We start from the raw sequence: 112,142 nt of genomic DNA, 5'->3' as shown, positions 1-112,142 counted from the left end.
TGAAAATTCAGGTCACGAATAAGATCAAGTACTTGGGGATACATTTGACAGCAAGATGTAGTACACTAAAAGAGAATAATTATATCAAACTTAAGCAGCAGATAACGCTAGATTAGGCGAAATGGGAAAATTTACAACTGTCATTAATCGGGAGAATATCAACAATCAAGATGAATATACTACCCAGAATTTTATATTTGTTCCAAACAATTCCAGTTAGGCTTGGAAAAGATTATTTTGAAGATTTAAATAAAATTGTGTTGAAATATATATGACAAGGTAAGAAAGAGAGAATAAAGTTAAAACTTTTGCAACATGCCAGAATAAGAGGAGGATTTGGTTTGCCTAATTGGGAGCTGTATTACCAAGCTGAAAATTTGATGTGGGTTAAGGAATGGATAACATTAAGAAAGACCAGATTGTTGAATTAGAAGGACATGATCTGTTGTTGGGGTGGCATGCTTTTCTATGGTATAAAGGAACTAAAACACAGGGGTATTTTAGAAGACATTACATACGGGAGTCTCTGTTGTTGAACTGGGAGAAGACTAAAAAGCAATGTTATTTGAAAATTCCAGTCTGGTTATCGACTATTGAAGCATTTTCTTATCCTATAATATATAAAAAGGAACAAACAGTTAGATATGGTGAAATATTGTGTTATGTCTTGGGAACCGGTTGGGGTTCCAACCGGGTCCGCTCTTAAAGCAGGATCACCAACCGTTCCTATTGGCTGGCGCCGTTTGACAGCCGGCTATATAAAGCCGGCTGTCAAGCCAAGCCAGCCGTTGTTCGCACGCTAGTCTGCCCGTTGGCTGGCAGACGCGACAACCACCGTTCCTTTAATAAACATTGTTAACCGCATGCCCTGGTCTAGCCTCTCCTTTCCTTCAAACTACAACACTGGCAACGAAGGTGGGATCGGAAGGCTAGTCAGGAGCATTTTCTCAAGGAACGGAAGCCGCAGCCGTTTTGCTTACCGAGCATCGGACTCAGAAGCCTGTCATCGGGAAAGTGAAAGTGATAGAGCCGCTCAGGTTAGATCTGCCGCGGGTAGTGAAGGCCGGGTGCTGTCAGTAAGAATCGCGAAGGTTAGAGCACCACAGATAGTGAAAGTCGGGCGCTGAAGCCGCAGCCGCCAGCGTGCGCAGAAAAGGGCGCGAAAATTCTAACGGCTGTCACTGAGCTGCAGCCACTAGAGCAAGCTACGGGCGCTGAGAGCCTCAGCCGCCTCGATTACAAAAAGGGCGCGAATTACTATAGAGGTCACTAACAGAAGCAACTAAGCAAAATTGCGAGCGCCTCAGCCGCCACACACACACACACAAAAAATAATAAAAAGGGCTCGAATTTTAAAGCGCTGTCAGTACAGCACCGCAGCCACAGCCGCCTAATGCTCGCAAAAGAGCGTGAAAATTCAAGCGCCTCAGGAAAGACGAAGTCACAGAGTGAGACTAGGCACTGTAGCCACAGCCGCCAACGCTCTCAGGCAGCATCAATCCAAGACCACGAGCACCCAGTGAGGCAGACCAGTCTACCAAGAGACTGAGGGGTCCAAAATGAATGTCAATTCAGTATTCCCCCTTTCAAACCTGATGAGGAAAAGTGGGATTCGTATAAGAATCGCTCAACCACTTTATAGATGCCATTGGACTGGCTGAAGCTTGGAGCAGAGGAAGAAATCCTACTTCCTCAGCTACTGTGGGGCTGTAGTCTACGACACCGCCACAGCACTCCTGGCACCACGAGAAATCGGGAATGTCCCATGGGCAGAGTTGGTGGAAACGCTATCCAACCACTACTCACCAAAACCGTCTCAGATTGCTAGGGCGCTTCGCCTTTAGGATGAGGAAGCAAGCCGAGGGGAATCCATAAATCAATATATGGCAGCCCTGAGGACAGCAGCTCTACAATGTGAGTACAAGAACTATTTGGACGACATGCTGCTCGACCAACTCGTCTGTGGGGTGAGGGATCTAAAACTCAGAGGTGATTGCTGGCTAGAAGAGACCTAAACCTCCCCCAGGCAGTTGAAGAAGCCTTAGCTGCCGAACTTGCAGCACAGTCCGCAGCTGAGATCCAGGGCACCGCTCCCAGGCCCAGCACGTCCTCCGTTCACTCTGAAGCGGTAAGTGAGGATGACCCTGCAGAATACTCCGATGTGCATCGCCTCAAACCCGATGAGACAGCCGCAGGTAGGAGCGAGGCCAAGAAACAACAGTGGCCCAAAACAAACTCTTTTATGCCTGACCTGTGGAGGTTCCCATTCCCGGGCATCATGCAGGTTCAGAAACGCCACCTGCCACAACTGCCACAAGAAAGGTCACCTCGCAAGAGTCTGCCAGGCAGCGCGCACCTCTCCACAAAGATCTCCTTCCTCTCCTGTTCCCCGAAGGCAAGTAGAAAACTGCCATACTTGCTACCAAGCCAACCACACACTTTACACCCCAATAAAATTACACTTTCTGTCTTACTAGAAGGTAATCCCTGCCGCATGGAGGTAGACACGGGTCAGCGCTCTCAATCATATCTTGGGACACGCTTAAGAAGATCCAGCCCAGACTGACAAAGAACCAGCTTCAAAGTGCCATCTCACCTTGAAAGACTACCAAGGAAAGAACATCCCGTCCTCGGAAAGGCAAGTTTCTCGTGAAATTCCAAACCTTTAAAGGCCATTTGCCTTTAGTGGTTGTTAATGGTGTGCCCTCCCTAGTCTTTTGGGGTTGGATTGGTTCCCCTCTCTCGGCCTTAGTATAAAAGGAGTCCATGCTGTCTCAACTTCTGATGTTGACTCCTTATTTACAGACTACTCTGACGTTTTTAGTAGTGAGTTAGGCTGCTATAAGGGCACTCCCATCTCCTTCTCAGTAGACCCACAGGCAGTCCCCGTTCGCTTAAAACCACGTAGAGTACCTTTAGCCATCCGCCCCAAATTGGACGCGGAACTAGACAAACTACTAAAACAAGGGGTGATAGAACCCACAGATTTCGCTAAGTGGGAGACCCCCATAGTCACCCCGCTAAAAAAGACAGTAATCTAAGAATTTGTGCTGACTACAAGACGTCAATCAACCGTTATCTACAGGTTAGCGCATATCCAGTCCCAGTCATTCAGCACCTGTTACACACATTCGAACCTGGCACCATTTTCGCCAAACTGGACATGTCACAGGCATACCAACAGTTCCCGTGGATAACCAAACAGCTGACTTACAGACCATAGTTACACACAGAGGGGCATTCAGATGTAGCGTCTCCAGTTTGGCGTAAGTGTAGCCCCAGGTATTTTCAATCACTGATGGAGCGAATCCTCCAAGGTCTCCCAGCGAGTGCCATATTTGATGACATCTTAGTCTCAGCCAGGGACAGACCCCAACTCATCCAGAGAGTCAGGGCAGTATTAGAGAAGTTCAGGCAGCATGGCCTCAAACTAAACGGAGAAGTGTACCATCGCCACTAAACAGGTGGACTTTCTAGGATACAGGCTGACACCTCAGGCATCCACCGGTGGAATCGAAAGTCAAGGCCATCCACAGGCACCCACGCCTACCAACAAAACCGAGTTACAAGCCTTCCTGGGGTTATTGAACTTCTACGCTTCATTTCTCCCACACAAGGCGTCAGTTGCTGAGCCATTGCACAGACTCTTAGACAAAAACACACCATGGCACTGGGGACCCAAAGAAAACCAAGCATTTGTGGCAGTCAAATCTCTACTCACCTCTGAGGCTGTCTTAATACAATTTGACCAACGCCTTCCATTGGTCCTAGCCAGCTGCAGACGCATCCCTTTTGGGATAGGAGCTGTCTTAAGTCACAGGCTCCCAATGGCTCTGAGGCACCAATTGCCTTCTTTTCAAGAACCCTCTCAGCGACTGAGCGTAATTACAGCCAGGTTGATAAGGAGGCCTTGGCTGCAGTAGCAGCAGTCAAAAAATTCCACCAATTTCTATTCGGGCACCAATTCGAACTTATTACTGATCACAAGCCGCTTTTAGGATTATTATCAGGGAAAAAGCAAACCCCACAGATATTGTAGCCCAGAATGACCAGATGGACCTTATTCCTGGCGGCTTACTCATACAAACTGGTATATCGTCCCGGAAAAATCTAAACCACGCTGATGCCCTCAGCCGCTGCCCTTGCCAGCCCAAGTCGAGGACCCAGCTCCTGTGCATGCCATTTTGATGTAAACGAACTCAAGCTGCCGGTGACTGCAGGCGACATCGCGTCACATTCCAAGAAGGACAGAACAATTGCCCAGGTTCTGGACTGGGTAGGGAGGGTGACCAGAAACTAACTATTCCAGTTGATTTGCCCCATTTAAAACTCGCCAGCTACAGCTCTCTAAGTTGCAGGGATGCCTATTGTGGGGGTACCAGAGTGGTCATACCAACCACCCCTTCGCATACCCGTCCTGAAGATGCTGCCACGAGGCCATCCAGGAATCGTGCGGATGAAGGCGTTGGCTCGAAGTTACGTCTGGTGGCCGGGATGGACGATCAGATCGCCAAGTGGGTAAGCTCGTGTCGACCCTGTCAGGAATCTAGGGCAGCCCGTAACCGCCACACCCACAAAGTGGGAAAGTGCCAATGCCCTGTGGTCACGGCTTCACATCGACCTGGCCGGGCCAATGCACCGGCAAGACCTTCTTGGTGGTCGTGGATGCATATTCAAAATGGATAGATGTGGCCTTACTTCCCACCACCCACCCAGGCAGTTGTTAAAGCCCTGACTCGCCTTTTGTAACTCACGGACTCCTGACACACTGGTCTCCGATAATGGCCCCCAGTTCACCTCGAACGAGTTTAGCAGGTATGTCACCAATCTGGGCATCAGACACGTCTTCACGGCCCCTTTCCACCCCGCCAGCAACGGGTTGGCTGAGCGGGCAGTCAGATCAGCCAAGGAGGCGTTAGCCAGGTTCGGCCAAGTGGATTGGCATTCTAAACTGTCTCATTTCCTCCTAAGCCAGCATACCACACCGTGCACAGTTACGAACAAATCCCGGCTGAGCTGCTGATGGGAGACGCCTGAGGACTACCTTAGATAGGCTGCACCCTCACTACTGTCCAGACACCCCTTTGGGGTCTGACAGTCTGGCCAGGAATTTCGCAGTTCAGGACCTAGTGTTTGCTAGGAACTACGCGGGGACCCACTGTGGGTGGCCGGGAAGGTCGTGGCTGTCACGGGTCCGAGATCTTATCGGGTCCAACTTGAAGACGGTCGTGTGTGGCGAAGGCACCTGGACCAGCTGCGGAGACGACGGAGCAGCCTGACCGGCCCAGACCCGTCCCCACCAGATGAGCCGCGGGCTCCACACCAAGGTCCAGCTGAGGATCCCCAGAGTGACCAACCTTCTCCAACGGAGCAGAGGAGCAGGCAGTAGACCGGGACTGCCAGCCGGGAGTGCCACCGTTTATCCCCAGCGAAGGCAGAGACTTTTCCCTGGCTCCAGTTCCTGCACTGAGCCCTGTTCGCCCCCCTACGTACCCTGACCAGGGGTCCGCGAACTTGTCTTCGCCAATGACTCTCCTGAGTTACGTCGCTCTGGTCGCCAACACAGACCACCGGCGTATCTCAAAGACTATATGTGTTCCCATCTAGGGGAAGGGTGTTATGTCTTGGGAACCGGTTGGGGTTCCAACCGGGTCCGCTCTTTAAGCAGGATCACCAACCGTTCCTATTGGCTGGCGCCGTTTGACAGCCAGCTATATAAAGCCGGCTGTCAAGCCAAGCCAGCCGTTGTTCGCACGCTAGTCTGCCCGTTGGCTGGCAGACGCGACAACCACCGTTCCTTTAATAAACATTGTTAACCGCATGCCCTGGTCTAGCCTCTCCTTTCCTTCAAACTACAACAATTGAATGAAAAGGGTGAACTTAAATCTATGCAAAAGTTAGAGGAACAAGGTATAAAGATGAATTGGTTTTCATAAGTGCAAATACATTCAAGGTATGACAAAGACTCTAAAACAGAAGGTTTTTATGATAAACTGACTGACTTAGATAAGATTTTGGCAGGTACTGATGAAAAGGTGATTAAAAAATTATATGGTTATTTACTGGAAATTAAATTAGAGGAAGAACAAGTCAAAGAAACTATGATTGCTTGGGGGTAGAATTTTGGATTTAGAGAAATGGCAAAAACTGTGGTCTCAAAATTATAAAATGACAATGTCAACAGCATATAAAGAAAATTTGTATAAGATGTTTTACAGGTGGCATTTTCCCCCTGACAAGAATAGCAAGAATGTTCAAGAACAAATCTGAAAAATATTGGAAATGTCATCAGATACCTGGCTCATATTACCATATGTGGTGGACTTATGCGGATGCCAAAAAATATTGGACTAAAATCTACACGTGGTTGGAAAAAATGACAAAAAAGCATATAGACTTGAAACCAGAGATATTTTTATTGGGAATTTTACCTGAAATATATAGTAAAGAACTGAAATACCTGATGTATTAACAGCGGCTAGGATTGTATTTGCCAAAAACTGGAAAAATGAGAAATGAGAAAATACCATTACAAGAGGAAATCATTAAGAAAATATTGGAATGTGCTGAAATGAGTAGATTGACATTTGAAATCAGAGAACGAGATGATAAACAATTTTATAAAATTTGGGATCTGTTCTATCAGTGGTTAGACAATAAAACATGGTAATGAAATATGTAGATTCTTAGAAAATAATAAATATATAAAAATGTACTCTTTTCTTATTATATCTACAAAATGATTGTAGGATAGATTTGAGATGATAATATGAACTTCATAAAACAAATTAAGTAAAATATGGATTATTTCGTAAAACATGAATGAATAAAAGTATAGTCAAATGATTGATTAACAATGATATTAATGCATTTAATATTTGACTGAAAATATGAGAATATATACAATGTAATTGTAATTGAAGACTACGAAATGGAAGCACAAAACAATTAGTAAACCAACCGACACACTGTATGTATATATATGGAAGATGGCTTGATGTTTTTATGTTTTGTTTGTCTATGTTTACCTTAAAAACCAATAAAAATTTTAAAAAAATCATATGCAATTGCTCTCTAGGTGGTAGATCTGTCTTGCACAGTACACCAATGGTTGTAACTTTTCTGATCCTTACTCTGCAAAATGCTGGTCCTATGGGACAAATATGACCTCCCTTTAACCTCATCTCTTGCTTTTTCCCCATCTGTGTTGTTTTACAGGTAATCCTCGACTTAACGGCCATAATGGAGCCTGTCCATTATGGTTGTTAGTCATTGTAGTTATAAAGCAGGTCTCCACATGACCAGACCCACTTTTACAACCTTTTTTTGCAGTGGTTGTCAAATGATTGTGGTGGTTGTTAAGTGAACACTGCAACTGTTCTTGCTGCTTGAGGAAGTTGCACAACATTCTCAGAGATTCTTCCCATCCTGCTTATAATCTTTATGAACTGTTGCCTTCTGGCAGAAGAAACAGAACAATTAAAACTCAGACCACACATTTTCTGAATAGTTTTTATCCCAGAGCTTTAATTGCACTTAACAATAAACTTAAGGATCACCATCAGTGAGCTGTTGGGCAGTATTACTTGGCCTGTTGTGTGGGTGCTTGTGTGTTTTTAGGAGGTGAGGAATTTTGGAGGGTGGGGAGGTGTTTGGGGATTGTCATATGTGTGTGTACATGTTGAGTCTGGTCTCTGGGTGTTACGTGAATTTCATTGTATGTATACTGTGTATATACATACAATGACAATAAAGAATTCAATTCAATTCAACTGTTAAACAAACCAACTGAAGTGAATGCTATTTTTTGGTCAAAAGCATAAAATGCAGTCACACAGTTGCAGGATGCTACAAATGCCCATAATGAGGGCTGATTGCTAAGCACCCAAAATATAGTCATGTGACCATGGGCAGGTCACCTGTTAGAACCCGGTTGTAAGTAGCTTTGGGAAAGGGGGGAATCTGTCATAAGTCAAGGACTTACCTATATTCTCCCTTCAATCATTATTTTCTTGCTCTGTGCTATCCGCTGCTGTTCCACATTCCACCCAATTCTCTGCCCTATTCTAACTCAGACAGGTAGTCCTTAATTTACAACCACAACTGAGCCCAAAATTTCTGTTGCTCAGTGAGGCAGTCGTTAACTGAGTTTTGCCCCATTTTTTTGACATTTTTGTCACAGTTATTAAGGAAGTCACTATAGTTGTTAAGTGAATCAGACATTAAGTGAATCCACCTCCTCTCATTGACTTTGCTTGTTGGAAGCCAACTGGGGAGGTTTCAGATAGTGATCACATGAACCTAGGAAGCTGCAACTGCCATAGATACATGCCAGTTGCCTTAAATTTGATCATGTGACCAAGGGGACGCTACAATGGTCTTAAGTGTGAAAATTGGTCATAAGTCACTTTTTTCCGGGCAGTTGTAACTTTGAATAATCACTAAATAAACGGTTGAAGTCATGGGCTACCAGTATACAGGCCCTTTTCCATGTAAAGTTTGATGTTATGATGGACCCTGAAAAAGCTACTTACAACCCCGATTCAAAGCTCCAGGTTCAGCAGGAAGAGAGTAATGAAAAAGAAAGCATGAAGGGTTCTTGGCCATAAAACGAAATTTTAAAAAAACCAATGAGTGAGAGATGACATCACACACTAAGAAGTGTTGAGCTTTAAACGAGAAGAGCTGCAAAAGGTTGAAAGAAGAGCTAAACACATCAACATCTAATGAAAACAATACTGTGAAAAGACAGACTGAGGTAATTGAAAGGTTCTTCCCTGAACTCTCTGCATCTCTTAGAAAGAGGTCGACCTCCATGTTTAGAAAACCCTGTTCTAAATGTTCCAATATCAAATTTCAATGCAAGGTCCTCAACTTACAATCACAACTGAGATCAGAAAGTCATGCCCAGTTTTATAATATTTTTCGCCATGGTTGTTAAACGAATCGCTGCAGTTATTAAGTGAATCGTACAATCATTAAGTGAATGCAGCTTCCCCCTTGATTTCACTTGTCAGAAGCAGGCTGGGGAAGGTTACATATGGCGATCACATGACTCCCCCCTCCCTCCCCCAGGATGCTGCAACCATCATAAATACATGCGGGTTGCTTAGCGCCCAAATTTTGATCGTGGGGCAGTGGGAAAGCTGCAACGGTTGTAAGTGCGAGGAGCAATTTTCAGTCACTTTTTTCAGTGCTGTTTTAACTTCGAACGATTGCTAAATGGATGGTTGTAGGTCAAGGACTATCTATCTATCCTGTAGTTCCCAAGTACGTGGGATGACGTAACTTTAACTTAGGATAGACATGAAGCGCTCTGTCTAACCCTCCGCTCGCTCCCTTCTAGATAAAATCCTGCAGATACGATTATTCCCAGAATCCCCCTCCATTGGTCATGCTGATGGAGCTGCTAGGTCCTGTAGCTTTGGAACAACTTCAACTTCCCATGCAATCCAATCAACCTTATGAATCCAAGCAATAGCAACAGCACTTAGACTTAGACTTATATACCGCTTCATGGTGCTTTATAGCCCTCTCTAAGCAGTTTACATATTGTCAAGTATATTGCCCCTGTGAAAAGGGAACTTCACGAGGACAGTGGTGTCACCCAAGCAGGAAAAGCCCAAAGGGAACATCAGGGCAGCCATAAAACAAACTTGCATAGGAAAAGGAATCAAATAAAAGGTATTAAAGAAGCCCCTTAGACAAAAGCCCAAATAATTAACAAAACTAGGGAAACAAGAAAAGAAAACCCTTACAAACACAAGACATGCCAAATCAGCAAAACAAACAGACAAAGACAAAAGGAGACAGACAGGAGATTGCCACTGTTCCGGACTAGCAGGCTCGAAAGCCTGCAACTATGATTGGCCCACGAATAGCGGATCCTGATTGGTCACCGCAGACTGATCCGATTGGCTAGAAAATGGGCTGCCGCGATTGGCCCAATCAAGAGCATCCTTTCCCCCAGAATGATGCGATGGTTGGAATTCCTAGCTGCCTACGACTATCAACTAAGATATCGCCCGGGGAAATCTATTCCTCACGCTGATGCCTTGAGCCGCTCGCCACTACCCGAGCCGCAAGAAGACCCAGCTCCCACGCTCCCAATACTACAAATCGAGACAATTCCCTCACCTCCACTAATGGCCTAGGACATCGCTTTTGAAACCAAAAGAGACTCATGTTTGGCACGAGTTCTTGGCTGGGTGGAGAGGGGATGGCCAGAATACGAGCCCAAGGAAACCTTTAAACCATTCAAAAACAGACAGACAGAACTTTTCTCACAAAGAAGGTGCATTTTATGGGGAGACTGAGTCGTCATACCAACTAAACTACAAAAAAAAGTCCTGCAAATGCTACACAATGGACACCCCGGCATCGTGCGTATGAAAGCACTGTCAAGAAGCTACGCCTGGTGGCCAGGTATGGACAAACAAATTGAAACCTGGGTCGCCTCCTGTAAGATGCCAGGAAAACCACTCAGCCCCACCAAAAGCTCCACCAGCAGAATGGGAAACACCCAGGGGTCCCTGGTCACGCATTCATATTGACTTTGCGGGACCCACTAGAGGCCACACTTTCTTAATAACTGTAGATGCGTATTCTAACTGGCTCGAGGTCAATAAAATGAAAACAACAACTACAGAGGCAGTCATCAAGAAATTGAACAGACTCTTTGCCACACACGGCCTACCCGATGTCTTGGTTTCTGACAATTTACTGCCTTAGCCTTTGAACAATACCTAGCTGAACGGGGCATCCGACACACACTCACATCGCCGGCTCATCCAGCGGTGAATGGTAGGGCTGAACGAATGGTTCAGTTCACAAAGAAAACCCTACAGAAAATGGAACAAGGTAACATCCACGATAAAGACACTAGAATGCTGCTTCTCCAACACATCACACCTAACAGCACGACTAACAAGAGCCCAGCTGAACTCCTGATGGCCAGGAAACTCAGATTGCCTCTAGACCACTTGCGCCCTAACTACACCCCGGAAAAGCCCCTGGGTTCCAGCAGCAAGCATTGCACCTTTAAGGTAGGAGACCTTGTATTTGCAAAAAAATTTTCTGGGGATTCCCTCTGGATTCCTGCTCAAATAACTCAAGTCACGGGTCCCCGCTCCTACCGTCTACTGACCACTGATGGCAGAACGTGGAAATGCCATATTGACCAGCTCCGCTCCAGACTGACCACAACTTCCATCCCTGACCCCAGCCTCAACACCAGGGGGGGGAGGGGAAGCCGTGAGCTCGGAAATAGAACCAACACCTGCTCATTCAGAACTAACCCTGAGATCACCACACCATAGCTTGCAATACTCACCAGCTGTAGTTGAACCTGGGCAGACGAACACTTCACCAAGAAGCAGCAGCCAAGCAGGTTCAGCAAGCCCGGGGAGCCATAGCAGTAGCAACGAAGCTGAGGACTCAATCACCCCGGGAGCATCAGAGGAGAGTCCCAACCATGGCACCGGTTCACTGTTCCAGCTAGATCCAGCAAACAGTCCATCTGAATCCGAATTTGAACATGGACAACTGGAATTGCATAAGTCGGGTAGACAGGTACGAAGACCTGCCTACCTGCGAGACTATATAACTCCACCCCTTAAACGGAACCGAGAGGGGAGGGGTGTTCCGGACTAGCAGGCTCGAAAGCCTGCAACTATGATTGGCCTGCGAATAGCGGTTCCTGATTGGTCACCACAGACTGATCCGATTGGCTAGTAAATGGGCTGCCGCAATTGGCCCAGCCAAAAGCGGCAAACTCAAATCGCCTTCATTGGCTGCCTAGCCGCAGCCAGCCCTATATAAGGGGCTGCTGCGGCTGGGATTCTTCGCTCAGATCCAAAGTCACTAATAAAGAGCTGTTGTTGTTATCTGAGTCTTGCCTCCGTTCTTGAACCATCCTCCCAGATCTAACAGCCACAAAACAAAAAAGAAACCATTAAGCTTAAAAGAGATTAGGACGAAACCAATAATACAATCAAACCACCCCGCAAAGTTTGCCTTCCGCACCCCGCGGAGTTTACCCTCCGGCTGGAATAAAGACAACCCCTGACAGGATTTAAAACATTAAGAAATACAAGCAAACACCCCCAACAATCTGAGTCAGCATTTTACTGAACTTGGAAGGATGAAAGGCTGAGTCAAGCCTGAGACTCAAACTGCCTTTCAGAATAAATTATTTTTATTTATTAAATTTGTTTGCTGTCCATCTCTCTGCGATTCTTTCCACCTTTTCTAAAAGTTTCACTTTAGCATATTGTGTGAATGCAGTATGTATTATCTCCCGGGGTTCGGGACCGTTCTCAACCTAAATGCCGATTAGTCCAGATGTTTCAGGGACAGCCAGATTTGGCTTTTGGGTCAGATCAAGATAAACCTGAACACTCGTTATTTTATTCTGTATGGGTGGTGTTTTCCCAGCAGGAAAGTCTCCTCCTAAATAGGATCGCACTTTGGGGCTTGCAATGCTTTAATGCCTTGAGTAAAGAAGCTCAAGCAGAATTTTGCACTTTCCCCCTTCAAATACAATGAAGACTTCACCCCCCATGACGTTAGAGCTCTTGGCGTCTATTGGCCGCCTCGTTCTTCTTTCGGGTTCTATTCTCCTCCACCCGCAGAATCACTTTCGGTTTCCATTTCTCTGGCAGGGAAGGTTGAAGTTATAAAATTGCGTGCAGACGTCTCATTGAGCTGATTGGGCGGAGAAGCGTCAGGGAGCCGCTTGGATCTTTTCGTGTTGAGAAGCGACGGAGCATCGCTGAATTAATAGCCTGAAAGTCGGGAGCTGCGTGCAGGTAATGACGGGGAGCAGCGTGCCAGGTTTTGGGTGGAGAGGTAAAGAGAAAAGGGGCTAGAACGGTTCAAGAAAGCAGGGCAGGATTTGAACCAGCTGATCTAATCCCATTTGCCCTGAACATTATTAGTTCCATCTCTGGATCGCGCGACCGAAATAGTTTGGAGCATCGCTTCGGGTAGAAACTTGGCACAGGTCTTTATAGGTTCTTTTCATTTCTAGAAGGTAATCACTTAAAAAAAGCAAATTAGAAAAAAAAACCTACAATAAATAGCTTTGCTATAGCGAGGCGAAGAGGATCTGCATATAAGTAATTTTTGTGCCTCCGTTTGAAATTTTGGCAGCGTAGGGATCCAAATTTGCTGGATTTGAAAAATGTAGTTTGAGAGAGAAGGGGATTGTTATGGATTGGATCTATTGCGATGGATCATACTCTGGCCTGCTGAATCACGCGTCTAATCGCGAATGAGTTGATTCAGGGCGGAGTATCTGTTTAGTTTTTAATCGATAAATGTCAGAGGGTTAATGGCTTTAAAAGTGCTTTGAAACACCAGCTTTGATTTGAGAAAGAAACGCGAGACAAGTTCAATGTGGAAATAGATTCCTCCTCTCAGATCGTTTCCAACTTTCCTAAAAATTGACTTGTTCCAGATTAGTTGGATGGTAAAGGATCAGACCTGGTGGGTGGGGTCTACAATTAATTTGCCCTCAGTTCAAATTAATCGGTGGGATTAAGTTATGCCAGTATTTCGTTTTGTATATTTTCCTCTTTTGTTGTTGCAGGTTGAAGATGTCTCAAAAGGAGAAAAAAAGGTAAGGAAGTATATGTATGGTGTGTGTGTGTGTGTGTGTGTGTGTGTAAGAAATAGAGTGTGAGAAGGCAGAAGGATAATGGCTGGGAATTGTGAAAATGGACTCACCTACATAAGAGCAGGTACAATGTAATGGTTGAAACATTGAACTACAGTAGATGTTTCAGTAAATGTTTACATGAATGCACCGGTTGTGTGCATGTGTATGCATAGAGAGTTGCATATCATTTTCCAAGGAAAACATGAATGTGACATTATATTCCCATATAGAAGATTGTGTGTGATGTACATGCACTCTCGCCTTGTTAGGAAGGCTAGGAGGAGGGCCACTGGAGGTCATTCCCAAGGCTTGCGGGGGATCAGACTGAGTTGTCCCACTGATCATAGCTCTATTTTATCAATTTATCAACCGTAGAGGTGGCCCATCTCGCTCTCAGACCTTTTGTTCTAACCTTAGAATCACTTTCTGAGGATAGCCTGAGAGAACTGGTGCTGGGCTAAATGTAGCCAGAATATGATTTGTTAATGTGTTGCATGAATGCAACCATACGAACAAGAGCTGACTATTAAATACACGCGGTAAACCCTGCCTGCCATGCAATGAAGCAAACTGTTTATTGGTGGATCCAATAATTCAAAATTTCAATCTATGGTTATTCCTTGTCTGGTTTTAATCACAAATTACTATATCTTCACTTGCTCGTATAATTTTATGGGGCATTGTTATTTGTACAGGTAGTTTTGAACTTAACAACTACAGTTGGGACCAGAATTTTTATTATTGTGCAAGGCAGTTATTAAATGAGTCATACCCAATTTTACGACATTTTTTTGGCACAGTTTTTAAGTGATCATAAGCAAATACAGCTTCTCTCCATTGACTTTGCTGGTTGGAAGCTGGCTGGGAATCCCATAACACTTGTACGCTGCAACCTTTGTAAAAATATGTTTGTTGCAAGCACCTGAATTTTTATCATAACATTAGGGATCCTGCAACGTTCGTGAGTGCAAGGATGGATCGTAAGTCACTTTTTGCAGGGCCATTGTAACTTTGAATAATTTCTAAATGAACGGCTGTAAGTGAAGAAATAGTTGTGTTACTTCCTTTTTTTAAAAAAGTTATTTTTATAACAAACAAAACAACAAATAAAACCTTTCAATTATACAGTGTGTCGGTTTGGTACATACATCATGTGCACAGTATAATCTTTTTTAAAAAAACAATTTTATTAATTTTTAAAGACAAACAAAACATAAAAACATCCAGCTTTCTTTCATAGATATACAGTGTGTCGGTTGGTTTACCAGTTTTTGTGCTTTCATTTCGTAGTCTCAATTACAGTTACATTACATAATAATTCATATTATCAATCAGAAATTATATAGTGTCACTGTTAAACAATCATTTGACTATAATTTTATTCATTCATACTTTGCGAGATAACTATAATTTACTTAATTTATTTTATAACAAATCATATAATCATACCAAATCTATCCTGAAAACTTTTTATAGATGTAATATCAAATAAAAAAATCTCTTTATATATTCATTATTATCTAAAATTCTAAATATTCTATTATTGTATTTTATCATCCAACCATTGATAGAAAAGGTCCCAAATTTTATAGAATTGTTTATCCTCTTGTTCTCTAATTTCAAATGTCAATCTACTCATTTCAGCACATTCCCATATTTTCTTAATAATTTCTTCCTGCAATGGTAGTTTCTCATTTTTCCAGTTTTTAGCAAATACAATCCTAGCCACTGTCAATACATTTACAATCAGGTATTTCAAATCTTTATTATATCTATCAGGTAAAATTCCCAATAAAAAGATCTCTGGTTTCAAACCTATGTGTTTCTTTGTCATTTTTTCCAACCACATGCGAATTTTAGTCCAATATTTTCTAGCGTCCTTGCAAGTCCACCACATATGGTAACATGAGCCAGGTATCTGATGACATTTCCAGCATTTTTCAGATTTATTCCTGAACATTCTTGCTATTCTTGGCGGGGAAAGTGCCACCTGTAAAACATCTTATACAAATTTTCTTTATAAGCTGTTGACACAGTCATTTTATAATTTTGAGAGCACAATTTTTGCCATTTCTCTAAATCAATCCCATATCCAAAATTCTTCCCCCAAGCAATCATAGTTTCTTTGACTTGTTCTTCCTCCAATTTAATTTCCAGTAAATAACCATATAATTTTTTAATCACCTTTTCATCAGTACCTGTCAAGATCTTATCTAAATCAGTCAATTTATCATAAAAGCCCTCTGTTTTAAAATCATCTTTATACCTTGAATGTATTTGCACGTGTGAAAACCAATTCATCTTTATACCTTGTTCCTCTAAGTTTTGCATCGATTTAAGTTCACCCATTTCATCCAGTATTTCCCCATATCTATACTGTTTGCACAGTATAATCTTTTTAACTTTACATTTACATTATATTCTAATCAACATTCCATATCATATTATGTCATTAAAGTTTTAATCTCAATTCCAGGCTATTTTTTAAAACAAATCTGAACTCTTAATAAATTATATTCATATTGTAATTTATATGCTGTCGACATTGTAAATTTATAGTTTCTAGTCCATAATTTCTGCCTTTTATCCAAATCTACCCCATATCCAAAAATTTTACCCCAAGCAATCATCATTTCTTTAACTTCTTCTAAATTCACTCCTAATAAATAACCATAAAGTTTTTTAATCATCTTCTCCTCAGTACCTGTTAAAATTTTATCTAATTCAGTAAGTTCTTTGTAAAACCCTTCTGTCTTACTATCTATCATATCTAGAATGTATTTACCCATATGAGTACCAATTCATCTTTATCTCTTCTCCGTCTAATTCTTGCTTTGTTTTGAGTTCACCCCTTTCATTTAATATTTCACTATATCTAACTATGTGTTCCATTTTAAAAACAACTGGATACGCAAATGCCTCTATAGCTGATAACCAGACTGGTATTTTCATATAATGTTGTTTTCTTATTTTCTCCCATGTTGACAATAAAACATCTTGAATGTAATGCCTCCTTAAATACCCGTGTGCTTTACTTTCCTTATACCATAAAAATTCATGCCACCCCAATTGCAAATCATGACTTTCCAGCATTAACAATCTAGTATTTCTCAGAATAATCCATTCTTTCACCCACATCAATGTTACTGCCTGGTAATATGATTCCTAATTGGGTGATCCAAAACCTCCTCTCATTCTAGCATCCCGTAACAGTTTTAATTTAATTCTTGCCTTCTTTCCCTGCCATGTATATTTAAATATTATTTTATTTAAGTTCTCAAAGTATTCTTTCCTTAATTTAATTGGAATTGTCTGAAACAAATATAATAACCTTGGTAGTATGTTCATTTGGATTGTAGATATTCTCCCTATTACAGATAATTGTAAAATTTCCCACTTTTTCAAATCTGTCGCAATCTGTTTTAATTTATAATAATTATCTTCCATTAATGTCCCACATCTTGCTGTTAATTGTATTCCTAAATATTTTGCTTTGTTTGTGATCTGGATATTCCGCCTGTCTGTCAATTCTTTCCTTTGCGTTTTGATCATACTTAACTAAAATCTTAATTTTACCTTTATTTATTTTTAATCCTGCCGCCTGTCCATCTTTTTCAATCTTTTCTACCGATTTGGGCGCTGTTTCCAAGGTTCCTCCAATATGAAGACCAGATCATCTGCAAATGCTTGTAATTTATATTCCTCCTTTTTTATTTTCATTCCCTTTATTACTCTATTATCCCTGACATTTCTATTTAATACCTCAAAGTCAGTACAAGCAGTAGTGGTGACAGAGGGCATCCCTGTCTAGTTTCTTTTTTAATGTTAATATTATCTGTCAAATCTCCATTTATCATTACTTTTGCAGATTGTTTATAATACTGTATATTGCCTCAATTGCCTTAATGAATCTTTCTCCAAAGCCCATCACTTCCATTTGCAATAACATAAATTGCCAATTTACATTGTTGAAGACTTCAAATGCCTCAATGCCTCATTTTCAAACAATGTTGTTCCCTTATTTTGTCCCATGCTGATAATAAAGCAACTCGAATATAATGTCTCTGAAAATATCCATGCGCTTTACTTTCCTTATACCATAAAAATGCATGCTACTCCAATTGCAGACCATGACCTTCCAATACAGTCTAGTATTTCTCAAAACTATCCATTCTTTCATCCACATCAGTATTACTGCCTGATAATATAATTCCCAATTGGGTAGTCCAAAACTACCTCTCATTCTAGTATCCTGTAACAGTTTTAGTTTAATTCTTGTCTTCTTTTCCTGCCATACATATTTCAACATCATTTTATTAAAGTCCTCAAAGTATTCTTTCTCTAATTTTATTGGAATCCTCTGAAACAAGTATAATATCCTTGGCAGTATATTCATTTTAATTGTGGATATTCTCCCTGTTAAGGATAGTTGTACGTTTTTCCATTTTTCCAAGTCTCACAATCTTATTTTAGTCTATAATAATTATCTTCCTTAAGTGTTCCACATCTTGCTGTCAATTGTATTCCCAGGTATTTCACTTTTTTCGTGATCTGGATATTTAGTCTGTCCATCAATACTTTCTGGCATCCTCAATGTTACTAAACTGCAGGTCCCAGCATTTCCAGACAGAATCGACAGCAATAAAAGATGTTTAGAGGAGAGGGGAGGAGCTGGCGCCGTGACGATACGGCTTGCAATCGAGCTCTTCGATTGCAGCTGATATCTTCGTTTCCGGCCGGTCCAAATGGACCTAAACCGTCCCGTAGGGACGGCTATTGTGAAGGGCATACCCTGTGGACTCGAGGGACACCGCAAAGTCCCTGGATGACCTGGGAGAAGCTCTTTTTGCTGGCAGTGGAGAGGCAGCCCCCATGCTGCTGAAGTCGGGGCAGCTCCAGAAAGGAAGAGGCTGAAAGAGAAAGTCTGTCGGTTGGGTGAGAAACTTTTTTTTTTCTAATTTTTTGAGGTTTGAAAGGACACTTTGTTAGAAGAAACCTGTGTGATTTTTGACAAAACTGATCAAGCGGCGTTTTTTTAAGGGAGACGTCAAAGCGAGGCTTTATTTTTTTTCTTTCTTTTTCGCTATCGGACTTCATTGTTATTTACTGGATAACCGGACTGTTCCTTTTTATATATATATTTTCTATTCTCCCTTTGGATTTTTTATTTTATTTTTTTAAGACTAGAGGCTCCCTTTGGTTATTTTTTTTCCTTCTTTTTTGTTTTGTATATATATGTATATATTTCTTGCGTTTTTTTTTTTTTTAATTATGCTGTCCTGAGAGGAGGGGGGAAAGTGAGAACTAAGAAACTTTGTAACACTGCCAACTAGAGGCTTGGAAATATTCTACTTGAACTGGAGAGAGATGTGAAAGACTCCTTCTCAAGGACATTTCTTGATAAGATAGAGGTAAGAGTGCAGTAGAATATTATTACAGGTGCTTTTCTGGATTTCTGTCAACAATTAAATATTTATGGCTTGGCTTTGAAGCTTGTGGGAAAGGGAAGGGAGTCATAATTAGAGCCTTGGACAACTAAGCAGAGTGCAGTGTATTGTTTCTACTTTCTTTTTCTAATCTTTTTTTTTTAGTTCAGCTACCCCCTCTATCAGCATTATTGTATATTTTTATTCTAGTAAGGTTTTTATTTTTAATTTTTATTTATTTTCAAGGGGAAGCCTTTGAATTTTTCATTTTTATTTTATTTTGATTTTTTTTTTCCATTGGGACTTTTGCTTTTCTTTTTAATGTATACTTTTGGACTATCTCTTTTTTCTTTTCTCAACTGAGATTTTTTTGGCTGGATTAAGGTGTGGAATTTGAAGAAATTTATTTTATTATTTTTTCTTTTCCCTCTTTTTGGCTTTAGTCTTGCTTATTATTATTATCATTGGTTTTTTTTATTATTATTATTCTTATTTTTTCTTGTGGATTACTCTATAATTTGATTAAGGTCAGGAAGAATCTGAAGAATTTCTTTTTTCTCTCTCTCTTTTCTCTTCTTTTTCCTTTATTATTGGGTTTTTTCATTATTGGATTTTTTCACTTTGGATTATAATTGGCCACTTTTTTAATTGGATTAAAACTTGAAAGAACTTAAAGATCTGGAACCATCTAAAATGAGTAGGAAACTTATACCTTCGGGTGCCTCTGTGTCCACCTCTGTCTCCCCACCATCTGGACAACGTTCAATTCAGGTAATGTTAAAGCAAGACAAAGAAAAAGAACAAGAAAAAGTAACCTTACAGATGATTATGCAAGGAATTCAAGACCTTAAGATAAAAACAGATACCATTGAACAAAGAACAGGGAGGATGGAGGAAAAAGTGGGAAATATTCAACAGATGATGGCAAAGTACGAGGAGAGACTTCAAAAAGTTGAAGAAGAGGGTAAACGAAGAGAGGAGAAGATTGGAAATATTGATAACAGATTAACAGTGGTTGAACAAGAAAAAAGTGGGATGCTGAAGTGGGAGATGGAGAGGTCAGAATTTTATCTTAGATTTCAAAATATAGAAGAAGAAAAAGGGCAAGATTTGGCTGCGATAATGATAGGAATCTTGGCGGACGCTTTGGAAATAACAGAGGAAAAGATGATGGATGGAATAGATGAGATATATCGTGTCTTTACAAGATACGCGATGAGAAATAATCTGCCCAGAGAAGTCCATATTAGATTTACTAAAAAATCCATGAAGACACAAATTTTACAAGCGGCAAGAGAGAAGACGTTGAAATATAAAGGCAAAGAAATTTTGGTCTTAAAACAAATACCTAGAAGAGTGAGAGAGATGAGAAGAGAATATGGATTTCCGACCAAAATGTTATTGAAAAAGGAGGTGAGTTACAGATGGTTGATCCCAGAAGGATTGATGTTTACATGGCAAGAACAGAGACATAGAATTGATTCAATTGAGAAAGCAGAACTTTTCTATGCAGAATTTTTTGGAGGGAGAGAAGAAGAGGCAGAAAAAGAGATTTCATTAATTGAATTTCAAGAGGAACAAATGGAGATTGGAAAAGAAGAAGGCGCAGTAGGTGGACAGGTGGATATTAAAGATCAGCGTGAATTAAGATCCACGAGAGCGGCTAAATCTAAATATAAAATATAACCATGGAAGAGAAAAAACTGATTACAATGAATATAAATGGACTGAATTCAGCTGCTAAGAGAAGGAAGATTTTTCATAAATTAGGGAAATTAAAGTTTGATATAATTTGTTTACAAAAAGTACACATTAAAAAGCAGCATGAACAACTGTTAGTACAATCAAAATTAGGGAAATTGTTTACTTCTTTGACCCAATGTAAGAAAAGAGGTTTTATATATCAAAGAGGCTACCCCAGCAAAACTGATTTATGCTGATGAAGATGGGAGAATATTAATGGTGGAAATAATGGACAACAATAGAAAGATACTTTTGACTGCAATTTATGCTCCGAATGATAAACAGGAAGAATTTTATAAAAATTACATATCAAAATGGCTGGACTGGACTATGTTAATATAATTATGATGGGAGATCTTAATAGAATTGTGGACAATAAACTGGATTATATTGCAACAACAGCAAAGTATAATAGAAAAATTCTTCCTAAATCTTTTTTTAAAATGATAGATGAACTAACTTTAAAAGACATATGGAGAGAAAGAAATGCTAAACTTAAGCAATATACTTTCTATTCAAATAGACATTTATCATGGTCCAGATTAGATATGATTTGGATTTCAACAGATTTAATATCTAGCGTTCAAGAAGTAAACATTGAAACAAGTACTTGGGCTGATCATAACCCATTGACAATTAAATGGAAGGGACAATAAAAAGATCGAGATGGACGTTAAATAATACTATTCTAAAGGAGAAAGAATTTATACAATAGATGGAGAAAGAACTGGCCTTTTTTTTTAAAGAAAATAGAAAAGAAGACACTTCAATACAGAATGTTTGGGATACAATGAAGGCATATGCCAGAGGCTTGATAATAGACTATACAAGAAAAAAGAATATTAGGAAAAGGCAAGCTATTAAAGCCTTGGAGGATGAGTATAAAAGACATGAAAAAGAACTACAGAAAATGCCACAGAAAAAAGACAAACTGAAACTGGATATAATTAAACATAAAATGGACTTAATAGAGAAAGAAGAACTGGCACAGAAAATTAGGAATGCTAAACAGAATTATTTTGAAGATGCAAATAAGCCAGGTAGATGGCTAGCATATAAGTTGAGAAAGGAGAAAGAGTTGAGGAAAATATCGCAGTTAATAGATGACCAAGGTCAAATTTGTCATGGCAGCAAAGAGAAAAAAGAAATTATTCGAGACTTTTATAGACATTTATATAAGAAAGAAGATACTGATGAGGAGAAAGTTAAACAGTACCTGCAGAATGCAAATTTACCTAAGATACCCAAAGAGACTGAAGAAATGTTAGAAAGTAATATAATAATGATGGAATTAAGTCAAGTACTTAAGAAACAAAATAACGGGAAAGCACCAGGTCCAGATGGGTTCCCTGCAGAACTTTATAAAACATTTCAAGAATCACTGTGTATTCCACTGTTAGAAGTTATGAATGAAGCTATGTCAAAGAAGATGATACCTAAAACATGGTCAGAGGCCTATATTACACTTATTCCAAAAGAGGAGGCGGATCCACTCCAAATTAAGAATTATAGACCAATTTCTTTATTAAATGCAGATTATAAAATTTTTGCTTCAATATTAGCAGAAAGACTTAAAAAATATTTGAGTAATTTTATTCATCCAGACCAAAATGGACTTTTGCCAAAGCGGCAAATTAGAGATAATATGAGAGTAATTCTGGATACTTTGGAATACTATGAGGCGCATCCTGAAAAGCAAATGGCTTTGATATTTTTAGATGCCCAAAAGGCATTTGACAATGTGAATTGGAGATTTATGTTACTTTTAATGGAACAGATGGGTTTTGCTAGAAGATTTATTCAGGCAATAGAAGCAATTTACCATGAACAAACAGCTAAGGTAATGATGGAGGGAGAATTTACAGACTCTATTAATATAAGAAAAGGCACAAGACAAGGATATCCCCTTTCTCCCTTGCTATTTGTATTGACTTTGGAAGTGTTGAATAGAAATATCAGAGAAGATAAAACTATAAAAGGAATGAAAATCAAAAAGGAAGAATTTAAATTACAAGCTTTTGCAGATGACCTAGTCTTTATCTTAGAAGACCCTATAGAAACAGCCTTGAAGCTGCTGGAAAAGATAGAGACATATGGTGAGGTGGCCGGTCTGAAAATAAATAAAGATAAAACAAAGATCTTGTCAAAGAATATGTTACTAAGACAAAGAGAAGAATTGGCAGAATTGTTGAAAATCCAAGTTACAAATAAGGTTAAGTATTTGGGGATATATTTGACACCAAGATGTAGTACATTAAAAGAGAACAATTATATTAAACTTAAACAACAGATAGCCCTAGATTTGAAGAAATGGGAAAACTTACAATTGTCATTAATAGGGAGGATTTCAACAATTAAGATGAATATTCTACTCAGAATCTTATTTTTGTTTCAAACAATATCAATTAGGCTTGGAAAAGACTATTTTGAGGACTTAAATAAAATTGTGTTGAAGTATATATGGCAAGGTAAGAAAGCGAGGATAAAGCTAAAGCTCTTGCAAGATGCTAGAACTAGAGGAGGGTTTGGCCTGCCTAATTGGGAGTTGTACTATCAAGCTGCAAATTTGATGTGGGTTAAAGAATGGATAACATTAAGGAAGACTAGATTGTTGACACTAGAAGGTCATGATTTGCTGTTGGGTTGGCATGCTTTTCTATGGTACAAGGGAACCAAAACACAGGGCTATTTTAGAAGACATTATATACGGGAGTCTGTGGTTAAACTGGGAGAAGATAAAAAAACAATGTTATTTGAAAATTCCAGTTTGGTTATCGACGATAGAAGCGTTTTCTTATCCTATAATTTATAAAAAGGAACAAACAGTTAGATATGGGGAATTACTAGATGAAAAGGGTGAACTTAAATCGATACAAAACTTAGAGGAACAAGGTATACAGATGAATTGGTTTTCATATGTGCAAATACACTCAAGGTATGATGAGGATTCCAAAACAGAGATATTTTATGATAAACAGACTGATTTAGATAAGATTTTGATGGGTACTGATGAAAAGGTGATTAAAAAATTGTATGGTTACTTATTGGAAATTAAGCTAGAGGAAGAACAAGTTAAAGAAACTATGATTGCTTGGGGGAGGAATTTTGGATATGGGATTGACTTAGAGAAATGGCAGAAATTATGGTCGCAAAACTATAAAATGACAATGTCCACAGCCTATAAAGAAAACTTGTATAAGATGTTTTACAGGTGGCATTTTCCCCCGACAAGGATAGCAAGAATGTTCAAGAACAAATCGGAAAAATGTTGGAAATGTCATCAGAAACCTGGTTCATATTACCATATGTAGTGGACTTGTGAGGATGCTAGAAAATATTGGACTAAAATCCGCATGTGGTTGGAAAAAATAACAAGGAAGCATATAGACTTGAAACCGGAGCTTTTCTTATTGGGAATCTTACCAGATGTTTATAGTAAAGATTTGAAATATTTGATTGTAAATGTACTAACTGCGGCTAGAATTGTATTTGCAAAAAATTGGAAAAATGAGAAAATTCCATTGCAGGAAGAAGTTATTAAGAAAATATTGGAATGTGCTGAGATGAGTAGATTGATATTTGAAATTAGAGAGCAAGAAGATAAACAATTTTATACAATTTGGGACCTTTTCTATCAATGGCTGGATGATGAAATACAAAAATAGAATATTTAGAATGTTAGACAATAAGGAATATTATTGATTTCACTTTTCTTTGTTCTTTTGGTATTTGACATTATATTTATAAAATGTTTTTTCTTTCTTTTTTTTTAGGATAGAATTGGTATGATTATATGATTTGTTATAGAATAAATTACTTAAATTATAGGTATCTCATAAGGCATGATTGAATAAAAGTATAGTCAAATCTTTTTTTTTTCAATAATGATATGAGGATATATAAGTTTGGATTGATAATAAGAGTTATTATGTAAGGTAATTGTAATTGTGACTACGAAATGAATGCACAAAGCTGATGAACCAACCGACACACTGTTTGTATATAAGTACGGATGAGAGCTGATGTTTTTATGTTTTGTTTGTTTGTTTGTTTGTTTGTTAAAAAAACAATAAAATTGCTTTCAAAAAAAAAAAGATGTTTAGAATTATTGTTCCTACCATAGTAGCTCTTGCAGGGCCACAAACTCCTATGCTGGTGTTAGATAGATGGAGTAGCTACACAATGTATAGGCATTGCTAGAAGTTGGCTATTAGAAGGTCCAGATGCCATTGAACACTGTATCTGAGGTTTGTGTCTCTTTCAGGAAGGGATTTCGGCAGAAACCGCCACCGATCCTCAAGTATTTACAGGGTATCCTTCGCAAATACCCAGATGGAGGGCAGATATTAAAGGTGGGTTTGTGAGAGTTAAGGACTGGATTTTTTTATCTTTGCAAATATTGACAGAGAAGTAGAGAAGTAGACTCCAGCTGCATTGTTTGTCTGTTCATTCAATGATTCATTCATATTTTAAAATATTTCTGAAAAATTATAGCACTTTTTATTTGTTTAAAAAGATATGAATCAAGTAAATAGCTTGATGGTAAGCCTCTCTGGGACTTACTGCTAAGTAAGTATAATTATCTCTCTTAATCTATGTATTATTTCAACTTATCTTATAAAAATTTTGGAACATATTGAAAGAATGACTAGAGTTAAAGTACACATGAAAAGGGGGCATAATTATGCATTCAGTTTATAGTGGGAATTTTTGGATTTTAGAACTGTTATGGTATCCACGTTAAGGGAAATGTTGACAGCTGCAGTTCCCATTCACATGTAGGTAGGTCAACAGGTTAGGAAAGTTAGGAAAGGTGTTTTGGGGTTGTAGGCCATTTGGGTCAGGTATATTTTTGTATACCTGTTTCATTTAGTCATATAATAATGTACAGGTAGAGCCCGCCTACTGACTGCCTCATTCCTTAGAAGTGCTGGAAAATAACTTACAACCAGTGACCACTTTTACAATCTTGCAGCAATTTCATTTACATGACCACAATTATAGTCCATATGCATTGTGCTGTTCCTTATCTGGTTTTCTTTCTCCCCCTTGGGGATTGGAGAGGAAGGGATTGCAAGAGAGTAAGCAGACACACAAAGAGTACATGGGGCTGTTTGTACCAGCATATCGCTTTGAGTGCATGTTCACTACTGTGTGCTTGCTTACTCTCCTGTAATCCCTTCCTATCCAATGAATGTAAATACAAATATTAATTCCCTTATTGTTATTCATCACAGCACCAGATGAGCATTCCAAAGACCAGAGAAGTGAGGAAAGGGAAAATATAGTATAGTCACATGATTTCCCACCTAGCGATCATTTCACTTAACTGCAAAGCTGCCGGTCCCAGTTATGTTCACTAAACAAGAACTATTTGCACACGAATAAACACACTTACATTTCGCCTGCACATTTAATCTCTCGTGTTTATCACAGTGAGGAACTCTTGTAGATTAAAACTGAAGGAAATGGAGAGATGAAGACTAAAAACCTTGGAAAGGAAGTCCCAGGAAATCCTAAGTTCTTTGGGAGAGAGTCAGGCAGGGATAAGTAGCATTTCAGCATCTCAGATGAGTTTTAAAGAATGATGTATTTGTAAAGGCACAGCTTAATATTTATCAGCTTTGGTTTCTGTCTGAATCGGTTCTCTGCTTTTCTGCTTCTTCTCAAAGGAGCTGATCCAGAATGCAGATGATGCCGTTGCAGAAGAGGTGATTTTACTCTATGATGAGCGGAGTTTTGGAACACGAAGCCTTTTCTCTGATGGGCTGGCAAGCACCCAAGGTATTGAGCAGGACATGCGGAGGACTAAAAGCTGTTCACCTTAACCCGGAAATAATTCCAGTTGTCAAGTGGGGGTAGGTGGGCGGGTTCTGGCGGGGGAGATCTATATTACATGGGTTTGGGATGCAGGCTTCCTGCCACAAAGACCTGTGGTCCATATTTAATTGACAGAAGGAAAACTGGATATATTATAGCGCAAGGAGATTGTACAGACAGTCCTCAATTTAAGACCATAATTGAGCCCAAAATTTATGTCGCTAAGTGAGACATTTGTTAAGGCAGTTCTGCCCCTTTTTACAACTTTTCTAGCCGCGGTTGTTGCGTGAATCATTGCAGTTGTTAAGTTAATAACCCGGTTGTTAAGTGAATCTGGCGTCCCCACTGACTTTGCTTGTCAGAAGGTCTCCAAAGGTGTTCACATGATCTGGGGAGACTGCATCCGTCATAAATATGAGTCAGTTGCCAAGCCGCCCAATCTTGGTCACGTGACTATAAGAATGCTACAATGGTCGTAAGTGTGAAAAATAGTCATCAGTCACTTTTTTCAGGGATGTAACTTTGAAAGTTCACTAAATAGACTGTTGTAAGTCGAGGACTACCTGTATTGTTAAGGGGTTTAAGGAATGGTTTTCCCATTTCTATTAGATGTACATTAGACAACAGGGGTCCCCTCATTTTGCAGGCAGCAGGACCTGTTGCCCCATTTAATTTGACGCTAATTAATTTAATTAAGTTTTAAAAGCCTTCTATTTTAGAATTAGTCCTCGCCTTACAACCACAGCTGAGCCCAAAACAGTTGTTAAATGAGTTTTCCCCCCATTTTACTGCCTTTCTTGCCACAGATCTTAAGCGGATCATTGCAGTTGTTAAGTTAGTAAGACGGTTGTTAAAATGAATCTGCCTTCCCCATTGGCTTTGCTCGTCAGAAGGTCACAAAAGGGGATCACATGACCCCCGGGACACTGCGACAGTCATAAATATGAACCAGTTGCCAAGTGCCTGCATTTTGATCTTGTGACCATGGGGGATGCTGCAACGATCATAGGTGTGAAAAATGGTGATGGGTCACTTTCTTCAGTGCTGTTGTAACTTTGAACAGTCACTAAATGAAAAATTATAAGCCAAGGACTGTCTGTATGAGTTCTTACATGAGAATGTTGAAAATAAACTGGATTTTGGGGGTTCCTCATGAACATCCTAATTTAAGATGCCTACAAAATCACCCCCTCTGTGTCCCACACCACCCTTTAAGTGAGTTTTGATCTGAAAGTCTCTCTTTCTCTCTTCCCCCAGAAGTCATTTGCCACTGATTCCTTAACTAGCTGACCAGACTGGCTATACTGATGTTATGTATAACCTCCATGCAAATAACTTGGGTGACGCTTAGATCGATAGCACTCGCAATAGCACTTAGACTTATATACCGCTTTACAGGACTTTACAGCCTTCTCTAAGCGGTTTCACAGAGTCAGCCTATTGCCCCCCTCCCCAACATTCTGGTTCCCGCTTCTACCCACCTCGAAGGAGATGGAAGGCTGAGTCAACCTTGAGCCTGGTAGGATTTGAAATGCCAGATTACAAACAGCCTGCAGTCAGCAGAAGTAGCCTGCAGTACTGCACGCTAACTACTGAGCTACCTTGGCTCTTAAGGTCAAACCCTGTATTCAGCTTGTAAAATCGAGATCGCATTTTATCAATGGCTGTTTTTTGCTTTGGGCTCCTCCACCTGCGGTCTTGGTGGCAATCAAGATGTTTCCATGTTGTTTTTAGTAGTCAAACAAGGGTCATCCCACCCCCACAAAAAAAAAGCTGAAACATTAGTTCTGTGATTTGCATCAGACCATCTCAAGGGAGTTTGGGGCTTAGGTTATTTTTCCATGCTACAATGGTTGTAAATATGAGAACTGGTCATAAGCTACTTTGAATGGTCACTAAATGAATGGTTGTATGCCAAGGACTACCTGTACCTCATTTGGTATCAGTTCCTGGCCACAGAAGTCTGTGGATCTTTCGTTAGTTTTCTGGTTCCAGGAAGTTGGCGAGATTAGAGGTCTACCAGAATGGAATCATTTTTGGCTTACTCTCTCATGCCGCTTATGGTCGGTTTCCCATTCCCGCAATGCCATCGTTTCCTGAGATCAGAGAAATGGTCATAAAAGATCCTTTCTCCCTCCTGGGCAGAAAAAACAAGGGGAAGCAGGAGGGCCTGGTGTCAATTCTTCCAGCACCAAAAAGCTCACTGCCCCACCTCCAGTATAGATGTAGGTGGAATGCGTGGGTGACCTTGGGGGGAGAGAGAGGATGCCTAGGAAACCATCAGACAAGTTGGTCGGGAGCCCTCAGTCGCTTAAGGGTTGCAGAAAGAAACTGAGGAAAGACCTGACTTAATGGGTGAAGCAGTTAAAAGTGGCAGGTAGGAAGATTGTGCTTTCAGATTTCCAAGATTCTGTTAGTGTAGCCTTACAATAAGGTAGAATTTGTTCACCTAGTTCTGTTTCCTGTCTGGTTTTTCTTGGAAGCACTGACAGCAGCTGAAGAGTTTCCTTTCCATCAGATTGCAGGTCTGCAGGGGGTAACCCCACCAAATTGCTGCCCACATCTTCAGCAGCAGGACAGCAGAACTAATGGTTCATGAGAATGACCTTGGGAGCTGGAAAGAAGAGAAGTTGCCTAGGGAATGGTCAGATAAGAGAGGGTATAGTCCACTGCTGTGTAGTGGGTGGGGAAAGAGACTCGTAAGGCTCTCTCCCTTAAGGCAGCAAGAAAGACAGCAGGAGACTTGTACTTTTGAACTAGCAAGATTCTGTTAAGGTAGACCTACAATAAATTGGCACATCTGGTCATGTTTCCTAACTGGCCCACTTGAGAAGGCTGACAAGAATGGGTTTTTTGGAGGCTTACTGTAACTCTGAGTTAACTAGTTGGGTCTACATATCCAGTTTTGATGGAAATACCTGTTTCCCTGAAACTAAGACCTATCCAGAAAATAAGCCCTAGTTCGGGTTTTGTATACACATGCTCCCAATATAAGCCTAACCAAAAATGAGACCTAGTTAAGACCCCGTCTACTCTCTTGCACCTAGTTGTACGAGGTGGGGCGAGGCACATGGGTATAAATCAAGCTAGGGTGAGGATGGGAGTGTGTGGAGCTGCCCCATGTGCCCCACACCCACTTACTTTAGGACAGTTACAGCCAGGCCTCCCATACTCTGACACTTGCCTCGTTGACCCACTTCTATAACCACTTGTGCGCATTGCCCCCAGCCTCCATTCCATCATCAGAGCCATCAGGAAAGGCCTCTGCAGCCAAGAAATGAGCTCCGGATTGATGTCTGGGCGTCCTTTTCACTATCAGAGGCCTTTCCGAAGCCACATTGTCTCCTGCTGGGTGGGGCTATTAATGCCATGGGCTCGAGATTAGACAGTGGAAGACATCCCCTGAAAATTAAATCTAATGCCTCTTTTGGAGGCAAAATCCCCCTACCATCAGGGAAACAAGGTAGTTTTCATTTAATGTCCAGTCATTCAGCAGCTGTTCAGATTTAAATGCTGAATAAGTGGTATTTAATGACCAGAAAAGGAGGAAAGTCAAAATAACCATGCCTTGATGTTGCTTATTATAAGATAGGATAGAGAGAAACTTGGATATACTTTAAAGAGTTTGACTCAATTCTATTTTACTACAATTATTTATTCTTAAAATCCCAGCCCTATTTTTTTATTTGTCCTGCCTGAAGGACTGACAAGATACCACCACAGAATTGGTTTCTTTCATTATCTCAATTATGAGTGTGAATTTATAGTTGGGAAAAATGATGGATGGATGGATGGATAGGATTTAAACTTCAAAGCTGCCGATGTCTCCTTGAAGCAACTCTGGGTGACTTATAATCATAGAATGATAAAACATGAAAACAATAAATATTAATACTCAAATTAATTTAAATTAATCTAAAACTGTCAAGACGGGAAGGAAGGGAGCAAGATGTATATGGGGAGAAGGTAGAGTTCTCTTAGTCCATTAACTATCTCCAGAATCAGCCCCCATCGGGGCCCCAAGCTAGTTGGCAGAGTCAGGTCTTCAGGCCCTTCAAAAAGCCAAAAGAGTGGGGTAAATTTCACCTTGAGGTCACGGTGTTCTACAGGAGAGAAGCCACTGCAGAAAAGGCTGTTCTTCTGGACCTCAACAGCCAAAATTCCTTAACCAACAGGGTCTGCAGCATGCTGCTTCGGTTAGGGTGGGGTGAAGGGTGGGCCAATCCCATTGGGGTGAGACAGTTCCTCAGATAGCCTGGACCCATTCCATGCAGGGCTTTAAAGCTAAGATCAACACCTTGAATTAAACTGGCAATCAGTGCAGCACAAGGAACAGTGGTGTAATATGGGCCACTCTAGGAATCCCATGCAGTATCCGCTATGCCAGCTGTAGGTTCCAAATACTCTTCAAGGGTAGCCCCATGTAGAGCACATTTCAATAGTCAATGTTTAGTTGGCAGTTAGAAGCATTCTCTTCAGAGGACAACCACAACTTGCGCAAAATGGGTGTGTGAAGCAATAGTGCTTAGTCTTATATACCACTTCACAGTGCTTTACAGTCCTTTCTAAGCGGTTTACAGAGTTGACATATTGCCCCCAACGGTCTGGGTCCTCATTTTACCTTGGAAAGATGGAAGGCTGAGTCAAACTGGAGCCTGGTGAGATTCGAACTGCCAAATTGCAGTCAGCCGGCAGTCAGCAGAATTAGCCTGCAGTACTGCACTCCAACCACTGCACCACCACAGCTCGTAAGAGGGAAGTTTCTTACTCCAGGAGCTGATGTAGTTCGGGGGGGTGGAGCCTTGACTGAATGACAATTTATGTTCTCCTCTGATTGGTTGGAGGGAAGATTGACTGGCCTATTTGAATTCCCTGCACACTTGCAGCATTCAGAGGTTGATGGAAATGAAGAAGAGGAGTGCATGGGGTAGAGGAACCAGAAAGTGGGCTGGGAAAATGATCTTTGGGGGTGGAATAAACTCCCTTTTATGACCCTGTAATCTCTTACTGTTAAGAAAGGAGTATGTTTAAATCCATGTTTTTCCTCTCTTAGGACCTGCACTTCTGGCTTACAATGATGGCATTTTCACCGAGGATGACTGGGAAGGGATCAAAAGTCCTGGCATCAGTCATAAGGAAGACGATCCTTCTACTGTTGGTAGATTCGGCTTAGGCTTCAATTCTGTCTACCATGTTACTGGTGAGTAGCTGTGCGTGGCTTGATTGAGGACAGAGCAAATTTCAAAACCGACAGACATTTCTGAAAACATTCCTTGCGCGTAGTGTTTCCTTTGACCACTGCTTCCAAAATTCTGAAGTATTTTCAGAAAATGGAGTTCTGTGCTTGCCTGGTACATATGTAATCCAGCAAGACACATTCCCGGTATTTTAGATAAGGGAGGAGTTGGTATTTTTGACAAAAGGATCCTCTAATGTTTAGCTTCAACCCTAACTGTAAGTTAAAACCAGACAAATCACATTGTGCTGCCTGATTTATTAACTATGGCTTTTCAGTTATTGATTTGTGCAAATCCAGCCAGTTGTAGCTTAGTGTGAATGAAATACCTGTGGTTTAGCGCAATAAGGTTTGTATGGGGCACTAAGCCTCAATGTGATTTGCCAGGTTTGATTTAACCCGAAGGAATGGCTGTCAGAACCTAATGTGATATGTGGGCATCCAGTAAAGTGAAGAGACACTAGAACAGTGTTGCTCAACTTTGACAAATTTTAAGATGCGTGGATTTCAATTCCCAGAAGTCTGGGAGTTGAAGTCCACACATCTTAAAACCGCCAAGGTTGAGGCACACGGCTTCTCACCCAAGAAGCTTCTGGGATGAGAAGCAAAACATCTTCAAAGAAAAAGCAGGAAGTCCAGTTGCCTCTTGGAAAAACACCTTTGGGACAACCATGACTTGGATGACTGAGAATCACCATAGACATTTAGCTATAAATTCTACAGCTGTGTTCCTCAACTTTGGCGATTTTAGGACACAGCTGTAGAATGAAATTAAACTCTGCTGGATGTTTTTTCTCTTTGCTTAGCAACAATCCAGTGACGGTTGATCTTTGCCATTCCCTTTTGCCATTTTCAACTTGGTTCTGCACAATTTTATCCCACCGCAATCGCTTGACTGTTCCTTGGGTATATTGCCTGGTTATCTGGCCCACAACGTTAATATTTTCTGGTGGTCCAAGTATTATTCGGGTTAAGGACTAAGATAAGGCAGTGACTACTACTGACTAATAAGGAGTGAAATAAGAAAGAAGGAAAGTAGTAGAAGTAGAAGTGTTTGTCTCGTTCTTGTGAAGTGAAATTTCTTTCCTTCTCATCCTTCAGACTTTCCATCAATTCTCTCTGGTGAGTTTTTGGGAGTGCTGGACACACAGCAAACAGCCTTAGAGGAAGGAGGTCAGCTGTGGAGTATAGAAGAATGGGAGGAAGCATCTGATCAGTTCCAACCATTCTGGGCAACACTAGAATCCCTTGGGAAACCTTGCCCAGCAGTCAAGGGCTACTTCCCGGGCACCCTTTTTCGCTTTCCTATTCGGCAGAGCCCTTCCAAGATCTCAGACAACATCTACAGTCCACAACGGGTGCAGGAACTTCTGTACTCGCTCTTAAATGATGCCCCCATCAGCATGCTGTTTCTCCGGAACATCCAGAAACTGACCCTGGGCTTCGTTGGGTCTGACGGTACCATCTGTGAGCTGCTAAAGGCTGATATCTCAACTCGTCCATATTGTGAGTCAAATGCTATTCAAGATATGCTAAAACCAGCCAAAGCATCTCTGAACCATGGTAGCGGTAGAAGTATCTCGGAATTATTTGCTGATTATAATCTTGGCGCCACATTGGAGACCAATGGCTGCATCAAAACACTTGCTTTACAAGGTACTGGGGTTGCTAAAGCTGCCAGCTGCGATTGGCTCATATTGTCAGCAGAAGCAAAAGAAGTTGACCTCCCAGGATTGTGGGACCTGGCTGAGAAGGTGAAATCCAGACCAGCATTATCCTTGGCCTACTGTTTGCAAGATAGATGCTCTGGGCGCCTTAGCTGTGTCTTGCCTCTCCCAGCCACGGAGGAAAACATCACTGGATTGCCACTGCATATCAGTGCTCCCTTTCAACTCACCGATGACAGGAGGCACGTGCAGTGGTCTGAGGAGGGGTCCCAGGCGCGGGGGGCTGAAGGCCGCTGGAACCACATCCTGATGGAGGAGATACTGCCTGTTGCTTATTGCCAAATGGTTGTGCTGGCCTCCTCCTGTCCTGGTGACCCTTATGGGTCATGGCCAGACCCAAGTTATAGCCAACAACTCCGGTACAAGCCTTTAGTAACTGAAATATGCCAGAGGTTAAGGAACATGAGACTCTTGGTGAGGGTTGGAGAGGGGGACCCTTGCTTGCTCCATCCTTCTGAAGCCATCCTTTTGCCAAAGGCCGTCTTGGATAGGCCTATAGGTGTGGTACTGGAGAAGGCCCTCCTTTTGGCAGGATCACCTCTGGCAGCTGCCCCTCATCATGTGCGTCAAGCCTTGGCATTGGGTGCAAAAGACGGGACAGTAGTGCAGGAGGCCACAGCCGGGTTTGTGAGAGGGGCTCTGCAACATGCTGACAAAATCTGGAATTGCCTCACAGAGTCTGAGAAAAGGTTGCTACTGGAATATTTGGTTGAAGATGGATGTTACCTGGAACTGAAGGATCTGCCCCTGCTTCCAACAGCCAATGGGCAATTCACCTGCTTTGGAGAGGCTGGAGAGATTGTATTTGTTGAGAATCCTGACTTTCCCAGGTGAGCAGCTTTCTTCCATCCCACCCTCCCCCAATGATCTAATTTTGTCTTTCCTTTCTTCCTCCTTCAGCACACTGTACTTCCTGATTTGATTATCTGAATCAAATCAGACTTGAACTCCTGTCAAGATAGAAATTCAAAATGCTTTAACTATAAAGGGAAGAAGAGCTCTACTGATTTGTTCCAGAGTAGTTGAAGCTCAGTGTCAACAGATGCATTTAGAAATGTCACACTCTGAATCTTTTAGTGGACGTACTTTCCTAAAATATCTTGTGTTGTAAGCAAAGAAAAGTAAATGGAAATCTGTGTCACTTTTTAATTTGTAGGTATACTGCTGGGCCCCGGATAGAACAGGTAGCATACCTAAAAAGTAAGAATGTAGAAAATGGAACATGCACTTGTTTCTTTAGAAAAAAGATGGAAGATAATATCCAGGGGAACAGACTTAGTCCAGGGTGGTGGCAGTTAGAGTGTGAAGGATTAACCTTGTCAATTCAGTAAACAAACCAGATTGTCTTAATCAGGGTTGGGATTCAAATTTTTTAACAATCGTTTCTTTGGGTGTGATTTAGTTGGTGGGTGTGGCTTGGTGGTCATGTTATTGGCTGGACATGGCCAACTCAATATCACTCACATCGAGGCATGCGTCTCCTTGCCTGGCCTCTCATAACTGTGGGGATGCTGCAACAGTTTAAATGTGATAAATGATCGTAAGTCACTTTTTTCAGTGCCATTGTAACTTTGAATGGTCACTCCACACAAGCAAAGTACCAGCAAAGGAAGGAAAAAAACTCCACAGAGAAGTTCCTGAGACAGGAAGTCTAGTCCTGCCAAGAATGTAATAAGGGTTAACGGAGAGGCAGTTTCTCTAAGCAGCACCAGAATGTTTCCTTCCTGCCTTCTTTACAGGATTAGGCCAGTAATTTCTTCTAACAATGGTTCTCTGAACTGCTTAGAATGTTAACAACCAGTTCTAGCAAATAGGTGCGAACTGGTAGAATCCCACCCCTGGCCTTATGTTTTATAGGCTGATGTAATATTTACAACCTTAAAATATATAGAGTAAGACCCATTTTCTTGACCTTCCTGGTAGTTTGTAATTTATTTATGGAACTTTTCTCTTGGTTTTGCAGAATTCTTTTGCCTTGTTTGGCCAATCAATTTCTTCCCAAAGATCTAAAACCTGTGTTGTTGAACCATTTGCAAACAATTGCCAAAAAAGGTAAGTTGTTATCTTTCCCATGTATGTCAGAAATGGGAGTGTAATAGGCTGTGAGAATAACCTTGAGGAACAGAAAGAAGAGCCACAACTAAAACAATAGTAGCATTCTCTTGGTTTGAGGCTCTCATTCATGTTCCTCAACGTAATTGTTACATCCCATTAGACAGGTTGGGTGCAGTCTTGTCTAGTAGCTCCCATCATCTCAGTGGGATATTGGTTGCAGAGGATGGAGTTAATGGAATATACCTGAAGGACAATATGAATGGGACTTAGCATATCTAACTGGACACAGCAGCCAGCTGCCCTCTGAGATCAGACAGACTGAAAGTCATCATCCCCTAAAATGGGCCAAACTTGATTGCATCACGTGACATAAGACATTCTGTATCCTGTACAGATGCAGATAGATAAACTCCACAAAACATCCATTACAAAGTACTTTTATTGGTTCATCAGGTATCCTCATAACTCACATTTGTGATGAAGTTCTTCTTTAATGACCAATCCTTTGCATATCTGTCTTGTAGGTTAAAAAATGGTTTATCTCCCATCCTTTTTCTCCCATCTTGTAACGATAGAAGTAGAACAGTTACCATGAGTCCATGAGTTCAGTCAAGAGTGAGGAAAACTCCCCCACCAATCGAGGGTCAATTTAGTAGCCAATTAGGATTACAAATGTCATGTGACATGGACTACATTTCCCAGGATACCTTAACTACATTTACGATGATGCATTCCCTTAAGGGAACAGCTCACAATTGCTAGGGTTGGCTGGACAGCACACTTCCCACCTGGAATTGTAAATTCCACTATTAAAAGAAGAGAAAAAACATTACCTATAAACTAAAATAAGCAGTAGACAGTAATACTAACTGAATAGCAGATAACTATATTACTAAGATAAACAGTTAGCTAGATAATTAAGAAAAACAGTAGACATTAATAAAGCATCAAACAAAGCAAAGCATGCAAAGCTTGAGGTTCAATCTTCAAGTTCAGCCCTTCTCCGCAGTAGCACAAGGTCAGTGACCGGCCTGGTCGCAGGAGGAATCTAGTGACCTCACCATCAGGACCTTGACTTTGCGGATAAGTCCATCAGAGCTGGGCATGGTTTGAGACACAAGTCCCATAGGCCACGTGTTGCAATGCACATCCTTGTCTTTCAGCAAGACGAGGTCTCCCTCCTCGAGGTTTGGTTCTTTGGTCTTCCATTTACAGCGGTCTTGTAGGATAGACAGGTACTCTTGCTTCCAAGGGTTCCAAAAGGTGTTGGCAAGCTGTTGAACTTGTCTCCATTGTTGTTTGTACAAGTCCTTAGAATCAAAGTTCCCTAATGGCGCGCGGGCCAATCACCTGTCTTTTGAGTTAGCAAGGCAGCTGGAGTGAGAATGGTCGGATTCTCAGGATGTGAAGAGACCAAAACTAAAGGTTGACCGTTTATGATGGCCACGACTTCTGCCATAAGGGTAGACAGAGTCTCATGTGTCAGTTTAGGTGCTTTTGTCAGCATCGAATCAAGGATCCGATGAGTTATTCCAATCATGTGTTCCCACGCTCCTCCCATGTGAGATGGGTGGGGAGGATTAAATATCCATGTGCATTTGTTGGCTTTAAGGTAGCCATCGAGTGGCGAGTCAGGGCAAATGCTATCTTCAATTTGTAGTTCTTTACAAGAGCCTACAAGGTTCGTTCCACAGTCAGATCTGAATACCTTGACTGGGCCTCTGTGGGCTTGAACCTTCTCAGGGTGTTGATGAAGCAAGAGGCATCCATAGATTTGATGATTTCTATATGGACCACTCAAATACTGAGGCATGTGAAGAGTACTGGCCATCGTTTGCTGTTAGCTTGACCGCCCCTGGTCCATCGGGTATACACAGACCAAGGGCCGAATACATCAAGGCCTACATTGGTGAATGGTGGTTCGGAGCTCAAGCACTCAGGTAGTAGGTCAGCCATCATCTGGTGTAGAGTCTAGCCTCGTTGCTTGCAACAATGGAAGACTGCAGAACAGTTGTAATACATCTTTTGGCACCTACGATCCAGAGTCCATTCGCTCTGAGGGCACCTTCTGTGAAGTGGGGGCCTTGATGATGGATTAGTTCATGGTGGTGTTGTACTAACAGCCTCGTTACATGATGGTTAATGAGAAGGATGATGGGGTGCTTGATGGCTGAGTCCATTTCAGCTTTGTGTAGGCGACCTCCTACTTGCAGTACCTCCTAGTCATCGAGGTAAGGGTTCAGTCTCAGAAGCGGACTGGATTGTGGTATGGGTTTCCCCGCAGTCAGGCATCCATATTCCGACGAATATGCATCTTGTTGCACACTTCACAATATTTGTCTCTCAGCATGAGTACAGAGGTCTGGGAAGTATGACTTGAAGCCTTTCCGATGACCGAGGAGATGGACGACTGTGCAGACAAGCACAGTTATTCCCAGTATGAGAGGTTTCCATCGGGAGAAGCGTTCAAAGCAAGCAGATTTCAAGGGGCCTATCTTCTCGTGTTGAAATGTTGTTGCTAGGCAGACAACTGGAGGGGCGACCGGTTCTACCTTCTTGACTAGGGGTCAAATGTTGCCATCATTATCTGGATCTAGGAGTTCATAAAAATCGGGTTTTTCTGGCTCCAAGGCATCTGTACATCTGAACTCAGGGTCTTTGAGCCAGGTAGAAGTTGATAACTGGGATGTAGGAGTCGACCTTGTCGCATGATCTGCAGGGTTCTGATCCGTTGGAACATACCGCCACTGCGCTGGTTTAGAAGTTCTCCTGATATGCTCAACTCTGTTGCTCATCTAGATGTAGAAGCATCTACTCTCATTGTAGATATAACCCAGTACCACTCTACTGTGGTGGGTTCTAAGGGAAGATCAATCATCTTTGTTATCGTCTCTGATAGTTCTGCTGCAAGCGCAGCTCCGCAAAGTTCCAGCTGTGGTACAGTATAACCTTTTTGCGGTGCTAGTTTCGCCTTTCCCATGATGAATCCGACATATACGTTGCTCTCCCCGCCATAGAATTTGAGGTATGCCCCGGCTGCTACTGCCTTGGTTGAGGCATCTGAAAAAACATGTAGTTCCTTTCTGTATGCCTTGGAGGACGAGATGGGAACATACGTGCGATGTAGATGAACATCTTGGAGGCAGCAGAGAGAATTGCACCATGACTCCCATTCTTGTTTCTGCTGTGGTGGGAGTGGCTCATCCCAATCTTTGATGTTTTGGGAGAGTGTGCGCAGTAGGATTCTACCTTGAATGGTAACAGGAGCTGCAAACCCTAGAGGATCAAACAGGCTGTTAACTGTTGACAGCAATCCTCTACTCGTGAAGCCGGTCTTTAGGGCTGGGGTTTTGAAGGTGAAGAGGTCTTTCTTCAAGTGCCAACACAAGCCTAGACTGCGTTGGATGAAGGGGCATTGCTGGCAAAATCGAGGTCTTGCAATCCCTTGGCACGGTCCTCGGGACTAAAGGCCTTTAGAACTTCTTCCTATTGGATGCTATCTTATGTAGTTTGAGGTTGGCCATCCCTAGCATTTGCTGTGTATTCTTTAAGAGGTCTATGGCCTCTGCTGGGGTGGCTACGGATTTCAAGCCGTCTACATAGAAGTCGTGTTCTACAAAGCATTGAGCTTCTGCTCCATATTTGTCTCCTCCCTCACGAGCTGTAAGTTGGAGACTGTAGTTCGCAATTGCAGGGGAGGAGCCGTTGCCAAACACATGCACCCTCATTTGGTATTCTGAGATCCTTTGGTTGTGTTTATCATCACTAAACCACAGGAAATGGAGATAATTACCGTGATCTTCTCATACGAGGAAGGAATAGAACATCTGCTGTATGTCGGCCATAATTGCTATGGCTTTTTTTCTAAAGCGGATGAGCACCCCATGGAGACTGTTTGTAAGGTCAGGTCCTGTCAGAAGGGCATGCACTCGTGGTAACTGTTCTACTTCTATTGTTACAAGATGGGAGAAAAAGGATAGGAGATAAACCATCGTTTTACTATTCTGTATCCTGTACAGTTGCAGATAAACTCCACAAAACATCCATAACAAACTACTTTTATTGGTTCATCATTTTTTGCCTTTGCAGAAACTGGGTGGGCGTGGCCTTTGCGTGACGCATCCATCCCATGCGGCCGCCAGTTTGACAGGCCTGCCCTAGAGGAATGACAGTGAGCCTTTCCACATTGCAATTGCTGCTCAGTGTAGGATACACCAGACTTACTGGTGCACGTAGAAGCAGGAAATCATTCCCCTTGCTGTTTTTTGTGGTTCTGTAAAGCAGAGGATAGAAGGAGGGTTTGTCTTCCCAGGATTCAGGATTTTCTTCCGATAGAAAACAAAGAGCAAATGGAACTTCTTCCTGAAGGAAGTCAAAGACTCTTTCTGGCAGTTGTAGTGAACTAGATGCTTTGATCTCTGGCCACAAACTGCCTTCAGAGGTCCTTTAAATATGCGAGACTGTCAGATCCACTTTGGATCAGGCATAGAGTGCATGTAATAGCACTACGCACATTCCAACAGCACATCCACATTCTCTTGTTAGAATCCTCCTCCTCCTCATCAATTTAGCTCTTGTCTATCCACTGCAGAATGAAGGCCTGTTTTGCATGTTTCCAACCAATATGAACCTGGGCTTTTTTTTGCCAATTGGGCCCACAATACTTGCTGATGTCTTAGCACCTTCTGTCTTTGGGCAGGTCTTTCTGCTGTCATGGATAGTTGCCCTAGGGCCTCTGGGGAATGAGGGGTGTTTTTGAGGTTGTATTGGCCTGTGGAAGGAATAGACCATAATCTGCCATGCTGGTCCAATGTGGGTTGGCAGATGTGATCGATATTAGTCTGGGGTATCCATCATGGCTTGTTTGCCTTGGGAGACCCTTCTGGCACATATATGTTTGATGACATAGCCCAAGCCTTCTATGATCGGGGCCTTGATGACACAAAAAGGCTTGTGTGGGTAAATGAAATTGTGGGCTTGCTAGAATCACCAGCTGCAATTAGCTGGAAAAATAGTGGGGGACCTAGAAAAGATAATATTTGTAGCTCAGGGTTCTTAGTGCTAAGCGGTCCTTCGGGCACTGAAGATGTTACATAGTTGGGTAAAGAAATGTCTGTGAGAAAACACAGACCTCCAAGACCTCACAATATTGTGATCTCAGACCATTCACAGACCTCTGTGATATAGCCTTTAGCACAGACCAAGAATCCTTTTGCAGCTATTTAGCCCCAGCTGAGGTGTCTCAAAGGTGCTTTTTCAAAAGGCAGCTGGACTTTAACATTCTCCTTGAAGAAGGTATTTCGCTTCTTATTCAAGAAGCTCCATCAGTTCTGATTGGATTGTGGGGGAGAGGGAGGAAGGAATAATCCTGAAGAAAAAACTAATCAGAACTAATCCTTCCATCTTCCCCACCAATCAGTCAGAACTGATGAAATGTCTTGTAGGAGAGATAGAATTCCTTCCTCAAGGGAAAAAACAAAGTCCAGCTGCCTTCTGAAAAAGCACCTTTGAGACAATCGTGACCTTGGATGACTGAGAATCTCTATAGACCTAGAGATGCACGAACTTTGGTATTTGATCCTTGTGTCTTTCTTGTCTCTCTAGGATTATTCAAAAATCTGGTCTCCTTGAATCAAGCCATCATTGAGAAGTTTCTTCCTGGAGCTCTCCCGAGAGATTGGGTGAGCAACGAATCTAAGCCTGTTACTTGGAGGCCCAGTGCGCATCCCAGCGAACCTCCCCTTGAGTGGCTTTCTGCTTTGTGGACTTTCCTGACACACCATGCTTCTTCCCTGGAGCCCTTCAAGGGATGCCCAGTAATACCACTGACCCATCAGTACAGTTCTCTCCATGAGATACAATTGGCTCGGCTTTTGCCTCACCCCACCCTCATATTCCAGAGGCATAATGGGGAATGCTTGCCGGATGCAGTGGCTGGAATTTTAGAAGTGTTGGGCTGCACCATGATCCAGAACTGGGACTCCAATTGGTCCCACCCCCAGCTGAAAGAATATGTTCTAGAACCCACACCTAGCAATGTCTTGCAAGCTTTTGTCCATCTGGGGTTAGCAGATGTAGAAAATCACCTGACATTTTTGCCATCCTGCCAGATTGAAAGTTTGAGCGCTTTTCTCTCTACGGCTTCCTCATTTTCTCAAAAAGATATCAGAGTCCTCACTAATTTGCCACTGTTCTTTAAGATGCCCTCTCTTCTTCCTCCTTCCAAGCCAGGTTTGGTATCAGCTCAGGATTATTTGGCTTTAGAAAAGACTTTGGTTCCACCAGTACCTACACATTTCTTGACCCCAGAGCCTGTGCTCTTGTGTCGCAACGAAGCTGAACGAAGCTTGCTTTTCAAAATCCGTGGAAAGCTTCTGGGGACGCCGGATCTCTGCCTGCTGTGTGTCCGAGCAATGAAGAAGGGGTTCTATGCCAATCGAGCTGAGGATGCCAAGCAACTCATGCTGTGGTTACTGCACAATGGAGACACACTCTTTAGCCAGAGCCGAGAACTACAAGCATTGTGCTGTGATCTTCCATTTGTGGATTGCGGATCAACAGAACTGCTCCGTCCCTGTCATCTCTACGACCCAGAGAACCACACATTGCTGGCTTTATTACGACCCAGCCACTTTCCCCAAGGGCCCTTTCAGGAGCAAGCAGTGCTGCGAATCCTTCGTACGCTGGGTCTGAAATCAGATCTTAGTACTGTCTGTCCAGCAGATGCAATAACCGCTGCAAGGGAAGTGAATGTAAGTGAAACGGCAACCGCCAAGGCCAAATCCCAGGCCCTTATCCGGATTTGTAATGAGAGTCCTCTACTGTCACGCTTATCTCCTGAGATGCTGAAGCAGCTGAGGTCCCTGCCTTGGGTCCCTGCCATCAATTCCTCTAAATGTGGGCCAGCTGGAATCTTCCTAGCACCTGAATCAATTCGCTCGGAGAAGTATGCAGCTCTTGTAGGACAGGTCATGGGACTGACAAACGCTTTTTGGTCCCATGCTGCAGAAAAATTGGGCCTGGAGTGTTCACCACCTCCAGAAAAGGTGATGGAAAATTTTGCTGACCTGGTACAAGGTTATCACTCTAAAATGACTCCCCTGAATGATGCAAAGTTGTGTAGCATCTATCAACACATGCAACAGCATCTCTTTGATTTCCAGCATCCGCCTGCATGCCGTTCAGTATGGAATGGGAACGACTTCTCGTGGCCAGCAGATGTGGTACTGTCCTTTCCTAATGATTTGGACTTTGCACTCCTGATGCCACGAGTTCCTCCAGCTTTCCAACAATACAGGCAGCTTTTTGTAAAATGGGGTGTCCAGCGATCACCCAGCAAGGAAGACGTAGACCAGGCTCTTCGTAAGTTGGCACAACAAATCAATGCCAGACCAAAAGGGGGTACGCAGGCTGAATTACTCCTCTTCATCGCTGCCTTGGACTGGCTTAGCAATCAAAGTTACCATGGGGGAGAGGGAATGCCTATACCGGTGCAAATCACAGGTTTGGTTGGTTTTGCTCTTCGCCCTGCCAATTCAGCACTGTATTGTGACATGGATCATGCCCGACTTGCTGATTTGGGTGAAGACCGACCCATTTTGGTGCACAAAGCTGTTTCTTCTGCCACAGCTGCTTTCTTTGGGGTGGAGATGCTGAGTACCAAGTTGTCAGGCTTAGAATTGTTTGAGGCTTGGGGGCCTTCAGAGCCCATCACTCTCCGGATCCGTAACATCCTTCGGGAGTACAGCCAGGATGCGGACGTGTTTCAGGAACTGCTGCAGAATGCAGAAGATGCTGGTGCTCTGACTTGCCACTTCTTAATAGACCTCCGGGAGCATGACGCCACTAAAGGACTTCTGGATCCTGGCATGGCTGCCTGTCAAGGCCCAGCCCTTTGGGCCCAAAACGATGCACTGTTTACTGAGGCAGATTTCTCCAACATTACCAAACTAGGGGCAGCCACCAAGGAGCACCAGGAGGACAAGATCGGTCGCTTTGGCCTAGGTTTCTGCACTGTCTATCACATGACTGATGTGCCTTTCCTTCTCAGTGGTCACACCGTCCTCATCTTTGATCCCAATATCACTCATCTCCAAAAACATATCCGTGGTTCAGCCCGACCGGGCATCCGTTTGAATTTAACCCCCACAGTTGCTACTTCATTTCCAGAGCAATTTGGGCCCTTCAGAGGGATCTTTGGATGTCGAATTGGGGAGAAATACCAAGGCACTCTGATCCGTTTGCCTTTCCGCACTGAACAGGAGGCCAAAGTATCTCAGATCTGCCCTGAGCCATTTGGACCCAGCCGGATCAAAGGACTAAGAACTGGCTTCCAGGAGATGTCCCAGTACCTGCTGATTTTCCTACACAATGTGCAGGAGGTATCACTCTCCTGCCTTGCACATGGTTCCAGTTCTCCAGAAGTTGTCCAGCCACTGGCGACAGTAAGCAGAGAAGTACTGGATGAGATGGGCTTTCCCCTTATACGATTGAGAACAACATGGCAGTCAGCTATGGATATCCACCATTTTCTGCTCCATTCATGCTCAGCTGATGGAGAAGCCAAGGAACTATTCAGAAAGGGAAGGGAAAAGGGTATCCATTTCTTGCCTCCTTCTTCTAGGGTAGCCTTGCCACTCCGGCCTAGTACTACCATTGGACGATGGCTCCCAGATATAAATGGTTTTAAAGGCCGTGTCTTTTGCTTCTTACCTCTTCCCATTGAATCAGGTCTCCCACTGCATCTCACAGCCCCCTTTGCTGTGCTGAGCAATCGCAAAGGACTCTGGGATACCACAGAAAAGGGCCAGTGGAATATAGCACTGCTACGAGATTCAGTGACAGCTGCATGGCTTGGGGCACTAACTCAGCTCCGAGACATGTACAAACAGGAACTGCTGGAGGATTATGAGTATTATGATTTTTGGCCAGATGTATACAGTATCAAGTATCCTTTCACTGAAGCAGCCAAAGCCTTCTATCGAGCACTAATTGATGGGGTAAATGGGGAGCAGCCAGTTCTTTTCTCTGATGGACAAAAATGGTGCTCACTTAATCATGCTTGCGTTTTGGGTGATGATATCATTTGTGAGACGCAACTGAGTTCTATAGCAACCAGAGCCTTCTCATTACTCTTACCAAAACCACAGATTGCAGTTTCTCTTCCAGAGAAAGTTAAATTGAGCATCAAAACCGTCACCTCAAGAAACAGCACAGTGTTAAACACTTACAATTGGGGACGGTTCCTTCAGGAGCTTGTTTTACCCAATCTTGCTAAGCTTGCAGTGCCTGATCGTAATGCCCTGATTCTTCGTGCCCTAGATATGAATGATGCCAGGGTGAACGAGTGCCTGAAATCCCTGCCTTGCATTCCTACTACTCCAAATGAAACACTGAAAAGTATTAATGAACTTGTACATCCGGGGGGGCGTGTTGCATCTCTCTACAGTCCCAATGATGGCTGCTTTCCTATGGGTGAAAACTTTCTGAAGCCGGAGAGGCTGTTGCGCTTGGAAAATCTTGGCATGACCAAAGATTGGGTGGCAATGGAAGAACTGATAAGCCGAGCCCGAACTGTGGAAGTTTTGTGGCATCAAAACCCCAATGAAGCATACCAGAGAGTCTGCTGTATCTTGCATCTCCTTGATGGCCATCTCCAGGAAAGTTCCAGAAATACTACCCAGGTTTTGTTTAGAAATATTCCCTTTTTGCCGGCAGTGCTTCCTGAGAATATGCATAAAATCTGCTGTCCCAATGAGATTTACCACCACAAGCTGTATTCCTTGGTACATTTGGTTGAACCAATCCTGGACCAGGAAGCTCTTGGGGAAAGCTCCAAGCTCTCTAAGGAAATAATGGAATTCCTTGGAGTGAAATGCAAACCACCCGTAAGTACAGTGCTAAAGCAACTGGAGAGAGCATCCTTGTGTTCCAATGCTCTCTCCAAGAAAAAGCTGGCTAAGATGGTACAAAATTGTTATGCTTTTCTCAGTGATGAAGTCCGGAATAATCAAAGTAGGGTAGAGGTGGCACAAAGGGCACAGATGTTCCCCTTCATCCTGGTCAGTGCTGGCTTTGTGCCAGTGTGTAAAGTGGCCCACAATCTGGCTTTTGACGCTGCTCCATACCTCTTCAAATTGCCTGAGGAATACCAGCAACAAAAGGATCTGTGGAAGTGTATCGGTCTGCGTGACACATTTACCTTGGGTGATTTTGCTTCTGTCCTGGAAACCCTGGCTGAGGATGCAGCTGGACAGCCTCTTTCTGAAGAGCAACTAGAAATTGTACTTAGGTTGATCATTGTAGGGCTTGCTGGAGTTTTGCCAGAAAATCAACAACTGGATTCTTACTTGTCCCAGAAAATGTTTTTCCCAGATCAGGACAAAGTCCTACGACAATTGCCTAAGCTGCTTTTTGATGATACTCCATGGCTTCCCCATGAGAGCGGAACACCATTCTGCCATAGTATGATTCCACGAAAAATGGCTGTGCGCTGCGGCATATTGACCATAAAGCACCGTATCGTGAACAAAGTGAGGATCCCAAAATTTTCTCCTTGGGGCACAGAGTTTGGAGCTAAGGAAGACCTGTGTACCCGCTTGTCTAACATCCTTCAGGAGTATCCCTCTTCACAGGATGTGCTGAAGGAGCTGCTGCAGAATGCTGACGATGCTGGGGCGAGCGTCATCCATTTCCTTTGGGATCGCCGCCAGCATCCAACAGAGCGTGTCTTCAGCGATGAGTGGAAGTCCCTTCAAGGCCCAGCCCTCTGCATCTATAACAACCGGACCTTCCAAATGAGCGATATTGAGGGGATCCAGCGCTTAGGATCTGGTGGGAAAGGAGGAAGGCGGGATGCTATAGGAAAATACGGTCTGGGATTCAACACTGTTTTCCATTTGACAGATTGCCCTGCGTTTGTCACAGGGGATAGAATACTATGTGTCTTTGACCCCACATTGCGTTACCTCACAGAATCTGATGAGGTCTCAGCTGGTGGAATGTACAACCTCACAAAAGATTTCAGAGAAGCCTTGTTGGATGTTTATGACACCTTTTTGCCTGATGTGTTTGAGTTGGAACAGGGCACACTTTTCCGGTTGCCCTTGCGTACTCCTGCAGGGGCAGCCTCCTCTCGTATTTGCCAGAATTCGGTGTCTGAAACAGATATGGAGAACATGCTGGAGGCTCTTAAAGAAGATGCAGAGTGCCTCATGATGTTCCTCAATCACATTCGCACTATAATTTTCTCTGTTATGGGCGAGGAAGACAGGAGACCCAAAGAGTTGTTGCGGGTTGAAACTGAAGGAGGGGAGCCTGGAAGGCTGGAGTACCAGGAATACCTGCAACAGGCAGCTGCAGCAGGAGGCCTGGAGACGAGCAAACCAGTAGCCGTCTTCTACAAAATTAAGATCAGCACTAATCTCTCGTGGGATCCCAGCATCTGGTGGGTTGGAAGGCAGATTGGAATGGACAGCACAGAGACCATAGAGGGCATGCAACTGCCATATGGCGGTGTGGCTGCTTGTCTTAATAGACGAGCATGTGGGAGGGCTTTCTGCACATTGCCTCTGCCAGGAAGGACAGGCCTTCCCATCCATGTCAATGGGAACTTTGCTGTTGATTCAGCTCGGCGTGACTTGCGGAAGGACTGCAGTGAAGGGGGTGTCAGTTCAACCTGGAATAGGTTACTCATACAGTTTCTGCTGGCCCCTTTGTATGGCCAGTTACTTAGATACCTGTGCCAGGGACTGGGAAGTGAGCCACTGAAATTCCACACACTGGAGGCGTGTCATGGTCGTCTTGCTTATAAGTATTTGCAATATTTCCCAATTGTGACCAAGGATGTACCTCCTGTTTGGCAGCAGCTAGTGACCCATCTGTATAAACTGATGCATAAAGACCAGCTTCCATTGTTGCCAGTCTATCAAAACAATGTTAATAACAAAAATGGACCGAGAATTGAAACAATAAGTGTGTGTTGGAGCGCACCCAAAGAAGAGGATTCCACCAAAGGCCTCTATTTCCTGGAGAATACAATAGAGAATAAAATTCTTGAGCGCACTCTTCAGGAGCTGGGTATGAGCTTGGTCCCTGCCTTTGGACAGCTACAAGAGATACATAAGCAGTTCGTCATGGCAGAAATTGATGTGGTGACTCTCAATTCTCCTTCCCTGTGTCGTTTTTTGAAAAGACTGGTCACCTTTTTACCATGCTCCCTAGATCAAACTCTTCTAAAGAATCGTTCCAATTGCCTTGCTCTCCTGACCTTTTGTTTAAGTGGACTGTGTTCCGATAAGGTGAGTTGCGTGGAAGGACTTCCATTACTGGTGACCAACGATAATGTGCTGAGATGTTTCAGCCAACAAGAACCTGTTTATCAGAATGTCAGTGCTTCTGAGCTTTTCCCGCATCATCAACACTGTTTTTCTGCCTTTGTAACTTACAATCTAAATGAGCTTCTATTCAAAATGGGGTTCCTGAAGGATTTTACTCTAGATGAATCTGTGGCTTACGTCCAGGAGATGCTGGCACTGAATAGCTGGAGCAAGGATAGCAAATGCCAGAGGAGCTGGTTAAGGAAACTGTGGGAGTTCTTTGAAAAAAAAATCTGTGTGTCACGGGATAAGAAAAAACTGAACCAGTTATTTGCAGAGTTCATTTTCCTCTTCAGAGGATGCAATCTACTCCCTGTCTGTGGTTCCAGTGAGTTGTTTCCTCTTGAATCCCTTGATATATTGATGCCTAATAACTCAAGTTCAGTTTGTGAAATTCTTGATAAGCTGGGCTTTGCCAAAATTGATGAATCCCTGCTGCCTCTAGAGTTAACTGCATACTGCATCAATCCACAGCTGCTGAAGATCAAAGACCCTATAGTAGTACTAGAGCAACTGTCTACCCGCAGCAGCTTACACTGGAATAAACTCACGCCATCGGATTATTATTTGCTCTTAGTGTTTCTCTGTAAGGATCTGAAAAAGCTAAATCCAGGATTATTAGGAAAACTGAAAGCTTTGCCTGTATTTGAGACATATCAAGGAAAATATGTACCATTAGTTTCATATGAAAAAGTGTATCGCCTGGTATCCAAAAATCCAAAGCTCTGTGAGAACTTTACGGAATTTTATGAAATGGATGCAAGGACTGTTTTATTAAAGGACACCGATTTGAATAAAACCATAAGCAAGCCCTTAGGTATTGGAGAAATGAACGATTTGCAACAGTTTATGCTGCTTTTGCCTAGGGTACCCAGTCTTCCTGAGGCCCAAGTACTGGAAGCCTTGAAGTTGCTGTTCAGAATCAAATCCCAATATGATGAAGAGTACGTGACTCAGAAAGCAGCTGTGGTGTCAACATTCAAGTCTTTTGCCTTCATTCGGGATGAGGAGAATGTGCTGCGTCTTGTATCATACTTCTATCAGGATAATGGTATTTTTCAAGAGTTGGGATTCGGCTCTAGATTTGTACCACGTAAATTCTATGATTCACTACTTCCAATCAAAAAGTGTGAAGTGAACCCGTTTTTATTGGACCTGGGCTTGCAGGAGGTGATTTCTGAGGAAGATTGTTTGAAATGTGCTGCCCAGATTGAACAAGAGGCATTCAGCAGCGGTGCTACTTCTGAAAATGTCCGAGAAAAAAGTAACAGACTCTTGAAATACCTGTTTTCCAGAGCAAAAGATGATCTGTCTAATTCCTTCCTGGCAAAATTGTCCAAGATCCGTTTCCTTGTACCGCGTGTCATCCTTGATAAACTGTGTAGCCTTCATTTGCCATACGCTCCTTGCAAAGCTCCAGTGGCACCCCAAGGTTCTTTGTGCTGCTCAGAAAGTGTTGAATTATTTTGGACTTCAGCAGTTAGTTTCTCTTCTAATGTCTCTCTAGGGAAAGAAAAGAGGGCTTTTTTCCAAAAACTTGGAGTGATATTCACATTACCTACCGAAGTGGTGTTGAAAAATTTGAGCAATGTATGCCAAGTAACCTGTGATACCCTAGAAAATAAGAAAACTCGGGCAGAAGTTTTAAAAGGCATGTACAAATTCCTCTCAGAACAGGAAGAAATAGATGTGAGCTCCCTTAGAGGACTTCCTGTGATACTGACAGATGATAATGAAGTATCTGAGGCAGAAAATGTGGTGGTCCACTTGCAGCACTCAAAAGACTTCCGGCCATACCTTTACATGCTGCCATCCAAGTTAGGGGCATTTATAGATATCTTTGAGAAGTTTGGAGTGCAAACTGAGGCAACCATCTATCATTATGCCAGTGTTCTGGCCAGGATCCAAGAAGAGACTATGGATCGGATGAAACTGCAACCCAATCTTACTAAAGCAGTGCTCAGGGCTACTCAGTTTTTCTTCCAGCTCCTAGAAGAAGCAAAGGAGCCAATGGATTTCTCAAAGCTGCAAGAACTTTATCTCCCTTGCACTGATGGGAAGCTATATCCATCAAACACTTTAGTATTTAGTTTCTACCAATCTGGCAAAGAACCCCCTGTTTTGATAAAAAAATTTCACTTTCTGGTCGATCTGTCTGAATGTTCCATATCAGCGGGCAAGTATAAGCAGTGGAACCTTCTGTGCTACCTACCTGAAAACCTGCGTCCCATGCGTCTCAGTAACATTGTTGAAGAACAATTAGAAGAGTCTTCTCTGAAACTGTGCATCTATCAGGAACACTGTGAGTTTCGGAACAATCTCAAAGAACTTCTGGTTTCTCTTGAATTCCAGAATGCACTGATTGCACTATTGAAATGGCAGAGTAAAAGAGAGGAAATAGAAGGCATGAATGATCGACTCTTCTCCCCAGATCAGCTAGAGGTGGTGTGCTGTGAAAAGCTCTGCACTGTAAAGGTCTACAACTTGCAACTTTTAGAGGGAACTCAATGTGTCAAGACAGTGCATGTTGCAACAATGCCAGATGACAAGACAAAAATTTACCTTACTCACCAGGAAAACATGGGTCTCCGAGAGGGAGTACGTATTTTCTCAGTTCTAGTTCAAGAAGTTAATACGCTTTTGGGAGAAAGACTTCATCAGAAAGCTATGGGGATTCTCATGGAGATTTTAGTTTGCCAGGGACCTAAAAGTATTGCTGAAGTCCTAGAGAATCACAGTGTGCCCCTGTATCAGCAGGCAAATCTAAATGCTTATGACCTTCCTCCTCCAGGGGAAGACATCCCTGAGGAATGGTATGACAGTCTGGATATGAGCATTCTGCATACTTTTGTGAAGGGAGATTATGTGGGCTATCTGGATTCTTCCCGGCCCAAAGAGCATTACCTGTATGCTGTTGTCCTTGAAGTACTTGAATCACAGAACACATACCGCATTGACTTGGGAGGAGGTCGGGAAGAAGAAGTGACTGCGTATGACTTGTACCATTTCAAGAGAAATAAGCCAGTCTCCGATTCAAATAAAATGGTGATGCTGGCTGTAGGCTCCACTGATGCTGCCCAAATGGTAAGACAAGATATTAATGAGTATTGGCATCAACGACCACTGAGCGAGGTCAAGAAAGAGATAGATATGTGCCTAACTCAACTTTGGAGACTTTCAGAAGAGGAGAAGAAGAAAGCCATTAGAAGATTGTATCTGTTGTACCACCCAGATAAAAATCTTGGCCAAGAAGATTCGGCTAACGAACTCTTCAAGTACCTTAAAGAAAAGATCAAGGAGATGGAGAAGGGAATGTGGTCAAATGGTGGAGGATCGGAAAGTAGCACTTCCCATCACAGAAACTTTTCAGACTGTTGGGGTGAATGGGATCAGCAAGCTCATCAACATCAACAGAGGCACTATGAATTTACTAGCCAAAGATCGTCTGGAAGAGGAGGAGGAGGTGGTGGAGGAGGAGGAGGTGGTGGAGGAGGAGGAGGATGTAGCAGTTACAATTTCTGGTCATACCATCAACATGGACCAAACTCTTCAAGATCACAATCAAGGCACTGTTTGCTAGAGGCAAAGCGTTGGCTCCGGCAAGCAGAATGTGATCTGCAGGTAGCAACCACCAATGCTGGACATGGCAACACTGAATGGCTGCTGTATATGGTTTTCAGGGCTATGGAGAAGACTCTGACAGCAGTTGAGTACAACCAGGGAGGTGGCTTTGAGAGGAATCTCTCCCTTGCAAAGCTGGCTGACAAGGCAGCATCTTATGGATGTGAGCTGGCTAAGCTCCCTGAGCAGATAGCGTTGCTCAGGAAGTACGGCGTGGATGACAAGACAACACAGTATCCCAAATATCACACTTTACCCACCATTCCTCATGAGGCCTTTTCTGCCTGCAAAGAGCAGGATGTGCTATTGTTAGCTTGGGAGATATTAAACATGGTAAAGAGTTGGCTTGGCCTCTAAATAATGGCTTGGCCTGGAAATACTAAAAGCTGCGAGAGACCATTATATATATAAAATGCAGCAATGCCTGTAAAGATAATGTGCAGATTAGATGCTTTAAATTGAGAAAGATTGTTCTTTAGAAAAACAAATAGAGAGCCTCATAGAACCTGTTTTTTTGTAGATGGTAAAATAATGTGTCTGTGAAAACTATGCATATTCTTGAGTGCTGACATTCCATTATTTGTCTTGATAAGTTGCTTTAATAAACTTGGCTTTGTTAAATAATTGGTTACATATTTATGGAGGGGAGCAAAGGGAATTATTAAAGCAATAGCACTTAGACTTATATACTGCTTCACAGTGCTTTCTAAGCGATTTACAGAGTCAGCATATAATCTGGGTCCTCATTTTACCGACCTTGGAAGGATGGAAGGCGGAGTCAACCTTGAGCAGTGAGATTTGAACTGCTGGCAAAAGGCAGTCAGCAGAAGTAGCCTGCAGTACTGCATTCTAACCACTGCTCCACCACAGTTCTTATAGCCATAGGTTCCTTGATAGAGATTTCATTTCCTCTATCACTGTATTTGATTCTTTTATAAAGTAAACCATCAGTTCACTCCAGTACCCAATAACTAGAAGTAAGAGGCAGTGTTTTTCTCAATGGATGTGCTTACCAAAATTGTCATGACTACATGAGTATTAATTCACGATATCAAAATAATTCCCCCCCCCCCCAATCTGTCTCTCATCTGGTCCTTCAGGTTTTCCAGTGGTGCACCTCTGCTACTGGTTGCTGCTGATTATTTAATGGTTGGTGAGGACTAGCTCTACTGAAACTGTCTTATATTTTGGTTCTCTATTTACGGGGATGTGTACCTATTTTTAATATACATTCAGAACGGTAGTCTATAGTTTATTGCATGTCCTGATTTGGCTACAGTGTAGGATTTGTATTTCAGGATGAGAATCACTTACACTTGCACAAGAGCGTCAACCATTTTGGATCAACTAACAGTGAAAAAGTATAATCCTGTTTGGCCCAATTGGAGAGATGTATTATGGTTTTACAATTGGGACGTTGAGATGTGATTAAAAAAACAGAATCCAGGTTTCTGATTTCTAGTGAAGATAGCTATTAATAATATAATGTTTAGCAGTACAAGTGATTTTATTTAGTGTATAGTTAACTAGTGCAGTACAATTAAGTTTGGTCTTAAGGAATCCTAGATTGGACTATATCACTATAACCAATTCCACATTGTCAAAATAAATCCACATATTCAGCAAAAGGTACAACAAATGGATTACAGCCATCCAAAGTTACCTTGAGGTAAAATGGGCAGCCTATAAATTTTTCAAATAAATAAATAATAAACATCTGCAGGGCTGTATATCGGAGCTGTCTTCCTGCGCTGGCACTAAACAATAGAAGTTGACTTGAGTTTTAACCTAGGTGCACACCTGGAGCAAGTGTTTTTGGTATCTGTCCAGCTAGCAGTACTTCCCACTGCCAAGGAATGGAATGGTTGTTGAGCAGCCTTCCCTCACAACTGTCATTGTCTGCTAACTGGCACAACAGAAACTGTTTGAATTGTTTTAGGGTACTGTGTTCATGCTGTTGACAAAACATCCTGTAATAGGTGGTGTTGATGGCAGCAACAGCTTCAAAGTTGCATATTGCACTATCTTGCATGATGTAGCGATTGTACTTCCTAGCCATGTTGTTGTGAGACCCCAAGGCTTCTACTTCCTCTGGGAAAGTATGTGTTCCTGAACTCAAATGTTTTGGATGTCCAGCAAGGTCAAATCATAAAGTAATACTGATGTTCAGCTCTATGGACATATTGGTGGCCAGTAGCTGCTGCCTTCCTGTTTCATCCACCATCAGATTGCCCAGTATCTCTGGAAATTAGGTTGTGAGTGAAACATCCCATAGGTCCACACAACATTTAAGTGGCTCAAAGTGGACTTTGAAATACCCCTGTCCGCCAGCCCCCAAAGGATTTTAACTATGGCACTGATTTGAGAATTTCTATGCTCACATTAAAAGATTTCGAATAATCTCACCACCTCAGCAAATATACCAGGTTTTTAATGAAGTTGCCATTTGATAAAATACTTGTAATCTGCCCCATACCTAATCTGCATGCATATAATCAACATTTTACCTTATCTGCCTCACCCAATCTCATCCCAATCAGAATCCTACCCAGTCCACCTTATGTATCTTATAAAGTGAGCTGCAGCTCATATATCAAATAAATACATACTCTATTTTTGTATGTTTACATTTGCTCATAAATGAGGAGGGCCTGTTTGTTAGATATCAGAATAACAGTAGATGGTGAATTCCACGTTAATGAAACAAAAGAGGAGAATAAAGCTTGCTTATGTTGTGCTTGCATGGTTCCCATTTTGTAAACGACAGGTCAATCCAAAATTTTCCTATACATGTAGTCCTTGACTTACAATTTCATTTCTGGTCTTCCGCATACATTTGATAAACACCAGTTTGCATACAGAAGAAATAGATCTAGAGGACGCTATAGCCATCACTCTTCGCACTGCTCTGACTCATCCAGAACAGCAGGGGTGTGTGTGTGTGTGCTATGTGAGGATGCTTTTTGTGGATTTTAGTTCTGCATTTAACACAATTCTTCTGCGTGGATTAGTGTCTAAACTTCTGGACCTTGGCCTTTCTTATTCAATCTGCCTTTGGATTATGGATTTCCTGTCTGGCCACTCACAGAGGGTTAGATTAGGTCATCATACCTCTTCAGCCCTTATTCTTAACACTGGTACACCACAGGGTTGCTTGTTGAGTTCCATTTAAATAGTGTGTCGTCTGGGTATAAATATCTTCTGCAATAACAATAACAATTTATACATATTCATTACTTAATACTCTATTCTTATTTAATACTAATTACATCATATATCTAATTCTTATATCATTCTGCATCTTAACATTTTTTATTCTTTCCACGTTTACTATTTTTTGCTAGTCTTTAATTTCTATCTTCCATATTAATTCTCCAGCCATTGATAAAATGATTCCCATATCATATAATATACAGTTTGTTCCTTCTCTTTGATTGCTAGTATCAGCCTATTCATTTCTGCACATTCTAATATTTTCCTAACCACGTTCTCTTCAGTCGGAATCTCTTCACTTTTCCAATTTTGTGCAAATACAATTCTAACTGCAGTTAATACATAAACAAAAATTCTCTTTGCTACAATTTTTGGGTATAATTCCCAACAGAAATATTTCAGGTTTTAAGGCAATGTGTTGCTGTATCATTTTTTCCAACCACGTATGTATTTTTGTCCAATATCTTTTAGCTTCTACACATGTCCACCACATATGATAATGTGTTCCAGGTGTCTGGTGACATTTCCAGCATTTAGCTGATTTATCTTTAAACATCCTTGCCAACCTTGCAGGCGCAAAATGCCATTTATAAAACATCTTACACAAATTTTCCTTCTATGCAGTTGACATTGTTAGTGTTTAGTTTCTATCCCACAATTTCTGCCATTTATCTAATTCTATAGTATAACCAAAATTTTTTGCCCATGCTATCATTATTTCCTTCACGGGCTCAACTGTTGTTGAAAGTCTATACACACCTAAAAAGGGAAAAAAGGAACGTATCAGGAAGGGATTCTGTAATCTTACCTTTGCCCTCCTGTATGAGGAGGTTGGAGTGCCAGAGTAAGGGAGGGGCTCTGAAACTAACCGTTGGTTTTTTTGTGGGGGGGGGGTCACCCGTGGCAACTCTCAATGTGCATCAATATGGACCATATATACAGTATATTTTCTTGAAAAAAATATGAAAAGGAACAAATATGAAAAGGGACAAAACTGAAAGAGGTCCTTAAGAATAAAAAAGGTAACTATTTATAACTTTGCTTTACAAAGGAATGTTCAAGAGCAAAGGCAAGAAAAAACTTCAACAAAAATGCATATTTCAGCTTTCTGAAATAAAGGACTTATCGTCACCGTAACCTCATGCTGAAATTCTCTGCCAGAAGGTGTGTCTAATGATCATTGATTTTCTCAATTCTAATTTCAAGGATTCTGCCAGTGATCAGAGGTTTCAAGGGTTGATTTAGCAGTCATTGAAAATAAGTAAGGACTTTACTTTTCTACCAGTAAACCAATCAATTAAAAATAACTCCTGGTTATATATGTTTTCCTATTGAAGGAGCATGGTGATCAAACCAATTATTTGCCTCTTGCTTCCGGTATGATATACTACTGCTAGAAATCATTTATTAGGAATTAAGCTTTGTTGTTGGCTTCTTGCTCATATTATTGTATACTGTCAGAAATTAGTTGTTAGGAATTAATTCTAGGTTATTGTAGTCTTGATACTGATTGGCATTAGTGCAGTTTGTTATCTCCCTTCTGTGTCTCACTTCTGTTCTTGGCTTCAAAGCTAAGCGCATCCTTGAAAATATAGAAGAAACCGTTACCCAGGAATATAGATAAAGGAACATAGATAAAGGAACCGGAGTAGGGAGTTTCCTGCCTCATAGATAGTACCATAGCAGGGAGTTACCTGAAAGCATTCTGCTGAATAAACAACTTGGCCAGGGCTAAAAAGATGCTCCATAGACAAGGAGGGCAGAGACGGGCCTGAACAAAGAAACCTTTGAAGATATAAAGACCCATGTTGGTAACTCAACCTTTGTCTCTGATTAGGTAAACTTTGTCTCTAGCTGATTAAAAATGTGTGTAATGTCTGGGCCACTCTTGCAGAGATGTGCCTATTTCTTACATGTTTTTTGCCAATGTGTTTTGGAAATAAGTTTCACACAGATTCTTTTTGCTTTGGCCAAAATAAAAAGCGGATACTTTTGCAAGCCTCGCCTCACTCTCTTTGGTATCTTGGTGGCTCAGGAAATGCCTGGGACCTTACACTACCCACCCCATTTCAGGTTCCCACTTAATTTTCACATAGCATGGCTTCTTTGTCCTTTACAGCTGTGCCACAGAGTGCCATTTCAGACTGCATAACATTAGCTGAGGATAAACGTTTTGGGGGAAAGGTCTATCACCTAATACTTTTATAGGCCTCTATATTCCCTTTTATTGGGATACAGACTATTTCTATTTTTTCTTGCTTGCAGAAAATATATTTTTTCTAATTAACATACAGTATGGGAAGCATCCTTTCTCCCATCTCCCTCTACATTCAGTAAAAGTTAAGAGTGTTCAAAATGAAAAATTGGCGCTGCCTTAAATCCCACTGTCGGGCCTGTAACCTTTTTTGCCCACATCAAACATGGCAGCCCAAGTATTATTATTATTATTATTAATTATTATTATTATTAATTATTATTATTATTATTTTATTTATTTATTTATTATTATTTATTATTACTATTATTACTATTACTATTATTACAGAGAAGAGCTTGTCCTAACAACGACAAAGAGGATACCTCGCCGGGTTGCCTGCCATCCAAAGCAAACATGGTGGGTTTTCCACCCTTTGGAATGCCAGTACTAAACAGGGAGCCCCAAATTCTTTTCCGTCCCTTGCCATCCAAATCGCAACCCTCTTCCTTGAGTTACAGACACCGCAGCTCTTTATTGCCCCCTTGAATCAAGGCTTTAGCGCCCTGAAAAAACAGCCCGAAACAAAAATGGCGCCGCAGCGGAAGCCTCCGTTCCCCTGCCCACAAGGAACATGCCGCTTCTGCTCCTCCCTCTTCTTCCTGCCCACATAAAAGATGGGGGAGGAGCGGGGGAGGAGCATCCTGCTAACTTCCATCGGGGTTGGATTGGAGGGTGGCGGGAGCGATTGTCGCCAGAGGTCAACGCTTCCTCGCGGCGACCCTCCTGATCAGTTTCTCTAGGGGGTGGGGGGGTGAGGGCAGACGCTCGCCTTCCTGTCGCCGTCCGTCGAAGGATCTGCCCTTCACTAAAATGTCGGCGCCGATAAGAAGTTGTGAGTACTGTAGACGTTGGGAGGAGGAAGGGAGTGGGGGGGAACTGAGCGGAGAGACACCCCCCCCCGCGCGCCTCTAGTTAGCCCACCGGGTAGGGGCGAGCAACAAGGGGAAGGGGGGCGCCTGAGTTGTCGAGTGGGGGAGGGGAGTTACAGAGTTTGGCAGAGTCCTAACGCCCCGAGTTCGGATCCCGGGTTCCCCCAAAGTGCCCGTGCAAAGAGGCAGAGGCTGCGATCCCTGCAAGCTACTTTCTACCCCCAAAGCGCTGTTGTAGGGAGCAAGCAGCAAGGGGGGGTCGTGGTCTAGAAACTGTGGGTTAGGAAGGACCCGTCGGTTCCTCCCCCACCCCCAATTTTGTCGGGAGTCCAGACAAAAGTTGGACTTCAACCGGCTGGGAAAACCAGAGCTGGCCATGGTTAGCTAGCTGGAGGTTGGGCGAACGGCAGCCCAGGAGATTTGGGTGGGCTTTATGGGGGAGACGGAGGGGCGCAAAAACACTTTGGGTCGTTTTCAGCGTAGACGAAGGACTGCGAGGGTCTTTTCGTTTGAAGTCAAGAAAAGGGGTGAATTTCTTCGGATAAGGGGTGTGGGTAGTCACGATCCCGGAAGTTGGTTTATGTGGGGTTTTTAAGATTTTTATTTTGGCAATATATAACTGAAGGAGGGGAACGTAACTAAACAGTCTTCCTCCTCCTGTTTTCCCCATAACAACAACCTTGTGAGGTGGGTTGAGCTGAGAGAGGGAGGGACTGGCCGGAAGTCACCTAGCCAGTTTTTCATGCTTCTTCTGGTTTCTAGGCCATCGTTGCTTTAAACTGACTTTGGGGTTTTTCCCCCCCCCCACCCTGGGTTAATGATAGCAAAAACATTCGCCAGTGTTTCTCAACCTTGGCAGCTGGAAGATGTATGGCCTTCAAATCCCAAACATCCCCAGACAGCCTTGCTGGCTGGGGATTTCTGGGAATTGAAGTTCACATATCTTCAAGCCACCAAGGTTGAGAGCCCCTGGCATAAGCAGTAAAGTGAAGTGCAGATAACATAGGGAGGTGGGGGGTTTCAATTCTCAAAAAATAAAAGCATAAATGGACTGATTTTGTTCTTAAATATTTTTTCTATTATCTCAGCATGGAAAAGAAGCAAATTGCCATCTCAATAGACTGCTCAAGAAAGAGCATTATGTTGAGGAAAAATATCTATTTCATGTGTATGTTTATTTAGGCGTTTAATTTTTTTCTCCCCTTTCAGTTATTTCCCCCACCCCTTCTTCAATGTACATAATAACTCTGGAAGACAGCAAAGATCGTACTTCATAAATTATTCTCTTTCTTCTTGTGCCTCTGTTAGAAGATTGTGGTTGGTGTAAAGGTGAACATCATGAATAGGAAATTGGACTTCAGGCTTCAACTTTTGGGGGAAAAAGGCTGTTAGAATCTCCTGGTACAAGATGAGAAAAATTTGGTTGAGAACCTGGAAACTTTCAGGGCAGGGATTTGCTTCATGCTTAAACCTTGTAAGCACAAAATCAAGTCTGCATGATTTTGAGGGTTCTCAAAAAACCTAGAACCCTTAATTCCATTCAAGAAAATGAGGAATTGAAACCTGATAATTTTTCTCCTACATTGCATCTCTCTGTGGTACTGCTTCTGTAGAAAATTTTAGTTTTCTGCAGTGCCCTTTTATACCAAGATTTTCCTGCATCAACTCATCTATCATAGCCAGGAACAAACAAACTGGAGATTTCCTACATCTATATTTAATATCTGCTAGTTCAGGAAATCTGATGGCATTAACAAGAAGTGAGTTTCAAAAATTGTTGACTTGTTTCCATTGTTCGGAAGTAAAAGCATTAACTTCTCCCTTACCTTAATTAAACCATTGCAGCATGAGAAGGGACTCACTGATTAATCCAACAATTGCATGTGTAGAGCTTCCTACAATATTTTCCTAGGGTTTTAAATGAGCTACCCAATTTTTTTTTATGCAGATACTTTTTAAGAGTCATTTATTGGTCCAGATGATGGGTTTATAGGTAGGTAGTCCTCAACTTAAGACCAATCATTTTAACAATTGTTTGATGTTATGACAACTTTAGAAAGGATGCTTTACAGCCTGTAAAGCACCACTGGCCATCATAAAATCCCCCCACCATGGTCACATGGCAATGGCAATGTTTCCAATGCTTGGCAGCTGGTTCACGTTGGCTGCAATCTCCTGAAGTCATGCAACTGATTCGCAACAGTTTCTGGCAAAAAAAATAATAATATTGCATTTGGGAGACTGGATTTACTTAATAAACACTGCAAAAACAGTAAAAAAAATAAGGTTCGGTTCCATGGATGTGACCAGAACGACTTATAACTGAAATTCTGTTTCCAATTGCGGTCATAAGTCGAGGGCTACCTGTACATTGGGAGAAGGGGACTATCTTTATTGGGGATTTGAACTCAACCACTTGTGAACCCCTTCAGGTCTGACTCTTTTCTTACTGCTCTCTAGAAGAACATTGGGTAGATGGAGAGCCATGTTGAAACATGGCCAGAGGGCCAGCATTCCCAGGAGGCTCCAGGAGGTGTTCAGGCGGCCCCTGGAACTGAGGAAGAATGTGCTGTTCTCTACTCGGATGCTGAGGACGACCCCTCACTCTTGACGGTCAATGGAGCAGGCCCCCGAGCCCCCTTTCATTGCTCTGAATGTGACAAGAGCTTCCGCTACCGTTCGGACCTGCGGCGCCATTTTGCCCGACACACTGAACTGAAGCCTTTCCAGTGCCCTCACTGTGTCAAGAGCTTCAAGCATTCTTTCAACTTGGTGAACCACATCCGGAGCCACACTGGGGAGCGCCCCTATCGCTGCACCATGTGCCCCAAAGGCTTCCGGGACTCCACGGGGCTTCTTCACCATCAGGTGGTCCACACTGGAGAGAAGCCATACTGCTGCCACATCTGCGAGCTCCGTTTCTCCTCCCGCAGCAGTTTGGGCCGCCACCTCAAGCGCCAGCACCGGGCATCTCCTGCCACCGCAGCCCCTCAAGCGCCTACCCCGCGCTGCTTGGCTTGCGGCAAAGAGCAGAGTCCCTTGGGGCACCTTTGTGCTGCTGGCCGAGGCCGGGCCGCCCCTTTTGGTTGTGGGGCCTGCGGGCGGCACTTCCAGCTAGCCTCTGAACTTCGCCGTCATTGGCTGGCTCATACCGACATCAAACCCTTTAAATGTCCAGATTGCGAGAGAGATTTCAATGCTGCATCCCTCTTGGAACGCCATAAACTCACTCATGCCAAGGACAGGCCCCCGCCGTGCCAGCTTTGCTCCAAGAAAGCTCAGAAGAGGGATGGGAGGATGCTAGAACTGAAGGGCATGAAGGAACAGCCAAAAGGCGGTGAGCAGCAGCAGCCGCAGGAGGCCCAGCAGCATAGCAGAGGCTGTCCATCCAGCCACTCTCCCGATACTCGCCCCCCAGACACGTTGTACCAGTGTGAGTGTGGAACGTTTTTTGCCAACAGCAGCACCCTTGCAGCTCATCTGACTGCCCACGGAGGCGAGCCCTCTTTCACCTGTGGCATATGTGGCCAGCCCTTTGTGAACTTGCAGGCTCTGGAGGAGCACCAGCTGAGCCACGCTGTGTCCACAGCACCAGTGCCGGGTCCAGGCAGCGAGCTAGAACGCCACCTGTTGCCCCAGTTAGAACTCCGGACATTTCCAACTCAGCCCGGCAAGAAACTCTACAAGTGCAGCGAATGTGAGAAATTCTTCCGAAGTCCCCGAGATCTGGACCGTCACGTCTTGGTGCACACCGGTGAGAAGCCCTACCAGTGCACTGAATGCGGCAAGTTCTTCCGGCATGAATGTTACCTGAAAAGGCACCGTCTGTTGCACAGTGGCGAGCGTCCTTTCAAGTGCACTGTGTGCCACAAGGGTTTTATCACCCTGAGCAACCTCTCCCGCCATCTCAAGCTTCACCGAGGGATTGACTAGGAGGGCTATCCTGAACTCCTCTAAGCATAACCCTCCTTCCCCGGCGCTACCTCCATCCCACAGTGGCATCCACAGAAGTTCCTGTTTTGGAGGTAGACTTCTGCCTGACGTTCTCGAACTCTGCCTGCCCTGCCCTCCTTCCTGGTTCAGTACTTTAGGGAAAGGACTTGAAAGGATAAAAAATATTATTATTATTATTATTTACCAATGTTCCACTACTGTTAATAGAGTACATTGCACATGCTTGGCAAATTATAAGGTGTGTCGGGTAGAAAGGAATATCTGCCCTGATCTGTTCCAGAAAAGTTTTTTTTTTATTTCAGAACAGGAATATTCAGAGCCATGCAAAGAAATTATGAGAGGAAAAAAACTTTGTTTAAGTGTCTAACGTCTGAAGGTACTTGCGTGTGCGTGAGCTTAACAGTGCTGAAATGACTTTGGCCAATAGTCCTGGAGAAAGAGCTTTGAGGCAGAGCCATACTCTCTCTCCAGGGAATGAGGAAACTTTGCTGGATATTTAAAGAGGCAGAATATTTCTTCACCCTTCAGTATTTCCCAATCACTTTAGTACTGGGATCTTGTACTAAAAGGCAGCACAATTGGCCAGAAAGGATAAATGTGCACAAATCTAACATGCTGTCATTCTTTTTAGTCTGTGTAGTTTTCTTTCCTTTTCCCGTTCTGTTCTTGATGGGACTACAGTTAGATGTACTTCCTGTTCCTCAAAGTAGAGAAATCTTATGTCCCTCATAATAATCATTATCTCCGAAGGTTAAATAGGGGTAACATGTTTATGTCATAATTGTACACATCTGTAATTTACTGAGAATATCCAAAAAGGTTCAACTTGATTTAGAGAAGCCCACAACTACAAGATTTGAGGACTTTTGCTTCACAGTATGTATGGTACCAAAGGGATATTAGAAAAGGGATATTAGGTATTGAAAAATAATTCACACCGTTGATTAAAAAAAAAAAATCACAAAATTTAACAGTCTGTCTCTTCTCCTCCAAATATCAGCCTTTTATGTTTATTTTATTTATCTCTCATCTTCCTACAGCTTCCACCAGCATTTCTAGCACACACCGTCCAAATTTTCTTCACAGCAACAATTTTATGAGGGAGTCTGGGACAGCTGGACAGCTTGAGGAGGGTGAATTCTGTTTCCCATTTTTAATTTTGAGATATGACATGTTTTCTCCTTTTTTAACTTATCAGCCAGAAGAATGCTCACTTGGGACACCTCTGCTATTCCTTTCTGAAAACTGTGTAAAGGCCAAATAGATGCCTTTGCTTTGGTGTGAAGTTTCAAGACAGAGAAACTTAGTATTTAATAGAAGGCAATGTTTAACAAGATAATTTAAGAGTATTTATCATTTAAATGGTAATATTGAGGAGCTGGTATATTTCTCCTTCATGGCTGTAAGAAGGGTGAAATTTTGAGTTGGCCTAAGATTCTGTATAATTTCAAAATGATATTTCAAACTGCTAATTTTGTTAGCTGCGTAGTATCATCTCACAAAGATTGAGATGTCCTAGGACAAAGCAAAGCTCACATTTATGTGTTAATAACGGAGAACAATGGAGAACAAACTAAAAAGCAAGGCATATTATTTAAATCAGGGATATTTAGCCTCAGCAACTTTAAGACGTGTGGACTTCCACTCTGAGAATTCACCAGCCAGCATGGCTGGTTGGGAATTCTGGGAGTTGAAGTCCACACGTCTTAAAGTTACCAAGGTTGGAGACCCTGCTCTAAACTAAGAAATTAGAATATAGCGAATAGCTGTATGTTCTTGTACTTTATATGAAAACCTAACACTGGGTTGGCTTTGCTTCATATTCTTGCCTGTCTGCTGCCATCCATAAGGTCTCCTGGCTGAGCAGGCTCATTTCTCCGTTCCCTACAAATTCTGGATTCTGATGGAGTAGCCCTTACCCTTCCTAATATGGAATTGTTTGCTGACCAACAGCAAAGTCTTCTGGTCCCCCCCCCTTCATTTTTTTAAAGTCCTTGATAGGTCCTTGAACATCTAATAAACTTATGTTCCTGACCAAATTCCAGTTCCTTATCTTCTGTGGAATGTAAGCCTTGCATCTGGGCATTTCTGTATTATGTTTTATTGAAAAAAATAAGTGCATATGTGGGTATTTGCTTATGTTTTGGAAACAAAACCTGTCCAGTTCATCTAGCCAAGGGACCTACTTTATCCGTCCTCTGCTTGAAAGCTTATCTACTTCAATCTTGGTCTCAAGATAATTAACCACAAGAGAGAGAGAAAATATATATCCATCAGTAGTACCTGGGCAATGAAATAAGCCATCACCTAGGTTAGCTGGTTGAAATATTTTCCAATATGGCTGGCCAGTATTGTGTTTCTGCTAATTTACCATTATATTAAACCTGTATCATATACATATGGATTAGCATTTGCAATTTTTATGTAACTATCTTTTTCCCCCCTTGATGTTTGTCATTTCGGGCATAAGGTTCAAGTGAAAGCATGTTTATACACAGCAGTGAGCTCACTTTGTGTCTGAATAATCTGGCAGGAGCCTCCCACCTTATCAGTTTTGCTGGCTGAGGAATTCTGGGAGTTGAAGTCCACAAGTCTTAAAGTTGCCAAGGTTGGAGATCCCTGATTTGTGGGATTAACCTAAAGTCTAGCCCTGGGCTAGAATACACCCTTGAACAGAGAAGGTGAGTGGCCCAGGATTATCCAGCAGGCTTTGTGACTTTAAGGCAGGACTCAAACATGTAGTCTGGTGCCTTAACTGCTAGACCAGACTGGCTCTCCCAGTCCCAATGAACAGGGTAACAACATAAAGCTAAGACCATAGCATGCTAATCATATTTCAGAAACATTGCCAATAAAAACAGGAACACTGGTTTGGTGTAGCGGTAAAGACATCAAGCTAGAAACCAGGAGACTGAACTGTAGTCCCACTCCAGGCAACCTTGGGCCAACCACACACTCATAGCCCGGGTGAGAAGAAGGCAAGGGCAAACCACTTCCAAAAATCTTGCCAAGAGTATGGTTGGGACTAGTAGTCCAGGCAATTGCCAGGAATCAGCAGTGAAGTGGAGGCACTTAACAATCCAATTTGACAGAATGGCAGGGATTACTCACTCTCTCAAGGTCTGCACCAGTGTCAACCTTGAGAACCTTAAGAAATGTGAATTTAATGCTGGCTGGGGAATTCCAGGAGTTGAAGTGCACCTGTCTTAATGTTATCAAGGTTGAGAAACACTGGTCTGGACTGTTCCCCCTTACAAGAGCATGGGTGAGATTCTGCCGGTTCGAACGAAGCCCTGGCTCCAATGATCAGCTGGCTCCGAAACAGGTTCTCTCTGTCGATCATGTGTCCCTCCCCTGCCCCTGCGCTGTATATCTGCTCAGCTGAATCACGTGGCAGAGTGGATTGCCACACCTCAGCTGGGTTACTTCCCTGAAGTAACATTGAAGGTAAGTAGCTTTGAAAGCTGTGCAGGCGTGCAAAGCATGCGATTAGCGAACCAGTTGTTATGCCAGCAGCATCCCACCACTGTATAAAACGTTCGTGGTAATACGAAACTACTGGATATGTTGTGACGAGAAGTAATATAAGAGTTCCCTTTGGATCAGAGGTCCCCAAACTTGTCAACTTTAAGACTTGTGGACTTCAACTCCCAGAATTCTCCAGCCAGCCTAGCATATTTGGATGGATGGATGTGTCAACTACTGCCTTTTCGGCTGGCTCAGGAATTCTGGGAGCTGAGGTCCACAGGTTTGCAACCCCCGGTCTAGAGGACCAATACTTTCGTCTCATTCATTACACATGCACATTATATTAGGCATATAAAAGGGAGGGGGATGGGCCAAAGATTCACAAAATACATTAGAGGTAGTCCTCAATCTACAACCATTCATTTATTGATCATCCAAAATAAAACGGCATTGAAAAAAGGGACTCTTGACTGTTATTCACACTTACAACTGTTGCAGCATCCCCATGGTTGTGTGGTTAAAAAATAGGATGCTTGACAACTGGTTCATATTTATGACTTGCAGTGTCCCAAGATCATATGATTCCCCTTTTGCAGCCTTCTGAGTAGCAGAGTCCGTGGGGAAGCCAGGTTCATTTTGTCATGTTACTGACTTAATAACTGCAGCGATTCACTTAACAACTATGGCAGGCAAGGTTGTATAATAGGGGAAAACTCACTTCACAAACATCTCGCTTAGCAACAGAAATTTTGAGCTTGAAATTGTGGTCATAAGTCAAGGCGTACCTGCACTTGTCTGTGCAATGGACAGCAATGGACAGCAATGGACAAGCATAACTGAATGTTTATCAATTGAAACCAAATTGGCAACAGTTCAAAGTTACAATGGCTCTGAAAAACAGCTTACAACTGGCTCTTGCACTTAGAATCAACATAGCATTCACCCTGGACACATGATCAAAATTCTTGTGCTTGGCAACTGGCATGTACTTACAACAATTTTGGTGATCAACGTGTAACAATGGGAACAACTGGCTTCCAACAAGCGAAGTCAATAGGGGAAGCTGAATTCACTTAATGGTGGCATAAGTAACCACTGCTGTGACTCATTTAACAACTGAAAAAAACATTATAAAATTGGGTGCAATTCACTTAAGAGCCACCTTGCAACATAAATACTGGTCTCAATTGTGCTCATAAATTGAAGATACCGGTATCAGAATTCCTGGCCTGAAAGTGCATTGCTGAGAATTTTAACTCCAACATATCATATTTTCCAGGTTGGGAAAGATCTGCCAAACATCCACAATTGGCAGTAGCTGAAGCATTTAATTCATAACAATTACATCAACAATTTTGGAATAAATGTCTCTTTGGAACATTTTCACTGGAGAATAGCTGCTTTAAGATCTGCAGCAGTGTTTATGATTGGTAAAAGTTGCTGTCTGGCTGGTACAGTAAGGAGGGGAGAATTTGCCATCTCTGGTTTGACATCAACTATATCAAAAATTGAATGCAGCGCTATCTATGCACAACAAATGTGCTGTTCCATTCCTCTGTTTTCTGTCTGGAACAAAAATAAATAATGCAAAAGCTGTTAAAAGGCTATTGAAGACACAATGGGAGAGAAATCCAAGGTAGTGACTGTGACAGCACAATTACATCCATGTTCCTTTTTTACATGGCATGGATGCATGGCTTTGATAGTGCAGATATAGCCGCCATCTTGATTTTATGACTTCCTGCATGAACCCTACATGTTAGGATTGTAGGAAAGTTAGGAACACTTCATATAGGTTTTAAAGGAGAAAATAAGCGTGATTTTTCAATCATTTTAGTTGCTTCAGGCAATATAACTCTGTACATGCAACAAAATATAAGTGGGTTCATACAATCCACAAAGCTGAAACGTGATCAACTGGTTTGTGACCTAATGGTTTTCCCACCAGTAAATCATGATTAAGCTAATCTTGGCTTGGTGTGTTCTGATGTATTGATGTGGTTTGAAGCTTCCCCCCATAGCAACAGTAACTATGGCAGCCACAAATGGTGTGTGCCTTATCTCACGGCTGGACCAAACTTCACCTTGGTTACAAGCATAATCTCTCAGGAAGTTTACAGCATATACACATTAGAAAATACAAGCTACTGAAAGGCAGAAGAAAGAATCTCCAGTGTTTTTACAGTTTCCTATCCATCATGGTGCTCTAGTTACAAAGAGGTTCTTCTAGCATGCTAAGTTGTTGCGCACTTTGGTTTCCACCATTTGCTGTGTGAACTCAATTACTATAGTTTGTAAATCATGATTTTGGACTTAGTATGTGTGAAGCTGAACTATTTGTAGCTTAATCAGTAAACTGCAACTCAGTAAAACCAAGTCAGTACTCAAAAGTAATTCTGTAATACTTCTGACTCTCTCAAAACTAAATCACAATTCCATTTCTCTGTGTGTGCCTTCAAGACAACTTTTTGACTCCTGATGACTGCCTAGACAAGTTTCTACAGTTTTATTGGCAACATTTCAGAGGTGGTTTGTCCTTGCCTGCTTCCTAGGACTGAGAAAGAGTGACTGGTCCAAGGTCATCCAGGTAGCTTCATGGCTAAGGTGGGTCTACAGCTCAGTCTAGCCTGGTATTTGCAGCATATTTATCACCTCTCGCCTTGTCTTCTATTCTGAGAGATAAGCTGTGCAGGCTATTTTAGGTAATCTCCTATCTTGATTTCAGCAAGGCAGCAAGAGCCAGTTTGTCCCGGTGGTGTTAAGGTGTCCTAGAAACCAGGAGGCGACAAGTTCTAGTTCTGCCTTAGGCATGAAAAACCGACTGAGTGACTTTGAGCCAATCGCTCTCTCTCAGCCCAATTCACTGCACTGGATTGTTTTTCTTAGGAAAATAAGAACTATCTATGTTTGCTGACTTGTATTTGAAAAAATCTAAAAGGAAAATGTTCTTCACAAACATTCCATGGTTTGTCATAAGATTATTTTCTTCTTTGTTACATATATCCATAACTTTAGTCCTTAATGTATCAAAATGCCAAAGATTTGCTACTGCAAGTATTCCTTGAGTCACTGCCCATCATGATGATAACTTCCGGCAGTCATAAAATGGACCAATCATGTGATCTTTTATGTGGTAGTTAAGTGACTCACCAGAGTTGTTAACCAAAACCATGGTTATTGAGTGAACACCAAAGTCAATAAGCGCACCAATAGCTTGCCTGTGGGTGGGGTTTTGCCAAAAACTGGAAATCTATGTGGGTTTTCAGCAAAACCATCATAAAACATTGTCATATGATGGCAGGATGCTGCAAATGCAAAAACTAGAAAAAGTGCAGAGAAGAGCAACCAGGATGATTAAGGGACTGAAAACTAAAACATATGAAGAATGATTGCAGGAACTGGGCCTGGCTAGTCTAGTGAAGAGTAGGGCCAGGGGAGACCTGATAGCAGTCTTCCAATATTTGAGGGGTTGCCACAGAGAGGATTGGGGGGTGGTCAAGCTTTTTTTCTAAAGTGCCTGTAGGCCAGACAAGGAATAATGGATGGAAACTGAACAAGGAGAGATTCAACCTGGAAATGAGGAGAAACTTTCTAACAGTGAGAACAATCAACAAATGGAACAGCTTGCTCTCAGAAGTTGTGGGAGCACCATCACTTGAGACTTTCAAGAAGAGATTGGACTGCCATTTGTCAGAAATGGTGTAGGGTCTCCTGCTTGGGTGGGTGGGTTGGACTAGATGACCTACAAGGTCCCTTCCAACTCTGATTATCTGTTATCTGTAAACCGCACCAAACTTCACTGCAGAAAATACGACTTCAGCAACACAGTGGTCAATGTCTGGAATACTCTACCTGACTCTGTGGTTTCTTCCCCAAACCCCAAAAACTTTAACCTTAGACTGTCTACTATTGACCTCACCCCTTTCCTAAGAGGTCTGTAGGGGGCATGCATTTTGAACCTGGGTTTTAAATACTTGTCCAGGTAGGTTCATTGGAACTTTGAATGGTTGCTGGTTATAAATTGAAGAAATCAAATTCAGGTTTGGTTTGATGATTCTGGCTGTATTCTTGTGTAGAGACACAACACCTCAGACAGCAGGTGCACGAAATGGCCAGCCTGCCCCCTCCCTTTTCCAACCATCTATTCATATGTAACATGGACTTGGATTTTGCACATACCTGCTGCATTCTGGACTCCTCATTTCTTCCATTAAGCACCTCCTGTTGATATGCACCTGAAGGAAGTGGGGAATGCATTAAACTGCCCAATTATTGAAATTGCCACCCAGGATTTGTCTTATATTGACCATCTGATCAAATGTTGATGGTAATAGGAAGTTTCCAGTAAGAATCCCACTCTGACATTTTTGCCTGTCTTTGGAAATCTCGGGTCCTGAATTTGAATCCTTTAGCAGGCACTCATCTATATCCTCAGATCAGCCTGATAATTCCGTTTGGAGTTGTCTTCTCTGTTTAAAGTCCTGCAGGAAACACAAGGGCAAAATTGGGAATGGCAGAAATGGGGGGAGAACAGGACACCCGATTGGATGAGATAGTTTTTAATAAGTGAAGAGGTCAGCTTCAAGGGGTGTAGTTTCAAACCTCGTTTCTCAGAAGCTCTTAGCATTTTACAGAGAAAAATCAAGGACATCCAATTCCGTAACACCTCTGTATGGTATGCCAATTACACAGTGGCAGATAGGACAGCGCTCCAGAGGGTTAATGTCATTGCCCAGAAGAACATTGGTTGCCCTCTCCCCTCTTTGGAAGAGCTTTATAGCTCCTGCTGCCTTAAGAAAGTTCAAAACATCCTCAAAGATCCATCTCATCCTGGAAACACTTTTTTTGAACTATTACCATCTGCAGACCTACAGAATAATAAAAACAAGGACAAATAGGCTGAAAACCAGCTTCTATCCCAGGGCAGTAGCTCTTTTGAATTCTACTGTATAATGCAGTGTTGGTATGGTGTCAGTTCAATGTGTGGAGTATGAAGGATGTGTATGTTTATTTTCATGGTCATGATATGCACTGAAGACGGTGTTTGATTTCGTTGTAGGAAGTGCAATGACCATAAAGTAAACTAACTAATTAAGTGCTTTGCCAATTTTCAAACAGCATCTGAAACTGAATTTCCTTTTAGCTTCCCTTCAGGACAATAATTCTATGTAATTCAGGAGGTGCTGCCATGCAATTTAAAATCTTCTAAAATAAGGAGGGTTCTGGAAGTTTTTAATTTCTGGGTCCTGAAGAAGATTCATCTCAACCACCAGATACAGCTAATCTCAATTTCATTGGTGTCCCTTGAACAATTTTTTTTTTTTTTTTGCTTTCTTCTGCATTAAACTTTCCAAGTTTCTGGTCCTACCTGATTATGAATATTGTTTTTTCTCCAAGGCCATTGCCACACAAAACACATAAATCAGAGCTTTTGCCTGATTTGTGATATGATCACATTTCTCTTACAACTTGGCACAGCATTGGTTATTTATTTATTTATTTGATTTGTCAATCACTTACAAGATAATAGATATAAGTATAAACATAAGTAAGAATACAGGAGATAGGCACAAATAAATGGGGACAATAGGACAGGGACGGGAGGCACAATGGTGCACTTATGCATCTCCTTTATTCTATGATGAATATGTCATAAGTAACTTAAGATGGTGAACATACATAATACTCACAGATGAAATCAAACATACGTGTCCCAGGATAATGTTGCAGGATCCAATCTGGGTCAGTCATTGGGACCAAAGGTTTAGTCTTCTGAGCTTTCAGACTTGTGCAGGAGCCCATCCTCAGGGGACTTCTCTCTATCAGAATGTGTGCTTTGGGCTATTCTATTTTATTCCATTTTATACTAAATCTCTGGACCCAGATTTGATCCTGCATGCACAATATTCCTTCCTTATTATCCCCATAACAACAGCCCTGTGAGGTATGTTGAGAGTGAATGACTGGCCCAAAGTCACCCAGCTGGTTTTCATGCCTAAAATGGGACTACAACACAGTAGATATTACTGTGCCTTGTTTGCAAGGAAGCTTTCAGGGCAGAAATGAACTGAAGAGCCTTACATGTTTCACAAATCAACAGTGCATTGGAGAAAGCAAAGCAATACCAGTGTAGCATCTGCCTCAAATGTTTTTCTAGGGAGGATTCCACCTACTGGTAACAGAAGTGACACTGGTATCCAGTAAACCTTGTCAACTTTTGCATTAATGAGTTCTGATACCCGAGACAAAGATAGCAAAAGAATTAAATGTTTCAAAAAAGTTTCATTTGAGTTCTAATGAAGCCAGGACGTGAGGCACAAACATGTTTCATACAAGACTGCCTTAATGTAGATTTCTTAATCTACATTAAGAAAAATCTTGGGTAATATTGTGACACCTTAAAATGTCAATTTATCTACTCTGTTTAAATGCCTATATGTCATTTGGATAAAATTGTATCCCATCTTCTATCCTCTTGTATTTACCGTTGGAGTCATGGAAAGTAGTAACTAGATGTACTGGAATATATTTCTCTGAGCTCTAATTGGACACTTTCCAATGAGATCTGATTGGATAGCTTTGACATCCTTCCGATCAATTGGTGAAGACGACCAGGTGTTTTTACAGGCTGGCAACCGAAGGCGAGGCGGAGTGGGAGTAAACTGTTCTCGTTCAGAGTTTCCACTCTGGTCCGCCTCCAGACTATATTAAGTTCCTGGCACAGCTCTTCAGTTATTATCGGCTTGGTGGTTTACTTGCTAACATGTCTGGTCGTGGAAAAGGAGGGAAAGGCTTAGGGAAGGGTGGTGCTAAGAGGCACCGTAAAGTCCTTCGCGACAACATCCAGGGCATCACGAAGCCTGCCATTCGCCGCTTGGCTCGTCGTGGGGGAGTGAAGCGGATTTCGGGGCTCATCTATGAAGAGACCCGAGGAGTCTTAAAGGTCTTTTTGGAGAACGTTATCCGGGATGCGGTTACCTACACTGAGCATGCCAAGAGGAAGACGGTGACTGCTATGGACGTCGTTTATGCTTTGAAACGCCAAGGTCGTACCTTGTACGGTTTTGGTGGTTAAAAAGATACATTTCCACTGCTGACAAAAGCAATCCAAAGGCCCTTTTCAGGGCCACCCACGCAGTCATTTTAAAGAGCTGTTTTCATTTGGGGGGCGGCGGCTGGGAAACCCCTAATGTAATTACTGTAAACTTATTCCGATCGACAATGTTGGCAAATAATTAACTGAGCAAATTAAACTGCCTTAGTTAGGTTTTTTATTAAGTCTTATTAACAGGCTTATTAAGGCTTTTATCGTTTTTTAAAAGTATATTTTCAAGGCTTATCACATGTTTTTTTCTTTCCGGAAAGACTAGTTATTACGGGAGACGAGTGAAATGAAGCTTTCGACATCTTTACCACATTCATCGGGGGACAAAAGAGAAGGGAAAAACAGATGTAGATTAATTAGGCGCCACAACTAGTCAGTACTGCAGCGCGGCAAATTCAAACCTTGTTAATTGAACCGTAAGGTTTATATGGGAAATTTGCCACAAGATGGCAGCAGAGGACAAGGAATGCCGATTCCCCCCCTCCCCCCCCCAAGCCCCTCATGAAAAGATCTGTATAACAATGTGAAAAGATCACAATATATCCCACAACAGTTCAACCGCATGACGAGAAACTGATGTCTAAGGATACTTCCATCCTTCGGAGGTCAGTAAAATGAGGAGCCAGATGGTTGGGAGCAATAGGCTGACTCCCTACCATAAAGCGGTATATAAGTCTAAGTGCTATTGCTATTACTGTACTATAATATCTCCAGGGAATAGTTATGGCTTGGAATAATAAGGAATTAAGTTAAAATACTCATTTACCAGTATATCATCAATTGCCATCAGTGACTGAGTTTTCCATTTGTTTAAAGTATTCTGCATTTTTAAAGCTAACTATCACCATTGCACAAGGGGAAAAAATAATAAATTTGCCTATTTCAAGGAACTTTTTCTCTTCAAGGAAAAGGTGAGAGCAGGAAAAATAAAGCAATGGTGTCCTTGTTTCTCTCAAAATTAGCTTCAGAGGGGTAGTAGCAGTGGTGGGTTTCAATTTTTTTACTATCAGTTCTGTGCGTGGGGCATGGCGGGGGAAGGATATTGCAAAATTCCCATTCCCTCCCCACCCCACTAACCTGCTTTCCAGCTCCATTCTCCTGTGCAGGGCAACAAAAGAAGACCCAGCCAATCAGCCAGGACTCAGGAGGCCGAGAATAGATGTGGTATTTGTTGGTTCTCCGAACTACTTAAAATTTCTGTTACCGGTTCTCCAGAACTGATCAGAACCTGCTGAATACCACCTCTGGGTAGTAGGGTTCTACACGCTAGCTGTTTACAATATAGCTTACTTATCCCGCCAAAGCACTAACATACTTTGCTGATTCAAAAAGGCTGCATCCTAACAACATCTAGAGTAAAGATAAGATCCTTTGATTCAGAAACATTTCAACTAAAAAGAAGGCAATAACTGAGGCAGGAGGGTCCTTGGTCCCCAAAATGAGTTCCATTACTGAAACTGACCTGCTTCTAGCTATCCAACACTTCTCCACATGAACATGATATGTAAGTGGTATCTGTTATTGTTATCTCTTAGATAATAATGCAGATGATTTAAACTTATATCTTTAGAAAAGGTTTTGAAAAGAAAGGAATGGCTATCAGCATCTCTAGTTTAGAACATCGAATTGATCCACTGTTGGCTTTGACACAACCCAAAATGGAGACAAGCTCCCACCAATTTTTTTAAAGTATTAGCATGAATGTCCTGCAACTTGGCAAAATAATATGGTAGTCCTCAACTTATAACCATTTGCTTAGTGACCACTTGCAGTTATGGCATTGAAAAAAGTGACACGATCATTTTTCACAATTTGCAGTGGTTGGCAATTAATGTGTATTTATGATGGTTGCAATGTCCTGGGGTGATGTGATCACTTTTTGTGAACAAGCAAGTTCAATGCGGAAGCCAGATTCATGAAACAATTGTGTTACTAATTTCACTGTAGTGATTCACTTAACCGCAGCAAGAAAGATTGCAAAACGGGGCAAACCCAATAACTAAAATTTTAGGCACAATTATGGTTGTAAGTTGAGGACGAACTGTACGGCACAACCAATTCAGAATAATACTAGTAGCTTGGGGTTGAAATGAGAGTTCTTGGTGCACTCTGAGCTTGGTTATTTCCTTGCAGATGTTTCATTATCCAAACTAGGTAACATCATCGGTGACTAGTCATTTTAATGAAGGGTGAAGTTGGTAAACATGTGAAGTCACATACGTAGGCAAAGCACGAGGAAACAATAAAAGGCAAAGGGGGCTGGGAAGCCAAGGAGAAAATCATGCAAAGAATCCCAAAGAGAAATCAAACTGAAAGAAATAGCCTCATCTGAACTGGGTTCAATTCCTGTTACAGTTTGTGCAGGTCAATGCAATGATCATTTATATCAGCAGTGAAAAGGGTATACATCAATTCTCTCTATGTGGATTCACTTTTTCCATGTTTCTTATAGTGACATGGGCTTTTTTATAAAGTACAGGCAGTCAGAAATATGATTTGGTGCCCCTTTTTAATGGCAAAAATGAATAGAATAGAATTCTTTATTGGCCAAATGTGACTGGATACACAAGGAATTTGTCTTGCTGCATATGCTCTCAGTGTACATAAGAAAAAAGATACATTCTTCAAGAATCATAAGGTACAACACTTAATAATCATAGGGTACAATAGGCAATCAAATCATACTAGGAAACAGTCAATAAAAATCATTAGAATAAAAGCAACAAGGTTACAGTCATAGCCATAAGTGGGAACAGATGGGTAAAAAGAACGATGGGAGGATTAATAGTAACAGTTGGACAGTGTTGAGGGAATTATTTGTTTAGCAGTGATGATGTTCGGGAAAAACTGTTGTGTTTAGTTGTTCTGGTGTGCAGTGCTCTATAGCGTTTTTGAGGGTAGGGGTTGAAACAGTTTATGTCCAGGATGTGAGGGATCTGTAAACATTTGCATTCACTCAACTGGAATCCTGTGATATTTCAATGGATTTATATTAGGATGTTTATTTGTTTATTTTATTTATTTATTTGATTTCTCAATCGCTTACAGGGTAATAGGTATAAGTGTAAACATAGTTATGAATACATGAAATGGATACATATAAGAAAAATAAAAAGAATCAATGGGACAGGGACAGTAGGCACATTGGTGCGCTTATGCACGCCCCCTACAGACCTCTTAGGAAAGGGGTGAGGTCAATAGTAGACAGTCTAAGGTGAAAGTTTTGGGGGTTTGGGGAAGAAACCACAGAGTCAGGTAGAGTATTCCAGACATTGACCACTCTGTTGCTGAAGTCGTATTTCCTGCCCATCTAGTTTGGTGCGATTAACCTTGAGTTTGTATCTATTGTTTGCTCTAGTGTTGTTATGGTTGGAGCTGAAGTATTCATTGACTGGTAGGACATTGCAATGTATGATTTTATATACTATACTTAGATCGGACCGAAGGCGGTGTAGCTCTAGGTCTAGAATTTCAAGTCTGGTAACATAAGGTATTCTGCAACAAGTAGAGGAGTGGAGAACTCTTGTGAAATATTTCTGGACTTTCTCAACTCTGTTATGAATGTGTTGGAAGAAATATCCTTCTGGGTTCCAAGTGGGGGAAAAGACACTGGATTCATGGAAGTTGCTTGGAAATAAGGTTTATTGATGGACAGGATCACATACCTTCGAGCTCTTGGGTGAAAAAGGGCAGGGATGCTGAGTTTTATGCCCTTTGTTGGGATTTGAATTGGAGCTTGTATTCCGATTGGTTGTCAGACTCCCATGGGGCCGTGCAGGGGCAACTCTGTAGGCTGTCCCGAATCCCATGCTTGGTTGAGCCTTGCTGGGTGATAATGTAATGAAAGGGCTTTGGGCAATTCCTATTATGGCTCTGCTTGAAGGAGGTAGTTCTTTGTTATGTAGAATAGACTGGCCCAGGACTCAATGGCCCATTAACAAAGGTTGTGGGGGAGGGGGGTTGAGTTTCTGCCTCTGAGTTTCTACTTCTCTTTTAGGGAAAATATTCTGCCTTTTTAGTATATCCTTAAATATTTCATTTTCCTAGGAGAGGGGTGGGTTTTAACTTCCAACTGATGGTGTGACCTAATATCAATTAATAGCTTCACAAATAAAGGAAAGAAGAAAAGTTGTAGATCGAATGCCTTTGGTTCAATTATTTAGAAATATTTCATAACGCTCATTCATTCTTCAGAATTATTTTAGATTTCAGAATTGCACTTTGCATATAGCATCCAGAATGGGACACCAATAGAGTTTATATACCATTTAAAAATGACAATAATAGTGAAGGATAGGATATAACATTTCCAAGCAACTAGAGACACACAGGTAGAATTTCCAGAAGTTGTTCTACATAATTTCAAAAGGTAGAATGAGGAATAATGATTTCTGGATTCCTTCTCTGAGAAGCAGGTTCAATTCATCGCTTAAATGATCCATTACTATCCTAATATTGATATTACTCAACTTTTAGTGATTAGATATCAAATGCAGCTACTATACTACATTTCTGAAAAGTAAATGAATAAGATACATAGATGGGGTGTTTATTAAGAACTGTACTAATTTTAACCATTTAATGCCATTGGCATTTTATAGGAATCAATATACATCCATCCACAATATATTCTTCGTGTCATTATTTATTCCACCAAATTTGGGTTTTAAATTTAGGGTTTTTCTAATTAAACCACGGCAGGGAGACTGAGACCTGTAGGAAAGGAGAAACCTTCCACCTTTGGAAGCTGCCACGAGCCACTCTTTCTTAGAAATGCCACCCTCGCGATGCTGAGGGCGTCTGACAGGCAACGAAACTTCTGCGGCCGGCCTGGGGAGCCGGACATGAAGGGGGATCCGCGCTGTCAAAGGAGGCGAGCCACAAGGCGTTTTTCGTGAAATAACCCCAGTAAAAGTCCTGACTTGGAAGAGTTTGACCGGCAAAGCGCCGTTCCTCCGACGCCAGAGGGAACGAATGAATGTGTTACTTGGGTTCATCCGAGCGGCTTTTGCGGCCAAACGCCCGTCCAGGGGCAGCGCCTTCCCTCGCCACGCCGCCCCTAGGTTCCCCCGGAGTGGCCTGGCCCTCCTCCCCGGCCTCGCTGCCCAAAGGCAAGCTTTGAATTGACACCAAAAGGCCCAACATTTCCCAATGGAAGAGGCGCGAGGCCGAACGGCGCTCCGCTTCTGCCCGCTTTGCTCCCGCCCGCCGCTTCCCTCCTGCCGCCCGCCGCCCCCGGCCGAAAGGCCCGGCCCCCCTGCCCCGTTTCCACCGGGACCGGCCGGGCCCGCGACCCAGCCGCCAGTTTGGGGGCGCTTTTGGGCCCCGCAAGAAACACAAAGTGGCAGCGGCCGCCGCCGCGTCTGGCGGGCAAAGACCAGCGCCCGCGAACGCACCAATCAGGGCGCAGCTCCGCCCCTATAAATAGCAGGCAGCTCCTTTGCTTTCCTTCAGACTTTACTTTCCGGCTCCGAAAGACCCTGTGCCAGCCAGCCAGCCAGCCAGCCAGCCAGCCAGCCAGCCGCCGCCGCCCCGAAAGGAAGCCGAGAGGTCCGAAGGAGGAGAGCATGTCCGAGACGGCGCCCGAAGCCCCCGCCGCCGCTGCGCCGGCCGCCAAGGCGCCGGCCAAGAAAGCCAAGAAGCCCGCGGCCGCCGCCAAGCCGCGCAAGGCCTCCGGACCCAGCGTCACCGAGTTGCTGACCAAGGCGGTGGCCGCCTCCAAGGAGCGCAACGGCGTGTCCCTGGCGGCGCTCAAGAAGGCCCTGGCGGCGGCCGGCTACGACGTGGAGAAGAACAACAGCCGCATCAAGCTGGGCCTGAAGAGCCTGGTGGGCAAAGGCACGCTGGTGCAGACCAAGGGCACGGGCGCCTCGGGCTCCTTCAAGCTCAACAAGAAGCAGCAGCAGCAGCAGGAAGCCAAGGACAAGGTGGTCAAGAAGAAGCCGGCCCTCAAGAGCAAGAAGCCCGCCCCCAAGAAGCCCAAGAAGCCCGCCCCCAAGAAGAGCCCCAAGAAGGCGGTCAAGAAGCCGGCCGCGGGAGCCAAGAAGCCGGCCAAGAGCCCCAAGAAGGCCAAGCCCGCCAAGGCCAAGAAGCCGGCGAAAAGTCCCGCCAAAGCCAAGGCGGTCAGGGCGAAGGCAAAGGCCGCCAAGCCCAAGACTCCCAAGGCGAAGGTGGCCAAGCCCAAGAAGGCGGCGGCCAAGAAGAAGTAAAGCGGCTCCTCTGACACTTCCGATCCCAAAAGGCTCTTTTAAGAGCCACCCAATTTTTCCTTTGAAAAGAGCTGGCTTCATTTGAGCCCAAGCACTCAAGCGTCAACCCCTTTTTAATGGGAACATTTTAGGACGTCTGAAGTGCCTGCTTGAAACCCTTCCACAAGGACTCTTGGGAAGGTCGTAGGGGTCTTTCGTAGTCTCATTTCTTCCGGGCAGCGTTTTTGGATATTGAAGCATGGATGAGTGGGTGGGATAATCTTTGCTATGATTCTTTTATCTTCCGATCAAGAATAGCAACTGACTTCCCTAAGTAGGTAGGAACTCAGAACCGCGCTGTTTGTTGGACAGGGAATGCGAGGTAAAATGCTTGATGAATTTTCGGTAGCACCATATTCTCCCGTAAAATCAGCGAGAGCGCTACCCTTCGTTCTTTCCGCCACGACTATTGCCCGGATATTCCTCCCTAATTATGCACAATCTTTTTAAAAATATATAACGATAGTGGAGGACGGGGGAGAAAGAATGTCTATTGAATGAATGCAGATATGCAGAACTATTGCAACCTTTGCAATTCCTGAAAATTGCCGATTGGTTGAGAAAGCTATGATTCGTTTTAAAAAAATAACCCGGGCTACATAAGGATTCGGTGGTGACTTCATTTCTAGCCAATCAGAGCTAACGTAGGCACTGCGCATAATGATCTAACTGCAATGCTGCTTTTCCCGATATTTCGTTACAATGTAATGAAGGGATGTGAAAGTGATCGGTGTTGCTGATATGGTGTAACCCAATTTTCGGGAATGATCATGAGATGTTATCCAAGCATTAAACTATTTGAGGCGTCCTTAAGTTTAAGGAAGAAAAAAAATGCACAGTAAACATTACTGTTTTTTTTTAATGTTTAATGTTTTTTTTTAAAAAAACTAAGGATGTTCGAGGCACTTTTGCCCATCACACCGAAATAAAATGTTGAAATCAAGTACTGAAAAGGAAAAGAAATACAGTACACTAAATATTTCTGCCAGCATGCTTGTAAAATCTTCCTTGGTAAACGGCTTTGTTATAATTCACAAATCACAACTCTCAATTTCCTGAGGTGCATTTAATCTCTAAAACTTTTTTGTAAATTACAAAAGGCGGTACAACTTCAAAAAAAAAAGTTGTACACCAGCTTGTATATAGTGCTTTGTAAGCATAAAAAGAAAACTTGCGTCTTTGTAACACATTTCTTTATAAATGAAGAATCTGATTGGTCATATTCCAGTTCCTGGTTGATTTATTGATGGAAAAGCCCGCCTCTTGGGATTCTTAGGAAGGGCGAAGGAGGAGGGGGTGAAAGTGATATACGCCCCTCTTCAAGTTCTCACTCAGGTCCGGTAAAGTGCTATATAAATGTTGCTCTTGCGCCCGACTATCATATTGTTCAGCGGTTCTTTCAGGGAGTAATACCGGTTGCTTTTGTCATGTCTGGTCGTGGGAAAGGCGGAAAAGGTCTTGGAAAAGGAGGCGCCAAGAGGCACCGGAAAGTGCTTCGCGATAACATCCAAGGCATCACCAAGCCTGCTATTCGCCGTCTGGCTCGCCGTGGAGGTGTAAAGCGTATTTCAGGCTTGATTTACGAAGAGACTCGCGGTGTACTGAAGGTCTTTTTGGAGAATGTTATTCGGGATGCTGTGACCTACACCGAGCACGCGAAGAGAAAGACCGTAACTGCGATGGATGTTGTTTATGCTTTGAAACGCCAAGGTCGTACTCTGTACGGTTTTGGTGGATAAGTGCGTGAATCCCATATTTATCGATCTAAAAAGGCCCTTATCAGGGCCGCCCACGCATTCATAGAAAGAGCTGTATTCGCTTATGCATACGAGTGTAAATGTTGGATGTGTTCGCTTGTGGGTGCAAATTGAATTTGTAGTACTGGAAGAACCGTATTAGTCCCATGATGAGGGGGGGAAAAAAACCCAAAACCAAAAGTGGTCTTAGTCGGGAAACTCCTTCAGAGGAACATTGTAATCTCGGCAATTGATACAAGCTCTTTGAAAAGAAAGTGACAGCATCTGAGAATGTAAACTTTCAGTCCATTCATGTATCGCTTTTGGAAAATGAAAGTAGCTCTTTTAAAAATTAGCCCGTTTCCAGGAAATTAACAAAAATCAAGACCTTCCTCCTGCAACTCTTGAAGAGAAACGCGAATGGCTCAATTCCCCTGCCCCCGCTGCCTCCAGCTGTTTAAAACAGGCTGGTTCTCATTTCATGCCATCTTTCCCCCTTATTTCTGCCATTAAAAGTAATTGCTCTCACATTTTCTAGTCGGTGGGTATTTTTTCCTGCACCCCCTTCGTCCCCACCCCGCTTTTTCATAGCAAATAGAGAAGGGAAAGGGTTTATTTAGGAAAAGGGGCAGAGAGAAACACGTGGGGACGTCTGCCAATCGCAATGCAGCTGGAATGTTTCAGTTGAGCGCTTTCTATTGTTCTTTTTCCCGGTTCTTGTTGATTATGAATCCCAAGGTTAAGCTTGATGAGAAACGTGCTGCCTAAGTGGCAGAAAGGTTTTATAAATGGGCAGTATTCACCTCAGCTCAGGATTTGTTTAACCATGATTTAGCCAATAAGTTATGACATGAACTGTACGATATACTTTTAGTTAATTGAGCTACTTTTCATAACATCTACATTGCATATCCTATCTGTAGGCTAACAGTAGTAGTCAAATTCACACACACACACACACACACACACACACACACACACTTTAGACTAATAACCCCAGAATCATGTGCAAGTCATTTTTGATTAATAAAGTAAATTAAACATGTTGGCTCTGTGCAATTTTTTAAAAATAACTTGGTAACTAAGCAGCATAAACTGCTCTACACCGAAGTTGCTCTATGCCTTTAAAGAATTCCAGAATGCCAGTAAAAATTTTCAGAAATTACCACCCAAATGCAAAACATAAGTGAGAAGAGTTCATATGCATTATACCCTATACTCAAGTCTCATACTCAGGAGCTCAGCAGGACCAGGTTTTCTTAGAATTTGAATTGGATAGCACCAGATAATCCCAGAATTGTAAGAGAAAAAAGGCTAGATTGGGAAATTGAAAAAATGTCTCAGAAGAAAGCAAACCACATTCATCCTGCCAAAAAAATATTTTTATATCCTCTCTTTTTTTCTTTATAAGTACAGGTAGTCCTCAACTTGCAACCATTCATTTAATGACCATTTGAAATTACAATGGCACTCACTAAAAAAAGTGACCGTTTTTCACATTTACGGCTATTGCAGGATCCCCATGGTCACATGATCAAAAATTGGATGCTTGGCAACTGGTTCGTATTTAAGGCAGTTGCAGTGTCCCAGGGCCATGTGACCACCTTTTCCAACCTTCTGACAAGCAAAGTCAATGGGGAAGCTAGAATCACTTAACAACCGTGTTAATAAATTAACAACTGCAATGTTTCACTTAACCACGGTGGCAAGAAAGGTCTCAAAATGGCGTACAACTGTTGCTTAGCAACAGAAAATTTTGGCTCAATTGTCATAAATCAAGGACTATCTGTAATTCAAGGTGGTGAATATGCATAATACTCCTTCCTCCTCCTGCTTTCCCAACAACAAATCTGTGAGGTGAATTGAGTTGAGAGGGAGTGAATGGCCCAAAGTCACCCAGCTGGTTCACATGTCTAAGGTGGGACTAGAAGTCACATCCTCCTTGTTTATAGAATAGAATAGAATAGAATAGAATAGAATAGAATAGAATAGAATAGAATAGAATAGAATAGAATAATGGAATGAAGAATAGAAGAGAATAGAATAGAATAGAATAGAATAGAATAGAATAGAATAGAATAGAATAATGGAATGAAGAATAGAATAGAATAGAATAATGGAATGAAGAATAGAACAGAACAGTATAGAATAGAATAGAATAGAATAGAATAATGAAATGAAAAATAGAATAGAATAGAATAGAATAGAATAGAATAGAATAGAACAGAACAGAATAATGGAATGAAGAATAGAATAGAATAGAATAGAATAGAATAGAATAGAATAGAATAGAACAGAATAATGGAATGAAGAATAGAATAGAATAGAATAAAATAGAATAGAATAATGGAATGTAGAATAGAATAGAATAGAATAGAATAGAATAGAATAGAATAGAATTCTTTAGGCTAGTATCTTAAACGTTACTCCAAACTTTATCCATCATTTAAGTATATCTTCCCTTTTCTATTAAACAAAATGTACTTCTGTATTAGCATAAGGTGTCAAACGAATTTCTCAAAGCAGCAAAACTGAGTTTCTTAAGGAATAGGTGAAGGATTATGAGCCCAAGGAACAGCTGATTAGTACAGAAATAGAGAACCTGATGCTCTTTAAATTAAAACTCCCCCAGTCTCTTGGTTTGTGCATAGAAAAGAGTCTGATGGGTGTGATCCAGTCAGTCATAATATCAGTCACAACACCGTAATTGAGCTTTGCCAATTTTTTTATGTGTATTGCCATCTTGATTTCTTTTCCACATCCAGCAAAGAGTCCTTTTATTGTGGTTGGAACTCATGGAGGATGAAATCAAAAATATCTGAAAGCAAATAGCCCACCTCTAGATTAATTCTGAAAGCTTTTAAAAAGAAAAAAAATCCATCCAATATTCTAAAGATAGATGTTACATTTGTGGGTGAAAGCTGCAAAAGAGGATTACCAGTAAATACTATGTTTCTTATTCTCTTTCAATCATGTCTGCACAGAAAATGAGCTGAATCAGAGGAAACCTCTACTAAATTGCACAAAAGGCAACTTAGTTGCAAGAATGAAGTAACTAATGCAAGGCAACATTTGCCTTTGTTTTTTGTCTCCACTTTTGCCTTTACATTATGTGAATTGTCTCACAAAAGAGCTGGAAAATAAACCTTTCTAAAGCAATCAGCAAAAATATTTCAGTAAACGTTTTAAAACGTTATTCCCAGGGTATCGGGAGAAAAAAAATCCCTTTATTCGGTTTTAAATTTTATAACAATATATGTTCAATAGGTAAATTATGAGAGGTTGAGACGATGTTTAAAGCTAAATTAGCCGCCCCACACAATTTTTTTAATGGGCTCCGAAATCATAGAAACCTTTGCGTACTATTTACTGTATTCTGATTGGACAGTTTAATTTCGTATTGGTAGTTCATTGGACAGAGGAACAATAAGGTTCGTTTAAAAAAAACCAACACCCCTTCGCCCGCTGTTTTCATTCTGGTCGGTCTCTTTGCAATATAAGCCGAGGGATTCGTACGCTGACTGCATTTCTTTTGTTGCAAGTGAGGTAGTCGCTACGTGAAGAGAAGCATGTCTGGACGTGGAAAGGGCGGCAAAGGGCTCGGAAAAGGGGGCGCTAAGAGGCATCGGAAAGTGCTCCGCGACAACATCCAAGGCATTACCAAGCCTGCTATTCGTCGTTTGGCTCGCCGTGGGGGAGTAAAGCGTATTTCAGGCTTGATTTACGAAGAAACTCGGGGCGTACTGAAGGTTTTCCTGGAAAACGTTATTCGTGATGCTGTGACCTACACCGAGCATGCAAAGCGAAAGACTGTGACTGCGATGGACGTTGTTTATGCCTTGAAACGCCAGGGTCGTACTCTGTATGGCTTCGGAGGCTAAAAGCTGAATTAACCGAATACAAAACCCAAAGGTCCTTTTCAGGGCCGCCAAATATTTCAGAAAAATTTGCTGAGTTGCTTGCTGATTTTGTAAGCAGAATTTTGCTATAAACATTCGAATCTTAAACTATTGTGAATGCATGCATGCATGACACTTTAAATCCAGTTTGCTAGCAAATTTTGAGGAACAATTCCTGTAGGGTTTTTTTAATCCAAGATTTTCTGAAATAGGTTGCTATTATTTTCCTTTAAACTGGGTTGTGAGCAATTACATCTCAGGTCACCAGGCTGCTTGAGGCAGAGTTCATAACTTCTGGCTTTGTATCCTTGGAGTTTCAACCCCTGTTTCAAATTAGGCTTTCCTTAATATTGTCCACATGAAAATATAGTAGTGCAACATTTTAATTCTAAGAATAATTAGAGTTGTGTAAAACAAGACATAAGCACTATGTCAAATAAATGCAATGCTATTTTGAAAAAGGATATTTCTAACAAGCATAACAGTCCTATATTCAACATTCTGCTAAATTCAATGAGAATTAGTCTGGAATAAAGATTGCAGCCCTAATGCAATGGCTCTAATTGGAAGATGTTTTTAAAAATCAATACCATACTGTCTCTTAAAGCTGAACAGTAACAATGCAAAGGATTTTTTTTTTTGCTTTTTGTTAATTTATGTGGATTGAAAAGTTTATAGTTTTCCTTCACTAGATGACTTATGAAAAATGGGGGGGGAATAGTCATGATCTTTAAAAATGTGTGTTGGTGGACTAAGATCACCAATAGATGCCAGTTCTGCTCCAGAAGCAAGTCAGAAATCATTCTCTTCCTTTGAGAATTATAGTATAGGCCTGAATTTTTGTTATGGCTTTTTACTATCCCATTTTGCTGAGTTTAAAGCTTGTTTCAGCTTCTCTTAATCGTGTAGGACTCATGCTTCACTCCAGGACTAGATTCATCTCTTATAAAAGTATTCCAGATAGGAGTATGCCCCCCACTACCCCCACACTTCCTGGGTATATATATATACTGGGTAAATATAATCTATTTTTATCTGGTTGCTTTGTACTGTTTTTTGTAGCAAGGATTTAATAGTTAATTCTTTTAGTGCATTGTTTAAACTCTCACAGCAATAATCTCTTGCTTTCTAAAGAGCTATTCTGGTAATAATATTTAATTTATATAAATTACAATTTAACAGGGGCCCACCAAGGTTGTGTGCTTTCTCCACTTCTCTTCTCCCTATATGCCAATGATTGCATCTCAAATGATCGATCTGTTAAAATACTGAAGTTTGCAGATGATACAATAGTGATTGGTCTCATTTGAGACAACGATGAATCCGCATACAGACAGGAGGTTGTACAAGTCGCTTCATGGTATAACCGGAACAATCTGGAACTGAACACAATCAAAACTGTAGAAACGGTGGTAGACTTTAGAAGAAACCCTCCCATCAAAAACATCATTGAAAAAGCACAACAAAGAATGTTCCTTCTGTGTCAACTCAAACTGCCCAAGGAGCTGCTGATCCAGTTCTACAGAGGATCATCTGCACCTCTATAACTGTCTGGTTGGCTCTGCAACCCAACAGGACAGACACAGACTTCAGAGGATAATTAGGACTGCAGAAAAAACCATTACTATCAACCTGCCTTCCATCAAGGACCTGTATACACAAGTCAAAAAGAGGGCTGTGAAAATATTTACAGATCCCTCACATCCTGGACATAAACTGTTTCAGCTCCTACCCTCAAAATGACATTATAGGGTACTGCACACCAGAACAACAAGACACAAGAACAGTTTTTCTCCGAAAGCCATCACTCTGCTAAATAAATAATTCCCTCAACACTGTCCAACTGTTTACAAAGTCTGCACTACTATTACTATTAATCCTCCCATCCTTCCTTTCACCCATCCCCTCCCACTTGTGACTGTATGACTGTAACTTTGTTGCTTGTATCCTAACAATTTATACTGACTGTTTCCTAGTATGATTTGATTGCTTATTTATTTATTTAATTTATATTGCTGCCTATTCACCCATGGTGACTTGAGAGGGCTTACACAGTGTAAAACCATATTTAAAACAAAAAATAAAAACAATAAAAACTAACAAAAAGAATCAAATAAATTAGTAAAATACGATAGGACAAAATCTAAAAATAAAAAGGGGAAAAAAAAAAAAAACCAACTCCCACCCCACCTCCTGATGACAGCAGATCACACTAGCCACCTGATGGGCTCCATCCTGCTCTGGGCTCCCCAGGCCCACTGGCAGAACCAGGTCTTCAGTGCCTTTCGGAGGAGTGCTAGAGTGGGGACCATTCTAATCTCTGGGGAAATGATGTTCCAGAGAGAGGGAGCCACTCCAGGTATATCTCTCTCAGGGATGAGAGCCGCAACATTCCCTGCCTCCCCGCTCTGATGGGTTGGGTAGATGTGACCGGCAAAAGACCTTCCCTCAGATAACCTGGTCCCAAGCCATGAAGGGCTTTGAAGGTGACAACTAGCACCTTGAATTGCACCCAGAAGCAAATTGGCAATCAATGCAGCTCCTGCAGGAGAGGTGACACATGTGCACACCGGGGTCTGCACAAAACCATGCGAGCCGTTGCATTTTGCACCAACTGGAACTTCCGGATGTTCTTCAAGGGCAGCCCCATGTAGAGCACGTTGCAATAATCAAGATGGGAAGTGACTAGGGCATGAGTGACTATGAGTTGGGACCGCTGATCCAGGAAAGGGCGTAACTGGTGCACAACCTGCAGTTGCACAAAGGCCCTCCTGGCCACGACTGCCACCTGCTCTTCGAACAGGAGTTGTGAATCCAGGAAAACCCCTAGGTTACGCCCTATGTACCTTATTGTACCCTATGACTTTAGTCTATATACCCTATGACCATGTAACACTATGACTAATATTAAGTGTTGTACCTTATGATTCTTGATGAATGTATCTTTTCTTTTATGTACACTGAGAGTATTTGCACCAAAGACAAATTCCTTGTGTGTCCAATCACACTTGGCCAATAAAGAATTCTATTTCTGTTGTTCTGTCCTGTCCTGTCCTGTCCTGTCCTCTCCTTTCCTTTCCTTTCCTTTCCTTTCCTATTCCTTCCTCCACATAGCAGAAAAGGCAAATGTCTGGATTCTTTTTTCCAATCTCAATCACAATATCTACCAGAATTGGAAGTGAAATTGAAATCCAACATATCTGGAAGGAACTAGACTAGGGAAATTGTGCATGTTATATTGTATATGAAATATTTGTAATTTGTAAACTTTTAAACATTCCTATTTTCAATTTGGGCCAAAATTAGCCATGGAGTTAGTTATTAAGGAGCAATGCATCTTTTGCTGACATTTGCTGAGCGCTGAATGAGGAAAAGAATATGACTAAATAGTTTCACATAATTTCACAAGGAGAGTTCTCCACTCCTCTACTCATTGCAGAATACCTTATGCCACCAGATTTTAAATTCTAGGCCTAGAAAACCTAGAACTACGCCGCCTTCGGTCCAATCTAAGTATAGGATATAAAATCATACATTGCAATGTCCTACCTGTCAATGAATACTTCAGCTTCAACCATAACAATACAAGAGCAAACAATAGATACAAACTCAAGGTTAATCACACCAAACTAGATTGCAGGAAATACGACTTCAGCAACAGAGTGGTCAGTGTCTGGAATACTCTACCTAGGGTTTCTTCCCCAAACCCTAAAAACTTTAGACTGTCTACTATTGACCTCACCCCTTTCCTAAGAGGTCTGTAGGGGGCGTGCCTAAGCGCACCAACGTGCCTACCGTCCCTGTCCTATTGTTTCTTTTATTTTTCTTATATGTATTCATGTATTCATAACTATGTTTTTACTTATACCTATTATCTTGTAAGCAATTGACAAACTAAATAAAATAAAATAAATGATAGACTCAATAATTCCTCTGTAAAACTGTATCAGCAGCTCCTTGGGCAGTTTGAGCTTTCTGAGTTGACGCAGAAAGAACATTCTTTATTGTGCTTTTTGATTATATTTTTTATGTTAAGTGTCCATTTTGGGTCATGTGATATGATAGAACCTAGAAATTTGAAGGTCTCTACTGTTGATACTGTGTTGTCTAGTATTGTAAGATTTGGTAGTATGGGAGGGTTTCTTCTAAAGTCTACCACCATTTCTACGGTTTTGATTGTGTTCAGTTCCAGATTGTTCCGGTTACACCATGAGGCGACTTGTACAACCTCCTGTCTGTATGCGGATCGTCGTTGTCTCGAAATGGCACTAGATTGCAGTCTTAGCAATAAATTTGAATAAACCTTTGTATAATATACTCAAGTTGTATGCTTAAGATTTCATAATAGAAAGCAGAGAATATCGAATATTGGTAATAGAGTTGGAAGGAACATTGGATCTTTTTTAATCCAATCCCCTGGCTGAGCAGGAAATCTTTCCAGACAAATGGCTGTCCAACCTCTTCTTCTTAAAAACTTCCAGTGTTGAAGCAGCCACCATTTCTGAAAGCAAGCTATTCATCTGATTCATTGTTCTCACTGCAGGAAATTCTTCCTTAGCTCTAGGCTTTGATAATTTCCCATCTGTTTTGGATACAGTATTCCATATATGGTCTTACCAAAACATTACTAATATGCAGCTTCTTCCATTACTGCTAATAAATTAGTGGATAGAATAAATTCCAATGGCTCCAGTTTTATTTTTTTGTAAAATCCTGGACAGATTGCAAGATTTATTATTTCCAATATATTCGTGGATGGAGAAATCCTCTCTTAGGACTGTATTCGATAAACGAATACATGGCTAGGGGAGACAGGATACCTCGAGTCAATTAAAATAACAGAATAGCGATTGGCTGCGGTAGGAGGAAAAGAGACCAATCAGAGTTCTGCTGTTATTGTCCAATCATGACAAAACCCGGGAAATTCAAACAGAATTAATGACTACATTGCCACTCTCAGCCAATAGGAAGATGGGACGCTGCCTATAAAAGACCCACTAGCTCGCCAGCCAAATTCATTCACCCGAACTTTTAGAGAGCGAAGTTGTATCGTTTGGAAGATGGCCAGAACCAAGCAGACTGCTAGGAAGTCCACCGGTGGTAAAGCACCAAGGAAGCAGCTTGCTACCAAAGCAGCTCGCAAAAGCGCACCCGCCACCGGAGGAGTGAAAAAACCTCACCGCTACCGTCCTGGTACTGTGGCTCTCCGAGAGATCCGCCGCTACCAAAAGTCCACCGAGCTGTTGATTCGCAAGCTCCCTTTTCAGCGCTTGGTGCGTGAAATTGCCCAGGACTTCAAGACCGACCTGCGTTTCCAAAGCTCGGCTGTGATGGCCCTTCAGGAGGCCAGCGAGGCTTACTTGGTGGGGCTGTTTGAAGATACTAATCTCTGCGCCATCCACGCCAAGCGAGTCACCATCATGCCCAAAGACATCCAGTTGGCTCGCCGTATTCGCGGTGAGAGAGCTTAAGGAATCCCTTCACCTCACTCGGAGACTTCGTTATACCCCAAAGGCTCTTTTAAGAGCCACCTACGCGTTCACTTAAAAAGAGCCTGGTCTTTCATACTGTGTTCTTTTCTATCTTACGAGTTCTTCATTCCTGGCATCAATATAGGCATTGTCCCTGCAGCTTCCTTGATGGTTTTATTAGTCGTGGCGGGTCGGGAGCACCGAAGCGCTTTCGGTTACAGAGAATTAGTCCGTGACATCAGCCATTACTTTAACCCTAAACAGTTTGGGGAGGCTGGTTATCTACTCACGGCTGCCCGCTTTAAACGGTTGGGTCAGCTGTAGCGTGACGGGAGATCACACCGACCAGCTGGTCGAATATGAACGAGTCTGCCCAGCTTCCAAATCTCGTGAGCCACCCACCGCGCTCCCACATTCTTTCCTAACGGGCTGAAGGTTAGGCGAAATCATTAGACCCTTGTCCCATTCTAACATCCTCTTAAATTCACCACCTCTCGTTCAAATAGTCTGGGGGACTATGAGGATTGGGGAAAGACTGAAAAGGAGGAAATAGATACTGTATTGACCTGCTCAGGAGCTGCTTGACTGAAGAGGGTTTGGAGTATGTCAATTTTTTTCAGTGTCTCAAATGAGGCCAGCTCTTTTCAAAGGAAAAATTGGGTGGCTCTTAAAAGAGCCTTTTGGGATCGGAAGTGTCAGAGGAGCCGCTTTACTTCTTCTTGGCCGCCGCCTTCTTGGGCTTGGCCACCTTCGCCTTGGGAGTCTTGGGCTTGGCGGCCTTTGCCGCCTGACCGCCTTGGCTTTGGCGGGACTTTTCGCCGGCTTCTTGGCCTTGGCGGGCTTGGCCTTCTTGGGGCTCTTGGCGGCTTCTTGGCTCCGCGTCGGCTTCTTGACCGCCTTCTTGGGGCTCTTCTTGGGGCGGGCTTCTTGGGGGCGGGCTTCTTGCTCTTGAGGGCCGGCTTCTTCTTGACCACCTTGTCCTTGGCTTCCTGCTGCTGCTGCTGCTTCTTGTTGAGCTTGAAGGAGCCCGAGGCGCCCGTGCCCTTGGTCTGCACCAGCGTGCCTTTGCCCACCAGGCTCTTCAGGCCCAGCTTGATGCGGCTGTTGTTCTTCTCCACGTCGTAGCCGGCCGCCGCCAGGGCCTTCTTGAGCGCCGCCAGGGACACGCCGTTGCGCTCCTTGGAGGCGGCCACCGCCTTGGTCAGCAACTCGGTGACGCTGGGCCCGGCGGCCTTGCGCGGCTTGGCGGCGGCCGCGGGCTTCTTGGCTTTCTTGGCCGGCGCCTTGGCGGCCGGCGCAGCGGCGGCGGGGGCTTCGGGCGCCGTCTCGGACATGCTCTCCTCCTTCGGACCTCTCGGCTTCCTTTCGGGGCGGCGGCGGCTGGCTGGCTGGCTGGCTGGCTGGCTGGCTGGCTGGCACAGGGTCTTTCGGAGCCGGAAAGTAAAGTCTGAAGGAAAGCAAAGGAGCTGCCTGCTATTTATAGGGGCGGAGCTGCGCCCTGATTGGTGCGTTCGCGGGCGCTGGTCTTTGCCCGCCAGACGCGGCGGCGGCCGCTGCCACTTTGTGTTTCTTGCGGGCCCAAAAGCGCCCCCAAACTGGCGGCTGGGTCGCGGGCCCGGCCGGTCCCGGTGGAAACGGGGCAGGGGGCCGGGCCTTTCGGCCGGGGGCGGCGGGCGGCAGGAGGGAAGCGGCGGGCGGGAGCAAAGCGGGCAGAAGCGGAGCGCCGTTCGGCCTCGCGCCTCTTCCATTGGGAAATGTTGGGCCTTTTGGTGTCAATTCAAAGCTTGCCTTTGGGCAGCGAGGCCGGGGAGGAGGGCCAGGCCACTCCGGGGAACCTAGGGGCGGCGTGGCGAGGGAAGGCGCTGCCCTGGACGGGCGTTTGGCCGCAAAAAGCCGCTCGGATGAACCCAAGTAACACATTCATTCGTTCCTCTGGCGTCGGAGGAACGGCGCTTTGCCGGTCAAACTCTTCCAAGTCAGGACTTTTACTGGGGTTATTTCACGAAAAACGCCTTGTGGCTCGCCTCCTTTGACAGCGCGGATCCCCCTTCATGTCCGGCTCCCCAGGCCGGCCGCAGAAGTTTCGTTGCCTGTCAGACGCCCTCAGCATCGCGAGGGTGGCATTTCTAAGAAAGAGTGGCTCGTGGCAGCTTCCAAAGGTGGAAGGTTTCTCCTTTCCTACAGGTCTCAGTCTCCCTGCCGTGGTTTAATTAGAAAAACCCTAAATTTAAAACCCAAATTTGGTGGAATAAATAATGACACGAAGAATATATTGTGGATGGATGTATTCCTATAAAATGCCAATGGCATTAAATGGTTAAAATTAGTACAGTGCTTAATAAGCACCCCATCTATGTATCTCATTCATTTACTTTTCAGAAATGTAGTATAGTAGCAATTGTCAGATCTCTAATGCTAGAAAATAATAGAGTAGTAGAAATGCAGTTGCACTTGGAGTGATGATACTTTTCTGTAAATTTCTTCTAACTTACACAGGACTTTTATTCTTTCAAGAAGATATATCTAGAAATCAAGAATACATGTTTGATTTCTAACCACTGACAGTGTTTTTAAATGATTTCTTTGTTTTTTGTCAACAATAAGTCAATTCAATTTGGTTTATCTCTGACAAATAGGAAGTGTTTCACTGATGTGTATTTTAATCCTATCTTTTAAAATTCATTGTACAATGGTTCTGATTTCATTTTATATTTCTACTGGGAAATGAAACTTCATGACCGCCTTTCAGTTGAGTAAGTTTAATAACAATGGAGGTTGGGAATAAATGGAAATAAACTAAGTCTGTCAGAATCTATGGAAAGAATATCCATCACTTTTCATAATTACCTTAAGAACATAAGCAGTGGCCTGCTGGATCTGACCCCTGGCCCATCGAGTCCTGCAATGACCAATCAAAAACAGGCAGTCCTTGAGTTACAACAGCTCATCTAGTGACCATTCAAAATTACATTACTGAAAAAAATGACCATTTATCACACCTGCAACATCTCCCTTGGTCATGCCATCAGAATTCAGAAACTTGGCAACTGAGTCATATTTATGACAGCTGCAGTGTCCAGGGTCATATGATCTCGTTTTGTGACCTTCTGACTAGCAGAGTCAATGCCAGTTAGCTCAGTTGGTTACAGAGTGGTGCTAATAACGCCAAGGTTCGGTCCCTGTCTGGCTACTCTTTTTAAAGGGGGGTGCCTACGTGCACCATCGTGCTTACCGTCCCTGTCCTATTGTCCCCATTTATTCGTACCTATTTCCTATATTCTTACTCATGTTTATACTTATATCTATTATCCTGTAAGCTATTGACAAATCAAATAAAAAAAATAAATGTGGAAAACAGTTTCACTTAGCAGCTGTGACAAGAAAGGTTGTAAAATGTGGCAAAATTCACTGTCTCGCTTAGCAACAAAAATTTTGGGCTTAGTTATGAACCTACACACAAGGAAGCTCACTAGTCTCTGAGCAGATGACTTTCAGATGCAGCCTATTTTGGCCCACAAGATTAATATAGCCATTGACTCCCAGATCAGATATGCTAATATCAATTCTTGGATAACATGAAGATCCAGTCCAATATACAAATAAAGCTATAGAAACAGAAGAGGAATTTAAATAATCTGTAGGCAGCAGAACTAAAGAAGCAACCCATAGTTTTAAATACCAAATCAGTTATAATATCCTTTCCAATATAGGTAATCCTCAATTTACAACAATTAGTTTAATGACCATTCGAAGTTACACCACCACTGAAAAAAGGGACTTATGACCATTTTTCACCCAAGTGAGGGGTGGGCTGCTGGGGGTTCGCAGGGGTTCGAAAGAGCCCCAAGCTAAGATCCTGTGCAGTTTGGGGAACCCCCCAAATCCCACTCCTGCCTGGCCCACCCCTCCCCTCCCATGAGCCCCCACAATGCCCGTTTTGGAGGCAGGTAAGTGCAGAGGTTTGGGGAGGGTGAAAAGTGGACCCCCGGGGAGTTCGGGGAAGCCAGAAATGGGCCAGTTTCTGTCTTTCAGAGAGCCTCCAGAGCCCAGGGAAGCCATTTTCGCCCTCCCAGTGGCTGGAGGAAAACCTCCAGAGCCAGAGGAGGGGAACCCCACCCCTCCAGTTGTGGTGCAGGAGGCCCACCGTGGTCACGCTCCTCCAGTAACCCTTTGCTGAAATTTTTTGAAGCCCACCCCTGCGCAAGTGTTGTAGCAGCCCTGTGGTCATGCGATCAAAATTCAGATGCTTTGGCAACTGACTCATCTTTATGACGGTTGCAGTGTCCTCAGGTCATGTGATCCCCTTTAGTGACCTTCTGACAAGCAAAGTCAACATGGAAGCCACATTGACTTAACAGCCATGTTACTAAATGATCCATGACAGATAAACAGATGATCAGAGTTGAAAGGGACCTTATGGGTCATCTAGTCCAACCCCCCCACCCAAGCGGGAGACCCTACACCATTTCTGACAGATGGCAGTCCAGTCTCTTCTTGAAAGTGTCCAGTGATGGCGTTCCCGCAACTTCCGAGGGCAACTTCTGTTCCATTGGTTGATTGTTCTCGCTATCAGAAAGTTTCTCCTTATTTCCAGGTTAAATCTCTCCTTGTTCAGTTTCCATCCATTATTCCTTGTCTGGCCTTTGGTGTGCTTTAAAAAAAGCTTGCTCTTTTAGAAAATGAACAACTGTAATTCTTCAGTTAACAACTGTGGCAAGCAAGGTCATAAAATGGGGTAAAACTAACTTAACAAATGTCTCATTTAGAAATTTCCCAGATATCCCCAGATATACCTTTCCTTTGTAACTGCCCACCCTTTCTGAGAACAACTTAGAATGAAGGATCAAAAGAACTTTAATATCATTCCCGAAATGCATGCAACATCCTCAGAGGTGGGATCCAACCAATGTAACTACTGGTTCAGTGGCTATGTGTCGTGCGCGCATGCATGCTTCACACACATGTTCACCTGACGCGTGCAAAGCGCACGTGCAATTAACAAACTGCTGAGCTCCCCGGAAAGCTGAGCAGCGCTGCGTGTGGGGTGCGCAGCATTCGAAAAAGCCCCTTTCCCCTACTTTTTCAACCTCAGCTGTGCCACCCAAAGCAGCTGAGGTTGAAAAAGCAGGAAATAAAGGACAGCCGAGAGCCCAGGCAGGTGGGTGGGCCAAAACAGCAGCAGACACAGAACCGGTTTGATGTCTGCTGCTCTTCAGAGCTACCGGTTCTACAGAGCCGGGCAGAACCAGTAGCCTCCCACCCCTGAACATCCTATGGAATGGTTTCATGGTTTAACTTTCAAACATATTTGTATGGTTGGATAGGAAGAGAAACCGTTGAAGATGTCAGGAGGGGCTGACTTATCTTCTCCTTGGCCAGTGTGGAATCCGGATGCAGAAGAGAGATTTGTTCGTTGGCTTTTGGGGAGCTTCCTTCCTTGTGCAAAATATGTATGCAGCCTGCAAGCTTGACTTGAACTCCCATCAGCATTAGCCAGTATGGCCAAAGACTGATGAATTGTGGGAATTGTAGTTCAATCCATTTAGATGGCCCTAAGATGCTTATCAGACAAATTATATTAGTAGAGTAGATTATAGTTGAGTAAAAAGTTCAATTTATTATTAGAGCTGAGAGCCTGAGGGGTAACAATACTGAGAACAAGGAATTGGGTCATTTTAGGTTCTAGAACTGTACTCTGGAACATTCACCCATGGTACATGGATGCTCTTGAATGAAAGCCAGAAACACTTTCTGTCAGCAGATAAAAGCCCATCTAGCAAAGGGTCTCCTATCTTTTCTCTGTTTTATTTACTTATGTAAAAATTAAAAATTAGCATAGTTTTATTTTTTTCTCTCCCTAGTTTCTTAACTTTACAAAATGTGTTTCCTTTTCTTTGCTTCTTATTTATATAAGGAATATAAATTTTCAGGAAGTCAAGAAAAGCAGGGTACAAGTTAAGGTCAGCCCCCAAAGTTTAATAAGGAATCCCCAGAAGCATAGTTGGACAGGGGGCCATCCAGATATATTAGGCTTAGCAAAGTAATACTAACGTGAGCACATCAGAAGTGGTATTCAGCAGGTTCTGACCAGTTCTGGAGAACCGGTAGTGGAAATTTTGAGTAGTTCAGAGAACCGGCAAATGCCACCTCTGACTGGCCCTGCCCCCATCTATTCTCTACCTCCCCAGTCCCAGTTGGTCGGTTGGGTCTTTGGTTGCCCTGCACAGGAGAACGGAGCTGGAAAAGAAAGGGGATTTTGCAGTAACCTTCCCTCAGGGGTGGGGTGGGAATGGAGATTTTACAGTATCCTTCTCCTGCCATGCCCATCAAGCCACATCCACAGAACCTGCAGTAAAAAAAAATTGAATCCCACCACAGGTATACAACCACTCATTTGGTGACCATTCAAAGTTAAAATGGATCCCCCAAAGATACTTACTACCTAGTTCCGATGTTCCAATAGCCACCTCCCCCAGTCACGTGACCACATTTTGGTGGCTTGGCAACCAACCCACATTTAAGGCCTTTGGCATGGTCCTGCTATGTATGACTGTGGCAGTCATTTTACAATTGTAGCATTCACTTAATGACTGTAGGATCTGCTTTACAACCATGGCATTTCCTTAATAAGAACTATTTTTTAAAAAGTCTTAAAATTGGGTAAGTCATTTTAAGTATCAGCCCCTGGTTCAGCAGCCATCCCAGGGCTGACATTTGAGCAGAGAAGGACTTTATTTCTTCATTGTTGGTCACTCCATGCTGGGTTTCATGCTTGCAAGAGAAAAAGTGTCACACTGAACTGCACTGTCTGCATTTCTTGACGTTGAATGACAGAATGTGACAGTAAGTTCACTTTATGAACTTCACCACTTACAACTATAAAGAGGCACGCTCTATTACAGTCATAAGTTGAGGACTACCTGCATTCGTTTCTGAATGTGTCCTATACTTTGTATTATATTGTTATATTGTTACCTACCTTGCACATTGAATAGAGAAATAAATATAAATCAAGAAGGAAGCATTCATGCTATAGAATAAAATAGAATTCTTTATTGGCCAAGTGTGATTGGATACACAAGGAATTTGTCTTCAGTGCATTAAGTTCTCAGTGTACATAAAAAATACATTCATCAAGAATCATAAGATACAACACTTAGTGACAGTCATAGGATACTAAATAAGCAATCAAATCATACTAGGAAACAAATAAAACAATATAAATCATAAAGATACAAGCAACACGGGTATAGTCATAAGTAAAAGGAGATAGGTAATAAGAATGAGAAGAATAATAGTAATACAGTCTTAGTAAATAGTTTGACAATGTTGTGGGGACAGTTAGTAAATAGTTTGACAATTGTTTAGCACAGTGGTCCCCAACCACCGGGTCCCGGACCGGTACCGGTCCGTGGATCATTTTGTACCGGGCTGCCTATTTTGCTTGGGCGCCACCATCTTGTTTCGACAGAGCTTGAGAAAGTGCTTCCAGGTGAGCTTGTCGGTCATCAGTTGGAAAGCAGCATTTGGGTGCTGAAGGAGTCCTCGTGCCTTAGTTTCGTCGAAGAGGGGGGGTCGGCTTCGAACAAAGAGCCGTCCTGATGGCGGTGGAGTCTCACGTTACCGGTCCGTGGATCATTTTGCACCGGGCCGTGGTACAAAAAAGGTTGGGGACCACTAGTTTAGCAGACTGATGGCATTGGGGGAAAAACTGTCCTTGTGTCTCGTTGTTCTGGTGTGCAGTACCCTATAATGTCATTTTGAGGGTAGAAGTTGAAACAATTCATGTCCAGGATGTGAGGGATCTGTAGATATTTTCACAGCCCTCTTTTTGACTTGTGCAATATACAGGTCTTCAATGGAAGGCAGGTTGGTAGGAATTGTTTTTTTTCCTGCAGTCTGAAGTATCTGTTGAAGTCTGTGTCTGTCTTGTTTGGCAGAACCAAACCAGACCGTTATAGAGGTGCAGATGACAGACTCAATAATTCCCTTGTAGAACTGGATCAGCAACTATGTATGCTATATATGCTATGCTATGTAACCAAAGTACAGGCAGTCCTCAATTTACAACAGTTTGCTTAGTGACTGTTCAAAGTTACAATAGCACTGAAAAAAGTGACTTTTTCACAATTACAACCTTTCCAGCAACCTCATGATCACGTGATCAAAATTCAGATGCTTGATAACAGGTTCATATTTATGACCGTTGCAGTGTCCCGGGTTGCTAAGTTATCAATAGCAGCGATTCACTTAACAACTGAATCATGGGAGTTATGGGATCCCCTTTTAAATCCTTCTGAGAAGCAAAATCAGCGGGGAAGCCAAAATCACTTAACAACCGGGTTGCTAAGTTATCAATAGCAGCGATTCACTTAACTGAATCAAGAAAGGTTGTAAAATGGGGCAAAAATCACTTAACAAACCTCACTTAACAACAGAAATCTTGGGCTCAATTGTGGTCATAAATTGAGGACTACCTGAATTATAAAAAAAATTGCACATCAGCCTCAACTTAGCAGAGTTAATTTTCCACCCATTACCAAGACTCAGAGTAAGGAGGAAATAAAAAGGAGAAAAATATAAAGAAATAAGGGGAATGATGTAGATTTGATGAGAGTTTTGTGGATTAGGGGGAAATGAGAAATGAGAGTAGGGGAGACCCATTTCAGTTACAATGCCTGTTGTACAATGCCTACTTTTAGGTGGTGTTTCCAATATTCTGCCACACTTGAGAATGGCTAAGAAGGGGAAATTATAGCTACACTATACAGGGAATACTCAACTTACACCCATTTATTTAGTGACCATTCAAAGTTACAATGGCACTGAAAAAAGGAACTTAGAACCATTTTTCACACTTAATGACTATCAGGGCATTTCCAAGCTCAGATGATCAAACTTTAGATGCTTTGAAACTGGCATGTAGTAATGACAATTGCAGCTTTTTGAGGTCATGTGATCACCTCCTTCAACCTTCTGACAAGCAAAGTCAATGGAGAAGCAAGGTTCCCTTATCAACCGTGTTACTGCCTGAAGAACTGCAATGATTCCCTTAATAACAGGGACAAGAGAGGTTGCAAAACGGGGCAAAACTCCCTTAACAGCTTATGTAAGCAATTCTTGCTTGGCAACAGAAATTTTTGGCTCAGTTGTAGTCATAAGTGGATCTGTATAAGCAAGGAAAACCAGCTGACTTTAATGCTCACATCATTTATAACCTCATTTAATTTCTTCCATAACTTAACAGATGTCATTCACCTCCGTAAAGAATTAAAACCTTCTTGCAAACCACTAAGGGGTTTCACCTCTGATTTGATTCCATGTAATCCTTGCTTAAAAAGAGTTTAAAATGTGGTACCGTGGTGGGATGTCACATAATATTGATCAGACCACTAGGTGGCAGAAAGAAGCAAATATTTAATCATGACATCAACCATCTGATACAGAATCTCTCTCTCTCTCTCCCCCCACCTTCCAGGAGGAATTTCACATAGGTCATTTGCCCTATCATATGGTTCTTGGGAAAAAATTAGGGAACAAAATAGTACATACATTATATTCAGCACTTTCCAGGTGGAATTCAAATGTACATGCGTATGTTCCTCTGTGTGTGCTTGTGTTTGTGTGTATCTCCAAGGGATGGCTGCTTGCAACGAGTCCCTGCAGATTTTTGACAATGCCTTGCCTTTGTCTTCTTCTTTTTAGGGCCAAGAGAGAGGACGTGGCCGAGGGTTGATTGCTTAAGGTGGGACTCTCCGTTTCCTAATCTCTTAAACTTCTACAGTAAACTGGCTTTCACTGAGACACAGGTACCACAAATAAACTATTTTTCCTACGACAGAGCAGGCTGACATGGAAAAAGTATGTATCATGAATAGCACAATTTTTCTGGAGAGGAGTGGATTTATTTGGGCCACTGGTGGACAATATTTTGGATATCCAATATTGCAGTGGTGGAATAATGATGTAAGGTGAGTAGCCTCTGGGTTGTATGATTCCCTCCCTCCCAAATGAGATAGGAGGTAGTTGGGGGGGGGGTGCCTGGTAATTTTATTACCCTACTATATAAGCTGACTTTAGAGATTGTGTAACGGTTTCTTCAGTTTGTAGTGTGTAGCCTTCTTCAATCTGATGCTCTCCAAAATTTCATCCAATGTAGCCATTGGCTAGGAAGTGCCAGAAGCTGGCATCTCAACATACCTTAAGGGCACAGGAAAATGTCAGACCTTCAAGGTAAGCCAGACTAAGGAACCAATGTCATGCAGGTAATAGTACTTCTATTATAAAGCAGTTTTACAGAATTTTGGAAGTCAGAATGGGTTTCTTTTATGAGAACTCTTATCTGAGATGCTTTCACAGATTACAATTTGGAGCCAGACTCAGATTTCTTTTATCTGGACTATTTTTTTAGTGTGGTTTTTCTTTCTCTTCCTCAAGGCTTTTCTTTCTACCCGCTACAGAAGATTAGCATAGCAGAGATTTAATACCAAAGCATGTCCCAAAATTCTCCAGCAGAGAGGTTGCTGTTCTCTTGTCACCAAAGTGAGGCTACATTTGAAAATGCCCTTCCTTCCTTCCTTCCTTCCTTCCTTCCTTCCTTCCTTCCTTCCTTCCTTCCTTCCTTCCTTCCTTCCTTCCTTCCTTCCTTCCTCTCCCATTTTTCTTCTTTATCTCTTCCTCCTCTGCAAACAGTGGTATGTGTGGGAACCATCCTATGCCCACAACTCAGAAGGGCATGTGGATGTCATAGGCAGAAGGTGACGTTGTCTTTGGAGTGGCAGCAGAGATGAGACATTGGAGAGTAGGCTGGAGTGGGCTCCAGAAGATTTCCACAGGCTGTCAAAAGTACACAGGACTGTGAATTGGGGTGTGTATCATATCCCAGATGGTTTGAACCAAATGCATCCAGGGCAAGCAAGTTCTCCTTGGCAATGGGTTCAAAAAATTCATCAGGCTCTGACATGAGAGACTCAAGGGAGAGGCACCAACTAGGGATCGGGTCTGGAGCTGCAAAAGCTTCTGCTATGCCTGAAAAAGAGGCAGGAGGAGTCTGGACTGGCTGGGATGAGGGGGGCTTCAGAGGGGTCTTTTGCTGGGATATCTTAGGCACTGCCAGAGCTTCTTGCGAAAGGATGGAGGAGGCCAAGCTGTGAGTAGCAGTTTCAATGTCAAGAAAGCTTCTGGAGATGGACAGAAAGGAAAGAGAAAAGCGGTGAGGTTTCCTATAGGAGTGAAAACCATTCACGAAATGTTAAAAATTATCTGCAGTGGAGTAGTGTGGGAAGATACATACCCTCTCTCAGAAGAATGAAATATTTAGAGGAATACTAAAAAAAAGACAGATTATTATATTTCCTAAAGGGAGGAATGGAGAAATGTTTTTAGAGGCAGAAAGCAATCCCCACTTTCCTTAATAGCCCACAGCAGATGTCAGCACTTAAGGGATAAAGAGATTATTGAGAGAAGACAAGTATCTAGATAGCTCTATTCATAAGCAAATACTCTCACCCAAGAGCCAAAACAAAACAAAAACCATTAAACTACAACAGGAATTACCCAACACCCTTTCAGAACATAAGCCATTGCATCAACATTGCATCATCTCAGAGCAGTCCAAACTTCAACAAACTTAGCTCAAACACTTAGGATTTGTACATTGCCTATAGAATCAGCTATATAACCTACATAACCCCTACATGGCCTCATGGGAGTCTGGCAACAGCCAATAGAATACATGTTCTTACACAGGAACAGGAAGCTCAAGTGCTAAACCCAAGTAAAGGTATAACACACACCCCTCAAATCCATGTGGTCAGTTGCACCAGAACTACAAACCCATGTGGTTCTGCTTCACCAATAAACCATCTTTCCAATCAACCTCCATGTTTCCAGTGGCTTTCTCCTAGCTTGGAACTGAACCAGAGAGATATTTCTTCCTACAGTAGATAACTTGAATAGCAGGTACAGAATGACACAAAATATTCTAATGCTGGAAATATTGAAAGGTGCTTTTTAGAAATGAGGCAATTAATACTAACAACATCAGCAGCGATATCTGAGTATTGCATGGGAGGGAGAATGGCAGGAACCTGTAGAACAAAGTGTTACACTTCAACACAATAACAGGGATTAACTTAAACAAACCTGAATTTTGCTGTTAGGTCTCCGCTTATCCTTCACAGATCATAATACTGCTGTATTTCACCATGACTAAAAAAGTTGGTAAAATCAGGTGTACCTCACTTAATAACTGGCTCGTGGAGCAACAGGAATTAAATTGTGGCCCTGAGTTACATGTATAGGTGAAGTACATCATCACTAAGTACTTATAAAAGTAAGAGTGATCAGGTGCAGACCATTTCATGTTCTCAAACTCCATTTTATTGCTGGCCACAATGCCAAGATTATGCCATTCAAATTCACCCATCCCCATACACAACACTTTCATTGCTGCATTTCATGGCCCTTTTTTCATAACATAAGAACAAATACAGGGCCATTCATTCTCCATTTTCTTTGTGTCAAAATAAGACATTAGCTTTTGTGCTTTAAAAAAAAAAAAAAATTCCCTGCAAAGCCAAAAAGATATCCTTGTGGGCCTCCCCTCCAAAACACAATTAAAAACATAAAGCCTGGTATAAAGAGGATTACTACTGCCTTCCCCAACCTGAAGCCTTCCAGAGTTGCTGAGGCTAAATGGATGGCTAGAACTTTTAGAGGCCTGTGTTGGTTGGGAATTCTTGGAGCTAAGGGCTCAATCAATCTGAAAGCATTGCTTGGGAGACGCTGTAATATTACACCCCCTAAATCGCATAGGGGACATCATTCTTCCACCAACAAGCTGGGACAAACACAGACCTTGAAGGTCCCTGTTCATTTTTAGGATGGTGGTGTTGAAGAAATATCCCTCTGGGTTAAGTTCCAAGTGGGGGAAAAGACACTGGAAACATGGAGGCTGTTTGGAAAGCTGGCTTAATGGTGGACAGGACCACATGGCTTGGAACTCCAAAGTGAAAAGAACAATCACATGCTTCAAGATGTTGGGTGAAGGAAAAGAAGGGCCAAGATGCTGAGAGACTCTTGGTTTGATACCCTCTGTTGGGCCCCACCTTAAGTGTTTCCTGTTCCTGTGTAAGAAATGCATCCCATTGGCTGTCAAACTCCCAGGGGCGGGGGTCTTAGCTAGACTACACCTGAGTGCTGGCTGATGCAATCTTCCCAGGCCAGGTGGTGAGATGGGTAGAGGCCTTTGTTATGTAGAATACTCTGTCCTTAATGGCCCTCCCATTAACAAAGGTGGGGTGAGCTTCTGCTTCTGAGGTGAGTTTCTGCTTTTGAGTTTCTACTTCTCTTTTAGGGAAATATTCTGCTTTTTTAAATATATCCTAAAGTATTTCATTTTCCTAGGAGAGGGGTGGGTGCTAACTTCCTACAGTGGGCTTAGAACAGGTCTGGTTACTCCAGAGGTAGGGAGACTGAAACCATTCCAACAGTACCTGCTTATCTGGTTTTGGAGGAAGCGCCGGAGATTCACTTTCCGCTTAGTAGGTCGCCTCTTGCAGGGCTTCTGCAGAGCACGCATCACATGGGACGTTGCTGCTGACACAAAGGTGCACAGATCACTCCCGCCTTCAACAGGAGCCAGGGGCTGTGGTGGAGATGCCAAAATTGGGTAGTTGCGGTGAAGCATTCTCTGTCTCCGTATGAGCGAGATTCAATTCCGGCTGCAGTGCAGGGAAGTAATGGCCAATTATACACCAAGATGACTGACCTGTCATTTCCCTGATCAGCCCTGGATCCCTTTTAAAAAAATGGGTTGTCATGTCATGTTGTTCTAATTTCCTGCACTAAGCCTGATTTGAATAACAGGTGACAATTTTCTGTTAGATGGTGAGCAATTTCACACTTGAGATAAGAACTCTTTTAAGAGTTTGCTCTCAGGAGCTAGTGATTTGTTACAGGGGTTCTCTTAAGAGTTTTGAGACTCTGGGGAAAAAAAGAATGGCGAAGCAAAGACAATTCCAAAAAAAAAGCAGAGCTGACCACCACAGGGAAGAAGGAAGAGCCAATGAGTAGACTGGCTCTTCGAACCTTTCTGGATAAAGGAGAGAACTAGGGATCACCCACAAGTGCTCCATATATTTGCTCCTTTTAAGAAGACTACAAGACAGTTGTCTCCAGCAGGTTTTAAGCAGTTTCAATTGAGGGAATAGTTATCTTGCTCAAAATGGGTTGGCACCTTTGAAAGGACACTAACTTTGCATACTTCCTTTTCTAATCTCTTTTGGAAATAGTTTGTTAACTACTTTTTAGCCATTACAAACCTTTGGGTGACAGGTTTGAAAGCACTGGGTCATTTTGCATTCAATCCTGAATAAAATAAAGTTTTAATTACACGGTTAAGAATTAAGAACAAGTTTATTTTTGGAAAAAAAAACATCAAAAGATGCATTAAAGCTTTGATTTTAGAATGCTGCAGGGGTCCAGATAAATTTGGAATCAGTTTGTGGAGAAAATCCTTCCTTTGAGAAAATACTTTTGTTTAAAAAAAAAATTTAAATAAGATTTTAAAAATTGGATACCAGAGAGAGCTAAAGATTTAAATTGAAGGAGAAAACCCGTAAACCTTTGACTAACAGTTACAGAATGATACAAAATAATCTCTGGAAACATTGAAGGATGCTTTTGAGGAATGAAGTCAAAAATTAATATTAACAATGTCAACAGCAATATCTGCTTCTATGGATAGACTGAGTTAAAAGTGAATTTACAAATGACAGGCTTTATGAATGACATGGAAAAAGATATTGCGCTAGACATACAAAAGAAACCGACTGATATTTTGATCAGATGGATGATAGGATCAACTTTTATGAAACAAGTGAGTCTTCCATTTTTTTGATGGTATGTTACATTTTAAAAAGGTTGTATACATGTAAAGGAAAACATACTTTCAATCCCACCTACCTCTTCTTTGACGCGGTAAGCTAAGAAGGCAGGTTCCCAGTAAAGGCACCAATATATGTTAATCTTCAGCCTGTCATTTCTGTGTCTCTTCATTTTTCCATTCCATTCATTTTTCCTTATCCTGTGCTGCTCGTATCAGTCCTTTTCCAATGTTGTCTACTCGTTTTGGAGGGTTGCCTGAAACTGGTACCCAGCACAGAATAAAAGATGATAGTGAAGCTTAGGAATGCCACTCCTTTCTTCTCTTCCTCCCGTTGAAGTACACCAACGCTGTTTAAAAAAACAAACAAAACAACACCGGGTGATATGGTTGTTAATTAAAGGGGGGATAATGGGACCCTTTACTCCGTAAATGGTGCTGGCTGTAATGCCAGAAAGGATAGTCCTAATTTAACTTCAAGAATCAATATTTCAACAAGATATCTTAAAAGCTTTTTAAGAACAGTTAGAGCTTTTGGTAGGGTCACAGGAATCCCTATTTCCACTTCAGCTTCTCTAGGTGATGACTTAAGAGAGAAATCTCTATATTCTCCTTTCCCTCCAGACCTTATGTAAAACATTGATAGAGCTAAGGTCCTCTATCCACACAGGCCTCCTTCAACTTAATGGGCTTATTTTGACATAGACCCATATAGAATTGTGGTATAAAATCACTTTTGACTCAGTTTCCTCATTTTACTCCTAAGGATGTCCATTTTTCCTCTTTTATGGCAAAAATAAGTGGTAATGAAAATGTAACCTTGTTAATTTCTTCCTGCAAGGTGCTGATTAAAAGCAGTTTTCCAGGTACCGGCTGGAAGAAAGTTAGCAGCTGTACATCGTGTCTGCCTGTAGCTTGTTCTAAGATTTTATATCCACCCCACTTAATTATTATTATTTCATGCATCATCGCCCCATTTGCTAACAAAGCTTGCAGACTCTTTGGAGGCATCATCGGTTAAAAATCTATAGGTAATTATTTTCTGCAACCCTGGCCAAATTACTGTTGCTTTCATTTCCTTTCCCCCACTCTTTCACTAATTTTCTCCTGATGTTTTGTAGTCCCTCAGGTTGAAACCCTCAGCAGAAGCTTCCTCATTAGCACATATTTCTTGCTGAGATGTGGCTGTTAGTGCTACTTGCACCCATTTCAGATGTCCTCACCTTCACTGGCCACTGAATGTTCAAAGCACCATGGAGATACCAGCCACAGAGGAGAATCTGCTAGCACAAAAGCAAGCAACAACCTTGTTGGCCTTCTTCCTTAGCCTTAGCATTCTGAACGAATGTCCTGCATTATAAAGGCAATTATAAAGTAATTGCTCATCGTGATTGCCATTAAACGCAGGCTCTCTGCTTTCAGAAAGGAACATGGGAGGACAGAATGAGAAATAATTGTTGAATTGATGCAAAGGTTTAACTACTATTGCCATCTCCTTTCCAACTTCCTTTGTTCAACAATCCAGCTCATTATCAGCTGTTTGGACCAGCAACGTGAAGAACTAAGTCACCTGCTTGCACATTAAGGACCACAATGCAGAATAATAAGAAAAAGTAGGTACATTTGATGTCAATGTTGTTGTACAGGGATGTCAAACTTAAGGCCCATGGGCTGCATCTGGCCCAAGGGGTGTATTGATCTGGCCTGCGGGGCTGCCCTGGAAATAGCAAAGGACTGGCCCACAGTGCCTCTTCCAGTGAAAACAGAGCTTGGGAGGGCTACACAACACCACCACCCTCCCTCGGCTCCACTTTTGCTGGCAGAGGGATAGCAAAACTAACAGTAAAACAAAAGGAGAAATGTTTCCCCCTTTGCATTCGAGCATGCAAGAAGGGGCAGGAAAGGAGAAAAGGAAAGAGGAAAGAAAAAGAAGAAAAGATGGAGAGACAGCAAGGAAGAAAAAATGAGGAAAGAGGGGAAGGAAGAAAAAAGGAGAAGAGGGAAGGAAAAAGAAGAAAAGGAAGAAAGGAAGATTATAATGAGAATGAGGGAGGTCTCAGGGAAGTCCTGCCTTGGTACTTGGCCCCTACAGGTATCCCTGACATGAGTGACCTAGAGCTGGCCATGGCCACCCTGAACTATGCCCCCGAGGTCAAATGCATCCCTGATGCGGCCCTCAATGAAATTGAGTCTGACACCCCTGCTGTTATATGAGGAAAAAACTTTCAGGGACAGCGGTGGTGGTGAAGGGCTGGAAAAAAAAGACATCATAAAAGCAAAACAGAAACAAACCACTACCAGGGGAAAAGGAATAAAAATCTTATCTCGACATTCCTCTTTCTGACAGTTGATAACTTGAGAAAGAGAATATTAATTAGGAAAAGAGGATAAGACTAGACTAAGTAACTATCAGCCCTTTGAGTTGCTTTTAACATAAAGTCTTTGTTTAGATAGAAATCACTGTACTTCCCACGTTATGTGATGGTATTTGCTATTATTGTTGATATTTATATTTATTTGGGTCTCAACACTGATCAGTAGTTTTTAAAACAATATAGTACACATATGTATTCTTTGTACATTTAAACTTCTTATCTTCAAAAGCAATCTGCAATAATGGAAAATATAATGAAGTTGCCGTGATAGAGAAGTAGATTGTGAAAATGTCAGAATTTTCAGAAATGGTAAAACTGAATATTAAAAAAAAAAGACTGGAACCCTTATATGGACTTTTTCTAAAAGAAGAAAAATGAATTAATGATTTGTGCATTTAAACATTAAGAAAGATATGGGCTAAAAGAATGAAGAGCAGATTTGCAAAATATTTAAGATGGAGGAAGGGCAATAACTATCTGTTGAGAAAAAGTTCAGAGATCATTTATATATTTCTTGTTTTCTTTTCATTTCTTTTTGTTTCCTTCCTTCCTTCCAGTCTTTCTCTTCCCTTCCTTCCTTCCATTCTTTCTTTCTTTTGCTTTCTTTCTTTCCTTCCTTCCTATTATATGAACATTCTTAATAAATATAAATTTAAAACTTATTTCTTTTTACATATGATGCTGCCTGACAAATATCGTATAAAGCCATATTGGGTTATCGTAGTGAAAAAAAATAGTCTGGTAGCACCTTTTCTGATTAAAAAACAAAACATTAAAAGTTTAAGCTTTCGGATTTCTTTCTATGTTTGGCCATCAAATAGTTTCCCAGCCCTGATATGTTTCGAGATAGGCTGGGCAGTTATAATTACAGCAATATTAATGTAACTACTATAATTGAAATAAAAAAATACTAGATAGCTCTTATTCCTCATAATGGAAAAGACAACAAACAAGCAAGTCATAAGATCACAGGTTTGCAATAAAAATATAGAGTTGGACTGCATATTTATTACATAATTTGTGATTTAATAAATCCACTATTCCTAAGTGTCATAAACTTTAGATTTAAATCCTAAAGCCCCTTATTAAGGAGATGTGGTAAATATAAGAGGATTTGCTTTCTCACTTCTGAGTTAACTATGCATGATCATTCTGGAAATTGACTGTTAGAAATAAGTCTGGTTTCTGGGACAGCAAGAATCAGATCTTCAAGCACTATTTTGTCCTCTTTCCCCCACAGTAGAATCAAAAGCCTCTTTCCAGACCTCCGTGCCTCACCCCAAGCTGCTTCTCACACAAGGGTGGCAAAACAAACTCTGTTCTTAAACAAAGAACACTCTCATGTCTATAGGTGAGTGTGGGAGGCCAAGCCTTGCGGAGAGAGAGTGAGCCATTCTGGCTCCTATGTCAGCTTTCCAAGGAAAGAAGTCATCATCTCTTCTAGAGTGAGACCTGTTGTGCCCAGAAAAAACATTCAGGGTTACAGGTAGTTCTCAATTTACATCCACAATTGGGACTGGAACAGTGGTGGTATGCTACCGGTTCAGCTGAACCGGTAATAAAAGCCTCAGGGATCAGCTGACTCGGAAAAGAGAGGAAATGCGGGATCACCCTTGCCTTTCTCTTGCTTTCACTCTCAACGATTGGCTCGAAGCCTCAGCTGGTGTGTAGGAAGCTGCATGCATGCGTTAGGTGCGCGGACAATCACCAAACTGGTAGTGGAAGAGATAGGATCCCCCTGCTGGACTGGAATCTCCGTCACTAAGCAAAGTGGTTGTTAAATGAATTGTGACTGATTTTATCACCTCTTTTGTTTAGCAAATCAGGTAATCACTAAGTGAATCTGGCTTCTTCCCTTGACTTCATGTTATGAACTGACTGAGAAGATCATAAATGAAGATCAAATGACCCTGGGACCAGGGGTGGGATACGACAGGGTTGACTGCTGGTTCAGGATTTATGAGCTTCCTTGCATGCTGGGAGCCACGTGCCTGTAAATCGTCATCAGCACGCTGGGTACCGAGAAGCAGCCTTTGAAACAGCCCTCTTTTCCTGCTTTTTTAACTGCAGCTGTGCCTCGTTCGGCAGCTGAAGTTGAAAAATCAGGAAATAAAGATCAGGTAAGAACCCAGGTGGGCAGTTGGGCAAAAACATCAGCAGACACAGAACCGGTTCTATGTCTGCTGCTCTTCAGAGCTATCGGTTCTACAGAGGTGGACAGAACCGGTAGAACCCCACCCCTGTCTGGGACACTGCAACAGTCATAAATATATGTTGGTTGCCAAACACCTGAATTTTGATTATGTGATCACGGGGATGCTGTGACATTTATAAGTGTGAGGACCAGTCATGCTTTATTTTTTTTCAGTACCATTGTTCTTTTGGTCATGAGACAAATGATTGTGAATTGAGGACTACCTATATTTTATTTTGCGCACATTCATGTCTGTCCAGATTGAAATGTCTGTGTTTTCAAATAGAAAGACAGACTTGGTAGGAAGGTGCTCACATGTTGACTCAAGACATTTCATGGGATGTGTTCAGAGGCTAGGCAGTCAACTCTTGAGATAATATAATTTGGATTTTGAACTGTGCAGGAGTTGGACTCTATGATTCTTCCAACTCTGTGGTTGTATGGAACCCCGGACAAAACTTCATAGGCTGTTTTTAACTAGCTGGACCTCTTCATCCTCCATATTTTTATTTATTTATGGATTTATGGATTTGTTTGTCAAATTTAAGTCCTTTCAATCTCACCTTCAAGGGAAAGGTAAAACAGAAATAGCTTATTTTGGATAGTATAGGAATGACAACAGGCATTTCATATTAAGAATGCTAACAAGTAGTAACATAAATTATCATTTATATTAAAGCTTCACTGAAGCAGACAAGATACCATGGAAGAAAAAAAACCTCTTTTGGACAGGCTCGGCTCAAAACCGAGGTTCTTTCATTCTTTTTAAGAGAGCCAAATTCAGTATTTGTTAGTTAAACTGTGGGTTTTCTGACCGACATCTGCTGTAGTGCTGCTGCTGTTCCTTCTCCGTTTATTTTTCTGCAAGACATTGGCGCGGGTGTACAAATTAGGCACAGTGGGTGGGAGACCCTTGCTGGCTTCAGGCTGGGATTTGGGATAACAGCCAAGGGAGACGTGAGCTGTTTCCCCCAAATCATATTCTCTTCTCATCCCATCTCCAGCTGGTGTCTGGCTACCAGGTGAAAGCCTTTGGAGAGGAGCTGAGGAGGGAAACAAAGAAAGAAGAGAAAGAATAGGAAAGAAGGAAGGAAAGAAAGAGAGAAAGAAAGGGAGGAAGAAAGGGAGGGAGAAAGAGAGAGAGAGAGAAAAGAAAACCTGTCATTGCTGTATTTCCAACTTCCCATTTCCAAGCTGTGAAAGGCAGAAATAGACCTTTGACATTCGATCTGAAGAAGCAACAACTTCATGGGACAGTTGCAGGGATGGGATTCTACTGGTTTGGCCCAGTTCGGGCAAACCGGTAGCTCCGAAGATCAGCTGTGAGCAAAGTGGTTCTCTCCGACAATCAGCTGTTGGGCCCACCCACCTGCCCCAGCTCTAGTCTGTGCTTTATTTCTGGGTTTTCTAGCTCAGCTGATTCGTGTGGCACAGCAGATTGCCACACGTCAGTTATTTTACACACAGGGTTTGCAGCAGAAGATTTGTAAATGCTGTGCGCAAGCGCCCACCAAACCAGCTGTTACACCAGTTGAATCCCACCCCTGGACAGTTGGTATACCTTCCAGCATCCCTGGAATCTGAGTTAAAGAGGAATTTGCCTTGGGTGTTTTTGGTGTGTATGACTAGCTTGATCAGAGCTGGAGAATAACTCTGTTCTGGCCTCTACATGAGACCAGATTGGGTAAAACTGCAACTCAAATATGGCCTCTGTTAGATTGGGTAGATCGGTTCCCACAGAGATGCGAGACCAAAGTGTACATTCAGCTCTTTATTTCAGTGTTAAGACCTGTACAAGATCTTGGAGCCACGGCAGCCCTTCATATAGGGATTGCTCAAGCTCGGCGGCCAATGACAGGGCTTTGATCTCCCGCGATCGGCTCGGCCAATCGCGGTTGATTCTTAGCGCGCCAATCATGGCCGTTCAGTTTACCAATTGGGTCGCGGTCCGTATGGACCAATCAGTATTCAGTATTTGGAGTATGCTGATATAGAACACCCTCCCTGGCTTCACTCCTGAAATTTCCCCATTTTCATTCTTTAGAATTTAGTGGCAAACTTGCTTTTGGAATTGCAATTTTCATTTAAAATGAAAAGCCTTAAGATTTCTCATAGAAGCGTATTAAGCATTTCTCAAAGCCATCTGTTAATGTAATCATAAAACAAAAACCATCCAAAACAAAAACCATGTGTCTGTCTGTTGAATGTCAAAATGGCTGCCATGATTATATTGCACGTGCACACACACACACACACACAGAGCGAAAGCTGCAGATACCCCTTGTAATTAGGAGCTTATCCAGCATCCTCACGCAACTTATTTCCTGCCTTTTAATGCGATGAAAATATTCTCTTTTTGGCAAGGTTAAAGTAAAGTTTTTTTAAAAATCTGCATGCATACTGGGAAGCACCATTTTCTTCTCCACTTCAAGCTGTATCAGGTTTGAGCTTGTCTTGGCTCTTATTGGCAGCGCAGGAAATCTTCCTTTTACAACCTCCAAGGGACAGTTTAAAACTCTAGGGATCTCAAGACAGCCACAAACATTGCATAGTTGCCACACAAAAAGCCAGGTTTATTTCCAGGTTATCCATGACTAAAAATAAAGACGGAAGATTGTTGTACAGTTTTGTAGAGAACAGTCAACACAGTTGAGAGAGTGGTTTGCCAAGTATCAGGGCAGTGATCAAGTTCCCAGGCAATTAGTTCCTTTGTATCTGGAGACAATAAACACGCCTATAAATACAAGTAGTTCTCGACTTACAACCACAATTGAGCCCAACTGTTGAGTTTTGCCCCTTTG

General features: G+C 42.4%; 8 protein-coding genes, 1 long non-coding RNA gene and 1 pseudogene across 13 annotated transcripts; 7 read left to right on the top strand and 3 right to left on the bottom strand.

The window, feature by feature from the left end:
- The first annotated feature begins 12,664 nt into the window (after window positions 1–12,664).
- Window positions 12,665–52,289, top strand: LOC113443491 (sacsin-like). 3 transcript variants are annotated; one of them, XM_026711748.2, is made up of 9 exons: window positions 12,665–12,809; window positions 13,592–13,621; window positions 25,094–25,181; window positions 26,502–26,613; window positions 31,703–31,849; window positions 32,987–34,442; window positions 35,576–35,664; window positions 41,272–51,507; window positions 51,541–52,289. In XM_026711748.2, exons 2-9 carry the CDS (start codon window positions 13,599–13,601, stop codon window positions 52,020–52,022), a joined length of 12,633 nt encoding a protein of 4,210 aa, XP_026567533.1. In that variant the 5' UTR covers window positions 12,665–12,809; window positions 13,592–13,598; the 3' UTR covers window positions 52,023–52,289. The 3 variants fall into 3 exon arrangements, with proteins under 3 accessions (XP_026567533.1, XP_026567532.1, XP_087774138.1); XM_026711747.2 differs by having other exon boundaries at window positions 41,272–52,289; XM_087918012.1 differs by lacking the exon at window positions 12,665–12,809 and adding an exon at window positions 12,860–13,033 and having other exon boundaries at window positions 41,272–52,289.
- A 3,481-nt stretch (window positions 52,290–55,770) lies between these two features.
- On the bottom strand, window positions 55,771–57,657 carry LOC148124407 (uncharacterized). The gene is made up of 2 exons (XR_015740385.1): window positions 57,459–57,657; window positions 55,771–55,828 (listed from the first exon to the last, which is right to left on the bottom strand). It is a non-coding gene; the product is annotated as an uncharacterized LOC148124407 (long non-coding RNA).
- A 105-nt stretch (window positions 57,658–57,762) lies between these two features.
- On the top strand, window positions 57,763–64,356 carry FIZ1 (FLT3 interacting zinc finger 1). Of its 2 annotated transcripts, none has more exons than XM_026711768.2 (2): window positions 57,763–57,967; window positions 60,465–64,356. In XM_026711768.2, the coding sequence occupies exon 2, from the start codon at window positions 60,480–60,482 to the stop codon at window positions 61,935–61,937; it is 1,458 nt and encodes a 485-aa protein (XP_026567553.1). In that variant the 5' UTR covers window positions 57,763–57,967; window positions 60,465–60,479; the 3' UTR covers window positions 61,938–64,356. The 2 variants fall into 2 exon arrangements, with proteins under 2 accessions (XP_026567553.1, XP_087774108.1); XM_087917982.1 differs by lacking the exon at window positions 57,763–57,967 and adding an exon at window positions 58,103–59,997.
- Window positions 64,357–72,050: 7,694 nt separating this feature from the next.
- LOC113443515 (histone H4) lies at window positions 72,051–72,592 on the top strand. The gene has a single exon (XM_026711792.2). It carries the CDS (start codon window positions 72,190–72,192, stop codon window positions 72,499–72,501), a length of 312 nt encoding a protein of 103 aa, XP_026567577.1. The 5' UTR covers window positions 72,051–72,189; the 3' UTR covers window positions 72,502–72,592.
- A 5,413-nt stretch (window positions 72,593–78,005) lies between these two features.
- On the top strand, window positions 78,006–79,742 carry LOC113443508 (histone H1.5-like). The gene has a single exon (XM_026711786.2). The coding sequence runs from the start codon at window positions 78,099–78,101 to the stop codon at window positions 78,738–78,740; it is 642 nt and encodes a 213-aa protein (XP_026567571.2). The 5' UTR covers window positions 78,006–78,098; the 3' UTR covers window positions 78,741–79,742.
- A 147-nt stretch (window positions 79,743–79,889) lies between these two features.
- LOC113443513 (histone H4) lies at window positions 79,890–81,792 on the top strand. The gene has a single exon (XM_026711791.2). The coding sequence runs from the start codon at window positions 80,207–80,209 to the stop codon at window positions 80,516–80,518; it is 312 nt and encodes a 103-aa protein (XP_026567576.1). The 5' UTR covers window positions 79,890–80,206; the 3' UTR covers window positions 80,519–81,792.
- A 2,232-nt stretch (window positions 81,793–84,024) lies between these two features.
- On the top strand, window positions 84,025–86,587 carry LOC113443512 (histone H4). Its single transcript, XM_026711790.2, has one exon. The coding sequence runs from the start codon at window positions 84,085–84,087 to the stop codon at window positions 84,394–84,396; it is 312 nt and encodes a 103-aa protein (XP_026567575.1). The 5' UTR covers window positions 84,025–84,084; the 3' UTR covers window positions 84,397–86,587.
- On the bottom strand, window positions 84,591–92,070 carry LOC113443509 (uncharacterized; annotated as a pseudogene). Its single transcript, XR_015740397.1, has one exon. The product of XR_015740397.1 is annotated as an uncharacterized LOC113443509 (transcript).
- On the top strand, window positions 89,475–89,885 carry LOC113443511 (histone H3). Its single transcript, XM_026711789.2, has one exon. The coding sequence runs from the start codon at window positions 89,475–89,477 to the stop codon at window positions 89,883–89,885; it is 411 nt and encodes a 136-aa protein (XP_026567574.1).
- Window positions 92,071–100,629: 8,559 nt separating the features above from the next.
- Window positions 100,630–103,575, bottom strand: CZH19orf85 (chromosome Z C19orf85 homolog). The gene is made up of 2 exons (XM_026711788.2): window positions 103,382–103,575; window positions 100,630–101,065 (listed from the first exon to the last, which is right to left on the bottom strand). Exons 1-2 carry the CDS (start codon window positions 103,573–103,575, stop codon window positions 100,630–100,632), a joined length of 630 nt encoding a protein of 209 aa, XP_026567573.1.
- Between the last annotated feature and the right edge of the window lie 8,567 nt (window positions 103,576–112,142).

This window comes from Pseudonaja textilis, chromosome Z, assembly GCF_049901715.1.
Source record: "Pseudonaja textilis isolate UNSWEBS1 chromosome Z, rPseTex1.2, whole genome shotgun sequence".
NCBI lineage: Eukaryota > Metazoa > Chordata > Lepidosauria > Squamata > Elapidae > Pseudonaja > Pseudonaja textilis.
This window is presented reverse-complemented; position numbering and strand designations above follow the sequence as displayed.

What these genes read in the sequence shown, in the direction of transcription:
- LOC113443491 (XM_026711747.2), top strand. Translation starts at nt 13,599, where the DNA reads ATGTCTCAAAAGGAGAAAAAAAG. An exon ending in TGGGCTGGCAAGCACCCAAG is followed by an intron (nt 26,614 to 31,702) that starts GTATTGAGCAGG and finishes TTCCTCTCTTAG; the next exon opens with GACCTGCACTTCTGGCTTAC. An exon ending in GCAAACAATTGCCAAAAAAG is followed by an intron (nt 35,665 to 41,271) that starts GTAAGTTGTTAT and finishes TTGTCTCTCTAG; the next exon opens with GATTATTCAAAAATCTGGTC.
- FIZ1 (XM_026711768.2), top strand. Translation starts at nt 60,480, where the DNA reads ATGGAGAGCCATGTTGAAACATGGCCAGAGGGCCAGCATTCCCAGGAG.
- LOC113443515 (XM_026711792.2), top strand. Translation starts at nt 72,190, where the DNA reads ATGTCTGGTCGTGGAAAAGGAGGGAAAGGCTTAGGGAAGGGTGGTGCT.
- LOC113443508 (XM_026711786.2), top strand. Translation starts at nt 78,099, where the DNA reads ATGTCCGAGACGGCGCCCGAAGCCCCCGCCGCCGCTGCGCCGGCCGCC.
- LOC113443513 (XM_026711791.2), top strand. Translation starts at nt 80,207, where the DNA reads ATGTCTGGTCGTGGGAAAGGCGGAAAAGGTCTTGGAAAAGGAGGCGCC.
- LOC113443512 (XM_026711790.2), top strand. Translation starts at nt 84,085, where the DNA reads ATGTCTGGACGTGGAAAGGGCGGCAAAGGGCTCGGAAAAGGGGGCGCT.
- LOC113443511 (XM_026711789.2), top strand. Translation starts at nt 89,475, where the DNA reads ATGGCCAGAACCAAGCAGACTGCTAGGAAGTCCACCGGTGGTAAAGCA.
- CZH19orf85 (XM_026711788.2), bottom strand. Translation starts at nt 103,575, where the DNA reads ATGCTTCACCGCAACTACCCAATTTTGGCATCTCCACCACAGCCCCTG. An exon ending in CTCCAAAACCAGATAAGCAG is followed by an intron (nt 101,066 to 103,381) that starts GTACTGTTGGAA and finishes GTCCATCTCCAG; the next exon opens with AAGCTTTCTTGACATTGAAA.